Here is a 144179-nt window from a genome sequence, read left to right on the forward strand (position 1 = left end):
CTAGAATTTTCTATCCTTGGCTTTTCTCATTTGGAAGAGAAGATTGAAACTGGCTCTCAGATCTGAGCTTATTTTGTAATCACAGGCAGACTCAGCTTTCAAGTGGAAGCTATTTCAGTTCTCTTGCTGGGCAGTGGTTCTCAAATACTAGTGCACACAAGAATAAGAAGCAGCTTAAGATGCAGATTCCTGAGCTCCACCAAGATAGATTCTGATTTAACAGGTCACAAGTAGTTCTGCGAAATCTACATTTTTAATAAATTTAGATTTAACAATTTGAATCAACGTGAATCAGATTCAAGTTATCTAGGAGCCACTTTATGAAAAGCTAATTCTCGGTATTGCACGATGTACACAGGAGTAATCCACATTATGGGCCTGCCTCCTTCTTAGTCCCACCTTTAACACAGTCTATCGTGATGGAAATTCTTCCTTTACTACAGCAGAACAGACTAATTCAAACTGAATCCCCCATTGTGCCAATAACTCAGCAGAACAAAGCCTGGGTAATCTCGCCACTCCCTCTCCAAACCAATAGTTGTTAGCTCAGGGCCGATCTTCCTCACACACAAAAAAATTAAAAAATAAAATTAATATATAAATTTAGCATGGAGCAAGCAACAAACAATTAGGACATTTTAAAAAATATCATTTAAAACAGCATCAAAAAAACCACTAGGTATCTAGTAATAAATCTAATAAAAAGTTTATTAGATTTATGAAGACATGTATACTGAAAACTACAAATTTTCCAATAAACTTCCTAAATTTCTGAGAGAAATTGAAAAAGTTCTAAGTAATTGGAAGCACATACCATGCTTATTCATTGAAAGACTCAATATTTTTATAGCAAAGTAAAAGAGAGAACAGCACACATCTATATACAACATGGATAGATCTCACAGATATAATGTTTGTCAAAAGAGGAGAGACAAAAGAGTACATACTGAATTATATGAAGCTCAAGAGCAATTGAAACTAATTTGTGGTGATAGAGGTGAGAACAAGCACTTTTGGGAAGTATTGACCAGGAGTCAGCATAAAGGAGACCTCTGGAGTGTCAATAATGTTGTGTATCCTGATCTGGGTGGTGGTTTCATGAGTGTATACATATGTAAAATTTCATAGAGGCATATATGCGTTTTATGCACTTTACTATAGTTTGTTATATCTCAATTTTTAAAAACTTTTAAAGAGAAATAAAAAAGCAATGGGAAACCATTAGAAGTGTTAAAGGAGGTGAATGACTTGATCCAATTTATGTTTTAAAAATAGGGTTTGTGTGACAACAGACTAGAAGCGGGTAGGAGCAGAAGCTAGAAGACCAGTTAAGAGGCTATTGCATGGGCCCAGGCAAGGAGTTGTTAACCTTAAAAATAAAAGTCATTTTACCAGCAAAAAATGAGTTTATTAAGGACATGCAATCTATGGTGAACCACAGGCACGTCTGGAGAACACAGCAGAGGAACGTTCTTTTACAGAGGAGAAGGGCGAGCTGGGAGGGGCTGTTCTAAACAGAGTCCCTTGGAGGATGGCTGGGAGTTCTAAGGGTGATGGCTTTTCCCGGGCTGAGTGCTGAGAGCCTCTCATTGGCTGGGCTGTTGCCAGGCCCGGAGAAAATCTTCTTTCCTTCTGCGGGGGTGGCGGAGCCAGCGTCTCCCTGCTGTGTCTGCAATTGACCCGAGTGGGAGGGCTTGAGAGCTCTCCTGCTGGGCCCCCGACTCCATTTTAAATGAGGTGTCTGTTGATTAATTTTCACAGAGTGACGGTTGCTGAGACTGGAACCGCGACGGTGCAGATGAGAGAAGAGGCCCTGGAGAGAGGTGTGAGAGCAGGATCTGCAGGACATACAGAGCCAGAGGAAATGTCATGAACATCTTCTTGGGGTTCCACCACAGGAAGCGAAAGACGAACAGCAGAGGAATGCCAGGAAAGAAAACGAGGACTAACACTTGGGGTGGGGGTGGAGACTTGGAAAAAGAGCAGCTGGGAGAGGGCTAAGGATTTGCTTAAGTGGGGGGCGCGGTCTGGCGGGAACAGGTGAGGCAGGGCCTGAGAAAGGGGCCTGGCGAGTGCAAGCTTGGGGGTAGGGGTATTTGGGATTAAGGCGCGCAGAGGGAAGGCGGGAGCTTGGCCTCTGGAGCGGTGAGGTGATTCTGGGGACGCGAGAGGTCGCCACGGGATGCCCTGGGTGATGGGGGCAGACCCGTAGCAGCAGCGGCACCCGGGACGAGACTGGAAGGACTGGGCGGCTAGTTAGGCCCCGCCCAGGAGGCTTGGAAATACTGGACAGGGAATGCGGGGATTGGGGGTCCGCACTGCGTTAGCCCTGGCGCGGAACCAATTGTGACGGCGGCGAGGGTTCTGGCCGGCGCTGCAAAGGTGACACACGGGAGAGGCGGCGTGCGTCGGCGTGACGCGGCCGCGCGGGAGCGGCAGGGCACAGGCGGCGGCGGCGAGAGCGAGAGGCGGCGTTGGGACCACGGCCCTGCAGCCTGACCATCATGAGCACGAAGCAGATCACCTGCAGGTCAGTGCGCGGCGCCGCGGGGCCGCGAGCCCCTGTCCTGCCGCCCAGGAAGGCGAGGCCGGGGCATTGCGGCCGGCGCGCGGCCGTGTCTCGGAGCCGGGCCGGGCCGGGCCGGGCCGCGCCGCGGGGGCCGTGCCGCGAGCGTGAAGCGTGTGGCCGCCCGGCTGGAAGGACGTGCAGTCCGGGGCCGTGCGGGGGGCTCGGGCCCTGCGGGCAGGGCTCGTGGGGCTCGCAGTGTCGCGGGAAGAGGAGGCTTGCGGTTGAGTACAGGGACGCCGAGGGCGTTTCCAGACGGGATGCTGCCTGCGCAGGAGCAGGTCGTGGGCCGATGATAAGGGCCTCGGAGAAGCTGGGGCCCCGCAGGCCGCCTTCGTCTCCTACGAGTTTGAAGAAGCGCGTTGCAACCTAAGCTTGCAGGGAGTTAGCAAGTGAGAATTGTGCGGAAGAGAAGAACGGCAGGTAGCAGTCGCTGCAAGTTTGTTAAGTGCCTCACATATTTCCAAGGCTCTGATAGTCGTTGTCACTAGATTTCACAGTAACGCTGCTAGGCAGATATTATTTCCATTTTACAGTGCAGGAAACTCAGCCTGAAAGAGGTTTAAGTGATGCTCTTAATCTGAATGAGAGACCCATTTATTTGAAGAAATCCAACGGTAATGGATGCTTGTAGAAAATTCAAAACCGGATGGCTACACTGTGACTGCTCGGGTTGAATAGAAATAGCTTGGTCGTATAACACCCTCATTGCTTGGTAAGCTCGTGGCTGGGATCCTGGTCTTGTTGAACTGATACTTGGAAAGCACAAATTTTATTTTAGTAATTGGTTTCTATTGAACTTGTGTGGGAAACATTGCTAAAAAAGATAAACTGTGTGGTTTGATTATGTAATAGTTTATTTAAGTATCATCTATGTTGTTACTTCTTTTCATTAGTATGAATAACTGAGAAGTGACTGTGTAAAAAGTTTTCTGTTGGTATTAGCCTGTATTACCTGTTCAACCAGTTTATCCAAGGCCCAGGTGGCTTATATTAAGCAGTTGTCAGAAAGGTGCACTTATGTCTATAGAAAAGAATTTTACTACGTTATTTGTACTAGAAGATCTTTTGTGAAGACCTGGTGTGTGTGTGTTTATTTGTATAAAGTTTCCCCTCTTGGAGCGATATTCTTAGTCATTGTGGACTGTATAGCAAATTCTGGCTATTGCTCCTAAGATGTGTCCACAAGATAGTGCACATTTATATAATGCTTTATAATTGGATGTCAGCTGTGTGTAGTATCTATTTTTACCGATAAAGAAACCTTATGCTCAGAAAGACTTGAGACTTGCCCCTAACTTCACATCTAACTGCAGAAACAGAAACTTAAATCAGGATCATCTTGCTTTTTCCTTCTGCATCGGGAGATGGTCTGACCTGAAAGCTGTACTTCTATTTCCCAAACAGGCGCGTCCTACAGGATGTTGTTGCATATGAACTCTGAGTGGGTTGGAATTTGGGAAGGGATAAGTTCTGTTTAAGTACTAACCGATGTTTCTTGGGAGGCTTACAATGTGCTAGGTGCTCTACAGGCCGTATCAGCCATATCGCGTGTAATCCAGAAACTGGAGTCCACAGATCATGAAACTAAGCCTCAGTTTAGTCACTCAGAGGTGACTTGCCCAAGGTTATTCAACTTTCAAGTGGCAGAGGTGTGGCGTCAAAATCCATGCTCTTGTAGACGGTATAGCCCCCAAATAAGTTTGGGAAATGCTAAAGTTTCTTTACTGCAGGAATTTCAGTGCTTTTCATATGCTCATATGAAAGGAAAATTCATCCAAAAACATACAGAAAATAACAGAGATTTACTTGCAAAGGGATGTGAAGGAGTCAGACCTCACAAGGACTGCGTCGCCAAATGAAAAACAACATATTTATTTAAATGGAAAAACTTGCAATATTACTGAGAGTACCAAGTGTGTTCGTGGTGGAAACGCTTTTTTCGCTTTATCTTATTCACTACAGTCTTATCTCCAGACATTGGTAACTTAGACAGGAAATGTTCAAGGTATGATTTATTTTGGGGACCAAACCTAAACAAGGTGCTCAACTGTTTTTGGTTTATCTCTGGGTGCAAAGTGTTTTTTGGTTTGTTTTCCTGTCTGTGGAATGTGATGTACATGCTTATTCTGAATGGCAGCAGTACAAAGTGTTCATTTTGCTACCATTTTAATCCTTGTTATTTCTCTCCAAGAGATGAATGTGAAATGCTAGGATTCCCAAACTTAATGACAAAAACACTCGATATGTTTATTGCCTGGAATGGCAAGAATGGCTGCTCACAGCGTTGTGCTGTCAGTCTTCTCTCCTGATTCCGTGACATGCTGCTCTATCCACATTCTCAATCTGGGCATCATTTTTTGCTGATTCTTTTTCCAAACCATCTCCCTATGTCTTCCAATCTGTTTTCATAGCCCTGGTGCAGGCCTTGATTATAGCTTGGTAACCAGTTTCTTTGTCCTCCTCCTCATGTGATAGAGGTCCATTCGTTTTATAATCACTGGTAGAAAACCCAGAATTTTGGTTTTCTGAAGGTCAAGCCTAGAGCCTTTGATTCTTTGAAAGTCACAAAACATGGGGGATCTTGTCAGCCAGTAAGTGGTAAGAAGAGCTTGAGCTCCGGAGTTGGGCAGTTTGGATTCTGACCCTGGTACCACCTGTGCTACCATTTCCTCATCTGTAAAATGGGGATAGTATGCCTAACACAGCAGGCCTGGTTGAGAGATTAGGTAATAACAGCAAACCCTCTTAGAGCATTTACGATGTGTTAGGCTAAGCACTTACATGTATTGTCTCCGTTAAACCTCACAGGACTCTATCACAGCAGTCTATGAAGTACAGTTTTATTATAATCATATTACAGATGGGGAAACAGGCTTAGAGTTTAAATAATTTGCCCAAGGTCACATAGCAAGCTGCCTGACTTCAGGTTCTTTGTTTAACCACTACACTATACTTTATTTCATCTCCACCTCTAATAAGTTTATTTCAAGCCTACCACCATGCCCAGCATTAGCTCCCTTCCCCCTTGATGGATCTGTTATCACAAGCAGTACAGCCATAAAATTTAAGCCTGTTTAAATATGCAGGAAAATGTAAAGGAAGGTGACACTGAGAATGCAGATTACCCATATACTGGGAAATGATTTGCAGAAGCATTTTCCTAGAAGCAGGAACCGTTGAAAGGCCTGCAGCAAAGCAGATTGATTCCCTTCGGCTCACCCCCGACCTCTCGGCTAGAGCTGCTGGCAGTTCTGTGCTGGTAGTGAACCTGATACCCCTGGCAGCAGACAATAGCCATACTGTGGGAAACAGTCTTTTGGGGTCACGCAGGATAACAGGCCCCTTTGGAGTGTCCTCCAGAAAGAAGCTCCCTAGTCCGAGTCTCCAGCTATGCACATGTCCCATCATACTACCCACCCCTCACTCCCCACCCCAGTTCACATCTCAGTCTGCTCTCTAGGAAGATGTAAGGGGTGGTTTGGCCATCAGGAAGGGTGAGCAGTTGGAAATTCATTATAAGGTACAACATGCAAGAGGCCTGGATTAAGTTTAGTATAACATAGGTGGGGAGGGATAGCTATAAGCGGATGACAAAGATGCCCCAAAGGACGGGTTGGATGTGCTCAAGGTAGTTTTGTGTTTGTCACGGGAGAGTGGAAAGGGTGACATATGCTACAAAAATAGGACTGGGCTAGCTTCACCTCTTTTTTTTTTTTTTTTTAATTTTCTGTTTATTGCAGTAACATTGGTTTATAACATTGTATAAATTTCAGGTGTACATCATTATACTTCTATTTCTGCATAGATTACATCACGTTTACCACCCAAATACTAATTACAACCCATCACCACATACATGTGCCGAATTATCCCTTTCACCCTCCTCCCTCCCCCCTTCCCCTCTGGTAACCACCAATCCAATCTCTGTCTCTATGTGTTTGTTTATTGTTGTTGTTATCTACTACTTAATGAAGGAAATCATACGGTATTTGACCTTCTCCCTCTGACTTATTTCACTTTGCGTAATACCCTCAATGTCCGTCCATGTTGTCACAAATAGCTGGATTTCATCGTTTCTTATGGCTGAGGAGTGTTCCACTGTGTATATATACCACATCTTCTTTATCCATTCGTCCCTTGATGGGCACTTAGGTTGCTTCCAAGTCTTGGCTATTGTGAATAACGCTGCAATGAACACAGGGGTGCATGTATCTTTACGCATTGGTGTTTTCAAGTTCTTTGGATAAATACCCAGCAGTGGAATAGCTGGATCATATGGTAGTTCTATCCTTGATTTTTTGAGGAATCTCCATACTGTTTTCCATAGTGGCTGCACCAGTTTGCACTCCCACCAGCAGTGTATGAGAGTTCCCTTCTCTCCACATCCTCTCCAACACATGCTGTTTCCTGTCTTGTTAATTATAGCCATTCTGACGGGCGTGAGGTGATATCTCATTGTAGTTTTGATTTGCATTTCCCTGATAGTTAATGATGTTGAACATCTTTTCATGTGTCTGTTGGCCATCTGTATATCTTCTTTGGAGAAATGTCTGTTCAGGTCTTTTGCCCATTTTTAAATTGGGTTGTTAGTTTTTTTGTTGTTGAGATGCATCAGTTCTTTGTATATTTTGGAAATTAAGCCCTTATCAGATGTATGGTTTGCAAATATCTTCTCCCAATTGTTAGATTGTGTTTTCGTTTTGTTGATGGTTTCCTTTGCTGTGCAGAAGCTTTTTAGTTTGATGTAGTCCCATTTGTTTATTTTTTCTATTGTTTCTCTTGCCGGGTCAGACATGGTGCTTGAAAATATGTTGCTAAGACCGATGTCGAAGAGCTACTGCCTATGTTTTCTTCTAGAAGTTTCATAGTTTCAGGTCTTACATTCAAGTCTTTAATCCATTTGGAGTTAATTTTTGTGTATGGTGTAAGGTAAGGGTCTACTTTCATTTTTTTGCATGTGGCTATCCAGTTTTCCCAACACCATTTGTTGAAGAGACTTTCTTTTCCCCATTGTATGTTCTTGGCTCCTTTGTCAAAGATTAGCTGTCCATAGATGTGTGGGTTTATTTCTGGGCTTTCGATTCTGTTCCATTGATCTGTGTGTCTGTTTTTGTGCCAGTACCATGCTGTTTTGGTTACTATAGCTTTGTAGTATATTTTGAAATCAGGGAGTGTGATACCTCCAGCTTTGTTCTTTTTTCTCAGGATTCCTTTACTTATTCGGGGTCTTTTGTTGTTCCAAATAAATTTTAGGATTCTTTGTTCTATTTCTGTGAAAAATGTTGTTGGAACTTTGATAGGGATTGCATTGACTCTATAGATGGCTTTAGGAAGTATGGACATCTTAACTATGTTAATTCTTCCAATCCAAGAGCACGGAATATCTTTCCATTTCTTTGTGTCTTCTTCAATTTCTTTCAGCAATGTTTTATAGTTTTCCGTGTACAGCTCTTTCACCTCTTTGGTTAAGTTTATTCCTAGGTATTTTATTCTTTTTGTTGCAATTGTAAGTGGGATGGTATTCTTAATTTCTCTTTCTGCTACTTCGTTGTTAGTGTGTAGAAATGCAACTGATTTTTGTATGTTGATTTTGTATCCTGCAACTTTACCATATTCATTTATTACTTCTAAAAGTTTTCTGGTGGATTCTTTAGGGTTTTCTATATATAAAATCATGTCATCTGCAAATAGTGACAGTTTCACTGCTTCCTTTCCAGTTTGGATCCCTTTTATTTCTTTCTCTTGCCTGATTGCTCTGGCTAGGACTTCCAGTACTATGTTAAATAGGAGTGGTGAGAGTGGGCATCCTTGTCTGGTTCCTGTTCTTAGAGGGATAGCTTTCAGTTTTTCACCATTGAGGATGATATTAGCTGTGGGTTTTTCATATATGGTCTTTATTATGTTGAGGTACTTTCCTTCTATACCCATTTTATTCAGAGTTTTTATCATAAATGGACGCTGTATCTTGTCAAATGCTTTCTCTGCATCTATTGAGATGATCATGTGATTTTTATTCTTCATTTTATTAATGTGTATCACGTTGATTGATTTGTGAATGTTAAGCCATCCCTGCATACCTGGAATAAATCCCACTTGATCATGGTGTATAATCTTTTTAACGTATTGTTGTATGCGATTTGCTAGTATTTTGTTGAGGATTTTTGCATCGATGTTCATCAGTGATATTGGCCTGTAGTTTTCTTTTTTTGTGTTGTCCTTGTCTGGTTTTGGTGTCAGGGTAATGTCGGCTTCATAGAATGAGTTAGGGAGCTTCCCCCTCTCCTCAATTTTTTGGAAGAGTTTGAGAAGGATAGGTATTAAGTCTTCTTTGAATGTTTGGTAGAATTCACCAGGGAAGCCGTCTGGTCCTGGACTTTTATTTTTGGGGAGGTTTTTGATTACTGTTTCAGTCTCCTTACTGGTGATTTGGTCTATTCAAATTCTCTACTTCTTCTTGATCCAGTTTTGGAAGGTTGTATGATTCTAAGAATTTATCCATTTCTTCCAGATTGTCGAATTGGTTGGCATATAGCTTTTCATAGTATTCTCTTATAATCTTTTGTATTTCTGTATCTATACCATGTCCATTGTAATTTCTCCTCTTTCATTTCTGATTTTACTTATTTGTGCCCTCTCCCTTTTTTTTGGTGAGTCTAGCTAAAGGTTTGTCAATTTTGTTTATCTTTTCAAAGAACCAGCTCTTGGTTTTATTAATTTTTTCTTTTTTTTTTTTTTGGTCTCTTTCATTTATTTCTGCTCTGATTTTTATTATTTCCCTTCTTCTACTGATTTTGGGCTTGGTTTGTTCTTCTTTTTCCAGTTCCTTTAGGTGCATTGTTAGATTGTTTATTTGAGATTTTTCTTGTTTGTTGAGATAGGCCTGTATTGCTATAAACTTCCCTCTTAGAACCGCTTTTGCTGTATCCCATAAATTCTGGCATGTTGTATTTTCATTTTCATTTGTCTCCAGGTATTTTTGATTTCTTCTTTGATTTCTTCGTTGACCCAGTCGTTGTTCAGTAGCATTTTGTTTAATCTCCACGTATTTGTGGCTTTTCTGATTTTCTTCCTATAGTTGATTTCTAGTTTCGTACCATTGTGGTCAGAAAAGATGCTTGGTATTATTTCAGTCTTCTTAAATTTATGGAGACTTGTTTTGTGGCCTAATATGTGATCAGTCCTGGAGAGTGTTCCATGTGCGTTTGAAAAGAACGTGTATTCTTCAGTTTTTGGATGGAATGCTCTGTATATATCTACTAGGTCCATCTGTTCTAGTGTATCGTTTAAGGCCAATGTTTCCTTATTGATCTTCTGTTTGGATGATCTATCCATTGGTGTAAGTGGAGTGTTAAAGTCCCCTACTATTATTGTGTTACTGTCTATTTCTGTTTTTATGTCTGTTAATAACTGCTTTATATATTTAGGTGCACCTACATTGGGTGCGTAGATATTTACAAGTGTTATATCCTCTTGTTGGATTGTTCTCTTGATCGTTATGTAATGCCCTTCTTTGTCTCTTTACAGTTTTTGTTTTAAAGTCTATTTTGTCTGATATGAGCACTGCTACCCCAGCTTTCTTTTCATTGCCATTTGCATGGAGTATCTTTTTCCATCCCTTCACTTTCAGTTTGTGAGTGTCTTTAGGTCTGAAGTGTGTCTCTTGTAGGCAGCATATAAATGGGTCTTGTTTTTTTATCCAATCAGCCATTCTATGCCTTTTAATTGGAGCCTTTAGTCCATTGACGTTTAAAGTAGCTGTTGATAAGTATGTACTTACTGCCATTTTTTAACTTTTTTCTCAGTGTTTTAATAGTCCTCATACCTAACCTCTTTTTTGTGCATTTGTATCCATTTCCCTCTTATCATGGAAATAGATAATTTTTCCTATTTGTGGTCTTCTCTTTTCCCCTTAAATCAGTCCCTTTAACATTTCTTGTAGCACTGGTTTCTTGGTGTCAAACTCCTTTAATTTTTGCTTGTCTGGGAAATTTTTGATCTCTCCTTCCATTTTGAATGATAACCTTGCTGGGTAGAGTATTCTTGGCTGTAAGTTTTTTCCTTTTAGCACTTTAAATATATCATGCCATTCTCTTCTAGCCTGTAAGGTTTCTGCTGAGAAGTCAGCTGATAGCCTTATGGGGTTTCCTTTGTATGTAACTTGACTTTCTCTTGTGGCTTTTAGGATTCTCTCTTTATCTTTAATTCTGGACATTTTGATTATGATGTGTCTTGGTGTGGGCCTCTTTGGTTTTATCTTGTTTGGGGCTCTCTGTGCTTCCTGTACCTGGATGTCTGTTTCCTTCCTTAGGTTAGGGAAGTTTTCATCTATTATTTCTTGAAATAGATTCTCTGCCCCTTTGTCTCACTCTTCTCCTTCTGGGACACCTATAATACGGATGTTAGTGTGCTTGATGTTGTCCCAGAGGTCCCTTAGACTGTCCTCACTCTTTTTAATTCTTTTCTCTTTTATCTGTTCAGCTTGGGTAATTTCTTCTAGTCTTTCGTCCAGCTCACAGATCTGTTCTTCTGTATCCTCTCCTCTGCTTTTGAGTCCCTCTAGTGAATTTTTCATTTCCAGTATTGTATTCTTCATTTCTGATTGGTTCTTTTTTATATCTTCCATTTCTTTGTTGACATTCTCACTGAGTTCATCTACTCCCCACATCAGTGAGCATCCTTAACACTCCTTGTTTGAACTCTCTGTCGGGTAGGTTGCTCATTTCTGTTTCACTTAGTTCCTTTTCTGGGGTTTTGTCCTGTTCCCTTACTTGGAATGTATTCCTTTGCCGTCTCATTTTGCCTCTTTCCCTGTGCTTGTGACTACATATTAGGTAGGTCAGCTACGTCTCCTGCTCTTGGATAGGTGACCTTATGTAAGTGATGGCTTAGGAGGCCTGCCGTGTGCTTCCCTCAGTTCTCAGTGTTCCAGGGGTGACCCCTATGTGGGCTACGTGTGTCCTTCTGTTGTGGCCTGTTTGCTCTCCCTGTAGGCGCCCAGGGAGGCCGAGTTATGCTCCTGGCCACCTGTTGTAATGCTTAGCTGCTTGTAGTTGTTGTGAGCCCTTCAGTCTCTTTATCAGGTGTGGGGAGCCCCAGCCCAGTTGGCTGCAAGTTCTAATACCACATTTGTGTTGCAGTATTTCTTTTAAGTGAGTAGGTCCCCAGCGTGGCAGGTTGTTAGGCTCAGGGCCTTACAATTGCTATAAGCCTCCAGCCTTTAGGTCTCTTGTCAGTTCTCTGAGGATTGCAGCTGGGTGGGGCTGGCCTCAGGCACGGGAGCACCCAATTGTTTCAGGCTTTGGAATGTGGGGCAAACCCCCTATGTGTGTCTTTGAGAAGCACAAGTCTTCTGCAGCTGACAAGCCCTGCCGCCCACAGGTCCACACACACAGTCAACACAGTCCTGCCCCGTGTGTGCGCCCCAACCTCCCAAAGTGGACCCAGTCTCTCCACGGCGGGAGCCCCACACACTCCACCACTGCCCCACACTCTCCACCTGCTCCTTGTGCACGCCCTGCCCCACTGAAGTCGGCTCAGTTGCCAGGCTGCAGAGAATCCAGTCACCAATCTATGCAGGCCCACAAGTTGCCTGAGGGCTTGTTGTTGGGTGGGGCCAGTCTCTAGGGTGGGCTGCTCGCCCTGGCTGAGCTGGATTAAATCAGTGCTCTAGCGGGTGGGACAGACCCTTGGCTAGCAGGCCTCAGGGAGAACTCCAATGACGTCTGTGTCAGCATGCCCACACCAGGCCACAACAATGGCCACCGCCAATGTCCCAGTCCCTGGAGAGGTCTCACCTCTCACCGACATGCACTCAGGGCCTATTAGGTGAGTCTCTTTTCACCAAAGCACTGTGCACCTTTCTTTCTGGTGATTTTAGGTTGCTTTCTGAAACGGGTGAGTTTGCGTGCGGGCCCTTTAAGAGCTGGTTTTAGTTTCTTTGTGAACCAGCTTTTCTGGGGGTGCTCCCCAATGTTTTAGTAGCAGGCACAGTCAGATATTATGCCACTCGTCTCGATTGTGCTGGGTCCACAAAATGCCCACAGCGGGGGTGCTCCCAGCTCAGGGCCCCGCTCCTCCAGGGAGGCTGTGGACCTGTGAGCTGCTCCCGGACGGCTGTGAGGCACTGCGACTTGTCAAGGTGGCATTTTTCCTCTCCAGAAGGGAGTCTCTGCCTCTTCCACCTCAGTTAGGATTGTCCGTTGTTGCAGGAGTTCCTCTTATCCAGTTTTCAGTTCTGTCTCAGGGGTAATTTTTCCACGAGTAGTTGTAAATTGGCTGTGTCCGCGGGAGGAGGTGAGTTCAGAGTCTGCCTACGCCGCCATCTTGACTTCTCTCTGGCTTCACCTCTTATATAACGTTTGTTTCACCGCCTTTCTTAAAGGCAGTGATGGTGGTCTAGAAGTTATTTTTGAACCTGTTTGAATCTCAGCTCAGTCACTTACAGAAGTGAAATGGCTTGCATGAAGTCACCAGCTTATAAGTGGCAAAACTAACTAGAAGCTCTGGTTGATGGTTAAATATTTGTTTTTTTTAATGGGAGAGATAATTACTGAGTGCAGTTTAGAAGGCAAGCTTTCTGGATAGGACTTAATGGGAATTGTGGTAGAATTATAAAAAGCATCATTGTGGGATCACTACTAAAAATCTCTCCTCTTGCGTGCCTCGTTAACAAATTAATATCTGGTAGAGGACCTCTGGGGGTCTCCTATTCTGATTTTTCAGGAAATCTTCTTGTCTAGTTTCTCCAAAAGCAACTGTTAATGAGGTATTTGTTGGATCTCGTTTTTGTGGAACTGTTGATATAGCCGCTTTGAACCTATTCTCTTCCAGAATTTATGAGTTTACTAATCCTGATGCCTCTTTGTCATTTAGACTTGGGTCTTGGCACTGATTTTTTTTTTTTTTTTTTTTTTTACTTTTATACCTTCAAAGATCAAAGATTACCATATTTGAGGATGATTGAAATAATGTTGCGGTCTTGAGTAGCTTTTCTCAAAAAGAATTATCAAACTACAGTCATGCATCACTTAACTACAGGGACACGTTCTGAGAAATGCGTCGTTAGGCGATTTCCTCGTTGTGTGAACATCAGAAGGTACTTACACAAACCTAGATGGTATAGCCTACTACACACCTATGGTAGTAATCTTATGGGACCACCCTCGTATATGCGGTCCATTGTTGATCAAAATGTCATTATGTGGCGCATGGCTATATTTAGAAGTATAATATGCTTTTGTGTCTGAGATCCCCAAGACCACCCCTATAATTCAGAAATTGGCTAGAAGGACCCCCAGGACTCAGCATATACTTGTATTCAGGATTTTTTACAATGATGTAGTAAGGAGTCACAGCTGGATTATAAGGGAAAAAGACACAGGTGGCATCTGGAGGAACCCATGTGTAGGCTTCCCGCCTTCACTCCCTCCCGTAAAGGGTCACACAGCACACTCTTTCCTCAGCAACAAAAATGCAGCAACGTGTGCCCAGGGAAGCCCATTAGAGATTAAGTGCCCAGGCTGGTCACCCTTTGCCTAGCATGTGCCAAAATTCCAGACTCACAGAAGGAAAGCAGATGGTCAGCATAAACCACACTGTTTGTACAGACAAGTTAGGCACAATGAGCCACTCCTATCATTTAGGGAAAATTTTCATCAGTGTAGAGAACTGTTGACCAGCGGAGTCCCAGTTGCTAGCAGGGGCCAGCCTTGTAAGCAGGCCTTTCAAAGGAGAGCAGCTCAAACCTGCTATATTAATTCTTTTCTGTGCACTTTTAAAATCAGTATTATGAATAACTAGGTCCCTTTGGTATAGGCCTTTTTTTTTTGTTTCTAAGAATACCCTTAGTTTGTCAGATTCTGTGCCTTTTTTCTTTCTTTCTTTTTAAGTAAACCTACAACAGTCTTATAGCAAGTTACAGTACAGTCTCTGATTTAATGGAAGATCCCTAGGGGGTGTTGCCTGGGAAAAGCCTAGCTGACCACCTAGAAAAGACCTGATAGGACAGCACCTCAGTATAGTCACTTAAGTCACAGGGTCCAGTTCTCATGTTTGTAGGCTCAGAAATTTGATTCTGTTGGTGTACTCAGAGGTGGCTCATGCTAGCCAAACTCAGGAGATGCTGACATATAAACTAGAATACAGTCATGCACTGCATAATGACGTTTCAGTCAGCGACAGACCACGTCTACGACGGTGGTCCCGTAAGATTAGCACCACGTAGCCTAGGTGTGTAGTAGGCTGTACCATCTAGGTTTGTGTAAGTACACGCTATGATGTTCTCACAACGATGAAATCGCCTAATGATGCTTTTCTCAGAACATATCCTCATCGTTAAACAATGCATGACTGTACTCTTTTATCATCTTCCTGAGAGAAAAGAAACTGTCAGGTGGGCCTGGTTTCCTCTGCTTTGGGGACGATGAACAGGTGAAGAAAGTTAGGATTATGCTTGGTGAGCAGGGAGGGATGGAAGGTCTTCAAATCTTGTGGCCTCCAGCTGAGGCAGCTTCCCAGGCCCATCATAGGGGCAGATGTGCAGCATGAATGTCACTTGTGTTCTCTGGTACTCTTTCTCTGAGGACAGTCTGGGCCTCTTGACCTTCCTAGAGACCATTCCCTTCCTTCTGTTGTCAAACCTTTTTCCAGTTCCAGGCAGAGCCACTGGTTAGGTTTAGGTTTTCTACGTTTAGTCACATTTAGTGATGTTCCAACTGTGCCTTCCTGAAGTTATTCCTAGGCATTCTTGATTAGAGGCCAGACGTTCCCAACTACTTGTTCAAGAGCACTAGCTCTCTTGGGTTAGGGGCCCCAGATTGGGAAGTACCATACAGTGTGGCTGCCACGAGTAGGTCTGTGGGATTGGAGGAAGAGCCCACTGTGGGCTAGAGGGGTGAGACGGGTTCTTGGGCCAGCCAGGACTCATGTGGTCCGTGAAGGAAGGCAGGTTATAACAATTCAGTCAGTGACAGATGGGGTACAGTGTTTTAGACAGGAGCCACAGTATGGACAAAGGCAGAGTGACAGGGAGAGTCAATTTCGGTGGGAAAAGGTCAGGGCTGTCTGGGAAGACCAGAGTTGGGGTCCCGTACCTAGCAATTAGATCTTCTGTAACTTTCTCTATATGATCTATTAGATCTGCCACCTCTCTCAGCCTCGGCTTTCCTATTTGCATCATGGATGTAGTAATGATACTCCTCATGGTATTGTTAGGATTAAATGAGATAAAATGAAAGTCCTAGAGTATTGACAGTACTGTTCATCAGATCTTTTGTATTTTTTCTCATTTCATATATTTCTCCTAATATACTTGTTCAGATGGAGGGCCCTCCGTGTCCAAAAGTGTTCGTTCAGGAGGTATGTGAGTTATCCCTCTTTAAAAAGGATAAATTGTCAAAACTATACAGGAGAGGGCAGAAATGGGTAAAACCAGATTGGTCGTGAGTTGATAATATGAAAGCTGGTGCTGGGTACATCTTGAGAGTTCCTTCTGCCATTCTGTCTACTTTTGTATATGTTTGAAATTTTCTATAATATGTTTTTTAAATAAGTTAAAACATGAGTTCACAGATAAAGCTCCTTTAAAAATCAACCTCCTAAAGGCTCCTCACCTACACTTTCAGCCCTCTCCAAGCTGTCTTCCACCCTGGAGCTCAAGTGCCCTTTCTAAAAAAAGGGGTGTGTTTTTTCTGGGAAGGGGTGTGTCTAATAAGAGGAAACAGTTTTCTTTACGACCAACCGGACACTCAGAACCTTTCCTCTGCTATGGTCTGTTATAAATCTCTGAGAAAGACCAGACTATGCGGTTTCCTAAGCTGACTTGACTGTGGGCCCTTTATCCCTTGTTTTGAGGTGCACTCATCATTATTTCAGCTGACACCGCGGTATCTTGGAGCACAGTCAGGGTAATGATACTCTAGTCTCCTCTCTCAGCAGGCCTGCCTGCACCCCTCATACCCCTGCCTTCTCTACTGGTTTTCTTGCTGTCCTCCTTTTCTGGCACATACTCCTCCCTCCTGCTGGCACCCCTCCACTTCACAGACTGCTGGGGCATAACCTCCTCTGGGACGTTGCCCCCTGCTGCCCTCCCTCAGTCCATGTATGTGTCTCCTCAGCACTCTGCGTACGTTGTGATAAGGCACAGGTCACTTGTAACTAACTGTCTGTGTCCTTTACTAGACCTTAATAAGAGCTTAACTTTTGGGGGGACTCCTGTGAGATAGGTATTATACTGAGCATTTTATGTATTTTTTTTAACCATACCCTCACCAGTATTCAACAGTCTATAATTTTTCAAAAGTAAAACAACCATTATTATTACAGAAGCAGTATATGTTTATGGGAGAAATGTTAAAAAGTAAGATCAGCAAAAATAAGACAATAAAAATACCATATATCTTACCCTCAAGGATTGCCACTTGCTATTATATATATCTTTCCAGATTTTTAAAATGCATGTATGTGTGTGTATATATATATATTTTTTAAATTAATTTTTACCCAAATGAGAGCACACTGTGTATGCTATTTTTTTAAATTTTTAATTGTGGTAAAATACGCATAACATAAATTTACTGTCTTAACCATTTTTAAGTGCACAGTTCAGTGGAATTCAGTACATTCACACTGTTGTGCAGCCATCATCACCATCCATCTCCAGAACTCTTTTCATCTTCCCCAACTGAAACTGTAGCCATTAAACAATTCCTCATTCTTGCCTTCCCCCAGCCCCTGGGGATTCTGTTTCCTCTCTCTATAAATTTGACTGTTCTAAGAACCTCATATAAGTGGAATCATACAGTATTTGTCTTTTTGTGACTGGCTTATTTCACTTAGCATAATGACCTCAAAGCTCATCCATGTTGTCCATGTGTCAGAATTTTTCTTCCTTTTTAAGGCTGAATGATATTCCATTGTATGTATAGACCACATTTTGTGTATCCATTCCTCCTTTGTTGGACACTTGGGTTGTTTCCACCTTTTGACTATTGTGAATAATGCTGCTATGAACACGGGTGTAAAATACTTGAGTCCTTGCTTTCAGTTTTTTTGTATATATACTCAAAAGTGGAATTGCTGGATCATATGGTAATTCCATTTTTAATTTTTTGAGGAACTGCCATACTATTTTATGTACTGGCTGCACCATCTTACTGTGTATGCTGTTTTATAATCTGCTTTTTTCAGTTAATTGTCAAAAAATTTTTTCATTTATCTAATACCTAGTCCATACTCAGATTTCCTCATCTTTCCCCAAAATGTCTTTTACATCTGGTTTGTCCAAACCAGATTATAATCCAGGACTAAATATTGCATTTGGTTATCATGTACCTTATGTTCTACTAACTTAGTTCAGTGTCCTCCTCCTCTTATTCTTTTTTTGACAGCTTTATTGAAGTATAATTTACATATCATGAAATTCACCTATTTCAAGTGTACAAAGATTTTTAGTAAATTTACAGAGTTGTACAGCCATCACCACAATTAAATTTTAGAACATGTTCATCACCCCAGAAAGACCCATTGTGCCCATGTATAGTCACTCCCTGGTACTGCCTCTCCCATCCTTAGGCAACCACTTATCTACTTTCTGTCCCTATAGATTTCCCTTTTTGTTGACATTACGTATAAATGGATTCATGCAACTTGTGGTCTTTGTGTCTGGCTTATTTCACTTACCATAGTGTGTTTGAAGTTCAGCCATGTTGTAGCATGTATCATTACTTTATTCCTTTTTATTGCCAAATAATATCCCATTTTATAGATGTATTACATTTTGTTTATCCATTCATCAGTTGATGGAATTGTAAAAGTTCCCACTTTTTGGCTGTTGTGAATAATGCTGCTATGAGCATTCATGTACAAGTATTTGTATGAACATATGTTTTTGTTTCTCTTGGGTAAACACCTAGGAGTGGACTTGTTGAGTCAGGTAAATTTATGTTTAAATTTTTAAGAAACCACCAAACTGTTTTCCAAACTCAGCACCACCCCCCTTCTTTTCCATGACACTTCCTTGTTAAAAAGACCTGGCCAACATACTGCTTCCTCTTTTGTGTTTCTCTGATTGCTTCCTCATGATGCCCTTAGCTTGTACTCAGTCCCCTGTATTTCCTGTAAACTGGGAGTTAGATCTAGAGTTTTATTGGATTCAAGTTAAATGTTTTTGGGGCCGGCCCCGTGGCTTAGCGGTTAAGTGCATGCGCTCCACTGCCGGCGGCCTGGGTTCAGATCCCGGGTGGGCGCTGACGCACCGCTTCTCCGGCCACGATGAGGCCGCATCCCACATAGAGCAACTGGAAGGCTGTGCAACTATGACATACAACTATCTACTGGGGCTTTGGGGGAAAAAAATAAAATAAATAAAAAAATTAAAAAAAAAAAAGTTAAATGTTTTTGGCTAAAATACATCACAGGTTGTTTGTATACTTTGTTGATATTGGATCACATCAGCAGACACATAATGTTTGAGTTTCATTTTTTTCCATATGGATACTGGGTCCAGCATCATTTGTTGAAAAGACTATTCTTTCCCCCATTGAATTACCTGATATCTTTATCAAAAGTCAGTTGGTCATGTATGTGTGATCCTATTTACAGGCTCTTTGAAGAGCCTCCCTCAGCCTCCTTGAATTCCAATCTCTGTCTCTTCAACTCAGCAGGACTGCTGTGCTCTGCTTTGGGTTCCCCTCCCTGCACTAAGGTCTAGAATATGCCTCCAGGAAGAAGGCCAGGCTGAACATGGGGCTCACCTCCCTTATTTCCCTTCTCTCAAGGACCACTCTTGTGTTGCCTTTTGTCCACGTCTGAAAGCAGTTGTTTTACATTTTTTGTTCTGTTTTCTAGTTTTTTACAGTGGGAAGGCAAGTTCCATACTCCTTCATATGGAAGAATCAAAAATGTATTCTCGGGGCCGGCCCGGTGGCTTAGCGGTTAAGTGCGCGCGCTCTGCTGCTGGCAGCCCGGGTTCGGATTCTGGGCGTGCACCGGACGCACCGCTTCTCCAGCCTTATGGCTGCGTCCCACATACAGCAACTAGAAGGATGTGCAGCTATGACATACAACCATCTACTGGGGCTTTGGGGGAAAAAAAATAAATAAAATTAAAAAAAAAATTAAAAAAAAATCTATTCTCTTTCTTCTTTGTGCTTCAGTTTGGATAGTTTCTGTTGCTATGTCTTCAAGTTGTCTGAGATTTTCTGTTGTAGTGTCTAATCTGCTGTTAAGCTTGTTCAGTGTAATTTTCATTTCACATGTTATAGTTTTCATTTCTAGAAGTTCCATTTGGTTCTTTTTTATATCTTCCATTTTTCTCTATCTTGTATTCATGCTTTCCTTTGATTTCTTCAGCATATCAAGCATATTTATAATAGCTGTTTTTAAAGTCCTTGTCTGCTGAGTCCATCATCTGTCATTCCTGTTATTGACTAATTTTTCTCCTAGTTATGGGTCACATTTTTTGGTTTTTGGTATATCTAGGAATTTTTGATTGGATGCCAAACATTGAGTGTTTTTGAGCATTTCGATTTTATTGTCTTCCTTCAAAGAGGGTTAAATTTTGTTTTGGCTGACATTATTTGCTATCAGCTTGATCCTTTTGAAGCTTGTTTTTATTTTTATTTATTTATTTTTTTTAATTTTTATTTATTTATTTTTCCCTCAAAGCCCCAGGAGATAGTTGTATGTCATAGTTGCACATTCTTCTAGTTGCTGTATGTGGGACACGGCCTCAGCATGGCCGGAGAAGTGGTGCGTCGGTGTGCGCCTGGGATCCGAACCCGGGCCGCCTGCATCGGAGCCCACGCACTTAACCGCTAAGCCACGAGGCTGGCCCATGAAGCTTGTTTTTAAAAAGGCTTTATTAGGATGAGTCTAAAATACTCTTCACTTTAGGATTCATTTACCCTTAATACAAGGTATGTCCTTCTGTGATCTCTCTATGACTTTCTCTGAGTATTCAACCAGGTCTCTCTGCTCTGGCTGGACAGAATTAGAATGCCTCCGAGTTATTCCTTCAGGGCCAGAATTGGACCTCTCAGTGGAACATTCTTATATATATCTTTTGGTGCTACACTATGTTATTTAATACTCACCACAGCTCAGTAAAGTAGGTAGTGTAATTTTCATTTTATAGATAAAGGTAGTGAGGCCCGGGGAAGTTGGTTTTGTAGTTATACCTGCTTGTAAGTGGCAGAGCTGGATCTTGAGCCCAGGTCTCTCCTACTCCATTAAAACCATATCCTTTAAGCACTATGAGAGCAGAGAGAGCAGTTTTTCAGAGAGCATGTTCTCAGTTATAAGGCTCACATTTTACATGTGTAACATACCTCAAAGTAGAAGGATGTATCTTAAAATAGAAATGTATAGGATCAGTTTTCTTCTGGAAAACCTGTCATTCAATTAGTTGTAGTGCATCTAAAATCACTGTGTTGGGGGTGGCCTGGTGGCGCAAGCTGTTAAGTGCACACGCTCTGCTGCAACGGCCTGGGGTTCGCTGGTTCGGATCCCAGGCGCGCATCGACGCACTGCTTGGCAAGCCATGCTGTGGCGCCATCCCATATAAAATGGAAGAAGATGGGCATGGATGTTAGCCCAGGGCCAGTCTTCCTCAGCAAAAAAAAAAAAAAAAAAAAGAAAAGAGGAGGATTGACAGATGTTAGCACAGGACTGATCTCCTCACAAAAAAATAAAATAAAATCACTGTTAAAATTAAAGAAATATCTATATCTCCAGTGCCTAATAGAGCCTTGATATATAATATATGCATAATAAGTATTTATACGCGAAGTTCAAGAATACGGTGATTTTATAAAGAAAAAGGTGTTTCTAAAAGTTTTATACCTCTGCTTGTCTCTTCAGGTATTTTATGCATGGTGTGTGTCGGGAAGGAAACCAATGCCTGTTCTCACATGACTTGGCCAACAGCAAGCCGTCCACCATCTGCAAATACTATCAGAAGGGCTGTTGCGCCTATGGAAGCCGATGCAGGCAAGACCCTGCACTGTCCCCACTGCTACACTGAGCTGAACACTAGCAGGAATCCACATCCTTTTGTAGCGTGCGTCTTGATGAGGGGAGAATGTTAATTTAACAGTACTATGACAGCATTACAAAGTACAGCAGATAATTCTGAAACCTTAATTGCAGTACCCTAAAAATAATTTTAATTTTTCAAAACCACTTTTCAGGCCTATTCTTATGAGTTTACAGTTATAAAATTGCACTCAAAGTATATATGAGATTTTATATCTTGCTTTTTTCCCCACTTAACATGTCATAAGCTTTTCCCTATGCTGCTGCTTTATCTACTAACTGTAATTTTACCATGTTTCGTAATGGTAATATACCATCATTTTATTAACTATTCTTCTGTTAGATATTTAAGTGGCTTCCAGTTTTTTGCTATGAGTACCCCTGTAGTGAACATTTATATAGAGTCTTCCTTTGTTCCACTGACAGCTGTAGGCAAGTTTCGTAACTTCTAATGGGGAAACATTCCAAAAACCTATTCCTGTGCTTTTGTAGTGAAGAGCTAATCTGTTCTTTTCTGGACTGCAAATCTCAGTCCTTCCTCTCTGCTTTCTGGTGGATGATGAAGTTGGCCCACCCTGCCCTCCTCCTGCCATTGGGTGTCCCAGAAAGACAGTCCAGGAGAGGCCAGTCTCCAGCTGTTACATTGGCCGTCATTAACATTTTGGGAACTCCTGCCCAAAAGAACACTGGATTGATATCAGGAGATTTCAGTTCAACATCTGTCTGGAACTTTCAGGCTGTCTTTGTGTGGTCTAGGGCAGTATGTCTGTCTCACTCAAGTCCCACAAGGACACTTAAGACAGCAATGTACCACTCACTCTGAATTGCCAGGCAGTTCTTACTAATTGATAAGCCTTTTATTAATTAAAATATGGGCAAATATTGTCTCATTCTCCACTTCCACAAATGGAGCAGAAGGAGGCATGTTGCATGTCTGGGGAGTGTGGGAGGCATGTGTGTGGTGTGTCCGTAATGCGTCTGCTGTGTTTTGTTTAGATATGATCACACGAGGCCCTCTGCTGCAGCTGGTGGTGCTGTGGGCACCGTGCCCCACAGTGTGCCATCCCCGGGTTTCCACAGTCCTCACCCTCCTTCCGACCTCACTGCATCTATTGTGAAAACTAACTTACACGAGCCTGGGAAACGTGAAAAGAGAACACTGGTACTTAGAGACCGAAGTGAGTAAGCAGAATCCTTTCTTTGCCTTTTTGAAAAGCAGTCTTACTTTTCTTGATGCTCTCTTCTGGCCTTCTGTTGTTCAGAGGGCTCCTAACCTAATAATACTCTTCCAAGCTGTCCAAATAGAGACACCAGCACCGTCCTGAGAACAGGCTTCATTTGGCTGCAGAGCGTTCAGATGATGCATTCAGCCTCGTGCCCCAGTCAGGGCAGAGCCCCAAGTTTGGCCTGGCAAAACATAAAAAGTGACCTTTTTGTCAACGTGTAACTGTTGTCTGCATAGAGTGGTTGCCCAATTCTGAGAAGCACCAAGCTATTCATTTCAAAGCTACATATTTCGATAAAGAGCATGTTTCTCTGTTTGACTTCTAGGTCAGTTCATAGCCTTAGTTCTTACGCTGAGCCGGTGTTTGGTATTTTAGGTTGCGCCTTTGGAAATAGAATAGTATGTTGGGGTTTGGGGAGTGGTCTGTATCCTGGAACAAGGTTTGGAGAGGAAGAAGGCTATAAATCGTAAGTTGTTTTTATTGGCTAGTCCTTATCAAGTGAAGGGATTTCTAGTTATTGGAATTGTGCAGTGTAAGATAGACAGATTCCATTCTAAGGAAACAAGTAATCAATCCAGTCAAATATCTCCTCCCTAAAAAAGCCCGGAAGAGTGTGTGATGGGAAGGCATCAGCTCCTGGTGGGGGAAGAGGGTGGCCATAGGGCAATTTAGCACTGGCCTCAGGGCCCAAAGACTCGCTTTGGATTTTCATTCTAGTTCACTTAGTGATTGGTAACTTTACTGGTGTAAAGATAACCACTGTATTCTATTGACCTCATTCTAAATTCCTTTTGACTTACATTTTGTTTTCTTTTTAATTTTTAGTTTTTTTAGTGTTAACTGGTCCATGTGTTGACATTTCCATACTTGCTATTTTTAAACAGCAATTTTAGTGTTCTTTTGTATAAATATACCATGGTCTGTTTTGCTATTTCCCTATGTTGCCATTTATGTTTTTTGGGTTTTTATTATGATTATAAGTAATGTCGCTGTGAACATTTTATGCTATTCTTTTTTTTTCCTTCTTGGCCTGTTTTTGTCCCTATGTTGCCAGAGTGAGATTCCAGAGGTCGGCATTGCTTACTTTGTTAGGTTTTGGCTAACTGCTTACGAGAAAGGTTGGGCCAGTTTTCATTTGTGTGTGTGCTGTGTGTTTTGTCTTAAGATCTCTCTGGCATGGCTGAAGAAGAGACTTGCCCAAGTGTGTTGAATAATCCAGGAGGCTGCAGTGACCACCAGAATGGCCCAGAGATGAAGCCACACTCCTACCTAGATGCAATCAGGAGTGGCCTTGATGACTTAGAAGCCAGCAGCTCCTACAGCACTGAGCAGCAGCTGTGCCCCTATGCAGCTGCTGGGGAGTGCCGATTTGGGGATGCTTGTGTCTACCTGCATGGGGAAGTGTGTGAAATCTGTAGGTTACGAGTCCTGCACCCCTTCGACCCAGAGCAGAGGAAGGCTCATGAGAAGGTAAAGTTGCAAGCCTTTATGTGAACTCGTTTTAAGAAATTTGAAATGCTCTAAGTGGCAAAATTGTTGGTATTTCTGCAAGAATCTTTCTGCCAATAATACCTGCCTTATATACCTGGCGTATTTATACCCTATTTTCAAGTCCTTTTTCCTATTGTCATTTTGCTAATTTTTTACTATTTACAATAAAGAAAAAAAAGAGGCATCGGAAACATAAAGCAGTGCAAAGTTCAGAGAACAAATCTAGCTCAGCAGCATGGGGGGGGGGGGTGTGTGTGTGTTTTGTCTGTCTCACTCACACACACACACGTCCTCTCTCCCTAGTTTATGTATCACTGTGGTTGGGATCCAGGCAGCAAGACTGAGTTCTGGAGATTTTGAGGAGCCCAAATCATAGAATCTGAGCAGCAAAATTGGAACGGGCCTTTCAAGTTCTTAGGTCCCAGTGTTTATGGAGGCACTGCCTCACGCTAGGCTCTGTGCTCAGTACCGGGTTATGAAGACGAGCAAGAGAGATGGGGAGGAGCGCATACTACAGTGTTAGAGCCGTGAGGAGGAGGAGGCTGTGGTATGTGGAGGTTGAGTCTGCCACCCTCCATTGTCTTCCCAGGGGGTGTCCAGGGGAGCACAGAATTAGAGCTTTCCTCTTTGCCCCTGTGTGTCGAGGTCTTTGTGCTGTGCGTTTTGGTTTGTCTCATGTCTATGTCCACCGTGGGCAGGGCTGAGGTCTTCATATCCTTTGCACTAACTCTAATGCCTGATATGCAGTGCTGCACATGGGAGGTATTCAGCACCTGCTTACTGGATGAATGAATTCATTACGTAACTTGTTCTCTTGGGGAGAAGTGGTGCTGCTTCCCTCAGACTCAGGACTGCCAGCGTGATGTTTCAAGTTCAGGGTTATTCAGCATTTCTGATACTGGTGTGGTTTAGAGTGGGGAAAGGCGGTGCCCAGAGGAGCCAGGAGACCAGGGTCCCAGTCCTAGTGAACTCTGTGACCCCACAGTGGTCCTCTAACCTTTTTGGACTTCTGTGGTCTTGGCTCTAGATTGGAGGTGACTAGGTCATGCTAGGAAAGCAAGGGGCTGGGCCAGTGACGGTTTGAAGTCCTTTTCGTGGTCGAGGAGAGCTTTGTGTTCTGAGTCCAGGGACTGCTGGGCCTGCCTAAAGCAGCCCTGGTCCGTGTTCCTTCTTGATCTTGGTTGTGGCAGCTGCTCCTGGGCTCTCCCCGCTCCGCAGTGGCCCAGAACCTAAGAAGGTTTCCCTTCTCCCTGTCTGTACTTCAGATCTGCATGTCGACGTTCGAACACGAGATGGAAGAGGCCTTTGCCTTCCAGGCAAGTCAGGACAAAGTGTGCAGTATCTGCATGGAAGTGATCCTCGAGAAGGCGTCTGCTTCTGAGAGGAGATTTGGGATTCTCTCCAACTGCAATCACACGTACTGCTTGTCCTGCATCCGACAGTGGAGGTGTGCCAAGCAGTTTGAGAACCCAATCATTAAGTAAGTACAGCAAGGAGTCTTGGCTATCAGAGCTGGGGAGAAAGTTTGATTTGGGGCCTTCTTCCATCCACTCTTAAGCCTTCCCCTGTCCTCCAGAGGCATTTCAGTGCAGAGATAAGTGGTGAATTCTGGCTCCTGGCTGCAGGAACTTGGGCTCATCACGTACCCTTCCTGGGCTGAAGTGCCTTTTCCTTTAAAATATGGGTAACAATTCTTGCCGAGCTTTCAGGGTGTTGGGGGACACTCAGAAGGGACCATCTGTGTGAGACGGTGTTAATGATACTGACCTATTTGACTCCATCACTAATAGTCACTAGTGGTCTGCCCTTAGGCCGAGTACCTATTGACCTTGTTAAGCTTCATTTTTCTTTTCCATCTGTAAAAAAGGGTTATTTGAGGAAAATGGAATAATGCGTGTAACTCGTTTCACATCATGTCTGATACATGGAATGTGTTCCATGAAGCCAACACAGGATTCTTTTTTTTTTCCAGCTTTATTGAGATATAATTGACATAAAAACACAGGGTTCTGGGGCTTGCCCAGTGGCGGAAGCGGTTAAGTGCGTGCGCTCCGCTCTGGCAGCCCGGGGTTGGCCGGTTCGGATCCCGGGCGCGCACCTACGCACTGCTTGGCAAGCCATGCTGTGGCGGCATCCCATATAAAGTGGAAGATGGGCACGGATGTTAGCCCAGGGCCAGTCTTTCTCGGCAAAAAAGAGGAGAATTGGCAGATGTTAGCACAGGGCTGATCTCCTCACACACACACAAAAAAAAATTATAAAAAAAACCCACAGGGTTTTAAAATTCTACAGTGGGACAGGGGAAGAGCTAACTCAGTTCTCTCAGAGACCCTATGATCATCATCCTCGTTTTAGATAAGGAAACTGAGGTATGGTGAGGTCAAGTAACTTGCCTAAAGTCACCCATTTGTGTGGTAAAATAACAGCTTTATTGAGATAAAAATGTATAATTCCATGGTTTTTAGTATATTCACAGACTTGTGCAACCATTCTACAGTCTAATTTTAGAACATTTTTATTATCCCAAAAAGAAACTTCCATTTTCAATCACTGCCTATTCTTCCCTCCTTCCAGCTCCTAGCAACCACTAGTCTACTCTCTGTCTCTATGGATTTGCCTCTTCTGGACATTTCCTCTAAATAGAATCATACAATATGTGGCCTCTTGTGTCTGGCTTCTTTCACTCAGCATGTTTTCAGAGTTCACGGGTTGTAGCATGTCCCAGTACTTCATTCCCTTTTATGACTGAATAATATTACATTGTGTGGATGGACCACATTTTATTTACCCATTCACCAGTTGATGGACATTTGGGTTGTTTCCACTGTGGGGTTATGAATAATGCTGCTGGGCTGGCGCCATGGTTTAGCGGTTAAGTGCGTGCTACTGGCGGCCCGGGTTCGGATCCCAGGTGCACACCGACGCACCGCTTCTCTGGCCATGCTGAGGCCGTGTCCCACATACAGCAACTAGAAGGATGTGCAACTATGACATACAACTATCTACTGGGGCTTTGGGGAAAAAAAAGGAGGAGGATTGGCAATAGATGTTAGCTCAGAGCCGGTCTTCCTCAGCAAAAAGAAGAGGATTAGCATGGATGTTAGCTCAGGGCTGATCTTCCTCACAAAAAATAAATAATTAATTAAAAAAATAATAATGCTGCTATGAACATTTGTGCACAAGCTTTTATGTGGACATATGTTTTCATTTCTCTTGGGTAGATAACATAGGAGTGGAATTGCTGGGTCATTTGGAAACTCTATGTTTAACATTGTGAGAAATTCCCAGACTGTTTTCTGAAGTGGCTGAACCACTTTACATTGCCACCAACAACATATGAGGATTCCACGTTCTCCACATTCTTGCCAACACTTGTTATTGTCTTTATTTCTTATGTTAGCCATCCTAGTAGTTCTGAAGTGATATCTTATTGTGGTTTTGATTTCCATTTCCCTGATAACTAATGATTTTTTTTTTTTTTTTGCTGAGGAAGCTTGGCCCTGGGCTAACATCTGTGCCCATCTTCCTCTACTTTATATGTGGGACGCCTGCCACAGCATGGCTTGATGAGTGGTGTGTAGGTCCATGCCTGGGATCCAAACCTGTGAACCCTGGGCTGCCAAAGTGGAGCACACGAACTTAACCACTACGCCACCAGGCCAGCGCCATAACTGATGACATTGAGTACTTTTTTCTATGCTTATTGGCAATTTTGGAGAAATGCCTACTCAAATCCTTTGCCCATTTTAAAATTGGGTTGTCTTTTTATTGTTGAGAAGAACATGTTTTTAACAGTAAGTACGGTTCTTAGATGATTGTGATTATACCTTTTGGAATTTTTGGATAGGAAACACTTGGAGTAGTCATACATTTGAGCAAAGGGTTAGTGGTGGAGCGTGTACAGGATTTGTAACTTAATCTCTCCCTTACTAACCTGGTTCTTGTTTCAGGTCTTGTCCAGAATGCCGTGTGATATCAGAGTTTGTAATTCCAAGTGTGTATTGGGTAGAAGATCAGAATAAAAAGAACGAATTGATTGAAGCTTTCAAACAGGGAATGGGGTAAGTGCTTTGAGTTCAGGTGTGATCCTGGTGCCTGTCCGGCTCTCGTTTCAGTCTTTGCCATCGCTACCGCCCCCTTCCCTCTCAAGAATGTGATGTTGGGGTCCTGAGGCCACTCGGATGGCATCACGTGGTCTTTGGGGATGCAGACATGAGCAAGGTCATGGTGGGTGGACTCTTTAGTTTTTAAGCTGAGCAATATCCCCTAGAAATCTTGTTTCAGGTGCTAAGGTCAACTTGTCATCTGGGATTATTCATTCATTCAACAAATATCAATTGAAGATCTATATGATAGGCCTTTTCCAGTTGCTGGGGATACAGCACAAAACAAATCAGACAAAAATCCCAGCCCTCACATAGTTCACATTCTAGTGAAGGAAGATAAATAAGAAACAAACCAGATAAATAGGAAAATATATATTAGATGGTGATCAGGGCTAAGGAGTGAAGTAAGCCTGGGAACGGGGCATAGGAAGTGAGGGGGTTGCAATTTTAGTGTGGGAGACAGAGAATGCCTCAGGAAGGTGACATTTGAGCAAAGACCTAGAGGAGGTGAGGCAGCGAGCCATGTTGATGTGAGAAGAACATTCTAGATGGAAGGAATAGTTGCTGCAGACTCTGAGGCTGGAGCATGTCTGTCTTATTTGAAGAAGAGCAAGGAGTAGCTGGATGAGAGGAGCAAGTCGGGGAGAATAGTGGAGACGAGGGCAGGGAGAGGGCAAATTGGGTAGGGTTTTGCAGGTCATTGGTTGGACTAGGCTTTTTATTCTGGGTGAGATGGGCAGCCATCATAGAGTTTTGATCAGAGGAGTGACATGATCTGATTGATATTCTGAAAGGATCACTGTGGCTGATCCATTGAGAATGTATTGAAAGAAGAGGCGAAGATGGAAATAGGGAGACCAGTTAGGCTATTGCAGTCATCCAGGCATGATGTGACGTGGGCCAGAGGAGTAGGCGTGGAGGTGGTGAGAAGTGGTTGGATTCTGGACCTATTTAGAAGAATTGCTGATGGATTTGCTGATGCATTGAATGTGGTGCCGATGTGCGAGAGGAGGGGTTAAGGATTCACATTTCACTTAGAGTCTTAGCACTTTTGATGTCTTTGCTGCACTTCCATCTTTGGTGGCCAGTTTCCTCTTTCAATTATCCATTTTTATAAAAGGTCTTAAGGGTGTATCACTGGGAAACAAGAAGGCAACGCACGTACACGTTTTGCTCTCTGTCTAAACTGAGTACCAGATGTGCAGTGACCAGTCCCTAACAGACTTGGGAAGAAAGTTACGTGATTGGTCACTCACCATGGTGCATGCTTGTTATGTGGTGATTCGGACTGAACAGCTAATAGCAAAGTTTGTGCTTTATGCAATTACTCACAGTTAATGTACTGTGGTAATTGAACTTTGAACTGTGTTGTTGGAGGACAAGTGTTATTTAACTAAACCAAGGTGGATTAGTTTCCTAAGGCTGCTGTAACAAATTACCACAAACTGGGTGATTTAAAACAGCAGAAATTATTCTCTCACAGTTCTGGAGGCTGGAAATTAAAATCAAGGTGTGGGCAGGGTTGGCTCCTTCTGGAGGCTCTGAGGAAGAATCTGTTCCACACCTCTCTCCTTGCTTCTAGTGGCTGCCAGGAATTCTTGGGATTCCTTGGCTGGTGGCGGCATAATTCCAATTTCTGCCTTTGTCTTCTCCCCTGGGTCTTTCTTCCACTTTTGTATTTTGTAAGGACAGGTGTCATTACTTTTAGGACCCCCCGCCATTAATCCAGGATGATCTCATCTCGAGATCCTTAACTACATCAGCAAAGATCCTTTTTCCAAATAAGGTCACATTCACAGGTACCAGGGCTTAGGATTCGGACATATCTTTTTGAGGGCAACTGTTCAACTCACTATCCATGGTCTCTTAGTCCATTCTGGTTGCTATAACAAAATAGCACAGACTGGGTGGCTTATAAACAACAGAAATTTATTTTTCACAGTTCTGAAGCTTGGGAAGTCCAAGATCAAGGTGCCAGCATGGTCAGGTTCTGGTGAGGGCTCACTTCCTGGTTCCTAACCTGGTTCATAGCCTTCTCACTGCGTCCTCACGTAGTGGAAGGTGCGAGGGAGCTCTCGGGTCTTTTTCATAAGAACACTAATCCCACTCATGAGGGCTCCACTCTAATGACTTAATCACCCCCAAAAGCCCCACCTCCCCCAAAAGCCCCACCTCCTAATTCCATCACATGGGGCATTAGGATTTCAACATATGAATTTTAGGGGGATACAAATATTCAGACCATAGCACATGGTAACTGAAATTTATGGATATCAGAACTGTGCAAAGCAAGGGCTGCCTGTTTACCACAGTTCATCTATTCTGTTTGTTTCTGTGCATCTATTCTGTGCTGTTTCCAACTATTGACTATTTTGAATATTTTTTAGAATTCCATTTTAACTTAAAGCTTTTTAGCTTTCCTGTTTTTTTTAATAGTTTTTCTTGGGATTACAATATACTCTTATTTTTCGCTGTCAGAATTGATATGCCTGCTCCCTTATACAATATGCAGTTACTTCCTCATTACCATCTTTTGCACTACAGATATAATGCATATGCATTATGTTTACATACATTAGAACACCACAAGGTAATAATATAATTTTTTTTAATTTCAGCTTTATTGAGGTATAATTGACAAATTAAATTTTAAGATATTTAAAGTGTACATCGTGGTGATTTGATATACATATACATTGTAAAAGGATTCCTCCCATCTAGTTAATTAACACATCCATCACCTCACATTATTTATCCTCTTTTATGAGAACATTTAAGTTCTACTTTCTTAGCAAATTTCAGTTATACAATACAGTGTTATCAACCACAGTCACCAGGTTTTACATTAGATCCTTATTCATCTTATAGCTGAAAGTTTGGGCCCTTTTACCAACCTCCCTATTTCCCCCACCCCCGCCCCTGGCAACCACCTTTCTGCTCTCTATTTCTATGAGTTTGACTGTTTTTTAGATCCCACATATAAGTGATGCCATACAGTGTTTGTCTTTCTCTGTCTGGCTTATCTCACTTAGCATAATGCCCTCAAGGTTTATCCATATTGTCGAAAATGGCAGGATTTCATTCTTTCTCATGGCTGAATGATAGTCCATTGTATACATATACCACATCTTCTTTATCCATTCATCTGCTGACGGACATTTAGGTTGTTTCCATATCTTGGCTATTGTGAATAATGCTGCAGTGAACATGAGAATATAGATATCTCTTCTGACAGGTGTGAGGTGATATCTCATTGTGGTTTTGATGTGCATTTCCCTGATGATTAGTGATGTTGAGCACCTTTTCATGTACTTATTTGCCATTTATATGTCTTCTTTGGAAAAATATCTATTGAGATGCTCTGCCCATTTTTTAATCAGATTGTTTGTTTTATTGGCTATTGAATTGTATGAGTTCTTTATATATTTTGGATATTAACCTCCCTCATTAGATATATGATTTGCAGATATTTTCTCCCATTCGGTAGGTTGCCTTTTCATTTTATTGATGGTTTCCTTTGCTGTGCAAAAGCTTTTTAGTTTGATATAGTCCCACTTGTTTATTTTTGCTTTTGTTGCCTTTGCTTTTGGTGTCAAATGCAAAAAAATCATTGCCAAGACCAATGTCAGGGAGTTTATTGCCTGTGTTTTCTTCTAGGAGTTTTATCGTTTTAGGTCATACATTCAAGTCTTCAATCCATTTTGAGTTGATTTTTGTGTATGGCTATAAGATAGGGGTCCAGTTTTCCCAACACCATTTATTGAAGAGATTGTCCTTTCCCCAGAATTGTATATTCTTGGCTCCTGTGTCATAAATTAGTTGACTGTATATGCATGGGTTTATTTCTGGGCTCTCGGTTCTGTTCCATTGATCTGTGTTTGTTTTTATGTCAGTTCCATGCCGTTTTGATTACTGTAGCTTTGTGATGTAGTTTGAAATCAAAGAGTGTGATGCCTTGAGCTTTGTTCTTCTTTTTCAAGATTGCTTTGGCTATTCTGGGTCTTTTGTGGTTTCATACAAATTTTAGGATTGTTTTTTCTATTTCTGTGAAAAATGCTGTTGGAATGTTGATAGAGATTGTATTGAATCTGTAGATTGCTGTGGGTAGTATGGACCTTTTAACAATATTAATTCTTCCAATCATGAGCATAAGAATATCTTTTCATTTATTTGTGTCTTCTGCAATTTCTTTCAACAGTGTCTTATAGTTTTCAGTGTATAGGTCTTTCATCTCTTTGGTTAAATTTATTCCTAGGTATTTTATTCTTTTCCATGCATTTGTAAATGAGATTATTTTCTTAATTTCTCTTTCTGACAGTTTGTTGTTAGCATAGAAAGGCAACTGATTTTTGTATATTGATTTTGTATTCTGCAACTTTTCTCGTGTAATGTTATGGATGTGATATTTACACACATTGGAACCCCACAGGTGATAATATAATTTTTGCCTTAAAAAACTTGTTTTTTTTTTTTAAGAGGAAAAAGTTGTTTATGGTTACTCAGGTATTATTTCCAGGGCTCTTCCAATTGGTATAATTACCCTTCGGCCTTAAGAACTGCCTTGAACATTTTGTTGATCTGCTGGTAAGGAATTCTTAGTTTTCTTTTTATCAGAAATAGCTTTTTTTCATTCTTGAGGGATATTTTTATTGAATATATTGGTCTGATCAGTCCTCTTTCCATCTTTGCCTTCTCTTTCAGAGAATAGAATTCTGGGTTAATGGTTTGTTTTTTTTTTTTCTTTTTTTTCATCATTTTGAAAATGTTATTTCACTATATTTTGGCCTCTGTTTCTAATAAGTCAGTAGTAATTTAAATTGTAATACATCATTTTTCTGGTGTTGCTTTCAAGATCTTCTCTTTATCTTGGTTTTCAGCAGTTTGGTATTTTGCCTACGAGTGGTTTTCTTCATATTTTACTGCTTGGTTTTCTCTGAATCTATAAGTTTATGTCATTCACCAAATTTAGTGAAATTTTGGCCATTGTTTCATCAAATATTTTTTCTACCTGGTTTTTTCTTCTCCTGGGACTCTAATTACAGGGGATATATTTTTTTTTTTTGGGTGAGGAAGATTAGCCCTGAGCTAACATCCATATTGCCAATCCTCTTTTTCCTGAGGAAGATTGGCCCTGAGCTAATTGCTCATCTCCCTTATTTTCTGTGTGGGATGCCTGCCACAGCATGGCTTGATAAGTGGCGCGTAGGTCCACACCCAGGAATCTGAACCTGCGAACCCCGGGCCGCCGAAGCAGAGCACACGAACTTAACCACTATGCTACTAGGCCAGCCCCTGATAGATTTTTTCATATTGTCCCACAGGTCGTGGGCTATTCATTTTTTTTCAGTCTTTTTTCCTCTCTGTTCATCTTCTTGAACACATTTTATAGTAGCTGCTTTGAAATCTTTGTCCTCTTGAAGTTAGTCTCTATTGATTGTCTTTTCTCTTAAAAATGGTCACATTTTCCTGATTCTTCAGGTGTTGAGTCATTTTGGATTGTAGCCTAGACATTGTAAGTGTTACCTGATAGAGACTCTGGATTCTGTTAGGTTCATCTGTAAAGCACTGATGTTTTTGTTTTAATAGGCAGGTAAATTGTTTAGACTCAAACTCTTTGGGCAGCAGTTCAAATCTTAATTCAATTCTCTTATCCTTAGCTGAGTTGCCATGAGCCTGCCACGGTGATGTGCAGTTCAGGGGTTCTTCAGAGGTTTGGGTGGGGTTGATACCCAGTATTTAGAGCTCTCCCCTCTCAGGCCCTTTGTGGGATTGCTTCCTCACTTTCCAATGGCTGATTTCCTCAATCTGTCTTTTCATTCTTCAGGCCAGAAAAACTGGATTTTCCACTGGAGTTTTAGCCACCCTGCATAGACACCTGACTTGGTCCTGCTCTAGGCTAAAAGCTACTTTTTCTAAAAAAGATAACTCACCTTTTGCCATCCCCTTCTTCCAGGTGTCTAATCTCTTGAAGAATCCTGCTTTTGTTCGTTCTCCAGGGCCTTCAAGTCTTTTAGAAATAGTTATGTTTCTAGGTATCTGCAGGGAGGTCAAGTCCAGTAGAAGTTTACTTGGCCATACTAAAAGCAGAACTGTATGTTACTTTTTTAAATGGTTCCTTTAAGTTGCGTATCAATTACTGAAGGCTTGTTATTTTCCTGTTTTACCCTTTTTTTATGTGGTGTCATTGTGTGTCCACCAGAGGGCAGAAGTGGCAAGGTAGATGGGAGCTCTGCTGGAGTTGTCTGCAAATTCTCATGTTATTGCTGTTTGGGTCTTTGCTGGCCTTGGTTTCCACTGATGGTGGTGTTTTTATGCATTCCACAAACATTTACTGAGCACCCACTACGGGCCACGCACCTTCAAGCTAAGTACCAATAGGGGATATAGAGATTAGTAAGATAATTTCATGGGAAACTGCAAAAAGACAATTATGATACAGGTTTTTTGGTGACAAATTCTTCATGAGAGGCCTAAGCTAGATGTCACAACAAAGAAAGCACTCAGATCCACCTGGAAGTGTCAGGGAAAGCAGTATGGGAACCCTGAATCATGAAGCATGAATAGCCTATGGTATGACATGGGTACAGAATGGTGCAAATTCTGTGTTTGGGGAGCAGTGGGAGTGGTCCCTGGGGTTGAAAGAGGTATGAAGGATATGGTGGGACCTTCAGAGACAAAGACAGACTGGAGTCAAGTCTAAGGGGGTCCTGAGTCCCAGCTTGACCATGGTCTTTAAGAACAGGGTGACAAGTGACACAGTTTAAGGAATCTCCTCTGTGGTAGTGTGAAGAGGTTAGAACCTGGTGGAAGGGAGGCCAATTAAGAAGTGACTGTGGCAGGCAGGCAGCAGAGGATGGCGCCCCTCCTGGTCAACAGTGTGGGAACTGTGGGTCAATTTGGGAGGTGCTCTATAAGCAGGTAACAGTTGGATGTGAGAGCTGAGAACAAAGAGGGAGTGGCTGGGGGAAGAAAAAGAACAATTATTTTGGGAGTGGGGACTAGAGAATAAGTTTTTGAACCTGATGAGTTTATTAAAGCCAGTGTCCAACAGACTCTGGTAAGAACTCACTGCTTGAGTGATCCTTTGAAAATCTGTTCACAGCCGCAGGGGCACAGGGGCCTTGGAAGGTATCTGGTCCACACACCTCTGCTCAGACAACTCCTCAGTCACCTGGGCTTGAGTCAGACCTGGTGAGAGTAGGCGCCCAGGCAGGCAAGGAGGCTCCTTCCCTCTGTGGACAGCTGGTAGGGAGCGTTTCTTCGTGCTGCTCGAGGTCTGTCTCAGCCAGCCCTGGTGGTCTAGTGGTTAAGACTTGGCACTCTCACCTCTGTGGCCCTGGTTCGTTTCCTGGTCAGGGAACCACACCACCCATCTGTTGGTTGTCATACTGTGGCGGCTGCATGTTGCTGTGATCTGAAAGCTATGCCACCGGTATTTCAAATACCAGCGGGGTCACCCATGGTGGACAGGTTTCAGCAGAGCTTCCAGACTAAGGCAGACTAGGAAGAAGGACCTGGCCACCCACTTCCAAAAAAACTGGCCATGAATACCCTATAAATGGCAGCAGAGCGTTGTCTGATATGGCGCCGGAAGGTGAGGGGATGGTGCAAAAAAGACCGGGCAGGGTTCTGCTCTGCCATACACAGGGTCACTAGGAGTCAGAATCGACTAGATGGCACTAACAATGAGCTCTTTCTCAGAGATCTTCACCACAGGGTCTCTGCCGTCTCCTTGTCTGAGAAGACAGTAAAATACTGGAGTCAAGGAGTCCCGCATGGCATCTGCCACCGTCACCTCAGCTGCCCCTGGTAGCAGCCTGCCCTTTCTGCTGTGCTTTAGCTTCATTTCTGCAACTGCCGCTTCCTCATTCTCCCAGATGGCCCTCTGGATTCTTGGGCATCTCTTCCTCTTCAACTTGGGATCATTTATGAATATATAAGCCAAATTCTATGTGAGCAAGAAGGAATGGGAATTCTTTTTGGTTATGTTTCCTCAGGAGCAAGGGTTCTTAACATAAGGGTCTGTGGGTAGAATTCGAAGATAGGGGAAAAAATTTTTAACTTTTTGACAACTATTTTGTAGACCTATGTGTTTTATTTTTTGCATTTGAAAATACTGTTCTGAGAAGGAGTCCATAGCACATGGAGTTAAGAAGCTCTGCTCTAGAGGGTGGGACCAAGGAAAATTGGAATGAGACCTGTAACTTGAGGCAGCTGCTAAAATTCATTGCTTTCCCTGTGACTCCTAAGTCATGGCTTCCTGTGGTCACCTTGACATCATTGCTGGCCTGGAGGAAGGGAAACTTTTCTGGGTGGAGCTCCTACTGGGACTTTGAGCTGAGGCAAGGAACCCAGACAGCTGGCCCAGAGGGGCAGTCAGGCCCACATTCCCTTGAAGGCCTTTGGAGCACCGCAGGCTCAAAACACAGCAGAATCCCCACACACGTAAAATTCTGCATGAGGCCGTATGTCAGAGTGGGAATATTATCCAGCTTAGAAATCGGCATCTTAACCTCTCTGAGCCTCAGTTCCCACCTGTAACGTGAGGCTGACCTAGCTCTGGCAGGGATGGAGGAAAGCAGTGGTTCATCTGGACTCCAGATTCTCCCACCATCCTCGACTTTTTCTTTCTGCTTTTCAGAAAAAAAGCTTGTAAATACTTTGAGCAAGGCAAGGGGACCTGCCCATTTGGAAGCAAATGCCTTTACCGCCATGCTTACCCTGATGGGCGGCTAGCAGAGCCGGAGAAACCTCGGAAACAGCTGAGTTCTGAAGGCACTGTGAGGGTAAGGACTTGGCCATCTCTAATCAGACACTTACCTATGGGCATTGCTGATAGCTGTGGCAGCAGAGATGGGTAAGCAAAAAAAAAAAAAAAAGCTCCCCAGCCTTCATGTTGCCTTTAGCAATAACCAGGCATGTTTGCTGGCTGTTTTTGCAGTTCTTTAATTCAGTGCGGCTCTGGGATTTCATTGAGAACCGAGAAAGCCAGCATGTCCCCAACACTGAAGGTGTCGACGTGACAGAGCTTGGGGACCTCTTCATGCACCTGTCCGGAGTGGAGTCGTCAGAACCCTGAAGAGTAGATGGTCGCCCCTGCATCTTAGGCTCCGCCGGCCAAGCCTTCCCCAAGTTTATGGTGTGCAGAGCTTCCTTTAATACAGCCCAAGGTGGCGTGATTTGAGTGGGGTTGTACTTTTAACCTTGGTGTCATCCACTCTCCATTATTACAGCCGTGGGAAGAGTGAAGGATATAAAATAACCTAACGAGCATATGGAATCACTACTTTTATAGTTGATAGCTTAGTTGAACGTCAAGCTCTTTGGGGGGACCAGCTAACCAGCCAGCCTGAGTTTTGACTGACTGCTTTTAAAACACCCCTGGCTCCTGTCTTTCTTGAGCTTTGACTCCCTAGAAACAGTCAACCTGCAGCTGCACTTAAAGCAGCAGATGCATTTTTCTTACCAAAGGATTCTTCAGCTGTATAAAGGATTCCTGTATCATACATTTCCCTAGTGTACTTAGTGGGTGGTCAAAAACTTGATTTATACAGAACTTTTCAAGAAGCAGTCACCTTAGCATAAAACTTTATTTAGGGCTCTTCAGTGTCCCAAATCAGAGCAGGAGTCTTGCTACCATGTGTTCAAGAAACAAAGTTAAAGTATCAACTTTTTTCCCCATAAGGGGGCCTTGTTGAAGTAGCAGGAAGTATGGGGTGGTAAAATAGAGGCATGGCCGCACATTTCTGATTTGTTGGGGCCACAACTGGAGGAAGCCTTGCACACATGCCTCGAGGGAAACACGTCCCGTCTCTCACTTGTGGGCTCGTGCCCCCAGGGTAATCGTGCTGGTGCTCAGGGCACACGTGCTGTTGTGTGCCCTCCTACCCAGGCCATCTAGTGAGCTTTGATTGGAAATTTTGGAAAAATTTTAATGGCACCCAAGAAAGTTTCTGGTTCTGACCCAGCAGAGGTCCTGAAGAGATCTGAGCACAAGTCTTCTGTCACCAGTTGTGATTTTTAAGTGAAGGAGCATAACTCTGAATCAGAACAAACTCACTCCAAGCCTGAATTACCTATTTTTATAAACAGGTGTAGATACCAAATATTTTATAAACTGCATTAAAGTGTGGGTAGAAAAAGGTCTATCTACTTTTACATGGGTTTAGAGTGCTTTTTGGGTAATTTTTATAGTTAACTGTTTGTTTGGTGAGGGTGATGAAGAGCACAGAGAAAGGCTGAATTAAATTCATTCCCAGGGGAGGCTCTGGACCTGTTTCCTGCTTCTTGAGTTCTGCTCCAGAAGGGATGAACGCATGGAGAGTTCAAGCTGTGAGCTCAGTATTACTTTAAAAGGAGGGAACGGCCATTAAACCTACATTTAATTTATTTTATTAAAATAACATAATTGAGGAACAATTGGATAACTGTGGTGTTGTCAGGCGCAATAAAAACAAAATTAAATCCCAAATCATCAAGAAAACCTGTATTCCTGGCTTCCTTGTATACATGATGTGACTGACTGTAGAGAGACAAGGCTAGCCTGGTGGCCCCGCCCCATAGGGGCAGCTCCTGGAAGACTAAATTCAGCATGATGGAAGACTGCTCCCTGAGAGGGCGGAGACTGGGAGGGGCAGGCCAAGCGCCTCTTCGGGAAAACCATCCCAATGCACTAGAGACCTCCAAGAAAAGAAAGTGTCCCCAAAGTCAAGTTCCATAGTACCAAAGCAGGCTTCTTCAGGCGGCCATGGTCTTGACAGTCCTCGGCTGTTTAGTGCATTATGTGCAAAACTACCTGTTTGTTTGGTGCTACACCACTCGCTGAAGAAAAGTCCTTCCTGTGATAAGCGTTCCTCATAGGAGCTGATTTCCAAAATCCATGTGTCCCCACATCAGGGCTGGTTTGCCTGCCCTGCTACCTTCATTTCCCCTCCGAGTGCTTTTTCCTGCCCTAAAAATACTCATTTAGCCAATAGCTGGGGCCCCAGATCATGTATTGCCATCAGCAGCCATTGGTGCATCTGGAGAAGGCTTGGCTCATGAGTGTGGGGATGCAGGGAGGGAGCAGGAGAAACCAGCATTGCGAATGGCTTCCTTCTCCCAGGGCCAGAAAGGATAGAAAAGAAGGCAACATGAAGTTAAGGCCCTGTGAGTAGTCTAGAAGGTCCTTAGCAGCAGCTTCTCTGAAGATGAGCTCTGTCCCCATAGATAGGGAGCAGAAAGGTGGTGCCTGCTGACTTCCCTTCCTCCCCTGGTGGCCTGAGTGCAGGTGTGAAGTCAGCTAGAAGACAGGCAGTCTAGGGGACGTGGTCAACGTGCAGGCATTAATATCCTCGGTGTGCGCCGCCCGATGCAGGGATGGCTCAGAAGCGCTCCGGTTGATTTTCGGTAGAGAGTGTTGGAGCAGCTCGATGGAAGATAAGATCTGAAACACGGCCAGAAAATGGTCTCATTAGCTGGGGCTTGGTGTTTCCACAGCAGCAGCTTTCAATCAGGGGCCTAAAGACACAGGCTGTTCTCCCCATCCCACCCGCAACATCTTAGGGAGAACACGAGTCCCTCCCTATTAAGAGAGGAAAAAAAAAAAAACACTTCCCTCCTTATTTCTATCATTAATTAAGAACTCCTGCTTTACTCAGTTCCAGCACCTTGAGCTAAGCCTTACCTGGGGAAAAAGAGGCCTCTCTTCCTTAACTTTCTTCACGCAGTCAGCTACAAGCCTCTTCATTGCTTTGGGGCAGTTCTTGTATAGCTTACTAAGGTCTGGGGAGGCATACCCTCGGCCCACCATGAAGATGATCTAAGGCAAAGAAAACAGTTGAGGGAATGGGTGGATGAACAACAGTGAAAGTAGCAACTTCTAACTCTCCTGCTGCTCAGACTGGCAGGAGGCCCAGGGGCTTCCACAGTGAGTTAGGTCCTTAAGCACCAGTGCACATACCTGATCTCGGTTGTTGATGTGGGAGTAAGGCAGTTCCCCTGTCATGAGCTCATAGAGTACAATGCCATAGGAATAGACATCAGACTGGAAGCTGAACGGGTTATTATCCTGCATTCGGATCACCTCTGGGGCCTAGAGGGACAAAGTGCATTTGTCACAAGCTGGGCCTCACAGACATCCAGCAGCCAGGCTGTCCCTTCCATTGGGTATGAAAGAGTCCTTTCCTCAGGCCTTTATAGCTCTTCCCCAAAGGGCTCTGACTCTTAGGTCAGGCTAAAACGAGCTCAGGAATCCTAGTCTCTGGGATCCAGCACTTCCTATCACCTAACTCCTCCAAGCTATGCTTCAGCATAGTTCTCATCACCAGCTTCTCCCAGGAAACCCAAATTTGCCCAGGTGGTCTGATGTCACTAAAGGCACCACTGAGGCGGTCTGGACTTTGGGGAAGTGGAAATGCTGTTAAGTTTGCACATAGACCTCCAGGGCACCCCTTCTGCCCTGTACCCTGCTAGTGGGAGCCACGCCTCCTCACCATCCACAGGACAGAGCCAGTGGGTTGTTCAACCTGCTGAGAACCACTCCAGCGTGACTTGACTGTTGCCAAACCAAAATCGCCAATTTTCACCGTCAGGCCTTCATGGAGGAATATATCTCAATGCTTGTTAAGGACTCTGGTTTCAAAAGAATGGTCAAGTGAATTTTGAAAAACTTCCCAAAGTTCTTATTAGCACAGCATTTCTCTGCCTCCCATCTGCCCCAGCCCTCCCCACACTGGATTCCCTAGTATTTCTGAAGTTTTACTAAGTGCTTTTGAAATGCCCCTTCTTCCAGGAGGCACGCAGGGATTGCTCAGGTTGCCAGATTATTTGGCTCGAACCAAAAACAAGCCAGTTTTCCTCCTGCTTCTCCCCATTTACACATCTAGGTACCAGGTCCCTGGCCTTGTGATCTTCCTTCCCACATAATGTAGGTGCCTTAAACCCCAAGACTCTAAGAGCACAGTCTGCCTTCTGGTGCTCCTCAGAGCTGAGCGTGGCCTGCTGATTGCTTATATTCATTCCCGCCTGCATTCGACCCTCACGTGACTAACTGAAACACACGTGAATAACAAAATGGCAAATCCCTCACTGAGCGCTGAATGCTGTCCTAAGATATTTTTCACTAGAATAGGTACCACTTGGTGACTTGAAAATCAGAACCAAACTCGCCTCATTTCTGGGTAAAGAAGTCAGGCAGTTTAAGGCCAACCTGTGATCTGCTGATGCCTACTAATTCATAGCTCCTTAAAATCTGTGGTGTCTGCTTTCAGGGCATAATGTGTTGGTCCCAAAAAACCCATCACTAAAAGGTATTCCATGCCTCAGGCATGTGCCCCAAATAGGCCATGTCCCATAATCCAACTCAACACAACTGTCGTGCCTCTCACTGGCCAAGAAGCAGAGTTCAGCTGTAATGCCACGCTCTTCACAGAGAATGACTGGGGGAGGGAGGCAGATGTAAAATTGTTACATTTTATGCCCTATAGCATGCAAAATACCTTTATTCATTCCCCTTCTATAAAAACATGTTCAGTCTTAGAAAGGGAAAGGGTTGATTCCAACAGTGACCTCTAAGGAAACCACTTCTGTACATTTAAGAAAGACAATGTTATGTAGTTAATTTTGAAAATCTTGCAACATCTGGCTTTCAGTTACTTTCTGACCAGATACACACACTGTCCACAAACTAGAAATAAACATAAATTACAAAAGCCCCATCCCCCTAAGTTAAATTGAGCAATAAATAGCATAATAAAACCAGACCTGTTTCAAGCATAACCCAAACACATATCTCAACTCTTACGGAACTCTCCAAAGTCACTTTTGCTGAGATAAAAAGTCTCTCTTCTGTTTTCCTAAATTTAGAACTGAGCAAAGAAAACCATCACCAAAGGATACTGTTGGATTTCATGTCTCTGTGGATGATGTTCTTTGCATGTAAATAGCTGTGAAAGGAAAATAAATTTATTAAAAACAGTTTGAGGGACATGGGTAGAAAGCAGCTTCAAACCACAGCTAAAAAGTAAAGCATGTGGAGGCCTGGCTCCCAGTGAGGAGTTACATTTGGGGATTGGCCCTGTGCTGGTTCAGCCTGGTCCACATCACACCTTACCTGAAGGTGAGGTCACAGCACAAATGGGGCGACACGTCTTTAAGCAATTGTATTTAAAAAGTAATTCTGACAACCCAATGTCCATCAACTGGTGAACAAATAAATAAAACGTGGCATATCCATACAATGGAATATTATTCAGCCACAGAAAGGAATGAAGTACTGAAACATGCTACCACATCGATGAACCTCTCAAAAACATTAAGTGAAAGAAGCCAGACACAAAAGACCTCATCTTATATTTTGAAAATGTTCTAACATTAGATAGTGGTAATGGTTGTACAACTCTGTGAATATACTAAAAACCCCCCAGGAATTGTACACTTTTAAGGGGTGAATTTCATATGTGAATTATATCTCAAATTTTAAAAAGTTAAGTCTGACTAGTTATTTCTTAAAATGTACAGAATGCACTAGTAATTTCTTAAAATGTACTTATGAATTTTAAAGGTAGAACATGACATTTCATATAGCACTTAGAAGCACAGCTGTAGCTTAAGCCTCTCAGACATCTGGGGGTATGAGGAATTCCTACTCCTCCACATAAGGGGTATTTCAGAGGAAAAGTTTGTAGTACTGCCCTGGGCTAGCCAAGGATGGAACATGTGCACACACATGCACACACAGACATACCTCTTTCATAGAGAAATATGTCAAGCACAGAGACCCAAAAGGGTAGCATTTAATGGAGGTGCTAAAGATGACCCTTTAAGTGTTCTCAAAAAGGAAAATAAATTATGCAAAAAGGTGACATCTGATCGAACCCTCATGTGGAAGCAGCACACTTGTCGATGGGCCACGCCTAGATATCCAATGCCTCCAGAAAGCACTGCCATGACTGTCCAAGCAGAAGGTACCAACCTGCACTATGCTGTTCTTAGGTGTCTGGCTGAATTCTGAGGGCAGTGGCTGGAACCTGAATCTGAGCCCCAAGGCGGCAGCCTCAGCTTGAGCGAGGAACCTAAATTTCTCATTCCTTCAGCCCACCCCAGAGGCTCATTTTCAACTGTGCAAAAATATCACAAAAATTAACAGACTTGACTTTTCCTAATCTTGGTTCCGATTTAGGGACAAGTTGATGCTTGGACCCCAGACCTAGTCGTCAGGTCATCTACTCACTCCATTCCCTGAGCAGTCTGCCGGGCGATGTCAATCAACTGGAACATCTGGAACTTGGTCTCCTGGACGTGCAGGTGTTTGTAGAGGCTGCTGCCCTCGCACCACTGGGTCACAATTGCCAGGTTGTCCTTTGTCATGTACCCCATGAAGAGCAGGATGTTCACGTGCCGTGTTTTGCTGAGGGGGGAGGAGAGAAAAGTCTCTGAACGAACTTTCCATTGCTGCAAAATAGGGAGATCTACTCTTCTTTCCCATTGACACTGATCCTGTGTGTTCCTGATGCCACCAGTGCTTACAATCTGGGTAGCTGGCAAAGCAAACATGCAACTGCTGATAATCCAGTTGCTGTTGTGAGCTGACGAAGGAGCCCACCTGTCGTTCACCTCAGTACTGGCCTTGTTTATAGAGAGGACATTCTCTAATCCGTGTACACACAACTCTCCCCACAGGGGTCACAAGGACCCCTCATGTGGGGAATCCATCATTATTCAACTTATTCCTACAAGTCTAAATAGTGACTCAAAGATTTGAAAGCTGAAGGTTTTGAAGTCTAGAATAAGGCAACTTGGCTATAAAAAGAGTTCTTGGAAATAAATGTGAAAATAGACCCTATTTCTCCCTACCTCAAACCAGAACCTAGAGACAGAACCTGGGCTACTGAGTGTAGTGTACCCAGAGACCTAAAGCAGTGGAAGGGGGTATGCTCATCACAGGGCCTTTGAGAAGGGCCCTTCTACCACATAAGCTGGAAGGAAACCTTCCACTCCCTTTCATTAGTAAGGGAGGATTTTCAACCACAGGACTCCACAGTTAACACTCACTAAGCACCCGTCCCAGCCACAGGCCCTCAGAGAAAGCTCTGTGCCGTGTAGCCCGCTTACTCTCTAGTTCCTGTACCACCACCCACACCCTGCCCCTACCACTCAAGGTCAGCTTTCTACTTACCGTAGGACAGCCACCTCATTCCTGAAGGCCTGGAACTGCTCTGGTGTGGGGTCGACAACCTTTAGGATCTTTACCGCAACATCTCCTGCAAATTAGTTTGCAGTCAGTGCATCAGTTGAATGATCTTACTTTGTTATTTTTCACATACCCTAGTGCTGAGGAAGGTATAGTGAATCACTTATTCAAAAATCATATCCCTACACAAATGGAATATGCAAATTTCTAAATTATTCAAGTGGTTGAAAAAATTTAAACAGTACTAAATTTAAATTTATACTACTATCCTTAAAATATCGCCCCACAGGCCTTCAACAGGCTTGGTTTAAACTATTCCTATGAAGCCTGGCATCCCCAGCAGTGAGGTCGTATGTGACAGGTCACAACCTGGGCCTGTGAAGATGACGCTGTGGTGGATATGAATGGCCCAAAAGATACTGAATACTGGGAGCCAGAAGGTTGGTGCCAGGAAGCAGGCCATTTAGCAAGCAGTTGACGTTAAACTCAGCAGCCACATTTCAAGAGACCTGAGATGGTCCTTTGTACAGAGTCACAGATGTATTGAAATTAAGCTTCTTTGCCTTCAATAGCATTCAAAAGTAATCCTAATGATTAATACTAATTGCTTACTATACCCTGGCACTGTGCGTGCTTTCATAGGCATTCTCTCCTTTAATCCTCATAGTTGCCCTATGATGTAAGTTACTGCTATCCTCACTTTACAGGCAGCAAACAGAGAAGTTCAGTCACTTGCCCAAGGTCATAGAGCCAAAAAACACAAGTGCTGGAGCCAGGATTAGAACCCCAGTCTGACTGCAATGGCTGCACTTCTAACTACAGTACTGACAACTGACTGTCAATCACTCTGAGTAAAACCAGCCTCTTGATATAATTTTAGAAACATCCAGGGATATTCTACTTTATACACGCTACCAATTGAGAAGCCACTTTCAGAAGTGATTTTATGTCATATTTATAACAGTAATTATAATCAATTACTTGAAGCCCTATTAGGACCTCAGGTTTCCATGGCAAATGAATTTACTAAAACACGGCCTTCTGAGGATCAAACAAAGTAGAGTTAGTTGAATTAGTTCAACTTGGAAGCAAATTAGTTCCTCCATCTATCGACCATGTCCCCCTGGCAGCTTCTGTTGGAGCACTCCTCATTTCATTTTAGGGGAGCACCAACTGGTAGAGAGATGGTTCTTATATTAGGTCCCAAACTGTTGCCCTGTGATCTCTGGTTTTATCATCTAAAGCTGAAGTCCCGGGCCGGCCCCGTGGCTTAGCGGTTAAGTGCGCGCGCTCCGCTGCTGGCGGTCCGGGTTCGGATCCCGGGCGCGCACCAACGCACCGCTTCTCCGGCCATGCTGAGGCCGCATCCCACATACAGCAACTAGAAGGATGTGCAACTATGACATACAACTATCTACTGGGGCTTTGGGGGAAAAAATAAATAAATAAAAAAAAAAAAAAAAAAAAAAAAAGCTGAAGTCCCCACTTAACAGCAGCCTCCAAATTAGTTCTCATCCAATTCCCTGGCACAGGTGTTTACCCAAGTCCCAGGGTTGCCTGTGAAGGTGCTGCTGACTTTGGATGAGAGAAATGCACGCTATATTCAGAGCTTCCTTCTATCTAAGAAGATGGAGCTGGTAAACCATGGAGTCCCAACCTCAAGTTCCTTATAAATGAGTAGGAAGACAAGAGTCTTTTGCATAATTGCTCATTCTGGAGCAGTTTGAGCCAAGAAAGGAGTCTGGGGGGAGAGGGTGGTATGTGCAGAGTGGGGAATAAATCTCTTTGCAGAGAGGATGTAGAAAGATTTTCTGAAGGAAATAGGATATAAGCCAAGGGAAGGATTTTACTCAACAGGAGAAGAGGCTCTTCCAGACTAGGTACACAAGGAACAAAGGTGAGGTAAGGGGGATGAGAGAAACACGAGTTGTGTTTGGGAAACTCGAGCATGCGATTTGGGCACCTACAGGATAAGAGGGAGGCCAGGGAAGAGTCTGCTGCAAGAGCCCAGGCAAGATGCAGGCATAGTGGTGACAATGGGAATAAAAGGAGGGGATGGAGGCAAGAAATCCTATGAAGGTGAACTGACCCAACATGACAGTCAACTGAGTGGCGGGGCCAGAGGACGGCAGTGCTGGTGGCACTGGGCAGGGCTTTAAAGGGACAGACTGAAGGTAGGGGTGCAGGAGGAAGGCTTGGGGAGATGTTGGATGGTCCCTCAGGAGGGGTTGCCTCTCAAGACCTTCCTAGTTCACGAGCCTAGTTTTGCAATCCCTTCTCTTTCTCATAGCTCTCCTCTGGGCATGCTCTAGTTGTCAGTGAACTCACCGTCAGTGTCACTCATCTAGGACCTGATGAGTAATGCAACCTCAAAGCTCAAAGGATTCACGGGCAGCCAAAGCCTGCTCACGTGACTCACTCTGACCCTGCAGTCAGCTGAATATCCTCCACCTCTAGCCTCTACTTTTGGGAACAGTGCACAGGCCTCATCCCTGTTAAAAGGTCATCTTTTCTTTGTCCCATCATCACAGTCTGTTCAAATCCTCTCATCTTTCTAAATCCTATTATCCAAATCTGCATACACCTCCGTTTAAGTCATCCACAATACCTGAATCTTCATGCAAGTCACTGATGGGAAGACTGAACAGGGTCAAACCAAAGGCAGAGCCCTCCGGCACCTGCAAGGACCACCTGCCAGCCAGCTCATGGTTAACGGTTACAATAACAGATAACGTGCAATTTCTTAGTGAAACCCAGGGACTATACTCTATACTACAGCACTCCTCACATTTTATGTATATATACTCTGAGGATTGCCATGATAGGGATTCAATCTGCTAGGAACAATGGGCAAACGTTACAGGAAAACAAATTTTATTTAACTCATATTAAGAAATGGTTTTCTACTGGTAGGAACTGCCCAGAGCTAGAATGAGTTCTCAGACAAGTAACGAGTGCCCATCACTCTGGTTTTCAGGCCAAGGCTGGCCAAACCTCCTGAGGGTCTTGCAGTGAGACCCCATTTCACCCAAAAGATAGCCAAAGTCTTTATGGGACCCTGGAACCCCCCACCCCCGGACCTCACTCCTATTACCCTCTCCCCTCACTCACTCTACTGAAGCCAGTCAGACCTCCCTGAGCTCCTAGAACAGGCCAGGTGAGTGGCCCACTTTGCATCTGCTGTTGCTGCTTCCCCAGGTATCCGTACCGCCTTCAGGCCTCATGCAAATGCCACTTCCTCAGAAGACAACTCCTCTACCAATCTGAAAACTGTGAGCCCGGACTGCCACTCCATACCTGCTTTCCTCCATTTTTCTCCTCAGCACTTAAAACACACTATAATACTTGACTTTTCTTGGTTATTGTCTCCACCAGAATATAAACTCCATAAGAGAAAGAATTTTTATCTGTTTTGTTCACTGCTTCATTCCTAGCCCCTAACAGAATGCTCGGTATTAGAGAATGCTCAAGAAATGAAGAAATGAATGAATTCTAAGATGTGACTGTCAGCAAGGCAAGTTATAAATTGACAAGCCATCTGTCTGAGGCTCTGGAGTGGGAAGTGGGCACAGCCTCTGGCGGGGAATACTGGCTACTTAGTTGCTTGCGGCACAGGTCAAGAATTAGTTTCTGGCAGGGAATGTCAGGACTCAGTGCCCAGCCTGCGGCCCCCAGGCCTTGCCTGGCCACAAGTCTGCAGAATTAGGTCTGGGCCCCAAACAAAGGCTGCTCTCCAACCTGCCCCCAGTAGTCCTGGGGGCCAAGTGCATCACCCCAAGTCCACCTCTCTAGCACTCTGTGCAACTTGTGTTCAGTAACACTGCTTATTGCTAATCTCTCCTTTCAAACCTGTTTCTCAGATGAGTATAAAATTGTATAGTAATATTTTTTCTTTTCCTTCTGGAATTATCCAAATACCCTTATAGCTGGCAATCTTACAACATGTAAAGATGGTACATGAAGTAATTATTTATCAAACCAGAACTTCTTACTTTCCCTTAATAGTAAAGTCAGAGGCAAATGTAATACAAACAAGTTAAGACACGTTCCTATTGGTTATCATTTTTTTAATAAGATATTGAGTTGGTATCATCTTCATCCACCACTGAAGAAGGAAGAGCTATTATCACTTGGTGAATTTGGAATGTTTTTACCTTTTTAAACACCAATTCATTTCCTTGTTTTAACCATCTGGGATTGTCTAAAACTTAGTATACACACCCCTGCTTTCCAGAACAGAACAGGATGAACACCATTCCTGCTCCTCTTATTGAGTTAGTCAAACTTACAAACCTCAGCCTTAGGTTTATGTGATGGGGCTCCCAGGACATGGGTTATACCAGGCTGTTGGCCTCTCGGGACCTCAGTTTTCTTGCATGCAAAATCTCTAAGGTGCTTTCCAGCTTTAAGTTTCTAGAATCCATGCTCCCCTCATAGCAGTAGACTGTTACTCACTTAAGGGGCTTACAGCATGTCCCAGGGGCACATTGTATTTAATCAATTTATAAGAGACCCTGACATTTGACTATAGGGCTCAACTTTTGTTCACCAATTCCTAATTATTCTGGAACTTTAATCATTACCAATTACAGCATCATTGAGTCTAAAAAGAATGCTATGAAACTTCACTGAGATATTATTAAGTTCAATCTTCAGATGTAATCAGGTATCCCTGGAGAGTGCTGCTGTGAGCCGTGGAGCATAATGAATCTTATCCCTCTCTGGACTGAAACTCCACCTCATCCCAAGCCTCACAATAAAGGGAGGGCCCAGAACTTACCATGCCATTTGCCCTTATAAACAGTTCCAAAGGAGCCTGACCCAATCCGAGTGGAGAGCATCACTTCACTGGCTTCTATTTCCCAGTAATAGCTTGAATCTCTCTGTCCACGAGGCCTCTGAAACAAGCAGAGATCATTAATATCCTCCATGGAACGGTAAAGGTCTGTTTAGCGAGGGTGTCAAGGAAAAGATCAACTCCATCCATTCCCATATCTTTCAAAGACAGAGATATTAACTGTAATTCCAATTTTTGTCTTTTGATAAAACACCATTTTAATTGTACTCTGCCTTACAACTAACAGGTTTTCCAATGTAAGCATGCCAAAAATGGCAATGACATTTATAACATATTCATTAACTATTTTTTATTAGAAACCCTCCCCACCAAATTAAAAATATTCTCATTTATGACTAGGTTTTTCTTACTGAACCCTAATCTGCAGAAAGTACTGTTAGCCCTACTCACAATTTTGTTTTTCTCCTGGGTTCCGGATCCTGGTGCCCGCTCTCTCTGTGCCGGCACAGGGGTTTTAGGCTGTGACCAGCCCGTTGGGCTCAGATTGTTGGGGCTGCTGGACAAGGCTGAAGGTGAGGCTTAACAGACAAGACAAACAGAATCCACACATGGATAAGCCAACAGAAGATACATAGCATAAAGAGAAAAGCCTATCACTATGTGCTAAATGGCTCTGGACAAGTACCTGATTCACTGTGACTTCGAATTGCATCCTGCAACAGAAAAGGAAAGCTGGTCAGTTTACACACTAGAAAAGATCTTCTCTTGGGGAGGGAAAGGGGAGGAGGAAGATTTGCAGGAACAAAGTAGATTATAAAACCTCTAAAATACAAAAAGTCTAATTACATACTCTAACTTTCCTTTGATTAAATTTGCCAAATGTCAGCAGTCAATATCTCCAAGACTGTTATCATCAAATATTAGGAGCACTGATGTTAACTCTTTATATACAATGGAAACCACATTCTTTTTCTCAGAAGAAAGCAATGCACACAGCAAACTCATACTCTTTAAGGAAGGCTAGCAAAGTTACTATCAGCTGAGATCTTTCCAATGACTGGGGATCTTGCTCCATTGAGGCTCAAAAAAAATTGGAGATTCTGTGGCAAGCTCACTCATACTCCTCTAGGAGTTTAGGGCACACTAACCAGAAGGTGAATTTGATAAGGGTAAGTACCATGACTCCACACTTTATCCGAGCCTAAAATCATGGAAAGCTGGAAGGACCATAAATCTCCTAGTCCAAAACCTCCATTTTACATATAAGAAAACACATTTGAACAAGTGACGAGACTTGGCCAAGGTCACACAGCCAGTAGGTGGCAGAAATAGAACCAGAAACCACCACCCATGGATCTCAGCCCTGAGCTCATTCACCACAAAATGTTCCTCAGACCTTATGGGTAAGCTCTGATATTAGTTACATTCTACTTAGGTGAGAAGTCAAAGGCTACCTTTAGCATTTATTAGAAACTGTTTGGGTGGAATAGTTTAAATCACAGGGCCCTGCATGAGACCTACATCCTCTTTTTACAAATCCTCACTGGAGTATGTAAAATAATAATATAAAACCACTTGGCCCCTATAACTTCAAAAAGGATATTTTTCTGGGAAGGTCTACTTTCTTTATGCAACCATAGTAAAAACAAAATGCTTTTTTCACAGAACTATTATTGGATGCTCCCACTCCATGACATCTTCACAAGATAAAAAGAATCATAAACCAAGCTGCCCCTTGCCCTCCTTTGGCAACCTCACCCAAGCATCTTCAGAGTTTACCAATAAAGCCTGGTTCTAGGGTTCCCAAACCTGGCCAGTCTTCAGAATCACCAGGAGAGGTGTTTAAGAATACAGATTCTCCACCCTTCTGCCCCCCACTAGTATTAAGCATGCCTGGGAGGGAAGGTGGGAAGCCCAGGAATCTGTATGTTTTTAAGTACGTCAGGATGACTGCCAGGTGGGCAAAACTTTGGCCAAAAATAATCTGAATTTCAACAGAATATTCAGTAGCTGTAGCTTTATTATCCAACTAATCCATTCTTTGTTTTTAGGCAAAGCACGGCACAATGTATTTTTATTGACCAGAATTACATTCCCAGGCACTAGGATTTTTTTCTTAATGTCACAGTAATTTTCTTCCCTGTATCCATTATATATCTCATATTTGCTGTGCTAATTTCTACAGTTGGATTGAGTTATTCTTAAAAGGAACTTTTTAATCATCTTGGAATCTAAATATTATTTAAAGAAAATTACAAATGGTTTAAACAAAGCAAGAACGTGTACTTTAAAAATGCTGAATCATATGTGATAAAAAAAAAAACAGGAATCAAAATTTGCTCTGCCTCTAAAGTACAGAGAGGATTAAGCACAACAGTAGTGCTAGTTATTATATAATAAAAATTAAAGAATTTTCATTTTTAATGTTCCCTCTAAGTACTGGAGTGTTTACACAGGAACTAATCACATAATAGAAGAAAAGTAACTGGTATGTTATTGTATTATTATCAGGGCTAACCATAAAACAGAAATACAATTCATAGCTTGCATACACATGACCTCCTCACAATAATCTTGTGATATTCAACGTGCCCCCCAAGTGACTAGTTTAGGCCCCACATTCAGAAGCCAACTTTTTGTTGAGTTTCTGCCGCCTCTGATTGGTAGGACAAGTATGTCGAAAGTGATCTGAGGTTTGAGTGAGGTAAACTGTGCCTGAGGTGGCAGGGTCCATGAGGTTTTTCAAAGAACAATTCATGATGTAGAGAGAGCACAGCTACCTCGGATAAGATTTTAACAAAGGATTTTCAGGGCATATCAACCAAACTGACACATTTGGTTTCTAAATGGGGTATAAAGAGAATAGTGATGCTGTGAGCACCAACTAAATAAATCTAGCATTAGTCTTTGGCTGGAATTGATTTTTAAAAATTTTAGTGCCCGTGGCCTTAAAATCTCACTTGAGAAACTTATTTCACCTATCAGCAATACCACATACCAGTAATTTTTTTACTCCTATATACTCTATTGCCAAAAATGAAAACAAGTCTGACAAGAAATATTAAATTTAATTTAGTGATTGTTTCATTTTTGATAGTCTACGGTCTGACAGTCTTAGCAATCCTGTTAATTTACAAGAAAGCAAAGGCACGAAGAAGAATACCTACTCTTTCCCTCAAACAAAATCGTCTGGACCACGCCCTGGGAGAAGCATTCAGGCTGTTACTCTAGTCCAAAGCAATGAGAAATAAAGAAGAATAAAGAACAAAGGAAGTATTTTAACTGTATTCAGTTGTTATTAAAGATGAACTAGAAAAGCAAACCAAACAAATAGAACATACCAAAAAGCCAAGAAAAGAAAAAGCAGTTTGAAAACACTAGCTTTGGGCACTTTTACATCTCCCTAAATATCTGCTTATTAAAATCCTATGACTCTACCCTTTTATTTCTAAATAAAATCATTTAAAGTCTTTCAGAGAGTTTGTAGTTCTCCATCACTATTATTTTCTTTCCCACACCAAAATAAAACTACTCTTTATGTATGTTATTCACTAGCTCACTAAAATCCTATTCAAATCTGACATTGAAAGAATGAGTTCAAACGTTAACATTTCTTCAGGAAACGTTAGTTCTTCACTAGAATGATATACCAACCAACCAGATTATTCAACCAGTCTAAAGATGCAGTGAATAAAAAAGAAACTCAAAAAGTACAGGCACCCGAGAAAGTGCTGCAACATTCCTTATCAGGTTTGAAACCCAAAACTCTCTGACACAACAGTCAATCCCACCTGAATAACGGAGTAATACTCATCACCACCCCCGAGGGGCCCTATTACCTCAATCATCCTGCTGTCCACAGGCAGCGTGGTGCTGACCATGTGGACATTAGGTGTGGATGTCGACCTCTGCCTCTGGGAGAGGGAACCTTCAGAGGAGGGGCTGGAGGTGTTGAATGTGAAGGCATGGGGTGTGGAGTATCTGTGCTGGGAACTAGGCAAGGAAGAGAAAGAAAATTCCATGACTGACACTCAGGCCTCCCCATGATAAAGTCTTTCAACCAACTACTGCATTAAGATACTCAGGGGCAAACTCTACTTGTACTACAATCTTTGACAAAATGTTCCTTTCTTTCAATAGGCACCATTTAAAAATTTTCTTCTAGGCCAGCCCCAGTGGCCTAGTGGTTAAGTTTGGCAGGCTCCACTTCGGCGGCCTGGGTTCAGTTCCTGGGCACGGACCTACATTACTCGTCTATCAGTGGCCATGCTGTGATGGCAGCTCACATACAAAACAGAAGCAGACTGGCAACAGACGTTAACTCAGGGAGAATCTTCCTCAGCAAAAATAGGAAGATTGGCAACAGATGTTAGCTCAGGGGCGACTCTTCCTCAGCTAAAAAAAAAAAAAAAAAAAAAAAAAATCTTCTGTCTAGGTGCTTTTGCATGCAAATTTTTGAAAAGGAAATAATATATGTGCTTAGAATTCAAATGAAATGAACAATACATAAGTTTTCTTTTTAATAAATCATCTTTACAGAACACTCCGAATTCTTAGACTATCTTTGGCAAAGAACAGATTAGCATTTACTAACCACACTACCACCCAGTAAACTAGTTGGAACCTGCCCAGTTTAAAATTTAGAGGGGGCTGGCCTGCTGGTGCAAGCGGTTAAGTGTGCACGCTCCGCTGCGGTGGCCCGGATTCACCGGTTCGGATCACAGGCGCGCACCGACGCACAGCTTGTCAGGCCATGCTGTGGCGGCGTCCCATATAAAGTAGAGGAAGATGGGCACGAATGTTAGCCCAGGGCCAATCTTCCTCAACAAAAAGAGGAAGATTGGCATCGGATGTTAGCTCAAGGCTGCGGATGTTAGCTCAAGGCTGATCTTCCTCACAATAAATAAATAAATAAATAAATAAATAAAAATTTAGAGACTAAATAGAGAACTCTAAGCAAGATATTTTAACAGATGGTTGGACCTGCTGAGCATGTCTGCAAAACGGCCAGCATTTATCCCCTGTGCATCCTCTCCCCCCATAACCCACTCACGAAGTCAATTAATGTGAACTCAGTTTTTAGGTTGCAATACCAACTGAAATTAACCACTGGCCTCTCTCAGCCAACCCCACTCCACCACCAAGCAAACTGGGAACAGGCATTAAGTATAACATTTTCATTATAAGCTCTAAAGATTACTTTGAGTTTTGTTCAGATTCAACTAACACCATGCATGAATTCAAGGGGTAGAGGCGAGTCGTTCTAAGACAAATTGCTCTACTGCCTTGAAAAATTGCCTTCTCAGGTAATTCAATGTTTATGCCTTCAGAGGCCTAGTTTCTTCTATGAAACCTTCAGAAGCAAGTACAGTTTTTTGGTCAGACTTGCTTTTCAAATCATCAAGGAAATAAAATCATACACAAATATATATCCAGATATCATTTCAATACAAATTCCCTGTTCTGAGATATGCTGCTTTCCATGCTAGTTTTACAAAGGCCATTAGATATTATACAATTACATATACATTAAAGTCAGATATTTTGGACAAAGATGTAGATTTTATTTTAGGTTCCAAATTCATGTGTAACACTGAGCAAGACGTGAGCGAGACATGTGAACTCAACAAAACTCATTTTAAATCTGAAAAACAGAGTAAAGACAAGTTATGTGTAAATTCACAGGCACACTAGAAAGGATATTTATACTAAAAATCTAATTAGATTCTTTTTTTTAAGATAGCAGTCTATTAAATACCATGGTTTTAGCAATGCAAGACCATAATAAGCATTTCAAAGTTGAGGATTTTATTTTTATTGAATCACTGTATACAGTTTTGGGACCCTTTCCCTGAGGCTCAACTCACTACATACTGAGGAAGGCAAATCCTCAAGATCTTTAAAATGTGAGGAGATACTAAGGGGCATGCTATGATAATAGAAGAAATTGTAGTCAGAGTCACTTTCCAGAATGTAAGAACTACAGGACCACAAAGAGAAAGTTCTACATTTTACTCTAACACCAACATTAAGTTCCACAGAAGTAGCAAGGGGTTTATACAGAGAGAGGAGGAAATGCAAAGGAACTCATGTCTTTTGTATTCAAGCTTTCAATCCCCCTTCCAATATAACTTTCCAAAAGAAAAGCTGTAAATAAAAAAATTACCTAACAGGCATCCGGGAAACAGACTCTCGCATCCGACGCATTGTCAAAGAAGGCAGTGCTGGGACTCCACTATCACCAATAGTGGAATTTGGAAACAATCTAAATGAAATCAGAGAAAAGACTGGTTTACAGACTTGCAGTAATTTCACAGAGACAGCCTGTCTTGCCTTGCAAACTTACTGCTACTCAAACTGAACTTTTCCTAGTCACATTTTCCCCAACCATTTCAGGCTACCCAGAGTAAAGGGACCACCAACCCAAATGGCTAGGTTGAATGACTACAGAATGTGAACAATATTGACCTGCCAATAAACATACAGACTCTAGTGTGCATTTCTAAGAAATACTGGTCCAAAGTCCAGTTATATCAAAATGTTTTTTAAAACCACAGTAGCGTATTTTATAACCTAAACCACATACAGCTTTCCTGGAAACATTCTGCCTAGGAAATGCATAGATGAAAAGACTGAAATATGAAGAATAAGTCACATTCAGCACCAGAAGGCATAAATAAGAGGAAAAGAGATATTAACATTAATTGGGGGTCTTCTTTCCACAAGATGAGCACTTGCACTGAGCAATTTCACGTGTTATTTCAGTTAATCCTCATAAGAACAACGCAAAGAAGATAATATACCTTTTCTCAGATGAGTGAACTGAGGCTCAGAGGTGGTACAGTTAATTAATGACAACACTGAGATTCTGACCTATGTCTGCTGGACTCCAAAGCCAGCCACTTATGCCACACACACTCTCTGCAAAAGCAACGTGTGACTACCAGGAAAGAAAAAGATGTTCCATTGTGGTTTCATGATTACACTCCCTTAGTTTTTCTAGTGCCTTCAAAAAAAGATAAAACTTCAAGTTTGACTTTTCATATCCCTGTTAACAATTTTTTAAAGGCACTTTGGAATATGTACTTTCTATTTAAACCTTACTAAAAAATATTTTGTCTATATGAAATATATTTTAGTAACTGGTTTGTCTCCTGAGGGATACAAGTGTCTTTTAAGGTTTTAAATTCAAATCGTTTCAAGACTAACGTTTTCTCCAGTTTGAGGTGAAGAAAATAGCACCAACTATGTATGCTTTCTGCTCCTTCTCAATGTCAAAGGTCTATTCAGCATATTTAACAAAATACAGAGTAGTGTCTACTAGCAACCTAGTAGACAACACTGTTAAAGAGAGAAAAGCCAAAAAGTCTTCCTGGTTTTCACATCACTTTGTTTTTTGTGTTACTGAATCAGTGAAAATCAATCCATGTTTGACAGATAATAGTCCTGCCTGCTCATTTTAGAGAGTTATGCCACACTAAAACTCACTAGTCTCAGAAATGTCATGTTTCTAAAGTCGATGGTTTCCAGATCACAACAATTCATTTAACAAGTCTAAAACCCAGACTTGTCAGTCAAATATACAAGTACCCTCAAAGAGTTTATACTTCCCCGCCCCCTTATATTCTTTGAAGAAACAATGATGCCTTACAAGAGTTGTCTGATATTACTCCAGTCCACACACATAGTAGGTACTTTGGTGCTACAGTGCTCGTGAAATTTGTAGCCACAAGTCTGACATCGAAATCCATTTAGCAGGAACTTCTGACAGATGTCACAGAAGGCAAGCTTCAGGAAGGTCTTCCGAGCCTGGAACAACAAGAACACAGGTATAAATTACGCTGAATAAAGGAAAAATAACAAAGGACAAAATAATTTCCTTCTTAGCCCCCACAGGTTTTATAGAATGAAGAATCATACTTCTAACATCTGTAAAATTCATACCTAGAAATTAAAGTACATCTGTGACTAATGAAACCTAAATTGCCTTATTGTAAACAACAGCATAATTAGAGCTTTAAACAATCCAACAATATATATGCTTATTAGCTCTGAGAAATTCCTATTATGCTAGCCAAAGCACCCAACGTGCCATAAAGAGAGAGGAGACCTGTAACTTACAAAGTTGTGTGTTGTGAGGGGAACATGATCCAGGAAATCTACTTGAAGTTCTTCTCCAATCAATGAGGCAGCATCAGTATTCCAATCTAAGCGTGCTTTTTTACTAAAGGGGATTTTTAAAAACATAATATGAAAGAGAAATGTTTAAACAAAGTAAGAGTTTAATACCAATAATAACAGCTACCATTTATCTCATGCTATATAAACATAAAATTAATCCCATACAACACTAACTTATTTAATTTATACAACAAACCTATGAAGTAGGCATTATTATCCTCATCTTAAAAATGAGAAAACTGGGGCCCTAAGAAGGTAACTTGTTCAAGGCTATACAGTGAGTCTAATGGCCTATGTTGGAATCTAGGTCAGTTGGATGCCAAAGCTTATGCTCTTAGAATAAAGTGAAATATAACAATCTCACGATAGAGTAAATATGCAATAAAGTGGACTTTGTGACATTAAAATCTTATAAAAATCCTAAAATACTATAAAATGGGTTATAAATATTGCTACAGAAGCAAAATTTAATCTTTACTAGCTTACTTCAATCTAGAAAATACATAAATACAAAGGAAATCACAAATGAAATGCACTTTTCTATTAATAATAGGCTCAAATCTGTAGAGTTGTTTGCAGGGGCTATAAATATAAGTTGATGGGAGACTTAACTGTCTTAAAATTTACTCTGAGACCACTCTTTCTAAGCCTAGAGTAAACGACAGAAAAAGATACATTTAAGTAAAAATTAATGCCCAGCTCCTTTCTCAGGTCTTGTCTAGTTAATCCAGCCCATCTCTTGAAGGAGGAGTATTCTCAGGTAGGGAGAGAACACAGATACAGCACCATTCAAACCTCTCCCTTCACCAGAAGCCGATTACAGCCATTTTTCTGGTGACCCAATGGTAAAAAATCCATCCCTTAATATAATTCCCTATACAAGGTCTGGGACACTCCATGTCACTACAAAGTTCTGTTTTGCCTTCTAATGAAGAGAGAGGGGGGCGGCCCTATTTTCTGATCAGTCTTCAGGTGCTGTCTAAGAGAGAATCTGGGGTAGCTCCAAACCAATGCAGCCTTGGATGAGAGTGGACCAAGCCTCTCACTGTCTCAGAATCTTTCTAGTCATTAAGGAGCACTATAGATTGGCTTGGGGACCAACCTGCGGCTATACCCAGATATAGCTGACATCTGCTTCAAAGATTTGCACTTCAACAAACTGCCGCCTAAGCTGAGAGGAATAACATTAGTAGAGGAATTTATTCTCACCCTTTTGAGTAGACTCATTCTCTAGGCTATCCTCTCAAACTGGGGAACTCCTTGAAACATAAAAAATGTAAGCTGAAGATCAATAACAGAACTAGCACTTTCCAAGAAGAAGGTAAAGTTAAGGTTATTTCCCCAGATTTGGGGGGGATAAAAGATAATGGATAATTATGACAGCTCTGATGCTATGGGGTAATATTCCTAACCTTTGAGGGAATGCCTCTATTTTGCCACCATCAGAAATAGGACAAACTATGGATTTTCCTTGAAGCAGAAATTCTCCTGCATCTTTTAGCCCTGTGTCTATCAAACTGCAGGGATTCAGTAAACACGAACTAAATAAAAATGAATGAGTAAATTACAAGAAAGTCAATCTCTAGAGATAACATTCTTTAACTATAAACAATAATGCAAACACTTTCTAGGTACCCACTCTGCACTCTAGTATAGCAAACACAAAAATCTTTGCTCTCAAGAAACATAGCATCTGACATTACTGTTTCCATCTATGGAAACCCTATCAACATCTAACATTTATTTTATTTTTCAACGTTATGTTCAAGCAATAATTTCAAGTTCTTAGTATTTTATTTTTCTGAATTGTCTCTTTATAAACAAGGGTACACAAATACACAATATTCTATAGGAAACTAGCAGACTTTTTTTAAATGGAAAGTTACTATTTGAAGTTAGGAGATCCTTACTGGTATGAAGGAAGAGCTGATTGACTTTTGAGTTCTTACCCTTTGTGTTCCTGGAGAAGTCTGAACACCGCACAGCACTCCGGCTGCAGGCCCCTCACCTTGAGTGCTTTCATAAGGCAGTCATGCAAGCTCATTCCATTTCGCACATTGACCTACAAACAAAGGACCACCTTTAGGAACAACACAGGCTGCAAACACTTTGGAAAGATGAGCACAGAAATAAATGCACCAGTCTGTAAGGGTGTATGCAGAAGAAGGTTTATGACAGCACTGCTTGTAAGGGTAAACACACACACAGGAAGCAACCAGAATGTCCAGCAATAGGTGAGTGCTTAAATAAAATATGGAACATCCATATATATCACATTATGCCATTACTATATTACTTATTATGACCTGGAGGGAGGGGTGTCCATGATATGTTAATTGGGGGAAAATATTTTTCAGAATAATACAAAGAGCAAGATTATTTAAAGGGTGAGAAACCTGTATATGTTTTTATATGTTATGTGAGTGTGAAAAGATATACAGCTATCTGTGAACATCAGGAGAGACTGGTTGAGACAGATAAAAGGATCAACTTTTCCTTTATACATCTTTAATTTGCTTGACTCACCGAAATGTGCATGTGAGCATGAACATCCACCAGGAAGGAAAATAAGCCAATCTAATCTACAAACATTAGTTTTTCTGATCAAAAATCTGCATTTCAACCTACTTTCAACAAAATGGTTGATCTTCCTAACAAAAATTCCAACTCACATGCACTTCACACTAGTGAGGGCAAGCAGGAAGTGGAGGAAATAGAGCTTCTGTCCTACTGTAATGACAAACACCACTGCTAGTTTAAATAAATACACACCATTCTAGGTAGCCTTAGCAGTAAACGCCCCTCCACATTCCCCTGTACCTAATCCTCAAAAGCTGGGCAGGCACTCAGAGGCCTAGTAGGAAGTATGAGTGCCAAGAGTGCTAATTATAGCAGCTATATAAAAATGTCAACTGAGATCCTAAGGGTTTTGATAAAAGCCCTATACATTTTGCTTTTACAGCCAAAAAGTTAATCAAAAGTAAAGCAACTAGAGTCAGTATGGTCAGTAAGGAGAGAGGAATGTAGATCTGCGGGGCTTGGGAACTGCCTACAGTCGAGTTCCTCCACTGCGTGAAAGCGTGATAGCTGACAGTAGCCAACCCAGCCCCTTCCCAGAGGGAGGTGAGTGTATGTTTGTATCTATTTTAAAGGTTTAAAATATTCTTAAATATTCATTTACAATGTTCCATAACTAGTTTATTTTAAAGGTTTCTTGAAGCAGTAATACCCTTAGCAAGATCACACTAACTTCCAGCTTTTCAAAAACAAAGCAACTAAGTCAAGTGAGATATACTGATCAGAACTATGAAGATAGGATACCAGAATGAGGACAATGAAGAGTAATAAACACACCCTAACAGAATCATGACCTGCATCAAATGCTGTGCAGTAAGTAGTGCTTTGAAAACTGTAAAGTGATAGCTGTGTTATATCATTAATCTTCATTAAAAGTCACAGACTCTGAGAACTAGACAGCTCTTTAAATATCCTCTGATCCAGTGGGGCTTCCAAATGTGGCTGGCATTAGAATCCTCTGAGGAGCTTGTGAAAATACACATCTCCAGCTTCCAATAAATCTAAGGATTCTGATTCAGTTCATCGTGAATGAAGCCCAGGAATCTGTATTTTAACTTGTCAGGTGATTCTAATGGTAATTAATGGTCCTCAGCTACGGTCCAATCACTCATCCAATAAAAACAAAATGAAGCAGCAACAGTTAGTCAGAGACACATGTTAACAAAACAAATGACAATAAAAATTTAAAAAACAACCAACTACTAATTATTACTTCTAAAATTATTTAGATCAGATATACATCCTCTCTGTCACTCTCCTCTCTATAACTCCCACGGATACATGCTGAAATCAGTTATATCTAATTTCTGGAGCCCATTAAGTGATTATGCAAATCATTCTGGATTCCAAAAGTGAAACAACCTGAGAATAATTAGAAACAGCTGAGGGGTCGGCCTCGTGGCTTAGCGGTTAAGTGTGCGCGCTGCGCTACTGGCAGCCCGGGTTCAGATCCCAGGTGCGCACTGACTCACTGCTTGTCCGGCCATGCTGAGGCGGCGTCCCACATACAGCAACTAGAAGGTTGTGCAACTATGACGTACAACTATCTACTGGGGCTTTGGGGAAAAAAAGGAGGAGGACTGGCAATAGATGTTAGCTCAGGGCTGATCTTCCTCACAAAAAAAAAAAAAAACCAACAACAACAACAAAAAGAAACAGCTGATTGATGGTGCTGGCTAGCAAGTGACTCCTTCCTCCTTCAGTGCTCCCCCGAAGCTGGGTGCCTGGTGAAAGAAGCTGGTTCTTCCAGGGCTAGATGGTCCATCTCTGGTCAAATAAATAGGAGAAATGAACTTTCTCTGCTAGAACCTTCTCATAAGCTGTAGAAGTCAAGCTTCCGAATCACTAGTTCCCAAGCACCAGCTGTCCAGCTGTGCTCAAATGAAGGCTGTCAAAGACTACACAGATGTAGACAAACTCGGAAATAATCATAGCTACCTTTTTACTTATGAATTAGCCACTGTATTCAGCATGAGCCTCATTTCATAAAGGTCAAGAAACAGGGGTTCAAAATATTACGTGACTTGTCTAGATGATACAGCTAATAAAAGGCAATACAGGGGCCGAACCGGTGGCACAAGCGGTTAAGTGCGCGCGCTCCACTGTGGCGGCCCGGGGTTCGCAGGTTCAGATCCTGGGTGTGCACCAACGCACCACTTGTCAAGCCATGCTGTGGTGGCGTTCTATATAAAGTGGAGGAAGATGGGCATGGATGTTAGCCCAGGGCCAGTCCTCCTCACCAATAAATAAATAAATAAATAATAAAAAGGCAATACACAAAGCAACAAAAGCAAAAATAAACAAGTGGGACTAAATCACACTAAAAAGCTTCTGCACAGAAAAGGAAAACACCAAAAAAATGAAAAGGCAACCTATAGAATGGGAGAAAATATAAGTCACATATGTGATAAGGGGCTAATAACCAAAATATATAAAGAACTCATACAACTCAAATAGCAAAAAGAAAATCTGATTAAAAAATGGGCAGTGGTGGCAGAGCGGTTAAGTGTGCACGCTCTGCTTCAGCGGCCTGAGGGTTCGCAGGTTCGGATCCCTAGCACACACTGACACACTGCTCTTCAGGCCATCCTGTGGCGGCATCCCATATAAAGCAGAGAAAGATGGACACGGATGTTAGCCCAGGGCCAATCTTTCTCAGCAAAAAAGAGGAGGATTGGCATCGGATGCTAGCTCAGGGCTGATCTTCCTCAGACACACACAAAAATGGGCAGAAGATCTATTCAGACATTTTTCCAAAGAAGACATACAGATGGCTAACAGGTACATGAAAAGATACTGAACATTATTAACCATCAGGAAATGCAAATCAAAACACAAGGGGCCAGCCCAGTGGCATAGCAGTTCATACTGCTTTGGCGGCCCGGGGTTCGCAGGTTTGGATCCCAGGTGCTGACCTATGCAGTGCTTATCGAGCCATGCTGTGGCAGATGTCCCACATAAAATAGAGAAAGATGGGCACAGATGTTAGCTCAGGGCCAATCTTCCTCAGCAAAAAGAGGAGGATTGGCAACAGATGTTAGCTCAGGGCTAATCTTCCTCACACACACAAAAAAACCACAATGAGATACCACCTCACACCTGTGAGAATGGCTATTATCAAAATGACAAGAAGTAACAAGTGTTGGTGAGGATGTGGAGAAACGGAAACCCTTGTGCACTGCTGGTGGGAATGTAAACTGGTGCAGCCACTATGGAAAGCAGTATGGAGGTTCCCCAAAAAACTAAAAATAGAACTACTATATGATCCAGCTATTTCACTTCTGGGCATTTATCCAAAGAAAATGAAAACACCAACTCAAAAAGATTTATGCACCCCTATGTTCACTGCAGCATTATTTACAACAGCCAAGATACGGAAACAACCTAAGTGTCCATCGATGTATGAGTGGATAAAGAAATTGTGGTGTATATACATAATGGAACATTAGCCATAAAAGGGACTGAAATCTTTTCACTGGCGATAACATAGATGGACCTCGAGGACATTATGCTAAGTGAAATAAGTCAGACAGAGAAAGACAAATATCATATGATCTCTCGTATATGTGCAATCTTAAAAAAAAAAACCCACAACCAAGCTCATAGATACAGAAAACAGACTGGTGGCTGCCAGGGCAGCGGGGTGATGAGATGGGAGAAATGAGTAGACTGTTTTTGTTTTTGTTTAGTTTAAATAAATTGAGAAAAAAAAAAAAGACAATCCAACATGAACTCTCAGGATGACACTGTGAGAGCTCTAACATGAATAATAAATCCTCCCTCAAGAGCCTTTTAGGAAATGGGGAAGTAAGATATATTCACAACTACCAGAATATAAGTGGAAATGATAAGTGCTGTAAGAAAGATAGATGTAAAGGGTTATGGGCATTCAAAAGAGAGATTACTGCCAGCTGTGGGAACTAGGGCCACGTAATATGGAGGCAGGGGAAGAGGTAAAATGATCATCAGTAGCTGTACATGAACAATTTCTTCAACAAGGAAAAAATGAGGAAATCAGTTTGGCTGAAGTGGACCATGAATAAAGTGGAAGAATATGAAATAAGGCTGGAAAGATAAATGGGTGCTGGATTTTGAACTTTTTAACATAAAGTTAATTGGGGAACCACTTTTCTATACAGGGAAGTAACATGCTCAGAGCTGTTTTTCAGGAAAAGTGATGTGGCAGCTGCTGGAAAAAGGAAGAGAGATTAGTTAGGAGACTTTCTAGTTCAAGTGGGACAGAACTCCACTGAGTCTCTTTTCTGGAAGACAGGGAGCCCACCAGCACCACAAACACAACCACAAAAGGTCCACACGTTGACTGCCAAAGCCTCAATTCAATTTGGAATTATCCTTCCATAAATATGTCAGTCAATGTTGGTCAAGTAAACAGTACTGTGAACAAAAATAAAAATAGGGTATATGTTAGTGGACAAAATTTTAGCCACCCAATCCTGAAAAACAACAACAAAAAAGGGCAATACAGGAATTTAAATTGGGGCTTGATTGTCTTAAAGGTCCATACACTTAATCATTATGCCAAACTAAGTCTCCCAGTCTTCCAGGCAAACTGGTAGTAGATGGGGATGGAGAATATATCTCCAGTAACACCCAGAGGCAGCACCAGATGGTCTTGAGCTTCCCGTCACATTCACACTTCCCACCTGGGCTCTCCATTTAAGGTTAGAAAGAAAATTAACGAGAAAAAGTAGGAAAAAAATCCCTTTACAAATGAAAGACCACTGTTGAAATATAAGGGGATTATTACTATTTATTTTGCCAGCCATTAAACTTTCATTTTTAGAAAGGGGAAGAAAAATAAATTCACTCAAACTTTACGCAAGCCTTTTGAGTTTTGCCTTCAGTTCAAAATCTACCTAAATGTACGACACTATAACTGGGAGGCTCTTTAGGTTCACAAAACAAGTACAAAGGAATTTGTTAGTAAACTAGGGAGAGTGGAACTGTTAGAAACAAATAAGAAAATTCTGGCCTGGACTTGCCTCAGAACCTTGCCTCATCTAGATACACAGACTAAACACAACCCACTATTTTACACAAAGAATGGAGGGTGGGAAAGGAGGACACACAGAAGTTTTGAACTAAAGTTTTCTCAAATGTCCCACCAAGCAAAATCAGTACAACTTCACTTCTCTGTTTCAACCAGGTAGGTTTTTTTCTAGGATAGTAGGAAACTTTTTTGAGCAGTAATTTCTTAGAAAAGTTAGGGTTCTGTGTCAGAAAACCGAGTGGCAGTGTCCTGCCATGAAGCCACTATGAAGCTGTTGCTGGTACTAGAAAAATAAACTACGCAGAAATAGTGCCAGTGCCCTGGAAAAGAGGAAGATGCTATGATTTCTAAGCTATTTCCAGCTTTGCCTGGGGCCTATGAAATTTATCAAAATAATTTTTTCTAGTAAATTTTATTTTCTTCCTTATACTTAATTATATCCAAAAACACCTTAAGTGAACATTTTGCTTTAATACTCAGAAGAAAACAATAAAAAATATGTTTTTAATTAGCTGTAAAGGTCTAAGGGAGCTTTTCAAAGAAAAGTTTTTGAAATATATCCCCATAAGAATGTACTATTTGTTTGAATGAAGCGGCAGAAAGGAAGACATTCCAGGCAAGACTAATAACAGAAGGAAGGCCAAGGGGTGGGAAAAGTAGGGGTTGTGGAAGGAACACAGCAATATAAAGCAACAAAATCTGCAACTGAAAAGCCAATTAATAAAGACTCTAAGTGAGAGTGAAGATTTTGCCTGTCTATAAGGTGGGCAACAGGATCTATAATGTTTTCTGTAGGCAGATGGACAGCTTAATTTTCGGAAAGGAAAGTTCACGTACCACTGTTCTTTGCTTATTTGGCAAGAAAACACGGATAGTGCTGTTTGTCTTAGAAGAGTCCGTAAGTTTGCCATCATCTGACGCCCGACGCTGATAGCCAAACTGCTGAACTATTGTAGGGGAGATGCAGCTGGGGCCATCAAACACTGCATCTTTGAATCCAAAACCATTGCTGATCGTCTTCCAGGCCCCCTGTATGTGCTCCATTGATGCAGCTTACACAATACTTAAACCTGGTAAAACAGACAAATAATTGTAATTCTAGAACAAAAGCAATTAACTAACTCAACAACACAATATACAGAATAATAATGAAAATGGTACTTTCTTATAAGTGATGCCTTCTGCTTACATAAATTAATCAGAAACCTTCTATATTAGTATATTTCCACGAAATATTTTATAGACAACTCAAGAATGAGCAAAATGGGGACTAGAGATCAAAAGACTCATTAAGGGTTATACCAACAGTTAAAAGCCAACCTGGAACATGAGCCCAGGTCTCCTGACTTCTAGTCTAATACGTTTTCAATTATATTTCTCTTCTTCTTTGGTTATTGTATATTAAGTATGAGTGACTATTATTGAGAATGAGTAACATGTTAGTACTATGAGAAATTTTTTTAAAGTGTAAGCCATAATTTTCTGCCTTCAAGGAAGGAAAAGTAGTATTTCTAGGATGCGTATGAGACATTTTATATATAAATTATCTCATTTAATTTGTAATAAGGACTCCAAAGATTTTAAATCCCTTCCTCCATCCACCTTTTATTTTTTAAACAAATAAGGTATAGAAAAATCATGCTACTTGTCCAAGAACATCCAGGTTATAGGTAACATAACTAGATTCTATATTTGTTTAAAGTCCATGAACTTTCCCATAACATTCAACATTCAGTTTTGGTGAAGAAACAAAGCGTATAAACAGAAGCAAGCAGAGACAGTCACCTAACCAAAAATAACCAAATGTTTTAATCAGGCAACAAAAAACCTGCAATAGAAGTCCACAGATAGTCCCACAATGACAGTCAGTCAGATACTCTGCAGTGAGGACATGCAATGCTCTGGCACTGACCAGGAGTCAGCAACCAAGCAGAAGTGAGAGGTTGGTTTCCTCCTTTATAAAACAGCGAGGGTGACAGAGAATCCCATCCTCCTCAAGCCTTCCTGCTTCAGAAACTTGTTTTGTCTTATTATTAATAATAGCTACCATTTACTAGGTGCCTACTATTAAGAGGCAGTATATACTGCATACATCCCACTCATATAATCCAACCTAACCCTTAGAGTGATTTTCTAGGTAGAAATTACACCCCCTTTTTACAGTTGAGAAAATTCTCGCACAGCTTTAGGTGGCAGAGCTGGGATTCAGAACTGGGCAGCTTTGACTCCAGAGCCCTTACCTTCTCATGCATAACACTGACACTTGAAATCATTTAGTCAGTACTGAAATGGCCTAGAATTAAAGACCATTTAATCCAAACCTCTTGTTTTCAACCAGAAGTTTCTGTCTGAATATCCACTATGTGCAAAGCCCTTTCTCATATCACATGCCTGAATCAAGAGAGGATGATACATATTAACTATTCTTAGTTGACAACTGAGGAAACCAGAGAGGTTTGGAGAATTTCTCAAGATCACAGCATGGTGCTACTCTCACACAGTCTTGGCACGACCTTTTTGGAGGAGAATGTGGTAACAATTATTAAAATTTTGAAATGTTCCTTAAGATCGATTTAGTCATTCAATTCCACTCTAGGACTTTATCCTTCAGAAATATAAGGCAAGTATATAAAGAGATAAGTACAAGCATCATCACAGCATTGTTCACATCCTTGAAAAATTAGGAAAAAGACCAAATACCTAACAATAGAGAATTAAACAAATCATGTTAATATCTGTGTGATAAATGAAGTAGATCTTTATGTGCAGAGATGTAAAAAGCTATCCACGACAAAGCAAAAAATGAAAAATATAGTTTGACCCTCTTTTATATTAATCTAGAAAGAAGGAAGAAAATCTAGAATCATAAAGAAGTGAGAAAATCTAGAATAATAAAGTATTAACTATTTCAGCAGGATTGTGAGGAATTTTTACTTTTTATATATTATCTATTTACTTTTTGCTTTTTATATTTTACTGTTATACTCTAAACTCCTATAAGCCTATTTTATTTCTGTGAGAACGAAGGGTGGGACAAGATCCCACAGCCTTCAAGTGGCAGAGCCATGACACACTGCCTCCCCGCCTCTGGCAACTAAAGCTGAGCCCTGACACACTCCTAACACTATCCCTTGGTGACCACGAGGTCACTTTTTAGGGGCACCTACAGCTCCTCTTTTCCCTAGATCCCTTTTCCCAACTAAAGAGGAAGAGATGAAGGAGTTTAGGACCAGATGAGAGAGGAAAAGATGAAAAGAGAGAGAGAAGACTCATCTGCGTATCTCACTAGCCTGAAATGATGTGGCTCCTATGATCTATAGATAGAGCATAGCCAAAATGCAACTCATTGTGTTCCTCCCGTTTAAGACTCAGAATAAAAGCTAAACTCCTTTCTGAACATGCCAAGCTTCATGCCTCAGGACTTGCAACTTCCTGTTCCCTTCACCCAGAAGACTGAAACCTCTAGAAACAAGCAAGTTGGCCTCTTCACATCATTAAGGTCTCACCTAAAAGATCTCTTTAGAGACACTTTCCCTAGCCAGCCTAACCACAAGACTCCATATTCCCCCTACCACCGTGAAATAACTCCATCTTATTTTCGTCATGGCATTTACTACTATGTTAGACTGTTTACAGATTTTGGTCAGTACCCCTCCACCCTCCTTCTGCTCTATGAGGGCAGGACTCTGTCAATCTTGTTCACTGCTGTATTCTTAGTCCTTAATATAGTACCTAGAACATGAAGGCACTCAGATATTTATTAAATGAAGTTAGGAACCAGAATAATGCTGCAAAAAATATAATTTTTTAATAGAAAAGACCTGTCAAGAACTAGTAAATGTGAATTAAGTCTCCATTTGGTAGTACGCTTTTAAAAAATATCTACCATTCAGCAAAAGACAAACTGCAGTAAATTGCATTCTGTATTTAATTGTGGGGGAAGACTGTATTCTAATCTATTGGTTAAAGAACCCACTTACAAGACTTAAATGTAGCCTGAGTCCAAGAACACAGTTGTTTTATAATGAATTCTAAGTCTTGTAGGCACTTAGACAGTGCTGGTGCTTAGTAGAGAACATACTACAATAACCGTTAATAAAAAAGTGACAAGCGGGGCCAGCCCCATGGCTTAGCGGTTAAGTGTGTGCGCTCCGCTGCTGGCGGCCTGGGTTCGGATCCCGGGCGTGCACCGACGCACTGCTTCTCCGGCCATGCTGAGGCCGCGTCCCACATACAGCAACTAGGAGGATGTGCAGCTATGACATACAACTATCTACTGGGGCTTTGGGGGGGGCGAAATAAATAAATAAATAAAATTAAAATTAAAAAAAAAAAAAAAAGTGACAAGGGGCCGACCCAGTGGTGTAGCAGTTAAGTTCACGTGCTCTGCTTCGGCAGCCTGGGGTTTGCAGGTTCGGATCCCGGGCGCGGACATAGGCACCGCTTATCAAGCCATGCTGTGGCGGTGTCCCATATAAAGTAGAGAAAGATGGGTACGAATGTTAGCCCAGGGCCAATCTTCCTTGGCAAAAAAGAGCAGGATTGGCAACAGATGTTAGCTCAGGGCTGATCTTTCACAAAAAAACAAAAATTTTAAATTAAAAAAAAAAAATAAAATAAACAAGTGACAAAATAAAAGCAAATCCATTTTCTCAATTTTAGATTATCATTCATAATTTTTATTTTTCCATGTCTATATCAAGATCACTTAGAGGTTAAGAAGTATACTAAGTCAGCGCTTGCCAACCTTTTTCACGTCACTCATACAAAAGGATGGATCATAGCCGTAAGGCATACTAAGGTAACCAGACAAGCCCAGGAAGGCCAAGGGCCTTACCAGTTGCCCCAGGGCTGATGGGTACACTTCTAACTTGTTCATCACAGGAGGCTCTATGCTAAGCCATTCCTTAATCAATTTACTAAAGGGTACACATCCAAAACAAGAAAGAAGCATCTTCTAAAAACCATACAGCAGAAATGTACTTCAACCTTAAATGGAGACATTCAGAAATCCCCTTAATCCTACTCTCAAATGTAAATGGAGATGTAACATAAATGTAAATCTAGCTTCTAACGTTGTGATCTCTCCCTCTGATCTGCTGACCAAATGCTCCAAGTTAAAAAATATATATATACACCCACACATACACATCTAGAGACATACTAAAACTAGATAGTCCAAAGTAGAAATCAACTTCTGAATGTGAAAGGTCTTTCACAGTTCCAAAGAAAAGTTTCAAAACAAATGCATTCTCTCATGAATGCAGAAATTCACTATGTTGGAAGAAATCACTCATCTAAAAAAAGACATATATATCTCCCTATAAAAGATTACTATTCCTGGGGCCGGCCCAGTGGCATAGTGGTTAAGTGCCTGCGCTCCGCTTCAGCGGCTTGGGGTTCAAAGGTTCCAATCCTGGGTGCGGACCTAGGCACTGCTAATCAGGCCATGCTGTGGCAGGCATCCCACATATAAAGTAGAGGAAGATGGGCACGGATGTTAGCCCAGGGCCAATCTTCCTCAGCAAAGAAAGGAGGACTGGCAACAGATGTTAGCTCAGGGCTAATCTTCCTCATCAAAAAAAAAAAAAACAAGATTACTATTTGTAATATACAAAGAACTTCTGAGAATTAATAAGAAAAAGATGAAAAATGCCACAGAAAAACCAGGGCATTTATGTTTATCTATACAAATAGAGAAATGCAATTTTAAAAATAAAATACTATTTTTAATATCAGATTTATAAAATTTAAAAGACTGAAAACATCCATCACAAGCATTTGAGGAAATCTACCTCTCTTTATACTTGCTGAAAAGAGTGTAAACTGCAACAGTCTAACAATGTAATAATGTCTATTTAAAGACTTAAATTCACATACCATTCGACCATCTATCCTACAGGCAGAAAAAAACACCGAGCACTACAAAAACACACAGGAATATTTACTGCAGTGTTGTTTGTAACATCCATAAACTGTAAACTACTTCAGAGTCAAAGCCATGGAACTAAACCAGGAACAATTTAAAGCAAGACTGGTTTACAAAAACAAGACCTCCCAGGAAAGGATGCTGCCCCAACACACTGGCTAAAGGTCTAATTTAAAATATTTATCCAGACATTTTTGTCTAGAAAAAATACTATCTAAAGTTATGAAAAGCCCTACTTTGTTTTGCCTGAGCAAACTTTTTAAAAAGAAAACTTTTAAGCTTTAACTAGGGAGTATTTTATACTTTTATCCAACTGTTTCAATCCTTATATAAAAGTTCTTTAAGAGAGAATTGTTATATATGCCATTTGAAGATAACTTTTGTAGCAAAAAGTTTATATGAAATCTAATTTTAAAAGCTCATTTCTGTCCAATGATAAAAAAATAATCTTTTTCTGATAACTCTCTTCACATATACAAAATAGTAGCTTTATTATCACAAAAGTTCTCTGACCTTAAACACTTACTTAGTGAGAGAGCCTGAGAATTTGTCTTCTACAGACTAAACATTTACCTTTTATAAGACAGCATGTTCATAATTTCATTTATTATGATAGCTAAATTCTATAAATTATTTAGGAAGCCTACAATTTGCTTAATAAGAATTCTTCTAGCCTATTCTAGAATTCAGATTCAACCTCTGCTTCCTTCTGCATTCCAGACTCCCTTAACCCTCCACCCCTGCCCCCAGCATCACAGAAAACCTCAGAAATAAAAAAAGCCTACTAGATCCTACCCTACTCTGCTTCCTCCACTTTGGCTACCATTCCATTAAAGAATTGCCACAATGCGCTTAATCGCAAAGTCAGTCTCTGAAAGACACCAAGGGATGAATATTTTATGATAGAAAAAGGGGACAATTCATTAATTGCTAGATATCTTAGCTTTCTGTAGTCACCCACTCTATATTTGTCAATCATGAGTTTATCTAAATTTCTCCAAATTTATTATTTCTAGTCTACATTATTTCTGAGGGTGCTATGTTTCATAAGTTCACCAAAAAGTTTGCCTTTTATTGGCTTCATGCTTCATTTTGCCATACTGGAGTTTAAAGATATGTTTGCTTTAGTCATTAATTCATGTCTAAACTGTTTTCAAAGCTGTATCTTTCTATACCAAATTGTCCACTTTTATCATAGTTCACTTGTCACAATCGCTCAACTTCATTTATTCTTTATATGAATATTCCTTTTTAGAAAGTCAGAGAATGATACCTTTTCTATATCCAAGATAAAAGATGGTTTATAAATTCTAAATAGTACCGAGTTTAGGAGCAAACAAAATAACTATAGTAGAAAGACACATGGCCCTAAACTCCACAGCAAGAGGACTCAAGGAAGAGTCAAAGGCCAAGCCCCTGAACAATCTGACAGGAGTCTCTACCTTGAGATCCATTTCTGCTGCCTTCTTTGGGCCCTTTTTGTGGTATACCTAAAATAGCACCCAATATGGTTTCAAACAAGGACAGAATAGGTACCTTTTTTTTTTTTTTTTTTGGTGAGGAAGATCAGCCCTGAGCTAACATCTGCCAATCCTCCTCTTTTTGCTGAGGAAGACTGGCCCTGGGCTAACATCTGTGCCCATCTTCTTCCACTTTATGTGGGACGCCGCCACAGCATGGCCTGACAAGCGGTGCAGTGGTGCATGCCCAGGATCCGAACCTGTGAACCCCGGGCCACCAGCGGCAGAACGTGCGCACTTAACCACTACGCCACAGGGCCGGACCCCAATAGGTAGTTTCTTAACAGCCAGCTTCTTTAGGGGAGAGATTTAAAAAAACTCACGTCTCCTTCTTTCCTAGATTATTACTCAGAACTTTTTCAAACTGTAGAGTATGACCCATTAGTGGTCAGGAAATCATTTTGGTGAGTCATGACCAGCTTCTCAAAAAATAAGATAGAGCAGAACGTATCACACATTGTACAGAGAAGTACTATTTTGAGAAATCTTTGAGAAATCAGGTATACACACATTATAAAATGTATTTCTTACTGTGGATCACTACTAAGTTTGAAAGCTACTGGTGTAATTCTAAAGCCCAGAATCCCTAGGAGAGCTTGCATCGATTTCTCCAAATGCATTTATTCACACAAAATACATTTTCCTGCACTTGATCACTTTTTTTAAGGATCCATCTAGTCTTAAAGTATCTTTCTTAGTCCTACTGACGAACTCTCTCCATGTGTGTGCTAATTCCACCTTGTGTTACATTTAAAAATAGTCATTTCTCTTACTGCATGTAATTCTTCTAGTTTTCATGTATTTCATTGCTATGCAGACTCAAAAAAACTCAGTATATTAAGTTTTCACTCTTTTTTCAGGTACCATAAGTTATTTGTGACCTTATTTATCATCCTCATTCAAATTCACCGTGAAGATATCTACTTCAATGGATACACTGACAGTAACCTGAGACCATTCTCCAGGGCTGATTAGGTTACATGGTAACTTTTAAATAACACGACATTTTAAAGGCACAGAACTTATATACCCATGGTTCTTATACTATATTGTCTCATTTACTAAATTATTTTGCCCTATGCTGAAGTTCTAATATTTGTCTCTCTCTCAAAATAGCCCCTCCTCATTTATCACTTCTTATAACGATCTTTGTTGCTGTGAGGCCTTCTGTTTCCTGCCTGTTGAGATGATGTTTTTCCGCTTTCAAAGAAAATACCAAATGAGAGTGTGATCTCAACTCCATTTCACAGAACTTAATATAGATTCCCTCCCCAATTTAAATCCTTCTCTAAAGCACACAAAACAAAGATTGTACTCATTTACAATCTTGTAACTTTTTTTTTTAACTCTCTCTTCTGGATGGTTTGAGAGATCCAGTCTCTGTGCAGTATTAAAACCTTAAAATGTAAAAAGCAGGTTTCTGAAAGTCTTTCTTTGAGGGCAGCCCCTCAGTAGAATTCTATATGCCTCTACTGAGGCTTTAGGTACTCTGTGACATTCTTCAGGTAAAGCACCTGAAATTCTCTCTCATAAAACCTCCCTTCTTTGTGCCCTATTCAAAAAGAATTTACTACTCCCTCCTCTTTTTCATATTTATATTATTCACGTATATATTATTAACAGCACTTCCCACCGTGTACTGTAATTATTTATTTACATGTCTGTCTCCCTACCTGACTGTAAGCTCCTTGAGGATAGAGTACATGACTTCTTTGTTCTCCTAGAACTTAGCGTGACACCTGACCCATAGGCGTTACTCAACCAAGACTTCAAAACCAACGGGATGGTGGGCTGGCCTGGTGGCTTAGCAGTTAGGTTTGCGTGCTCCACTTTGGCAGCCCGGGGTTCGCTGGTTCAGATCTTGGGCCCGGACCTACTCACCACTCATCAAGCCATGCTGAGGCAGTGTCTCACACAGAAGAGTGACAACTCTACAACTATGATACACAACTATGTACTGGGGGCTTTGGGGAGAAAAAAGAAAAAGAGGAAGATTGGCAACAGATGTTAGCACAGGGCCAATTTTCCTCAAAAAAAAAAGAGAAAAAAAAACCAATGGGATGGTAATTACAGAATCCAAAATATAGTAAATATTTTAATCATATTAAAATTTATGTAAATTATTAAGGAAAAAATGGCTATTTTTAAGATGTAATATAAAATTATAACCACAAGCAAGCGTCCATTAAAAACAGAAATTTTAACAAAGACTGTTTGGCTATCTGAACAATAACAATATTGGTTTGCTCTCTATTTTGACACCTGCCAAATCTCACTAGGCAACAAGATATATCCACCAAAAAAGAAATTTCTTAAAATTCTGTACCAACTAAGCAGCAACAATAATAATAATGATATTAGCTAATAGCTATTGAGTTCTTTACATTTCAGTATGTACATATTAACTATCAGTCCTTTACATACCACATCTCATTTAATCTTCCTAACAACCCTATGAGAGAGACTATTATCCTGATTTTGTAGATGAGAAAACTGAGGACAAAAAGGTTAAATAAAATTGTCCAAGATTTCACAGTAAGATAGAGAGCCAAGATTACTGACAGAATATCTAAGGTCAAAAGCACTCACAAGTTTTACCAGAGTTTTATCACATCATGGTTCTTTATTCTTAAGGCAGATAAGATCAGTGCATTTGTGGGACAAGCTATTGCTCAGATGAAGTGCCAGATTTCAGGCTTGCGGCTGCCTGCTCTAGCTTCCTCATAGCTGGCTCTTTCCTTCCACACTGGTAACTTGTTTTTAATCATACTTTTATGTAAAATATTTATGTAAAAGAATTAAATTTGGGGAAGGGGATAAAGAAAAAAAGTTACCCATAATCTTATCCTAACACAACATTTTTTGGATATCATCTTCTAATATTAGAAGCACAATACATGGATATCAGTTCAAAAGCTACCTCCACCTTTTATTAGCTGTATGGCCTTTTGCCAAATTGCTTAACTTCCCCCACACCAATTTTCTCACTCAATCATTCATGCAATAAACATTATTGAGTACCTACTATGTACAAGGCATTGTTCTAGATGCTTGGATTACCTCAGTGAACTAGAGACAAAGATCTCTGATCTCAGGAGAAGCATATCTTCTAGCAGTGGGACACACAACAAAGTAAATTATATAATATGATAGTGGGTGATAAGTGCTGGGGGAAGGGAAGCAGGTTGCAATTTATATAGTGAGGTCAGAGTAGGCCTCAATGAGGAGCTATTAGCTGAGGCAAAATTTGGAAGTGAGGGAGTTTGACCTGCAGAGAGCTGAGAGAACATTCAAGGTAGCAGAACAGCCAGTGAAAACTCTAAAGCAGCAGTGTTTTGTGTACAAGAATAGCAAAGAGATTATAGAGTTCAATGAAGTGAGAGTACAGTTGGGGGAAGAGGGAACAATGCAGATAACATACTGCCCTGTAGGTCACTTGGGAGGACTCTGCCTTTTACTGAGTGAAATGGGAAGCCACTGAAAGATTTTGAGCAGAGGAGACACACAATCTGCCTTAGGTCCTAAAAGGATTGCTCCAGATGCTATATTGCAAATAAACTACATAGGCAGTAGATGTACAATTACGGAGTTCAGAAGATGTCTGGGCTGAAGAATTAACTGTGAAAGGGGATAATAATACTCACCTCAGTGAGTTGTAATGAAAATTGTTCAATAGTGTCTGTAAGGCACCTAGTACTGTGCCTGATAGTAAATGATATTGCTATAGCTTCTGCCTTACACAAGGAGACCAAGCATAGTGTGAAATGAGAGAGGGTAGAAATTCAGCCCATGCTTCACTTGCTAAGCCATGTGCCTGGTACATAGACAGCATCAGCCTGGAAGAAGGGGATTCTCCTAATTCACATGAAAGGCACAGTCCTGCTGGCTGAGCTACAGACCTTTTGCTGTTTAGCAATGGCGCCTTTGGGGCTAGTTGTGGCCTTAATCCTTGTCCATATGTAGGCAGATCTGCACTCTCATTCCAAATCCTATGCTACCTTATTCTCCTCCAATTTAATTTTAAGTATTTGATAATTATTTGTCTAATCATACTCTATTGTGTTGAATGGAATTTATTCTTACCTATTTTTTTTTTGCAGGGAAAGATTTGCCCTGAGCTAACATCTGTTGCCCATCTTCCTCTTTTTTTTCCCCTCCCTAAAGCCCCAGTACATGGTTGTATATCCTAATTGTAAGTAGTTCTAGTTCTATGTGAGCTGCCGCCACAGCGTGGCTACTGACAGAAGGGTGGTGTCGTTCTGCGACCAGGAAGCAAACTGGTGCCACCAAAGCAGTGAGCGCTGAACTTTGGTAACCACTAGGCCATCAGGGCTCGCTCCATTCTTACTTATTTTTAAGCCACGCATTTTTAAAATTTTTTAAATCTTTGAAATCAGAACACATCTTACAAACGATGGTGTGCCTTATCTGTCCTAACAAAGAACCTGAAATAAACACCTTCAGATATATAGGTATTTTGATTAACACCCTAAGTGTGGGATTACTGGGTCAAACGTAAGAATTATGTGTGAGTGCTGCTACTGTAAAGTTTTTAATATTTTAAAACTGGACTTGGTGAATTTTTGTTTTTAAGATAAGCTTATTTTCTGAAGCAATTGGTTGCTATTTTTTTCTGATTTTTTTGGGGGGGGAAGGGGGTAGGTTTAAGCCGGAAAAGGAGGGTTGTGCTGCTACTTCATCTTCTTAGAAGTGACAAAGGCTTCTAAAAGTTTAGAGAGGGTAAAGATACAGATTGATAAAGGCAACACTAGTGGGTAGTGTAACTTTTATAACAATTTCACATTAGGTCAGCTTTCCATCAGCACAGTAAGTGTTGAGTGAGATTGCTCTGTGTTTTTTATACTCCTTCAAAGAAAAGTAAAATTAACAGCCTACTTCCCAAAGAGCTTTCTGAAACCATTCTAATAAGGCACAGCTCTTTATTCCTGCAAAAGGTAAAATAGAGGGTCTGTAGACTGGACGATTCCAGGTACAGTTGAGAGCCTGGATACCATTCTGAAAACTATGCTAATTGAATGCTTGAATGCAAAGACCAACAGCCTCTTTCATAGCTGGGCAATCAGGCTCAAAGAAACTGACATGAGTTCCCCTGCCTTACAAAGCAGCTCAAAGACAACAAGCCTAACCTACACACTCAAAGATTTCAATCAGCTGTTTAATCCTATTCTTTTAAAAATAAACAGACTGCCAAAGATTACCAGACATTTTAGGAAAGCCTTTAACATGGATGATAAAGACCAAAGCACACAGGAAAAAAAAACACAACTGGATGACTTGAGCTATCAGATTAACTGGAGTTATCAGAACAGAGCCCACTGAATGCCTAGCACATTAAATTTTACAGTAATGGGGGACGAGAAGATTCTATAAACTTCTAGAGAAAAAAATACAAAGGACCAGGAATAAGAATGGCTTCAGATTTCTCAACACTGCAAGCTAGAAGACATAATAGAGCAAAAACTTCTGAATTCTGAACGGAAATTATCTCCAACTTAGAATAATCAGCAAAACCGATTTTCTTGAACTGATCAAGAAAAAAGATATTTTCTGACATTCATAATTTAAAAATTTACCCTTCATGATCCCTTTCTCAAGAGATTTGTTACAAGAATAAGAGTAAATCAAGAAAGAGAAAGACTTGGGATATAGGAAACAGGGCATCCAACACAGGAAAGAAGCAAACGAAATCTGCAGGAGGCCAGTGGAGGGAAATCCCTGGATGACAAGTGTGCATTGGGAACAAGAATCCCTAATTATGTGACCCTTTCTAGCAACCTCAAACTGCCAGCACCAACACTCACCTATACGATGGCTTTTTCTTTTCTTCAGAGAGAGAGAGAGAGAGAAGGGAGAGAAGGAAACAGCTCACATTTTAAAAGTTTTACTTGATCCTATACTCCTTTAAGTACACTCTTCCTTATAGAGGGGGTAGTGAGACCTGTGCTGGGTCTTGAGATATTCTAGGTAACTGAAAAACATGAATAAAATAGTCTAGCAGCATAGGGTTTCCCAAAGCATGGGCCATATATTATTTATGGTTTACAAAATGATTTTAAGGGATTTGTAGACATGACAAAATAACATTGAATCAATTCAGATAAAGATTATGAGAAGGAAAAAGTCTCAGTTTGGTATCTTTAATACCTCTTGAACACTTCCTAATCTCCCTTTTTAATAAAAAAAAGAACAGATTTCAAACTCAAAGCCACTGGCAGACCATAATATCTAACTAAAACTGTTGTTTGTGTTTTAGGAATCTAGTACTATACGTGATTTCTATTCTCCTGGCAGCTTCTTCTAGATTTGCTTTGACTATGTATTTTGGAAGTGCTTATAACATAGTTACCTCCAATGATGTGCAAAAGAAATCAATACAAGATAATGAGTCACAGCCATCCACTCTCAATACATCACATTTCCAGCAAAGAAGCTTGCACCTGCTTTGCCCCTGCAATTTAGGATGATGCTATCACTCAGCCCTTATCTCTATAACTCAACATTTCAAACTACTTTCACCTTTTTTTTAAGTTCAAGTTCTATATTTACTACAGTATATATTTATTAAGAATATACGGTGTAGGGCCGGCCCCGTGGCTTAGCGGTTAAGTGCGTGCGCTCCGCTACCGGCGGCCCGGGGTTCAGATCCCGGGCGCACACCAACGCACTGCTTCTCCAGCCATGCTGAGGCCGCGTCCCACATACAGCAACTAGAAGGATGTGCAGCTATGACATACGACTATCTACTGGGGCTTTGGGGAAAAAATAAATAAACAAATTAAAAAAAAAATTAAAAAAAAAAAAAAGAATATAAGGTGTCTTGTTACTGGTTAACCGCCTGTGCCAAGGCCTGGCTGGGCCTGTTCTCCTGGCCCCAGCCCACTCTGCAGCGGCCTGTCCTAGGAGCAGCCTTCCTCTCCTGGGTGGGTCATGTAGCTGGGGACGGGAGGAATGCTGGTCACACCCCCGTGTCTGTGATGCCCATGGCAAAGAGAACATTTGCTGGAACAGATTTCTGAGGTGTGAGGAGAGCTCAATAAAATGTTGGATTCCAAAAAACAAACAAACAAAAAAAGAATTTAAGGTGTCTTTTAAACTATGCTAATATTTATATTAGAATTTATATTATATTTATATTAGGAGTCTTAAGTTGCATAGATATTAAGTGGTCTGTCCTCATTTTTCCCATGACCCTGTTATTTTTTGGTGTATGATTTGGCAAAATGTATGGATTTTCAGGAACATTTATCACATTATGGCAGAAATGCCCATATTGGTTTTCCATATATATGGTAGTGTTTTAAAGCTTCCTTTTAAAAATAAATGTATTTAATTTTTAAAAGTGAGCTTTTTAAAAGAAAATGTTAAGTAAGCAGCACTGCAGGTGGTTCTCTGTTCTAGTAAAAGTCAGGAAGGCAGTACCTGAGTGACTGAAGTTGGTGAACCACTAGTCTAGCAAAGACATTCTTTACATAAATGACCTTGCACTTTGCCGTTACTTATCTGTCAGGCTTTTAGGCAAGTGTGATCACCAACAAAATCTTAGCAATCAAATCTAGAGTTTGTCTCAGCCTAACGCTCCTTCTCTCTTCCTCCTAAAGAGACCTTCATTATACTGCACTTCCAGGGGTTTCTTCTGTCTTCAACTGTATCTCCTCTATCTGCTTTGCTGGCTTCTATTCTTTCTCCTGCCCCAACCATGGATGTACCTCAAGGCTCTGTTTCACTGTATTTTCCAAGTGTTCCACAGCCTTTCTACTCTGAACTACTGCCTCCATCAGTGAAAAGTGTGGTGGACAACTCTATGTTGTCTCTCAAACCCACACTCCTCTTTTGAGAACTTCTCTCCTTCATCCATAGGAGTAAGCCCCAAGCAGCGATGTTTATATGTTTATATTCATGATCCTGCCTCTCTAGGCCTCACTACAACTGAATGGAGCAAGAATCCAAACCGGGAACTTGATTTGAAATTGAGACTAGAGGGCCGGCCCCATGGTGTAGCGGTTAAGTGTGCGCGCTCCGCTGCTGGCGGCACGGGTTCGGATCCCGGGTGCACACCGAGGCATCACGTGTCAGGCCATGCTGAGGCAGCGTCCCATACAAAGTGGAGCAAGATAGGCACAGATGTTAGCCCAGGGCCAGTCTTCCTCAGCAAAAAGAGGAGGACTGGCATGAATGTTAGCTCAGGGCTGATCTTCCCCACAAAAAAAAAAAAAAAATTGAGACTAGCCAGAACGGTTCTCTGAACTGAGACTATGTAAACTCAGGAGCTATAAGAGGAGAATATTGGTCCACTTTGTCCAAAGCAGTAAAAGCATGTTTGCTATTAAAATGGCAATATTCTCCAAACTGATTAGTAGATTCAACACAATCCCTACCAGAACAGCTTCTTCGCTCGCCTCTTTGTAGAAACTGACAAGCTGACCCTAAACTCAAGGGACTCAGAATAGCCAAAATAATCTTGAAAAAGAAGAACAAAGTTGGAGGACTCACACTTTCCAATTTCAAAACTTATTACAAAGCTACAGTAATCAAGGCAGCGTGGTACTGGCATGAGGATAGGCATATAGATCAACGGAAAAGAATTGAGAAGGGTGCCAAACAATTCAACAGTCCCAACACAAATGGTGCTGGGCCAATTGGATATCCACATGCAGAAGGATCAAGTTTGACCCCTACTTCATAGCATATACAAAAATTAACCCAGTGGATCAAGAACTAAATCCAAGAGCTAAAACTATAAAACACTTAAAACACAGGAGTAAATCTTCATGATCTTGAATTTGGCAGTGGCTTCTTAAGATATAATAGCAAAAGCAAAAGCCCAGGCGACAAAAGAAAAAACAGATAAACTGGACTTCATCAAAATTAAAAACTTTTGTGCTTCAAAGGACACCATCAAGAAAGTAAAAAGACAATCCAAAGAATGGGAGAAAATATTTGCAACTCATATATCTGAGAAGGGACTTGCATCTAGAATATAAATATTCTATAGAATATAGAATAAAGAACTCTTACAACTCAAAAATAAAAAAGACAACCCAATTTAAAAACAGGCAAAGGATTTGAACAGAAATTTTTCCAAAGCAGATACAGAAGCAGCCAATAAAAACATGAAAAGGTGCTCAACATCACTAATCTTTAGGGAAATGAAAATCAAAATCACAATGAGATACCACTTTACACCCATTTAGGATGGCTATTATCAAAAAAAGAAAAGAAAAGGAAGAAAAGAAGTGTTGGCAAGGATGTGGAGAAATGGAGACTCTTTGTGCATTGCTCCTGGGAATGTAAAATGGTGTAGCCACTACAGAAAACAGTATGGCAGTTCCTCAAAAAATTAAAAATAGTTATTATATGATCCAGCAAGTCCACTTCTGGATATAGACCCCAAAGAACTCAAAGTAGTTACTCAAAGAAATACTTGCACACCCATGTTCATAACAGCATTATTCACAATAGCCAAAAGGTGGAAACAACCCAAGTGCTCATAGACCAATGAACTGATAACAAAATATGCTCTATACAGACAAAGAAATATTATTCAGTCTTAAAAAGCAAGGATATTATGATACATGCTACGACATGGATGAACCTTGAGGACATTATGCTAAGTGAAATACACCAGTCATAAAAGGGCAAATATTGTATGATTGCACTTATATGATGTTCCTAGAGTAGTTAAATTCATAGAGAAAAAAAGTAGAATGGTAGATGCCAGGGGCAGGAGAGGGTGGGGAGTTTAATGGGTACAGATGAAAAAGTTCTGGAGACGGATGGCAGTGATGGTTGCAACTGTGTGAATGTTCAACAGTGTCAACCACTAAAAATGATTAAGATGGTAAATTTATGTTATGTACACTCACATGTTGCCTAACAATGGGGATACATTCTGCGAAATACGTCAGGCGATTGTGTCGTTGTGTGAACATCAGAGAGTGTACTTACACAAATCTAGATCTATAGCCTATTACACACCTAGGCTATATTGTACTAATCTTACAGGACCACCGTCATATATGCAGTCTGTCATTGACCAAAACATCAATATTTGCTGCATGACTGTATATTTTACTACAATAAATTTTAAAAAAGATTATAGTTGCCTAAGCCTACCATGTCATTGAAAAATAAGACAGATAGCATGTTGATCATTACAGGTCAAAACACTATTCAAGTCACTGATACTAAATTTGGAGGCACTGAGGAGGCCCATGTACCTCCCTGGACCTTGTGTCTTCACCTTAAAAACGAGGTGGGTAGGACTAGATCAATCCTACTCCAGCTTGGAGTCTCAGGATCCCTGTGGACTCCAAATGTAATTAAAAAAAAAAAAAGATTCTCTGGTTACTTTCAATATTTCCAAGTAAAACCTACTAAAATTATTCTTTTACTTTCCAAAAGCCTGGCCAGAGCAATAAGAACATCAAGCGTCTCTCTTTCCTACAGACTGGAATTACAGGACTTCAGGGTGGACCTGTAGGTTATTAGAACTTTAGAATATTAGAATGTTCACAGCAGCATTATTCCTAATAGTCAAAAGGTGGAAACAGCCCAAATGCCATATTCATCAACTGATGAATGAATGGATAAATAAAATGTGGTCTAGCCAAACAATGGAATATTAGTCATGAAAAGGAATCAAGTACTAATACATGTTACAACATAGATGAACCTTGAAAACATCACACTAAGTGAAAGAAGCCAGTCACTAAAGTCCACAAATTACATGATTCCATTCATATAAGTCCAGAATAGGCAAGTCCATAGACATAGAAAGCAGATTAGTGGGTTTGGAGGGTTATAGCTAAGGGATTTCTTTTTGGGGGTGATGAAAATGTTCTAAAATTGATTGTGGTGATGGTTGCACAATTCTGTCAATATACCAAAAAAACACTGAATGGATGAATTGCATGGTTATGTGAATTATATCTCAATAAAGCTGTTACAAAAAAAAAAAAAAACAGGTCTGCAGTAATTTGGTAGGGGCTATCTGGTTTTCTGAACTTTCTAATTCCTGGTTCCACTCCCTCATCAATCCTGGAACTTTTCCTGCCCCATTTCCAGCCACGAGATTCACTATTATATTTAATCTAACTTGAAATGGATTCTGTTCCTTGCATCTAAGAGTACTAAGAAAGAACATTTCTATCCTTAAGAACTAAAGATACAAAGAGCAGTTGGTCAAAAAATATTTGCTAAATAAATGAAGAGCAGCAGCATCACGAGTTTGATTCCTTATTACATCCTGGGGACTATACTGAGCACTTGCTATCAATTACAGTACTTAAGAAGCAGAACAGGGGCTGGCCTGGTGGCGCAGTGGTTAAGTTCGTGCACTCAGCTTTGGAGGCCTGGGATTCGCTGGTTCAGATCCTGGGTGCGGACCTACACACCTCTCATCAAGCCATGCTGTGGCAGTGTCCCACACACAAAATAGAGGAAGTGGGGCAAAGATGTTAGCTCAGGGCCAATCTTCCTCAACAAAAAAAGAAGCAGAATAGTTTAGTGGGTAAGATGACAGGTAATGGGTTTGAAATCCAATTTCACTACTTACAGGCTGTCTAAACTTGGGCAACTGACTTTTAAACTCCCTTTGGTCTCAAGTTCCTCAGCTGTAAAATTAAGATATAATAGTACAAACGTTACCAAATTGCAGGGAAGAATGAATAAGTTAATCTACGTCAAGTACCTAGCTTAGAGTCTAGCACACAAAAAGCATTCTGAGGGGCCTGCCCGGTAGCGTAGTGGTTAAGTTCGCATGCTCCACTTTGGTGGCCTGGGGTTCACAGGTTTGGATCCCAGGCACGGACCTACACACTGCTTATCAAGCCATGCTGTGACAGGCGTCCCACATATAAAATAGAGGAAGATTGGCATGGATGTTAGCCCAGGGCCAATCTTCCTCAGCAAAAAAGAGGAGGATTGGCAACAGAGTAGCTCAGGGCTAATCTTCCTCACCAAAAAAAAAAAAAAAAAAAAGCATTCTGAAAGCTAGAAAAATTATGTACCTCTCCTATTATAAATTCTTCAGGAAGGAAGCTGAACTTATCCAGTTTTTTTTTAAGTGTATCATACTCATCAGTAAGCTTAAGAACTAGAGTATCATTTAGTGGCAGGCATCAGGATTAACTTGAGACCTTCAACTTCTGAGAGCTCCAGTGAATTCAAGAACTCCCAGAAACTGAATACAGAATCTTAGGTATGCGTATATTTACATCTTTCTGGGGAGAGACCTTAGCTTCTATCAACATTTGAAAGCAATGCATGATCCAAAAAGAATCAAGTATCACCAGGATAAGGGTCAGCAGCAACTGGAAACCCTCTGATCAGCTCTTCCTTTGCTCACTTCTGATTTGCTGTTTTATATGCCAGTAACATATTTTAACACTTAAAAAGTCCAAGTAGGGCCGGCCCTGTGGCTTAGCAGTTAAGTGCACATGCTCCGCTACTGGCGGCCCGGGTTCCGATCCCGGGCACACACCGACGCACCGCTTTTCTGGCCATGCTGAGGCCACGTCCCACATACAGCAACTAGAAGGATGTGCAACTATGACATACAACTACCTACTGGGGCTTTGGGGAAAAAAAGAAGAGGAGGATTAGCAGTGGATGTTAGTTCAGAGCTGGTCTTCCTCAGCAAAAAGAGGAGGATTAGCATGGATGTTAGCTCAGGGCTGATCTTCCTCACAAAAAAAAAAAAAAAAAAAAGTCCAAGTATATTTACCCATTATACCAATAAGGACACTGTAACAAATGAGGTAGGGAATATATACATATGTATTACACAACTCTAGTAAAACTATATACTACACTGTAAGGTAGAAATATTACAATAAAGAAACACAAATGAGATACAGTAGCACATTCTAAAACAAAGAAAATTAAAGCAATTGCGGGGGGGGGGGGCTTATTTTAAGAAAAAGACATTTAACTTTAATTTGAATGTACCTATATGACTTGCCTCCTCTATAAACTGTTAAGTTCCCTGAGGACAGGAACCAATCTTCAGCTCCCTCACCTTGCATGGAGTCTGGCTCAGCACAGATGCCCAAAATATACTTAATAAATGAACGGATAAGCAGCTCAACCAATGCTTGCTGACAAATTTACTTCACCAGGCAGCATGCTCCTTGAACTAATTTTCCTAGGTACAGGCTCCTGAATATTTGAAGTGAAGTACAGGTGGTTTAGGGGTAAGCTGGGTACTATTATTTAAAAGTCTTGAGGTTGTAAGTAACAGAAAACCCAACTCAAACTACATAAATAAAAATAATTTACTAGTTCATTTAACTGACAAGACCAAAAGTAGAATGGCTTCAGGAAGGCTTGGTCCAATGGCTCAATGTCACTAAAGATCTGGTTTCTTTTGTTTTCTGCTGTCTTCCTTGGTGTTTGCTTCATTCTAAGGCTGGCAAGCCCCCACCCCAAGTCACAATGTGGGTGACCACAAGCAGATTCCGACAGTTACATGTGTCCTCATTTAAGTCTAGAAGGTAAACAGCATTTCTTAGAGAAGCTCTTTGGAGTAAGGAAGCCCCAAACATGACTTCATATCTCACTGGCCTTCAGTGAGTTACTGTGAACGAATCATTATGTCCAAATGGCTGGGCTTTATTGACTGGTTTAAGCTAATCAGGCTCTCGCCTAGAGCTAAGGAAGGGGTCAATCTCATTAAAATCGAATGGCAATGTAATAGAGAATAAGGGTTGACACTTCCCCAGAGAAAAATATGGGATACAGTTACCACGAAATAGAGGGAACAGAAACAAATAAGGGGTGTCCACTTCACTGGTTTACAGATGACAATCACCAAGATCAAAAGACTGAAGGAGGAAGCTTAGACAGATATCCTTAAATTTGGCCTACTGTGTATACTCTTAAATGATACAATCAAAATTCAGGTGATACACTTAACTTCCAGCTTCTCACACATTGCCACTGTTCATACAACACCCACCCATGACAAACCAAGCAAGCTGTTCTTTGCTAAAGAACAGCAAATCTCAGGAGAAGAACCCTAGAAGACTGTAGCCCCCATGAGCAGGCAGGGGACATGATACCCGAAGTTTTCTTGTTCAGTTGCTTCTCTGGAACACGTCTGTCACTAGGACTAGGGAAATAAAACTTCCACAAAGTGAAATATGACACATACTAGAAAAGGGACAGACTTGACAGATAAAGAAAAACAAAAAAACTACACTTTTTTTTTTTTTTAGGCATCTACCATGAGGTAGGCAGAGTATATAGGTGTTTCTATGCTATTTCATTTAATCTACATAACTGAGGTAAGATGTTCTTAATCCCAATTAAGGATAAGACTCAAAAAAGTTACATAATTCGCCTTACCTGAGTTTAAATCCAGGCTCTGCAACCAACTACAAATGTAACCATAAGTAACTCACTACTTTTTTGGACCTCGAGTTACCTCCTCTGCAAAATATGAAATTGGATGAGATGACCTATAATGATCCTTCTAGCTCTAACATCATATGATGATTCTAGTGCCATGAAAATCTAACATATATCATAATTTTCTAATATAGACCATGCTTCCCTGGCTTCCCAAATAGACTACACCAAGCAACCTTTTCTTAATGATTTATAAATCACTATAACGAGTAACCTCTTGTTACTGACAGAACATAAATATAACAGATTTTCCTAAAACAACAGTTTTACTCGGACTTGAGTGAGGAAAGTTAAGAAGGTAACTAATATTTTAAAATACTTTTATAATACACCTATTATGACGTAAAATTCAAAAACCAAAGATTTAAGATAAAACATGACTTCAAAGAACTTTCAGACTTAAAGAGTAGGCATTTAATCTTCTCTAATATTGGTGGTGGTTTGGTGGAAAAGTTTCAGAAACAACGATAATGAATGTGACAACTGAGTTCTGTGTCTCCTTTGTAATCTTCAGACACTTCTTGCACTCTGGTGGCCAGCGCCACTTCTATCACTGTATTTACCTCTATTAACTCCCCTACTCCTCAGCATTTGCTGTTGACAACCTGATTTGACAAAAAGAGATCACCAAGCTTGTATATTAAGGAGCACAACAGGAAGATAAAGAGCCTAGGGACTTAGCCTTACTGAGTAATGAAAAGGCTTTAGTACAGGCTTACTTGCAAGGTCAAAGCTGTATTCCAGAAGATTAAGGCTACCAAAAATCCAACATTCCAGTAAGCAAGGTCCTCCTACACACTTGGACCACAAAACTGCATAAACTGTTATGGTAAGACTTTTTTTAACACACAAATTATAAATTTTCTAAACTCCATGAGAGCAGTGACTCAGCTTTGTTAACCTCTGTACACTTAACTCCTACAAGAGTTCTTGGCAAGTAGTTGTTGAATGACTACATAAACTGAGCATGTGCTTTGAAGTCAAAGAGACCTGTAGTTGAAGAACCTTGGCTGTGCGGACCTAGGCAAATCACATCTAAGCCTTAATTTCTTCATATGTAAAATGAGCACTATATTTTAAGAGGTTGTTTTGAGATGTAAATGAAAAACTACAAAGAATGCAAAACTCCATGTCTGGTACATAGTGGGTGCTTAATCCATGATAGCTATTACTACATGATAGCTATATTACTATTATTAATAATATAAGTGCTTATCAGCACAACAAAGTAACTAGATATTATCCTTGATTCCTTTATTTTCTTCACCCACCACATTTATTCATCCATCATGCCCTGTCAGTTCTTCCTTCAAAATTCAACAACTTTAACGTAACCCCAACCAATCTAACCTAAGCTACCATCATCTCTTGCCTAGATTACTCAAAGTGTCAGTACATCCACTCCCAATCCCTCTAAACCTATTCTCTACAGAGTTATCTTAAAACACAAATCCAGTCACATTATTCCTCTGCTAAAATCCTTCATCAGTTCTTCCACTACACTCAAAACCCAAATTCTTTAACTATGACCTACAGGGCCTACATGATGACCCGGCCCCTATCTCCCTTCTCTACCTTATCTTCTCTCTCTCTCACTTTATTTCTGTCATACTGACCTTCTTGCTGCTAGCTCACTTCTTGTCAATCACGTTTCCAATCAAACGTCACTCCTCAAAGCAGACCTCCTTGACCATCCTGTTCAAGTGTATCCTGCCCCTCCCCATCATGCTTCTCTCTTTGCTCAGCTTTATGGTTTTCATAACACTTTACACCATCTTATATAATACTTTGAAATCATATTAGTATCTGCCCACCCAGTGATTATCGTCTGCCTACCTCGCTAGACAGTATGCTCCAAGAAACTAAGTTCATTTCACCCTAATAACCCTATCACCTTTAACAGTGTCTAGCATATAGTAAGTCCTTAAGACATTTCCTGAATGAATAACAAATGCTGGCATCTGGGTCCAATGAGTGTTGAGCTCTAACAGAAATTATCAGTGCAGTCATTTATGAACCACACTATGCAGTGGGGCTACCCTCCAGAACTAGAACATCGACAACTGTGAAATTCTACAACTGTAGAATCAGCACAATAGAGTTGTTGACTGGCAGTCAGCTATATGCCATATAACAGATCATCAGATAAACCTCAAACAGACAAAAACCAGCTGATGATACCCAACTGAAGCCATTATGGAATTCTATTACGCTGGAGTTATTTCCAAAGTTTGATTTACTAGTATTGTTTGGCATTTCCCTTCATAGTTGTTCTATTTTAAAAATAAAACCAAGCATCATTCTTGTTCACCTGCTCAGTCACACTAAACCGTAACATTTTCCACCTACACACATATCGAATTTGTCCTAAATATACACTGCTGAAAATAAAAAGTGGTTTTAAACCACAGTGCCCCTACTAAAGAAATGTAGAAATGCATTTTTAAACATGCATAAGATCATGCAGAATGCAAAAAGAATGTGCAGAAAGAGAAGGATTTAAGATTGAGGGGAGAAATAGTTCAGGTTAAAGGAAATACAGTGATTCCCAAATATTTTGGGTACATGTCCCAAAACGAGAATGCTTTCCTAAGCATAACCAAATAATGCTAGTTATAGTTTAGATTCTTGGATGTTAGTTTAAAATACTGTTCATTACATAAGTTGTCAAACATGAAACCAATCAGACATTCAGCAACATTAAGGAAAAAAACAAACTTAAAATTTTGTTACTCTTCCCAGCAATTTCCACAACATGCAAAAGCTAAAATGTGGGAAAACTGCTAAGATTTTCACATCATGTTTGTAAATGATTCTTTATTGCAAATAAAGATTCATTATTGCAAATAATCAGATAGCAGTCACTACTTTCTCTGTATTTGCTATGGGCCAAATACCATAGGCCACAATGTTGTAGCCCTAAGAATAATTCTTCATTTTAATAAAAGGATGAAGCCAATTTCTCAATGAATTAAAACAAGGGCCTGTTGAATGTTAACAAGTTTTACAGGCTACAGCTAATTAGCTGATTTCTATGGTTCAACATAACTTTGTCAAACTCCTTGAATAGTTCAAAAATATCGGAATGTTAAGAAAAACTCAACTTTCACTGTAAATTCCTATTTTTAAAATCAGGAATACATTCCTGAGGGTTTCCATGAACAACATGCACCAGTACAGCCAATGAGTTTTCTGCTATACACCAAGGGGAAAGCTCTGAAAAAAAAGATGAATAGAAGCAGGAGGTTAAATATATTTTTAAATCTAAACATTGGTAAGGCAAGGTACAAGTCCTCCCCATAATATTGCACTTCTGTCCTCAGGCAACAAATCAAACGGCCCATAAGGGCACAGTACCTACCACTCAGCCCCCAGGCATCAGCAAAGTCACAAACATTCTGTTGGCTAAGGCAAAAAGCTGTATTGTACTTCCGGAGAGTCTGCAGAGTTCTGAGAACTGTTCTCACAATCCTCATGCCCCAATCCACACAAAGCAGCATGTGGCTGAGAAACCGGTTATAGCAGGTAGGAACACTCTTGGGCATGCAAACATGTTAAGGATCGAACAAAGTTTAAGAGTAAAGTAAATATAGGGGCCACACTATGTGAAAACTGACTTGTTTAAAATTTTAAAAGAAATCAAGTTATTTCCTAGCACAATTCCTAATAAGCTGTTGAGAAGTGATCTTACAAAGGACACTTGTATAATTTATTCTGACACTCATAATCCACGAGAATATTGGGTTGTGATACAGGCATTCTAAACTCAACACATTCATTTCAGCCTTCTCACCCTGTGGCCTAGCTCTAGCAATAATTTCAGTGAATTGTTGCATTTGGAGACATTTCTAAAAATAAAGAAATAGTGCCAGATTAATAAAATATAAGTTAGAAAACAAAATAAACTTTCCAAATACCCTGGGAGGGTCTTGTTGTTGTTTCTGCTTTTTGAGTTTACCAGAAGCTATAAAAAATGTTTTGAAAGCACGACTATGTTTAAGGTGCAAGATTATTAGGGAGCAGCAAACACACAGTACTATTAAGTAGCCTGAGGACAAGTCAAATCTGATAAGACTACAATTACGAAAATGTAACTACCAGTACTTAGGGCATAATTTTAAGTGGTCTGAGTCCTACGCTTTATGGTCCATATGCCACTTTAAAGCCTAATCCCAGGCATAAATGTTTGACTGGAAATGCTACTCTACCAACTTCTGGAAATAAAGACCACACTGAAGCACTCACTCAACATTTCTCATTGCTTCTCTTGTCATAGCTCCTCTCCTGAAAGATGGGGTTAGATTCCTTTGGATCATGGTTAGAAAAACCAATTATAGCAATCCTGATCAAACCAGGAAGGTTTTCAGGAGCTCAGTGTGCAAGAACCAAAAAGTCCTAAAACTTCCGCCTAAAAAAGTCAAGAAAGAGTTGGCAAACTACGGGTTAAGGTTGACTTCATTTCACCCTCTTCCTACCTCAGACCAGCCAAGCAGCCAAATCTTACTATCGTCCTAAGTAGGGAAACATGCACAAACACCAAACAATGTAAATATTTCACACAGACTTTTTAAATCTTCCTCAAAAATGCCTCGGCAAATCACTATTTATCATCACTCTGAAAAATTCATTTTTGAGTTTTTCTTCAAATACTATCTTGTATTTCACTTAAAAATATTTAAGTGGCAAGCAAAAATATCTAAGGTAGCCAGCACTCTGGTGTTAAATGAGGTTTTAGGAGATTCTTCAACAATCTACCTAAACCCTAGTTTCTGAGAATGCAGCAATGCATTCTGTACGGTTGATATTGATTCCAGAAAGTTTAGTTCAGGCAAGAGAACTTAAAATTTTATAGAACTTTACAGTTTATTCAGCTCTCCTCTCCATTATCTCAAAGGACTGTTAGAATTGAACAGGCTAAAGTAGGGTATTATTCCTATCTCTTTTTTAGATGAAGAAAATGTGAAGTTCAAAAGGTTTAGTGACAATTTAAGAGAAGCAAAAAAAAATTTCAGATCCTCAGACTCTAAATTACAGGTCCATTATAACACACTGATTTAAAAAACAAATATAGGGCCCACCTGGTGGCGTAGTAGTTAAGTTGGTGCTCTCCACTTCGGCAGCCCAGGGTTTGCAGGTTCAGATCCTGGGTGCAGACCTACACGCTGCTCATCAAGCCATGCTGCAGCAGGCCCCCCACGTATAAAATAGAGGAAGATGGGCATGGATGTTAGTCCAGGGCCAATATTCCTCAGCAAAAAGAGGAGGATTGGCAATAGATGTTAGCTCAGGGCCAATCTTCCTCACTCAAAAAAAAAAATATATATATATATCTTTTATTCAGAAAGCTAACGCATAATCTGCAGCAGAATAAGGATTTAAGACAAATACAATGAAGATTCTATAAATTTAAGTCATTCTTTTTTACCTTCATTCTTAAAATTTTCTCCTCAGAGTTGGTAATACAGGTTAGATAAAATAAAATCTCCATGTAATTAGAAGACTGCTGAACTACAAACCATGACTTACTAATTCTGATTATTAGTCAATACAAAAGAACTCCTATACATTAAGATACTCTCAGCACTGCCCTTCAGTTAAAATTCTGTTGTAATATTATCTAGCTGCTCTAGCTACCCCGGGTTTCTCTTTGGTTTAAAAGCAGAGGACGAGGAACTGGCAGCAACAGCTTTAAACGTCTACACCTGGCATAAATGACCTGCGTACACTACGGTGCCTGTATTTTTAAATAGCCTTTCACTTATTGACATCTAAATTTAAGATTTACTTGTATTTCTTTCTCCGCTACTTGGCATGTTTTATAACATGAGGATTAAATAATATATGGGAAGCCCATAGTGTTAGCCTGCGATAGTAAATGTTATCTATTATCATCTCTTATACAAGCAATGATGCTTCTATTGATTACGATAATCAGGAATTCTTCTAGATAGCCCTTAAACCTCCAGCCTGGGTTTTTCTGAGTTCAAAGCCCAAATAAAGCTCTTAACCACTATGTTACTGTGCTCCAAAAGGTTCCAAAGTACAGATCAACTGTGGAAGACCTTGTTTAGCTCTCACATTACTTGGAGGAATAACACTGGCTATATACTATCTTACTCATTTGCTCTTTATAAATTGTCTCCAGATTCCTAGAGATCCTCTGCGGAGCCTGCATGGGGCAATTCTAGATGCTCTACCCATTAGTCTATAACTTGGAACCTGTGAATGACATCAACACACTCCTAAATCACCTAAAATTAACCAATGCCACTTTTTGGAAAACACCTCTCTCTCTGCCTGGATTAATCATTTCCTCAAAAAGCTTCTTATTTTTATTTCTCCAGGATAGGAGAAATAAAACAAGACTTAACATCAAAGATAAGAGAAAATAAACTAAATGCCATATACAACTTATAGCTACTTAATGCTTAAGAGAAATGTAAAATATCCTATTTCACTGTTCTTTAAGTAAAATACAGGTAAAAGTAGCTCTATTAACACATTGTATATAACTTTATTTGAAGTATATGTCAGTTTATATTTTAATCAGTTAACTATTTAAAATACTCTAACACTATCTTTCTGATAAACCAGAAAATTAGAAAATAGATTGGGCATATAGAAGAGGTAGCAATGAAATAAACCAAGTACATAATTTTTAATGACTCCAATGGCTATTCTGATCAGAACACTATTCCAAAGACTTGTGTCTACTCAGTTTTGATTACTTAATTGTATAATGAACCTTTAAAATTACAAAAGCCAATATAACCATTTTAGAAATCCTTCCACCAAGCTCACTTTTCAGAGTATTACGTATCATACAAAATTCCAAGCATCTTAAACACTCTCATAAGAATTGGCAAAATTAGCACAGAAAACTTTCCAAGGAGGGAAAGCCCCCAATCTCACCCAAAGTGCCAGCATAAACTGGGTACGTTTTATACATACATAAGTGATAGGAAGTTTCCTAGAAGTTTATGAAATATTGATTAGTGGTGAAAAGAAACCTATTTTGGAAAGAAGAATATTGCTAAAAGCATTTTTTTAAACTAAATCCCTAAATTATTATTATTATTTTTTTGTGTGTGTGTGAGGAAGATCAGCCCTGAGCTAACATCCGTGCTAATCCTCCTCTTTTTGCTGAGGAAGACCGGCTCTGAGCTAACATCTACTGCCAATCCTCCTCCTTTTTCTCCCCAAAGCCCCAGTAGATGGTTGTATGTCATAGCTGCACATCCTTCTAGCTGCTTTATGTGGGTCGCAGCCTCAGCATGGCCGGAGAATCGGTACATCGGTGCGTGCCCGGGATCCGAACCCAGGCCGCCAGTAGCGGAGTGCACGCACTTAACCGCTAAGCCATGGGGCCGGTCCCCTAAATCCCTAAATTAAATATTTAAGATTTGAAGAAAAGATTTCACATATAAAGTAATAGCAAAATGATTCATTATCATCTTGCAGAAGAAAAGAGTAATAGGAATAAGTATTTCTACTCAGGTCAACAAAAGTTTAGGAAAGACAACTCTTCAAAGAGGATATACCTGAGGGCTCTATGAAAAATGAGTATTTGGAGAGGCAAATTAGTTTAAGACTTGACCCCCTGCCGTCAAATAATTTTATAATTTAGTTGAAGAAGTAATGCAGGGATTAGGTGGGGTTAATCACATAAGGTGTATAAGAAGAAAATGGAACTATTATACGTCATAAAGAAAATTATGAAGCAGAGGGCATTCCCAGAAACCTAACAAAAACACTAAGTCTGTATCACACCTAGGAGTTAAATTCTAAGGTGAAGATAGCATAGAGTAAATATTACTTTAGAAAATCCCTTTAATCTCTCAGTAAGTAGATGGCCTGTTATTTAGGGTATTTACTCCATCTCTCTTCTCTCTCTTTAAAATAAGGATCATAATCTACTTATATATCACCAGGTTGTTGGGAAGATTAAATGAATTAAATCAACTCTTAAAAGAACTTGGCAGGTAAGTAGTCAGTCAATAAAGGTAAGCTATTATCTTTAGGGACCACCTTTTTAAAAAAATGTTTCTTTAGACCAAAGAATCACACTCAATTGTGAGATGGCCGAACCATAAGGCTTGTGAGAATTGAGAATGACGAAAGAATAGATTCACTTTCTTCAACTGCAATTAAAATCTTACAAGAACATATACTCAGTATAAGGAATGGTGGCTAAAATTGCCTGCACTACTAAAAAATACATTCTTTTGGCAGGGCAAAAACATAGTTGAATGCCCCTATTTTAATAGGCTTATCATGTGACTTCACTATTCATTTCTCCTTTAAGCTAGCTCATTCCTTTCTTCAGTCCAGCCTTGGTCCATCTGAGAGACTGGGTGCTCAATTTTTCAAGATTACCCCAAGCTTCCTTTAGGGAATATGTGTTTTGTTCATTTTTCAATTCTATTGGTTACACAATACTGGAAAAAATCACCCTCACATGAAAAGTTTCTGCTGAACAGACATGCTCAAACACTTAAAAGTCAAATGTCATCTCACCCAACCTAGGAAACAATACTATACCTAGTTTGGAAAAGGCTTAGGCTACAGTTTCCCAACCAGTTCAAAAGGGCACCCTGATGCACTGCAAGGTGATGTGTGTGTCAACTTTTTTTGAGTTTCATCACTCCTCTTTCTCAATTTCTGACCACAAACTGGTAACTTCATCAGATGACTGGCCAGCATAAAAGCACATGAAGAAATGTGACAATCTAACCTTCTCAAAGTTAGCAAGCTGGGGCTGCCCAAGTAGAAAAGATTCTAACTTTTTAAAAGGATAATTAATTTAAAAATAAAGTTAAAAATCAGCTAGCTCAAAATAATTATGTTAAAGCAACCAGTTCCACAGTGAAAGACGTCTGGAGCCAATTTCATGTTTAACTCTTGCCACAAATTAGTTTTTCATTATTTTCATTTTGTCACTTTGTCTGAACTCTTTTTTAACCCATTTCACTTTTCATCTCTAAATCAGTCACTGTCTCTTCATTTAGGCAGCAACTGCTAATTTTAAAATGAACAACCCATTTACAAAGTATACCATTAACACAAGTACCAAAATATACAATGCACAAATAAAATATGGTTTAGGGATGATCATTCTGATGGCCAGGTAATAACGAGGTAAAAAATGGCTACATAGTGAAAGGGAAAGGAGGGGAAACAAAAATCACCCAGATATCTCAAACCTGCTAAGTTAATACCTGGAAACACTGACTTAACCTTGTACCACTAACTTCTGTTTCACACAAAAGGCATGAATTTTAGTGGCAAATCTTGTATAGGCAACAGGTGATTTAAAAAATAGCATTAGCTTTCCTCAAAAATAAAGACATGAAATATAAAACAAGTGAATCCACAAGTGAATCCACTATTCTGCACAGTGGCATCTCCCATTTGGGCAGACACTGGGAAGCATCCTTAAGATAGCAGGTATTCCTCCATGTTTACAATTTGCCAAAGCAATTTCAAGAAGTAACCATCTGATTCAGCCATCTCTCCTATAATTCCTTCTGGAGTCAATGGCTTTCATATAGAAAGACTCCCCAGTCTTTAGTGTTGCCCCCAAAGGTAAGCACCTTTCGTGCTTTAAGACCTTATAAGAGGGCCGGCCCGGTGGCTTAGTGGTTAAGTGCGCGTGCTCCGCTGCTGGCGGCCTGGGTTCGTATCCAGGGCGTGCACCGACGCACCGCTTCTCCGGCCCTGCTGAGGCCACGTCCCACATACAGCAACTAGAAGGATGTGCAACTATGACATACAACTATCTACTGGGGCTTTGGGGGAAAAAATAAATAAATAAATAAAATTATTTAAAAAAAAAAAAGAGTTTAAAAAAAAAAAGACCTTATAAGAATTACAATAAGGCACCTGTAAAATTCACAGTATCATTTGTTTTTCAGAAAATATTTTAAATCAACTTTTCAAGAATCATTTTCTTAAAAAAAAGACATGTGCAGAAGTATTCTCTGTAAATTAGATCATTAATTCATTAAAGCTCTAAATTATACCCAGCTACTTTGCAATGGGATTAAAAAAACAAAACATGCAAGTGTAACCTATGTAATTATACAACAAAGTATGAATGCCTTAAAGAAAAGAGCTAGGGGCCGGCCCCATAGCTTAGCAGTTAAGTGCCCGCACTCCACTACTGGCGGCCCGGGTTCGGATTCCGGGCCTGCACCGACGCACCGCTTCTCCAGCCATGCTGAGGCCGCATCCCACATACAGCAACTAGAAGGATGTGCAACTACGACATACAACTATCTACTGGGGCTTTGGGGGGAAAAAAAAAAAAAGGAGGAGGATTGGCAATAGATGTTAGCTCAGAGCCGGTCTTCCTCAGCAAAAAGAGGAGGATTAGCATGGATGTTAGCTCAGGGCTGATCTTCCTCACAAAAACAAAATAAATAAATAAAAGAAAAGAACTATATGTATTTCCTACATCTTGTTATATTACATCATCCAGTACAGTACCTTGCACAAAATTAAGTGCTCAAACATCTGCTGAGTAAAATAGTAATGGAGAAAAGATATAATTACAATATTTATCCTAACCTTTTTTCATGGATATTGAATCACTATCTACCACATAAAAATACTGACATATAATCTAAAGAACCAGAATGCTCCTCTATATACTGCAACCTGGCATAGAACTGAGAGGAAAAGAAGAATAAGGAGCACTATTCATTGGACAATTCCTAAGAATCTACTTTCAACTGTTAGCTGCTTTGAAGAATATAAAGTTCAGAACAACATAGATGGCCCTTGCCTTCTAGGAGCTTTTAAAGTAGAAGGAAAAAAACAACATCATTTACCAAAGACTGACTACATGCTAGCCATTATTCTAAGAGCTTTCAGGATGACAGGCAGGCCTACAACAAAATGTGGCAGCCCTTTTCTGGGGGGCCAGGGGGTGACTTAAGAAAATTACTATAGGGGCTGGCCTGGTGGCGCAGTGGTTAAGTATGTACACTCTGCTGCAGCAGCCTGGGGTTTGCAGATCCGGATCCCAGGCGCACACTGACACACCGCTTGTCAAGCCATGCTGTGGCGGCATCCCATATAAAGTAGAGGAAGATGGGCACAGATGTTAGCCCAGGGCCGATCTTCCTCATCAAAAAGGAGGAGGGGGGCCAGCCCAGTGGCGCAGGCGGTTAAGTGCGCGCGCTCCGCTGGGGCGGCTCAGGGCTCACCAGTTCACATCCTGGGGCCGCACCCATGCACCACTTGTCAAGCCATGCTGTGGCGGCATCCCATATAAAGTGGAGGAAGATGGGCATGGATGTTAGCCCAGGGCCAGTCTTCCTCAGTAAAAAGAGGAGGATTGGCAGATGTTAGCTCAGGGCCAATCTTCCTCACAAAAAAAAAAAAAAAGAGGAGGATTGGCATTGGATGTTAGCTCATGGCTGATCTTCCTCACCAAAAAAAAAAAAAGAAAAAAGAAAATTACTATAAAAATTCAGAGTGTGGAAAGGTCACTTCGAACTTGAGTGGAGGAAGAGGTGGACAATAAAGGATGATTTCACTGTAGTATTTGAACTTGAAGGGGTAGCATTTCAATAGACAGATGCAGAGGTAAAACAAAAGCCAAAGTGTATCCAGGGAATGACAGTAGAGGAAAGGTCTGGAAAGAAATGAAACGAGCCTGATGATGAAGAATACAGCCTTTTTCACATAACTTCGCTTTCCTTTTATTTTGAATCTTCATATTTAGTGACTTTACAAACACAAACATTATAAATAGCAACCCCTCCCCATCCTCACTAGCCTCTAAAATTTTTACCATTATATATTGTTTTAAAGCACGTAGGGGCCGGCCCCGTGGCTTAGCGGTTAAGTGCGTGCGCTCCGCTGCTGGCAGCCCGGGTTCGGATCCCGGGAGCGCACCAACGCACAGCTTCTCTGGCCATGCTGAGGCCGCGTCCAGCAACTAGAAGGATGTGCAGCTATGACATACAACTATCTACTGGGGCTTTGGGGGAAAAAATAAATGAATAAATAAAATTATAAAAAAATAAATAAAACACCTAAATGATACATAAATTAGTGGTCTTTTTTCCCACCCCTTCTTTGCTTTACCCTTCCCTTTCTTCCCCTGTCTAACCCCACCAACTAAGTTATGTTAACAACCTAACATTATTCTTTGATGTTTTTCCTCCATGCTTATAATCCCATAAAGATGTCATATACACATACATATAGAGGGTTTTTGCACTAATGTCTATTTCCCAATCTACTAATTTTTAAAAAGACAGACTAATTACAGAATACATGTTCACAGGAGGGGCATTGAAAAATATGGAAAAATATAAAAAATAAAAACCTATAGATGGTCCTTGCCAACATTTGTGGACATATGTATGTATCCACTCTTTTCCATGCATAAATACATACTTGTAAATATTTTTCTTCATAAACATGGGATCTTCTTGTACATATTTTAGTACCTCACTTTTTTCCCTTAATATATCTTATCACTTAGGATTACCTGAAATCATCTTTCACTGTTGACTGAATATATTTCAAATTAAAAGGGTATGAGGGGGCGAGCCTGGTGGCATAGTGGTTGAGTTCGCGCATCCGCTTCGGCGGCCTGGGGTTCGCAGGGTTGGATCCCGGTCGTGGACATACACGCTGCTTATCAAGCCATGCTATGGCAGGCATCCACATATAAAGTAGAGGAAGATGGGCACAGATGCTAGCTCAGGGCCAATCTTCCTCAGCAAAAAGAGGAGGATAGGCAACTGATGTTAGCTCAGGGCTAATCTTCCTCACCAAAAAAAAAAGGGTACGAGTACAAAGTATAAAGAAGGTAACTACAACAACTACATGTACCAGCTTATCAAAAAACTTTACTCTTTTCAAAAAAGATGAGTCACTAATTGTGTAATTAATTTATCTCTTTGAAGAACATTATACACAAACACATTTATAAGGAAGAAAAAAGTCCATCAGATGCAAATATAGTCAACTTCTAAGCTTCTGGTTTGCCCTTTGTATCTAATTAGCAGTAAGAAAAAAGCCTAGGGAAATTTCACATCCATTAGAACAGTTATTATCAAAAAACAGAAAATAACAAGTGTTGACAAGGATGCAGAAAAACTGGAACCCTCATGCATTGCTGGTGGGAATGTAAAATGGTGCAGTTGCTTTGGAAATTCTTGTAAACCAATGTTCACAGCAGCATTATTCACAACAGCCAAAAGGTAGAAACAATCCAAGAGTCTATCAATAGAAGAACAGATAAACAAAATATTATATATATACACACACACACATATACAATGAAACATTATTCAGCCATAAAAAAAGAATGAAATTCTGATACATGGTACAATATGGATGAACCATGAAAACACACTAAGTAAAATAAGCCAGACACAAAATTACAAATATTATATGATTCCCCTTATATGAGATACGTGGATTAGGCAAATTCACAGAAAGAGAGTAGAATAGAGTTCACCAGAGGCTAGGGGTAGGAAGGAATGGGGAGTTATTGTTTAATGGGTACAGGGTTTTGTTTGAGATGATGAAAAAGTTATGGAAACAGACTAGTGGTGATGTTGCACAACGTCGTGAATGTACTTAATGCCACTGCATAGTATACTTACATATGGTTAAAATGGTCAATTTTATGTTATATTTACTTTACCCTCCCCTCAAAAAAAGCCTAGGGGCCCATGTTGCATTGTTACACAGCTAGATAAATTCTAGTCATGAAGGTCACGAACTCTACTCTCACAATTCACAATTCTCTAATTCCAGTCCAGACTAAGGTCAAGGAAGGTAGAAGAGCATCATTTATCCCCTCATGCTCTCTGGTTAAAACTTTCTTCCATGTATATAAAGCCTATGACTGCAGAAGGAAATAGCCAGCATGGCAAGAGCAGCTTGAGCCAACGAGTCAGTGAGCTGCAAAAGCAGGCAAATATCCTCAAGGAGCTGGCAGTGAGAACCCAGAGCACTCTCCAGATAATGCCCAACAGAGAGGGAAGCTAAGCAAGGCAACTCCTTCAACAGATGTCCTAAGTTACAAAGTTCTGAGTATGAGTTTAGTAAGTATATCCTCTTAATTGTGAGCATTTGTGTGTGTGTGATGGGCAGTAGGAACTAAATCCACAGGTGATTAATTTCTGAATCTCCACTCATTCAACTAATGTTTGTTATTTAATGTAGACAAAGTTTTAAGAACTGGAGATTTATAAACAAGAGTAAAACATGCCCCACCTTCAAGGAGTTTAAGTCTATCGAGAGATGTAAGACGTAAGAAAAATAAATGCAAAGGGTTTTAAGGCGGGGCTCAAGGCAGAAAACATAATAATGAGAAGACAAAAAAATCAGAAAATGATATTTAGAAGATGGTGTTCAAAATGGCTCTTAAAAGAGGAACAGAGCAAAGTGAGGAAATCATGTCAACATCTCCTCATTAGGTAAGGTCATTAAAGGCAGGAACTGGGGCCAGCCCCGTGGTATAGCGGTTAAGTGCACGCGCTCTGCTGCTGGCGGCCCAGGGTTCAGATCCCGGGCTCACCCCGATGCACCGCCTGTCAGGCCATGCTGTGGCGGTATCCCATATAAAGTGGAGGAAGACAGGTACAGATGTTAGCCCAGGACCAGTCTTTCTCAGCAAAAAGAGGAGGATTGGCATGGATGTTAGCTTAGGGCTGATCTTCCTTACAAAAAAAAAAAAAAAAAAAGGCAGGAACTTGCCTTATTCACCCTGAGGTAGCCTGCACCTATTTAAGTGCTAAAAAAAAAAATGGCTTTTGAACTCCACAACAGATAGTATGAGGAATCCATGTTAGCAAGACATAGAAGGCAGAACTGCATGCTTAGTGTGGACAGGCAATGGAGATTCTTGGAAGATTTGTGCAAGGAAGTAAGGCCAGCACAATACACTTGAATATTCTTGTATCATCACAAAATAGGATACATAAAACCCCATAAAATATTTCCGTCCATGAAAGCTGGGTAGCTACGGTACAAAGGCGAAGATAGAATTACTCTGCACAGCATACTTTTCTGTATCCTTTGAATTTTGTGGCATGTGACTGTATTGTCTATTCAAAAAATTAATGAAATTTAATTTTTAAGAATCTACACATTAAAGTGAATCTGGGGGCCGGCCCGGTGGCGCAAGCGGTTAAGTGCGCGCGCTCTGCTGCGGCAGCCCGGGGTTCGCTGGTTCGGATCCCGGGCGCGCACCGACGCACTGCTTGGCAAGCCATGCTGTGGCGGCGTCCCATATAAAGTGGAGGAAGATGGGCACAGATGTTAGCCCAGGGCCGTCTTCCTCAGCCAAAAAAAAAAAAAAAAGAGGAGGACTGGCGGATGTTAGCGCAGGGCTGATCTCCTCACAAAAAAAAAAAAAAAAAAAGAAAGTGAATCTGGCAGTAATGTGAAGAATGCACTGACATAAGAAGAAATTTAAAAAGGAATTCAATTCAGAGGTTCTAACAACAGTCAAGGCAAAAATAATAAAAGCCTGCACCAATCTGGAGGAAGTAGAAAATAGCTGAAAGAAGCTCAAAAATATAGTTGTCAATGTAATCTGAGGGGCCGGCCCGGTGGCGCAAGCGGTTAAGTGCGCGCGCTCTGCTGCAGCAGCCGGGGGTTTGCCAGTTCAGATCCCCGGCGGGCACCGACGCACCGCTTGGCAAGCCATGCTGTGGCAGCGTCCCATATAAAGTAGAGGAAGATGGACATGGATGTTAGCCCAGGGCCAGTCTTCCTCAGCAAAAAAAGAGGAGGATTGGCAGATGTTAGCACAGGGTTGATCTCACAAAAAAAAAAAAAGTAATCTGACAGTGGCTGAACGTTTGCAGTAATGTAAGGGTGTTACATTACATACCATGAATAGAATTAATCTAACCTTATTAAACATTTTTCTATTACAAAAGCAACATATTCAGAGAATATGGAAAGTATAAAAAGGAATATTATCCTAATTTCTACTGTTTAACAACCACTGTTAAGAAAAAAAAAAATAACCTGAACAACAAAAAAACAAACAACCCGATCAAAAAATGGGCAGAGGAAATGAACAGACACTTCTCCAAAGAAGATCTACAGATGGCCAATAGGCACATGAAAAGACATTCAACATCACTAATCATCAGGGAAAGGCAAATCAAAACCACATTAAGATATCACCTCACGCCCGTCAGAATGGCTATAATCACCAAGACAAAAAACAACAGATGTTGGAGAGGCTGTGGAGAAACAGGAACCCTCATACACAGCTGGTGGGAATGCAAACTGGTGCAGCCTCTATGGAAAACGGTATGGAGAGTCCTCAAAGAATTAAAAATAGAGATGCCCTATGATCCAGCCATCCCACTACTGGGAATCTATCCAAGGAACCTGAAATCAACAATCCAAAGAGGCTTATGCACCCCTATGTTCATTGCAGCATTATTCACTATAACCAAGAAGTGGAAGCAACCCAAGTGTCCCTCGACTGATGACTGGATCAAGAAGATGTGGTATATATATACAATGGAATACTACTCAACCACAAAAAAGACAAAATTGTCCTATTTGCAACAAGATGGATGGACTTGGAGGGTATTACGTTAAGTGAAATAAGCCAGAAAGAAAAAGACAAACACCGTATGATCTCACTCATATGTGCAATATCAACCAACACATGGACAGAGAAAACTGTATTGTGGTTACCAGGGGCAAGGGGGTTGGGGGTTGGGGGTTGAGGGGTGGGGGGTGGGCACAAGGGGTGATGGGAGACATGTATATAGTGACTGACAAACAAAAATGTACAATCAAAGTTTCACGTTATAAACTATTAAGACATCAATAAAAAAAAATAACCACTGTTAACATCTACATGTGTTTTCCTACGTGTAGGTTTTGAGAGTTTTTTTTTTTTTTTTAGCAGCTTGCAATATAATTCACATACCACACAACTCACTCATTTAAAGTATACAATTCAAGGCCGGCCCTGTGGCTTAGCGGTTAAGTGCGCGTGCTCCGCTGCTGGCGGCCCGGGGTTCCGATCCCTGGCGTGCACTGACGCACCGCTTCTCCGGCCATGCTGAGGCCGCGTCCCACATACAGCAACTAGAAGGATGTGCAGCTATGACATACAACTATCTACTGGGGCTTTGGGGGGAAAAAATAAATACATAAAATCTTTAAAAAAAAAATAAAATAAAATAAAGTATACAATTCAATGGCTTTTATCATATTCACAGAGTTGTGCATCCATCTCCACAATCAATTTCAGATCATTTTCATCACCCCAAAAAGAAACCCCTATCACAGCCACTGCCCGTTCCCTACTCCCTCCAGCTCCTGGCAACCACTAATCTACTTTCTGTCTCTGTCTTGGTGGATCTGCCTATTCTGGACATTTCATATAAATGGAACCACACAGTAAAAAAGTGGTCTTTCCTGACAGGCTTCTTTCATTTAACAATGTTTGCAAGGTTTATACATGTTGGAGAATGTATCAGTAACAATTTCTTTTTATTATGGAATAATATTCCACTGTATTAAGTATTTTTTAATACAACTGTAATCATTCCAGATACATAATTTTGTGTTCAGCATTTTCCATGTCATAAAAGGTTTCATATATGCCATATTTAATGAAAAGCATAGTGCCTCATCAAGTGGCTGTACCACAGTTTACTTAATCATTTTATTATTGTTGGACATTTGAATTCTTTCCAGTTTTTTCTATTGTAAACAAACTTTCTTAAATGCAAATGGGAGATCCTTTCTGAATGATCTATCTGGATCCAGGGAAATGCCTCTCCCAGAAACTCTGAGCTTCCTAATAAGATTTGCCACAGAGAACAAGAGTCATGTTCTTCCAGGTAAAACTCAGAATTTCATCTATCCCAAATTTAGGTAAAGGACAGATGCTAAAAGCTATCTGAGATTGAAAACGATGCCTCCAAAATACCCAGATTAAGAATGAAAACTCATGATTTTAAAGATATATTAATATAGTTAAACATTAACTAGCCTGACTCTTCCATCAGAAATATACATGGATGGAGAAAGCTGAATACTTTGTCCAAACGTGATGCCTAGTATTAAGTGGCTTCAAAGAAATCAGACCACTTTTGCTTTCCATAGCAGGTTGGAAGAAAATAAATAGAACATCTTGACTGAAACAGTAAAGATATATTTACTCTTGCTACTGGATGACAGTAAATGAAATCCAACAGGTAGAAAGAGGAGGAAAATGACACCAGTATAGTCCACAAGGATTCTCAGATGCAATTAGACATTCTGGGTTCCCCTAAAACATTGACTGTCATTGCCTGCTGCCCATTCATTAACCAAAAATGTAAACAATCTCTAAATCACAAAGGTTTTAAAATTCTAAACTAGTTTTAGGATTGTTAATCCCCACCCAGTAAATTCCCTTAGAATCTGATCTAAAAATAAAACTACGTGTCAAGTGTTCCTCAAGAAAAACTATGTACACTGACTGGAATGTGAAGCAATTAACACACCTTGTGAGTGATTTGCCAAAGAGACTTGGCCACCCTGGGCCAAAACCAATAACAAAGAAACAACACCAACTTGACATTTTCCTTGGTTAAACCGAGATTTAGGAGTAATTTTAGAATAAAGGCTAACAGATCTGAAGTTAACTACTAAAATCATTGAGAGCTACACAAGTATTCTGGGAGAAATGGAGGAACAGAATGACTAAACCACTATAAAATTAAATAAGAAAACTTTAATATGGAATAAGGAATTTTTACTCACAATCTTAAAGGCAAGAATAAAATATCCAGCCATTACTATCATAAGGATTACAGGCAAAGTAGTTTAGCCCTATACCAGAAATACTAACTGAATTGTAACACAAATATCTAGCATTACATTTTGAACCTAGTCAGTTTAGCAAATAGTAATTCTTTTTTTTTTTTAAGTTTATTTTATTTATTTATTTTTTTGTGTGTGAGGAAGATCAGCCCTGAGCTAATATCCATTGCCAATCCTCCTCTTTTTGCTGAGGAAGATCAGCCCTGAGCTAACATCCAACCCCGTCTTCCTCTACTTTATATGGAATGCCGCCACAGCATGGCTCGACAAGCCGTGCGTCGGTGCGCACCCAGGATCCGAACCTGCGAACCCCGGGCTGCCGAAACAGAGTTTGCGCACTTAACCGCTTGCGCCACCGGGCCAGCCCATATATATTTATATTTATAATGTTTTGTGTGTGTGTGTGTGTTTGTGTGTGTGCGTGAGGACGATCAGCCCTGAGCTAACATCCAATGCCAATGCTCCTCTTTTTTTGCTGAGGAAGCTTGGCCCTGAGCTAACATCCATGCCCATCTTCCTCTACTTTATATGGGACACCGCCACAGCATGGCTTGACAAGCGGTGCGTCGATGCGTGCCCGGGATCCCAACCCTCGAACCCTGGGCCACCAAAGCCGAGTGTGTGCACTTAACCGCTTGCGCCACCAGGCCGGCCCCACAAACGGGAATTCTTATCTATCCACACACAAACATAAACACACACACACACTAAGATAACCTAAATCCTAAACAAACCTCATCCTAGTGTTCCTGGATTTTCCAATTAATTTAGTCAAGGCGAGCAATTTTCCAACTACAGTCACTTGTTTGGAAGAAATGACTTCCACAATCTGCACAATTTAAAAAACAACAAATTTTTTCAAATCAAAGCTCGATTTTCTCGTTTCATAAAGCCCCATTGCCACATTAGTCTACTGCCTTTCAAAGGCAATATTTAAAATTCTCTTGTATAAGTCAACACTAAGGCATGCTGTTGGACTAACAAGCTCCTCCCAAGACTAGGAGTATTATGTATGGTCTATTATGTTCCTAAAATGCAAAAAAGCACTCCCTCATGTAACATTTTTCTATTTTTAGGAAGTAGGTTACTAACAAAGTTTTATCTGAAACTACAATGTAATAGAATCATATATCTACTAGTAACAGACTACTTGATATAGTAATTCAAAGTTATTAATTATATTTTCCATTTAGTAAGTAATCTAGCGCTTCTGGAAAAGTCAAATTTAACTTCCAAGAAGCTGTTTAATCTTCAGAGCAAACCCCTTACTTTGAATTTCACAAATGGCATATTTTAAACTAAAAGCAACTAGTTTCAGAGTAGTTGTGATACAATACTTAATGTTTAACCATTCTCCATTTCATCTTTTAGATACTTTTCATTATGAATAACCAGCTTAATCTGCTTCTCACTGTTTTCTTCTGCTAAACCAAAACCCATAAAATATGTTCTAATATATTTCACTCAAGTCTTCTACTTTGAAGGCATACATGTTTTTTCAACTATTGACACGAGTTTCACAAGACTAAGCAATTCCACTTCAACTTATAATCACAAGCACCACATACCTAAAAAATAAGTTTTTACAACAGAAACAGTAACAGGTTTATTTTCCCAGGTTATCTAGTGTTCAATTGGGTCAAATGTTTCTGTTGCATTTTAAACAGCTTAGCCCTTGAAGTGATAAGGTGAAAACAAGCCAGAAGAACCTTAAGGTTCTTCAGTAGTATCTAATCACCACAACCCAAGAAAGATTTAGGAACTGCTAGTTGAAGTCTGTTAATATCATAATAATCACTTTAGCATAAGGATTAATCACAATACAGCTATTTTGGGAAAATTATGTTCACAGAGTTAAAAGACTTCATGACAGAATTGGAATCCATGAAACCAATCCAAACAAACAGTTTACTACATAAAATACATTTACTTAACTAAAAATATCTACTTGCATTCTACACTTTTTCAGATGTTTTAGATAATCTGCCAATTTCTATATGAATGAAGAGCATAGTCTCATTGTCAACAGCCATTTAAAACGTAGTATTAGTAGAATGTACTACATTTATAAAGTCAACATTTTGTGAGCAACTTTAGAAGAATTTTTTTGCAAGAATCCCTAGGAATATGAGTTCAGTTCATTCACCACTGTGTAAGCACAAAACATTTGACATAAAACACTTATCAAAAATGTTCTTAACTGAAAAAATAAGCAAGTGGGACTTTATCAGATTAAAGAGCTTCTACAAGACAAATAAAACCAGAATCAAGATGAATAGACAACCCACCAGCTGGGAGAAAATATTTGCAAAACATATATCTGACAAGGGGTTAATCTCCATAATAGATAAAGAACTCACACAACTGAACAACAAAAAAACAAACAATCCAATCAAAAAATGGGCAGAGGGGGCCGGCCCCATGGCTTAGCGGTTAAGTGCTCACGCTCCGCTACTGGCGGCCAGGGTTCGCATCCCAGGCGCGCACCGACGCATCGCTTGTCCGGCCATGCTGAGGCCGTGTCCCACATACAGCAACTAAAAGGATGTGCTACTATGACATACAACTGTCTACTGGGGCTTTGGGGAGAAAAATGGAAAAAAAAAAAAAAGGGAGGAGGATTGGCAATAGATGTTAGCTCAGGGCTGGTCTTCCTCAGCAAAAAGAGGAGGATTAGCATGGATGTTAGCTCAGGGCTGATCTTCCTCACAAAAATAAATAAATAAATGGGCAGAGGAAATGAACAGACACTTCTCCAAAGAAGATATACAGATGGCCAATAGGCACATGAAAAGATGGTCAACATCACTAATCATCAGGGAAATGCAAATCAAAACCACACTAAGATATCACCTCACGCCCGTCAGAATGGCTATAATCACCAAGACAAAAAACAACAGATGTTGGAGAGGCTGTGGAGAAACAGGAACCCTCATACACAGCTGGTGGGAATGCAAACTGGTGCAGCCTCTATGGAAAACGGTATGGAGATTTCTCAAAAAATTAAAAATAGAAATACCCTATGATCCAGCTATCCCACTACTGGGAATCTATCCAACGAACCCGAAATCAACAATCCAAAGAGGCTTATGCACCCCTATGTTCCTTGCAGCATTATTCACTATAGCCAAGAAGTGGAAGCAACCCAAGTGTCCCTCAACTGATGAATGGATAAAGAAGATGTGGTATATATATACAATGGAATACTACTCAGCCATAAAAAAAGACAAAATCGTCCCATTTGCAACAACATGGATGGACCTGGAGGGTATTACATTAAGTGAAAAAGGCCAGAAAGAGAAAGACAAACACTGTATGATCTCACTCATATGTGGAATTTAAACCAACACACGGACAGAAAAACTGTATTGTGGTTACCAGGGGCAATGGGGGTAGGAGGTGGGCACAAGGGGTGAAGGGCGACATATATACGGTGATGGACAAACAAAAATGTACAGCCCAAAATTTCACAATGTTAAAAACTATTAAAACATCAATAAAAAAAATGTTCTTAACTGGGTTTAACAAAGTAAATCTTTTCAATTACTATCAGCTTCAACATCATCAAGAGAAGGGGGAAATTAATTATCAGCATGAAAAAAGAATTAGCAACATTCATTTAAAATAATCCAAATTAAATCAACTAGTTCACTATCGTCGACAAAGATTCTTCACGATCTAGTCAACTTTTCCTTTAGACCCTCATCTCTCACCACTTCCTCCCTGCACCCCGGATTATTTGCTGCTCCTCAAACTCATCCCAACTCCTGCACATCTCTATGCCTTTGTACCAGCTGTTCCCTCAGCTTAGAATGCTCTCCCCTCCTCCTCACCTGGAGAGTAATTACTCATCACTCCAAAACTCAGCACAAAAGTCCCCTCCAGTGGACAAGCTTCCTCAACTCCCCCAGGCAAAGCCAGTTCCAAGTTCCCACAACCTTATCCTTATCACAGAGCATTGTTTTCACGCCTCGGAAGAGAATGGAGAGCAGACTCCCTCCACTCAGCCCACAGAGGACAAGGCAGGCAGAAATACTCAATGAACGTGCGCTGAATTCATTCCCTACCTAGATTAAGTAATCCTCGAGAACCCAGTCACATCCCAAGGAAACACGGGAGATCCTATCATTCTTCCCACCAAAGAATGAATACCAGAGGGCACACGCAGAGCCCTGGAAAGAGAACAATGAATGAACACAACAGCTTCGCCTCTCACGATGTCCAAACTCTTCTCGGGGCATCGACCGGCTCTGCAGAGCGTCTGCAGCTGCAGAACTGAAGCGTCCTGGTGGCTCTCACTTCACACAAAAGACAGCCCTGGATCGTCATTCCAAAGCATCCCGGGGCCACTCGTCAGTAAAAGCATCCCAAACCTTTCATTAGTAACCCACAGAGGCCTGAAACCCCAGGCGAGGCCCCTATGCCTTTGTGGTGGGGCACTGTACCCATTTCCTCTTCTCGTGCCCGACTCCTCTCGTCTTTCCTAAAAGGGTGTCACTTGAGTGACGGACACCGAGAGAAGATGCAAGCCCGGGTTCCCCACTCCGCGGCCAGAAAGAAAAGGAATTAGCCCATCTGAGTGACAACACAGAAACGGGGCAGCTCCAGGGGGATTTTCGCATTGTCAAATATGAGGAACGTGCACCGGGTACAGGGGTGGCGCTGGCACGTTTCCCCGAAGCACAAGGAAATCTGAGTGGGGATGTGGGAACTCCGCTCGCCGGCCATGACACCGGGCCCCGAGCCCCCGTCCGCCCAGCGCCACCTGGGGTGACAGCGGCCTGGCCCGGGCCCGGCGCCCGGCAGCCGCGGGGCTGCTCCGTCAGCGCCGCCCGGGAACCAACCCCTCAGCCCCGCCGCCCGGCTCCCCCGGCATCCAGAGCCCGGCCCTGGCGCCTACCTGAGGGAGCCGGGCCGCCTCCGTGTCCCGTCGTCCGGCTGCGGCGTCTGGTCCGCTCCTCCTCCCCGCGGCGGGTGAGGGAGCGGGAGGCGGTCACATTCGGCGCGTCCCCAGCCCAGGGGACGGGGCCCCAGGCAGCCCTCGCATCGTTGCACTCGGGCTCCGCACCTCAGGGCACACGCCCCAAGCCCAGCCAGCTGGCCCTCTTCGGGGCCCAAGAAGAGCGGCAGGGGAGCCTCCCCGTCTCACTCTCGCTCTCCTCTTACTCCCGCCATCTAAGATGGCGGCCCAGCGCCCGCGAAGAAGAGACTCTCCAGCGGCCCAGGCAAACGAGCCCTCCACTCGGTGCTCCTCCTCCCGACCTGCGGCGCCACTGGCTCTTTGCTTCTGCGCGAGCCCGCCTGGCAACCGACTTCAAACTTGGCTCGGGCATCCATCGCTCTGGCCTGAACTCAAGCCCCGCCTCGCGTGGAAAGGCGTGGCCTCGCGAGGTTGCCGGCCGCCATTTTGGAGTTGTGGAGGCTGCAGGGCGGGTGCTGACTGGCTCCCGGACAGGCGGTGGGGAATCGAGAGAAGGTTGGCTTTTAGCCACCCGGAAGGGGCTTGAGGCCTCAAGGGGGAACGAAGGCCAGCCTGCCCGCATCAAGGCCTAGGGATAACCAGACATACGCGAGGAGGCACAGCATAGAGAACAGTGTCCAGCTTTGGCGCGTCCTCTCCGGAGTCGGACACGCTCCGCTACTTACCGGTTATGTAGGAAAGTGTCTAAACTTTACTGAGCCTCAGTTTCCTCATCTGTAAATTGGGGGTTCCTTTTCCCCCATCAGATTGGCAAAAAGTTAAAAAGACTGGTAATATCAAGTCTGGTGCTAGGTATATGAAAACCTGTTGTGTACGGTCATTCAGCGCTGGCAGGAATGGATATCGGGAGGGCAATTTGGCGTTATCTGTTGACATTTTTAATGTATATACCCTTCCGTCCAGCAATTCCACTTGTAGGCACTAATTCTAGGTAAATGTGTACACATACCCACAATAAGACGTGCTGAGGTGTTTATTGCCATATTATTTGCATTAGAGATACACTGCGAAAAATGCGGATTAAGTAGGAAACTGGGTAAATAAACGGTGCTACCTCCACAATAGAGGATATCATCTGTTAAAAAGAATGAGCTAGATCTTTGTACTGATGTTTAAACATCCAAGACATTAAATTTTTTTAAAAAGTAGAACATGTTGGGGCCGGCCCGGTGGCGCAAGCGGTTAAGTGTACGGGCTCTGCTGCGACGGCCCGGGGTTCGCCGGTTCGGATCCCGGGCGCACACTGACGTACCGCTTGTCAGGCCATGCTGTGGCGGCGTCCCATATAAAGTGGAGGAAGATGGGCACGGATGTTAGCCCAGGGCCAGTCTTCCTCAGCAAAAAAAGAGGAGGATTGGCAGATGTTAGCACAGGGCTGATCTCCTCACAAAAAAAAACAAAAAACAAAAAAGTAGAACATGTACAGTATGATTTTATTTACTTGAACACAGGCATGCAAGATTACCCAATACCGTGGGCACCATTCTTTCGTTTAAATTTTCGAGAGCCTATTATGTACCACACATTGTTCTGTGTATTGGGAAATCAATAATCATCAAAAGCCCTGCCTTCTAGTGATGAGAGACCGAAAGACAGCATAAATAATAAATTCAGGTAGTAATATGAGCAGTATAAAGAAAAATGAAGATGAAGCAAGATAAGATGACAGGGGCATGTAGACCAACATGAAGATAAATTCAGGGGAAAGACTGGAAGACATTGAATATGGAGGGACCATGAGGGGATTTTCTTTTTAATAGGAATAATAACAATAACACCTACCTCACAGGATTAAATGAGAGAAAACATGGAAAGCACTTAGCACAGAGCCTGGGAATTGAGACTTGAGTACCTGGAGCCTGACTGCGTAGGTTCAAATTCGGACTCGGTCACTTCCTCCTCTGCCACTTAGACAAGTCATTTAACACTCAGTTCCTCATCTGTAATGAAAACCGGATAGTTACCCACCTCTTAGAGTTGTAAGGATTTGGTGAGTTTAAGATGTAAAGCACTTGGAACAGTGCCTCTCATATTAAACATTATAGAAGTGTTAGCTGTAATTATTATAGCTGTCTCTTATCATATCATTACTACTTAGGGCAGAGCAGCAAAGCCACACTTGCTGACCCCCAGGCCACTCCTTCCTTCAGTCGCCCCCAGCTGGTATTTGCCCAGCACTTCACAGCTTAGAAAGCTTAAGGAGGGGCTGCCCTGTGGCTTAGCGGTTAAGTGCATGCGCTCTGCTACTGGCGGCCCGGGTTCAGATCCCGGGTGCGCACCGACGCACTGCTTGTCCCGCTGAGGCGGAGTCCCCCATACAGCAACTAGAAGGATGTGCAACTATGACATACAACTATCTACTGGGGCTTTGGGGAGAAAAAGGGAAAAAAGAAGGAGGATTGGCAGTGGATGTTAGCTCAGGCTGATCTTCCTCAGCAAAAAAAGAGGAAGATTGGCATAGATGTTAGCTCAGGGCTGATCTTCCTCACAAAAAAAAAAAAATGTTGCATAAAAAAAAAGAAAGCTTAAGGAGTCTGTGCCTTATTCAAACCTCAGCTCACCAGTACGAGTGACTAATTCATTTTTTCAAAATAATTTATTGAGGCAAAATTCACATAACATGAAATTGAGGCAAAATTCACATAACATGAAATTAACCATTTTAAAGTGATCAATTCAGTAGCATTTAGCATGTTCACAATGTTGTGGAACCACCACCTCTGGTTCCAAAACATTTCCATCACTCCAAAGTAAAATCCGTTACCCATTAAGCAGTTTCTCTGCATCCAATCCCCACCCAGCCCCTGGCAACCACCAATATGTGTTCTATCACTATGGATTTATCTCTTCTGGATATTTCGTATAAATGGAATCACGCGATATGTGACCTTTTGTGTCTGGCTTCTTTCACTTAACAAATGTTTTCAAGGTTCATCCATGTGATTGCATGTATTAGTACTTCATTCCTTGTTATGGCTGAATATATAAGTATATACCACAATTTGTTTATTCACTTGTGGATGGACATTTGGGCTGCTTCCATCTTTTGGCTATTATCCGTAGTGCTGCTATGAGCATGCAGGTACATGTACTAGTTTGAGTACCTATTTTCAGTTATTTCAGGCATATACCCAGGAGTGGAATTGCAGGAATCATCTTGTACTCCACTGGGTTGCATGTCCTGTACTTTGGAGACCTCTGGTTTGGTGGTAGGCTCTCCTACTCGTAAGAGCTAGAGTTATTAGGGAAGGTCTCAGAAGAGGAACAGGGAAAAGAAATGATCAGAAATGGCTTGAAGGGACAATGGACATGCCATGATCTCAGATCAAACAGAGGAGGGGAAGAATGGGAGGTGTCATTGGTAGAGGGAGGGGATGGGGGAGGCTAACGTGGAAACTTTCCTGGGTGTTAGAATGTGCTACTTCTTAATTTGGGAAGTGGTTACATGGGTATGTGTATGGCTATATATATACGCACACACATATATATGTAAAAATTGGTGTGTGTACTTTTCTGCACATTTGTTATATCTCAAAAAATTATTTTGAAACATGGACCATAGGTCTTTAAGCCAGGCCAAAAAAGGTACGTGTTTCAGATGAAGGAAAGAAGAACTGCACAAAAAATACCTGTCATTTATGAAGGCTCTTCATGTAATCAGGCATTTTACACAATCTCCAATACACAATCATCACGACTTGAAAGTCCTGATCTTCAAATGGGGAACCTTTAAGAGAGGGTAATTAATCTAAGGACAAAGCTGGGAAGTGGTGGAGCAGGGATCTGGACCTGTTTGTTTGTTCATTCCTTATTCAGTTGATGAAGATTTCTGTTGTGCTGAATATGTGCCAGGCCCTGTGTTAGCCCTGGGCCCGTAGCCGTGACCAAGCCCAAGTGTCTGCCCTCAAGGACTTTAAGGTCTAGCAGGGGAGACAAACAGCAAACAAGTAAACCAATACATCAACATGAAAATTAGGATTGTGGTAAATCAGTGCAGAAAAGGACTAGAGAATGATAGACTGGGAAGGGAAGGGGTGCGCCTTTAGACTCAGTAGCCAAGGCCTCTCTGAGGAGGTGATAGTTAAGCTGGGCACTGAAGGATGAGAAAGAGCCAGGAGAAGAGCATTCTAGGCAGTTGGAACAGACATTTTCTCCTTGATAGACCCAACCCCTCCTCTCTCTGCACAGAGGAGTAGGCATGGGCTCTGAAGTCAGACAAATAGGAGATCAAACCCCCGCCCTGCCCTCACCGCTGTGATTCTTGGCCTCTCCCTCAGGTGATGTAGGAGCAGGAATATTTGCCTTCAGGGGTTGTTGGGAGGAAATGAAACGGGAAAGTACAGGCCCTGGCATGCAATAGGTGCTCAGGGAGCTGCTCCTCACCCTCTCCCTCTCCAGCACCTCTCCCAGACTTACTGCTTTCTGCCCTAAAAGGGCAAGTCAGCCAGGTCTTGAAGAAGAAAATCACCAGCACATTCAAATGTCCCTTTCCCTCTTCCAGTTACCCCCCTAATTTTTTGTTCTCTTTTGGGGCCAAATTTATCCCAAAATGGTCTAGACCCAGGCTCGATTTTCTCACCCATCCCTCCACTAAGCCCCAGCAGTCTGCCTTCTGCAGCCACCGCCAGAATGCTTCTCCTTCTCACCAAAACGTCCCTCCAGGAGGGCTTCCCAAGCTTGGCCTCAGTGTCCTTTATGACATTTGGTCAAGGGCATCCCCGTCCAGTGGAAGTCCTGCCTCTGCGGTTCTCTCCTGTTTCACTGGCCTGACTCCTCCTGTCCCAGGAACCACGCCTGTTCTCCTCTCAGGCCTACCTGGCAAAGCAGCTCATGCTATTCTCTCTGCTGGAAATGCTCTTCCCTACTTTCAGTCCCAGCTCAAGGGCCACACCTGCATGGAGCCTCCTCTGGCAGCTGCGACCTGCAGTGTTCTGCCCTTTCTCTGAATTTTCGTGCATCCCCCGCTTCGGCACACACCTCATTGCGCTGCCTTTTATCGGCCTCATTGCTTCAACTGGCAGAAAAGTTACGAGGTTTGGAATCAGACATTGAATTTCCATCTCCTTATCCTATTAGCTGTGTGACTCTGGGCCAGGCAAACAAGCTAATCCACCTGTCTGAGAGGTTTTCTTATCTGTGCAATGGGGATAATAACGCCCACCTCACAGGGCTTCGGTGAGGCTGAGATCCTTATTAAAGCCTCTCATCTTGTGTTGGTGAGAGGCAGGGTGGGCTTCATGGCTGTGAGATCAGGGCAGTCACACAAGACCCCTGCACTCAGAAGGCCCAGCACTTGGAGTTTAATCCTCTGTGGTTTCTGTCTTGAAATTCTTGATAATTTTATCTTTGAATTTGTGTTTTGGAAAGTGAAGTCTAAGGGGACAATGGAGCGTGCACCCAGCGGCTTGGAACCTCTGCTTGCGTGGTCCTGCCTCCGGGAGTTCTTGGCTGCCTGCTCCCCTTCCTTTCTGGGACTTCCCTCCACCCCAACCTGCACCAGGTCCTGCCCAGCCTCCCCGCTCCAGGCCCAGCCAGCAACCTTCGCTGTCCTTGGCCCTGGGAGGGACCCCAGCAGCTGGCAGGCACACAGGCATCCTTACTGGGGTCTGCGCTTGCCTCATGGGTATCCCTGCGCCTTAGGGAGCCCAATGTTAAACAGCAAGTACAAAACACCATGACAGGTCGAAGAGAAAGGAAAAGTTCTACATTTTAGTACCTTTAATGGCACTTTTTCCTGCTTTATGAACAAGGGGCTCCACATTTTCACTTTGCACTGAGCCCTAGAAATTACGTAGATGACCCTGGAGAGAGGCCAGAAGGGTTATATGGCCCAGGAAGGATCTTAAAATTTGCCAGTTCTTCCCAAACAAGGTTATAGAGGTACATTGATTAGAATAAAAAATTAGAATATAATTTTAACCTGGAGCCTTGTCACCAGAACCCACTGTCTGTGGTAGGCTAGTCTTCCAGCTGCCCATTGTTGCAGAACAAGCCGCCACAAACTTAGGGGTGTAAAACATCAACTATTTGATTATGCTCACAGATTGTATGGGTTAGGAATGCAGACCAGGCCTGGCAGGGATGGCTTGTCCCACAGTGTTTGAGGCCTCAGGAGGAAGGACTCCAATGGCTGGAGGTGACCTGAATGGGTACGGCTGGACCAGCAGAGGCTGGAGAATCCACCTCCAAGATGGTTACTTCACTCCTTTGTCTGGTACCTCCATGGGGATGGCTGGAAGGGGTGTGTGTGTGGTGGTAGGGGGTGGGTAGCTGGCACTGGCTGCCAGAGCACGTCCACCTGGTCTTTCCAGTAACAAGAGATTCCCACATATTGAGGTATATGGGGTAACTATTCAGGTTCAAAACTGACTCGACTTGAACTAGAAAGCCTGACTTATGGCCTATCGAACATACATTGTACATCTGCTTAGCCATTAAAGAATGCACTCTTTTAAGATAAGAATACATACTTTCCCTCTTACGCCCTATTGGTAATGCCCTATTGGTAACGCCCAGATGAGTCCCTCTCCTGATATCACGGTCATGTTGACCCGCTAATTTGCAACTAGATACCTCATTGGAATTTTGACGAAAATGTATCCTGGGTGTGTTTAATGTATGTTCTTTGTTCGAAAAAGATATAAAGCTGTACTGAAAACCATGCTTCTCTGGAATGCTTTCTAAGGCCTTCCTGGGTTGTAATCCTCACTCTGGCTCATGCAAACTCACCTTATTCCTCTTATCTGTAGAATGGTTATTGGTTATTTTGCATCAACACCAGCATGGCGGCCTCAGGGTAGTCAGAATTCCTACCTGGTGGCTCAGAGCACCAGCAAACAATGCAGAAGCTGCACAATCTTTTATGACCTAGTCACCCAGCATCACGTACAGTGTACTCTACTGTTTGAAGCAGTCACAAGCTTGCCCGGCTTCAAGGGCAGGGAACACAGACTCCATCTCTTGAAGAGGGACTGGCAAGTCCCTTATTATTTACTCCAATCCCCAGCATATAGTTGGTGCTTAATATACACTTATTTCACTACTAGCTAAGACAGAAGAGAAACTGTGGCTCCAACTTGGAGGCAAATTCTAAAGAAACAAGACTTGTCGGATGACTAAAACTTGAACGTCAGGTTATTTCATTGTTGCTGCTATCCAGACTCTAAAATGGGTACAGTTTCCTTCATGGGCTTGGGCTGGCTGATTCCAAAGAGAGAATGAAAGCCAGATAATCAAGGCCAAAGGTGTGCTTGTGTTCTTTGTTTTGCGTAAGTCATATGGACAATCATTTCACTTCTTCAGGTCACTCTCCATTATCTTCAATTCAGTTTATTTCAATGAACATTTGCTGAGCATGGACTGCATGCTGGGAGCCATGCACTGAGCTAGCCACTGGTGGGGGCTCCTAGAACATGGAAATCCCTGGGGGGCTAAGCACACTTCCAGAGGGAGAGGACCACCAAGGGAAAAGGCTACCCAGTGCCTTTCAGCCTGCCCTCTGCAGCTCTGTGCCCTCAGACAGCCTGCTTCACCCACCAGCCTCTAAGGCTCTTGTGGATTCAGAGTTTGGTGCTGGAAAGGCCAACTGGCCACCTTCACCAGGCTAAGTTCAGTGTGGTGTGAGAACTGGGGTATTGTTATTAGCAATATTCGCATTCTTTACAAGTAGACACTGGCCTGTAAGTGTGAGGAGGTGAGAACTGGGAAGCTGTTTGTTTGGTAGTGGGGATGACATCTTCCGGCATTCAGCTTACATTGTACTCCCTCACCTACCTTTCTAGAAGGGAAGGACTTAGACGTGATACAAGAGGTCAAACTTAGCTAGATGCTTCTGACACCAGATTAATTGAAAGCAGGGCTGTGTGTGCAGCCATTTTCTCAGCCTCAGACATCATTTGCACATTTAAAATTCTAGAGATTGTTTTCTCTTAGTTCATTTTCTCATTATGGTTCTGGACAACTGTGGTTTTATCTTCCTCATCAGATTCCTTCTAGTAATGTTGGTGTCCTGTCCACATTTGCTCTCTCAGGAAAGTCAATGTTTTCTTTTAGAAACAATTTCAGAAGCCAAACCACTCCAAAGCAAGTTGGTTAACATAGAAAGGAAATTAATATTAACAACAATAGCTAACAGTGATTGAGAGCTAACTATTTATCAGACATAATGCCATAAGGCATATGGTAGTAAATCATATGATTGAGTTTCATAACAACTGTCTGAGATAGGTCCCATTATCATTCCATTTTACAGATGAGGGACTGAGGCAAAGGCACACAGCTAAGAGCAGGTAAGCTCTGGAGCAAATTCAAGCAGTCCAACTCCATCCCCCTCTATTTAGAAAAACTAACTATTGGGGCCGGCCCCATGGCCTAGTGGTTAAGTTCGGATGTTAACTCAGGGCAAATCTTCCTCAGCAAAAAAACAAAAGAAAAACCTATTTATTTTGATATAATTTCAAATGAAGAGAAAATTTGCAATAATACTATAAGGAACTCCCGTATATAGAACCTGCACTTTTAATCATTACTGGGTATTTGTTCAATGAATAAATTGGTACTCAAACATAGACAGTAGCTAATCTTGATTAAGAAAACACCAATATACCCAAAATGAAAATCCAAAACAAAGATTAATCTTGGCTGAAAGTCCCAAAGCTGAAGGAGGAAATGAAGTGTGTCTAGTATTTTATGCACAGTTCTTACTTGTTTCTGTATTTATTCTTCCTGAGGTTTGCTTGCTGTAATAGACTCACAAAAGCTCTGAGCTTAGAGAAATCTTAGAGATCCTTCAGTGCAACCCCGCCACCTCCCGCATTTGGCAGATGGGTGAGCTGGCCTGAAGGAGGTGACGGGGTGCTCTGCTTCCCCAGCAGCCATGGGGAGCCGAGTGGCCCTAGAACTGGGTCACCTCAGATGGAAGCCCAGCTCTGCCACTTACACGCTGTGTGACCTTGGACAGGGGTCTAACCTCACAGAGCCTTGGTTTCCTTATCTGTAAATGGAGCAAAGAATACAACCTTGTAAGGTTATTGAGAGAACTAAATGAGATAAGATATGTAAAGAGCTTGGCATCTAGTAGGGCTCCAATAAATGTCCCTTTTCTCTGCCTTTTCAAATAAATGGTTTTTTCCATACTTCACATTATTTCTCTAGACTAGAGTCTCAGAAGTAGAATTCCTAGATCAACTGGAATAAACATTTTTATGGCCCTTGATCTATATTGCCAACTCGTTTTCCAAAATGGTGCTGCCACCGGTGGCATGCGAGATTGTCAGCTTCACACATCCCTTTGCCAGCACAAAATATTATAATTTTTTTCTGTTGGTTATTAGAAAAATAAAAGTACTTTACCGCTGTTTTAAGTTGTATCTCTGATTAATCGTGCAGGTGACTATTTCCCCATATATATGTTCCATGTTTTCTGATTTATCTGCTCATGCCCTTTGACTAGTGATGTATTGGTGTTTTTTCTTTTCTTTCTTTTTTTTTTTGTGAGGAAGATCGGCCCTGAGCTAACATCTGCCAATCCTCCTCTTTTTGCTGAGGAAGACTGGCCCTGGGCTAACATCTGTGCCCATCTTCCTCCACTTTATATGGGACGCCGCCACAGCATGGCCTGACAAGCAGTGTGTCGGTGCGCGCCAGGGATCCGAACCGGCGAACCCCGGGCCGCCGCAGCGGAGCACGCACACTTAACCGCTTGCGCCACCGGGCCGGCCCCTCGTGTTTTTTCTTATCAAATATGTGTGAATTACATTTTTATGACCAAGAAATTAACTCCTTATATATTGACTGCAAATGTTTGTTCCTAGTCTTTGTTTGCCTTTTTATTTTGAAGCTGTTTCGTTTATTTTTAGTGATTTTGTTTTTATGATTGTTATTATTGTTGTAGTAGTTTTGGAAGTTTTTAAGCCACAGAAATCGTTCATCTACCTTTTAATGTTTTTCTTTATGATTTATTCAATGACTTTTAAGCTGTCCCCTCTGGAGGTTAGATAATTTTGAGGAACCAAATGTTATGGGTTGAATTACGTCCCCCTCAAAAGATATGTTAAACTCCTAACCCCCAGGACCTGCTAATGCACCCTTATTTGGAAATAGAGTCTTTGCAGATGTCATCAAGCTGAGATGAGGTTATACGGGAGTAATGCTGGCACTAGCCCAATATGACTGGTGTCCTTATAAGAAGAGAAGACAGAGACACACAGGGAGAAGGCCATGTGATGACAGAAGCAGAGACTGCAGTGATGCAGCTGCCAACCAGGGAACACCAAGGATTGCCGGCCACCACCAGAAGCTAAGAGAAAGGCAAGGAAGGATTCTACCCAGAGTCTCAGAGGGAACATGGCCCTGCTGACACCTTGATTTCACACTTTTGGCCTCCAGAACTGTGAGAGAATAAATTTCTGTTGTTTTAAGCCACCTAGTTTGTAGTACTTTGTTATGGCAGCCTTGGAAAACTAATACACCAAATTAAGGCCAAATTTTCCTATTAAAATTGGAATCAAGGAGAGCTGGACAAAAATTATCCCATGACAAATGTGGAAGTGCCAGGCATGTAGAAGAATGGGACCCAAAATGCTGTTTTCTTTTGAAAAAGGATAAAGAAAAGAAAGGGGGGAGGGGAAATGAGGGGAAAGTTTGATCTCTACCTGGCAAATTACACCAAAGTAAAACCCAAATGACTGAAAGATTTAAATGTAAAAAATCAAACTACAGCCGGACTAAAGGAAAACATGTGCAAGTTAAAAAAAAGGTTTTTTTCAGTGCAGGGGAGGAATTTCCAAGCATGATACAAATGCCAGAAGCTGTCAAAGCAAAGGTTGATAAATTCAACCACATAAAAGTCAACTTTCTGCATGGCAATAAATACCCTAAGCAAAATCAAAGGTCAAATGGCACACTGGGAAACAATATTCACAATTCAGTTCACAGACAGAGGATTGGTTTCTCTAATATAAAAAGAGCTCCAAAAATTAATAAGAAAAGACCAAGTACCCAAGAGAACAATAGTCAAAGAATATGAACAGACGATTCGCAGAAAGGAACAAGCAAATGAATCAAACATATCAAAAGACAGGCACCTTCCTAATAAGGGAAGCTACACTGAGAGACCACTTCACTTCTCACCTATCAGAGAGGGCAAAGTCAAAAAACGTTTGCTAACTAGCTGCCAAGGCAGTTTTTGGTGTATCCTTGACTGAGAAAGGCAGAAGATTAAGACCACGGTCACTGGGTGACCTCTTAAGATTCTTTGCAGCAGGACTCGGACTCTGACCATCATAATTGTCCTTGTTATTACTTTCACCTATTAGCATTACCCAAGTGTCAAGACATGAGTTGGATTAGAAAAAGCAACTACAGCACAATGGCTAACTACAGTGTAATGATTAACTGTCTGGGTTTGATTCTTGGTTCTGCCATTTGCTAGCTGTGTGACCTTAGGTAATTGTTTAACTTTGAGCCTCAGTTTCCTCATCTGTAAAATGGGGGATGACATAGTGCCTACTTCATAGGGTTGTTATAAAGAATTAAGGGTTGGTTTTTTTCTTACTTTTTTTGTGTGTGTGTGAGGAAGATCAGCCCTGAACTAACATCCATGCCAATCCTCCTCTTTTTGCTGAGGAAGGCTGGCCCTGAGCTGACATCTGTGCCCATCTTCCTCCACTTTATGTGGGACACTGCCACAGCATGGCCGGACCAGCGGTGCCTTGGTGCGCCCCAGGGATCCCAACCCAGCAGAGCGCAGGCACTTAACCACTACGCCACGGGCGGCCCTTAATGTGTTGATATATGTAAAGGATTTAGAACAGCGCCTGGCACATGGTAAGTACCATATAAGTGCTAGCAATTATTATTACCACAGGGTGGCCCTAAGGTCTGGAAATACAAAGAATTTTATTGTATATTATCAATAAATCACTTATTCTGAAAATTCCTCTGTGTTTCCAGATTTCGTGGCCGCTCTATATGTGCTAAATGCTTTTAAGTACATTGTCTTCTTTAATCCTCCCCATAGCCCTGTAAGGTTGCTTTATTATCTCCATTTCACTAATAAGAAAACAAGGGATCAGAGAGGTGACGTTACCTGCCCAAGGTCACACAGCTCATGGGGACCAGGGCCAAGATTCAAATTTAAGTCGGCTCAGGTTTTTTCCACTCCGTCTCAGGCCATCCCCTCTCTTTCTCAGTCCCCAGAGGCAACTTTGGTCCACTGAGGATGGGAAAATTCGCCCCAGTTCCAGATGGCAGGCCCCAACCGGAGCTCCTGAGGGCTCCGACACTTTCCCGCTGATTTATAGAGAAGGTGGGGAGCATTCCTCGTATTCCAGTCCCACCCTGACCCAGGACTCCTGAAGCGGAGAGAGAGGCGGCCTGGCGGCTCCGCCTCCCGAGGGCTCAGGCAGGTGGAAGGGCTCTGAGGCAGGCCCGGGGAGAGACGCCAGGGCTCACGTTTACATTCTGCCAAAAACAATGGCCCGCAATTCCGTCCCTCGGGTACAGGCCTCCGAGGCCCTTAGAGGCCTCCATGCAGGCTTGTTCTACCGGCCGAGCGACGCGCGCAAAGTGTGCAGTGACCTGTTTCTAAGTAGATCTCATTTGGGCCGTGACTTTGAAAGCGAGCCAAAGGCCCCAACCTAAAATAGACAGCCTACTGCCCTGTTATTTTCACGGCTTAAAAAAAAATCCTTCCAAAGCAAAGCAAGTATTTTTATCACAGGCCTTGCTTAGAATAGCAACACCTATTTACTCGGAGGGAGGAGACTCCAGGGCGAGTTTCAGCCCCAGCTTATTCCGGCGCCGGGGGGAGGCGCGCACTCCGCAGAGGAGAGCAAGCTCCCAATCAGAGGGCCGCTTCTGTTTGGTCTTTCCTCCTGCAGCATCTCCGGCCTTCACCCCACCCCCACGCAGTACAGCATCCGTGTCCCGGCCCTCCGTGCGCCTCACTTTCTCAACTGCTCCTGGACCTCCAGTTCTTGACCACAGGCCGTGCTTTCACGCGGGGGCCTCACCTCAGCCCTCTGCCGTCTGCGCCTTCCCCCTTCGCTTCTCTCCATAGCCAGAATTCGGATCTTCCTTGGGCCAGCGGCTCACCAACCTCAGAAGCATACATCAGCCCTGAATAATCAAGCGAGGCTAACTTTTTATTGAGTGCTCACCGGATGCCAGGAACCATGCTGAGCACTCCTTGTGTATGTATCATCTCACTGAATTTTTAGGCCTATTCTATGAGGTTGGACTATCATCAGTCGCATTTTCCTGAAGGGAAAACGGAAACGGGTGAATTGCTGGGGATCACACAGGCAGAGGATGAGCTGGGAGATCTGAACCCAGGCTGAATGGCTCCCAAGTGTGAGCTCTAGATCATTCTCTCATTGTAGTTTTTTACTATGGACAAATATTATCCCATTTTGTATAACATGTTTGTGTAAATCTGCAGTCATGACCCCAAAATGCTACTTCTAGAGAGGGATGGGGAGTGAAAGTTGAGACATTTTCTACTTGCGTCTTTAAACTTTCCTGTATTTTTTTATGTGCGTGTATCCTTTTTTAAAAATTATTTTATTGAGGCCATATTGGCCTATAACATTGTGTAAATTACATGTATCTGTTTTATTTTCAGGAAAAAAAGATAGTTTGAGAAAAATAAATAGGAGCAAGCCCTCAGAGTCTCTGGCAGGGTCAGTGTTTTGTAGTGGTTAATGCCACACACACTCGGGAGTCAGGCCGCCTGAGTTCAAGTCCTAGCGTTGCCACTTCCTAGCTGGGTGACCTTGGGTAATTCGTTTAGTGTCTCTGTGCCTGGAATGGAGGCTAATAATAGCATCTACCTCATAGGGTGGGCATGAGGATTAACACATAAAAAGTGCTTGAGGCAGTGCCTGGCACCCAGGAGGGACTACAGAAGAGCCTGCCATCATCCCACACCTCAGACTGCAGAGCGGAGGAGATGCCAAGGCAAAGGCCCCCAGGGGCCCAGCAGGCGTGGGGAGTCGGCAGAGCAGCCGCAGCTGTCGGTCCTCGAGGAGTAAGGCCTGTGGCGAACTGGAGAGTGCAAAATTGTGGCTGGAGGGGGTGGCTGGAGGGGGTGCCGGGGGTTTTAGATCCAATACTTCTTCCGAAGGAGCCGTAACTCCAGGATCTTATTAGAAGCCTCTTAAAGTTTAATGTTGGCTCAAACTGAACAACAAGGCTGGGAGGGGTCTCCAGAGCCCTTTGGACCCAGGCTGCCAGGCTGCAGCCTCTGTCTCCCCAGAGGAACCCAGACACCCAGCAGCCGACAGGTGAGAGGCGGGCATGAGTCGTGGATGCCCATGTTTGAAGGGAGGTGGAACTAGCTAACCAGGTAGGGATCATCTCCATTTTACAGATGAGGTAACTGGGGCTCAGAGAGGGGTAGTGATCTGCCCAAGGTCATACAGCGTAGTGACTGATGGAGCCAGGATTCAAACCCAGGAAATTCTGATTCCAAGGCCTGTGCTTCTCATAGGCCTATTTATGAGTCTAGTACTTTCCCTAACAGTTCCTCCAACCTCAGCATTCTGAGACCAGTAATTAAGAAAAAAATTTCTCCTCATGGTGTTTCTTTCTCTTATTACTATTATTATTATTTTTTGCCTTGAAATAAAAACTGTTGACTACCAACATCATCTCTAAATGAAGTGAGGTTTTTCTCCGCAGGGCGCACAAATGGTTGAATTACAGGCGCAGCTGGCCCCACGCCCTGGCGCTGGCTTGCAGTCATCTGTCTCCACTCAGCATCTCTCTGAACAACTCAGCAACTTCTACAGGTGCCCACTCTGCATGAGGGACTGTGCTAACTGTTCAGAAACCGACCAGAGCCGGGCAAGCAGGAGAGGCTAAAGCTGAGTGGAGACAGGGATGGAAAGAGAACTAACATTCAGTCAGTCCCTGCTACATGCCAGGCACATGGAAACTTCACAACAACCTGCCTTCTAAACTATTGTGAAGCTTCCTGGGTATTACTTGTGATGTTGTTGTTATCCCTATTTTATAGCTGATAAATCAGAAAGAAGAAGGAATTTCCCCCAAGGTCATGTGGATTGTAAGAGAGAAATCACATCTCACACCCAAAGCTTGAACTCGAAGAATTGTCCCTGGACCCTAGCTACTCAAAGCACGGTCCCTGGACCAGCAGCAATGGAGTCACCTGGTAGCCTGTTAGAAATGCACAATCTCAGGCGCCCCCCAGACCTGCTGGATCAGAAGCTGCATCTTCCAGGACCCCTCAGTGATTCTCATGCACACTAAAGTCTGAGAAGTACTGCACTGACTCACTGCTTCCCTCCTGACCTCTCTATTCCTTGTGGTGGGGCTGCAGAGCTGGCAGCTTCCCTGTGCATTTTAAACTTGATGCTGAGATGCCCCAAATGAGCTGAGGTGGAGGAGCAGCCTTCTGGTCTTATTCCCTAGGTTCAAAAGTACTTTGGCTTCACACCTGAAACTTGAAAGGAAAGGAAATCCTCAAGATAAGTACCACGTATCAACATTTGCATATATCTCCCTGACAGGTGGCCAGCCATCCCAGTTTGGCCAGGACTCAGGGGTTTCTTGGGATGCAGGATTTCATTGCTAAAACTGGAGCAGTTCTGGGCAAACTGGGATGGTTGGTCGCCATATCCCTCTATCATCCTCTCAAACACAGGTAATTTCTTTAGCAGAGTAGTTCTTAGCCGTGGCTGCACCATAGCATCACCTGGGGAGCTCTGACGAAAAACGGATGCCTGCTCACTAACCCAGATGAATTAAATCAGAACCTCTGGGGGTAGGGCCTGGCCACTACTTTGTTAAAAAAAAAAAAAAAAAAATTCTCCCGTGTCATTTTAATGCACAGCCAGGGTTGAGAGCCAATGTTCCTGCCTAAAGTTATTTTTCGCTCTGAGTAGCACATTTTTCAGGAACATGAAGAATTGGCTGAAAGAAGGAAAAAGGGGAAGGGACTAGCCCTCACAGGGTCCATGCCTCTCATGCTGGTCAGCACACAAGTGCCAGAAGCTACGCTACCTGTGAAGTCAGTTATTTGTGCCTGTTATGCAGATAAGAACACTGAGGCTCAGAGAAGTTAAATAACTTGACCACACAACTAGGAAATGGCAAACTGATTTCAGGTCTGTCTTCCTTTATAACCCCAGGAGGATGCTCTACACACTACCTCCAAGACAGCTAGATTTTAACTTTGCCACTGATCGTGATGAGATTCTAGATGCCTCCCGGCTATGAACGGTCTTCTGCAGAGTAGAAGATGAGGCCCAGGTGTACAGGTGGACTGTCTTCATGCTGCAAATTCCTCTACCAGAGATTCTTTCCCCTGGATCTATAAGACTCCGGTAACACCAGCAATTCCACTCTTAGGTGCCTACCCAGGAGAATTGGAAATGTACGTCCACATAGAAACTTGCACACGAATGTTCATAGCAGCGTTATCCATAATAACCAAAAGGTGGAAACAACTCAGATGGCCATCAACTGATGAATGGGTAAACCAAATGTGGCATCTACGTGTAATAGAATATTATTTGGCAATAAAAAGGAATGAAGTACTGATATATACCACAACGTGGATGAACCTTGAAAACATTATGCTCAGTGAGAGAAGCCAGACACAAAAGGCCACATATTGTATGGTTCCATTTACATGAAATGTCCAGAATAGGCATATAGAGACAGAAAGTGGAGGAGTGGTTGCCAGGGACTGGGGTGGGGAGGGGAGAAGAGAGGAATGGAGAGTGATTGCCAATGAATTTCTGGCTTCTTTTTGGGGTGATGAAATGTTCTGGAATTGGTGGTGATGGTTGCACAACTCTCTGAGTACACTAAAACTGCTGAACTATACACTTTAAAGGAGTGCATTTTAGGGTATATGAATTATATCTCAATCTGCTAACTGGAGCTCTCATACACGGCTAGTAGGACTGTAAAATGGAGCAACCACTTTAGAAAACTGGTGGTTTCTAGGAAGGTTGAACTTATACCTACCCTGTGATAATGCGTTCTACTCCTGCATTTGTCCCGAGACAAACAGGTGCTTAAGTCCATCCAAAAACATGTGCAAGAATGTTCATAGCAGCTTTATTCATAATAGCCCCAAACTGGAGACAACCCAACTATCCATCCACAGGAGAACAGATAAATAAATTGTGGTGTGTTCATACAATGGAATACCACACAGCAATACAAAGGAGCTGCTGCTACCTGCCTAACAAGAATGTATCTCGCTGATAGACAAAAGAGCCCATACTCTATTATTCCATTTCTATGAAGTTCAAGAAAATGCAAAACTAAGTGATGACGATAGAAGTCAGAGGAGTATAGACCGGGGAGAGGCATGAGGGAGCTTGTTAGGGTGCTGGAGGTGTTGTGTATCTTGATCTGGGTAGTTGTTGCATGGGTGTGTACATATGTAAAGATCACTGAGCTGTACATGGAAGATTAGTGCACTTTATGCCCTTCAGCATGGGTACCTTACACCTAAAAAATCCAGAAACTCCTCAGCCAACAGTGACCTTGCCCTGGGGTTCACTGACTGACCCCGGATGTTGGGCAGTGGACTGAAGCAGGCAAAGACTATGGAGTCAGATGGACCTGGATTCCAGTCCCGTATCTAGTCCCATGACCTTGGGCAAGTCACTTAACATTTCTCAGTTTTATAAAATAAGGAAGCAATGCCCACCTAACAGGAATCGTCTTGAGGATTAAGAGGGAAAATACATGTCTAGTTCCTCACACGGGGCTCAGCACAGGACAGAACGGACAAATCCCACGTGGTCAGTATATGGTGGCTCGAAAAAGACCTCTGCTCTGTCAGAAGGATACAGAGTTGGAGGCTTCATCGGGGAAGAGGGGCAGCTGAGGAATGGGCACAGCCAGGGACAGCATTTATGAAACTTGTCTTTCTGTCCTGTTGCAGAGTCCACCAGGAGACATCACACGAAGAAGCCAAGTAGAGAGAATGAGAGAGGCCCGGAGATGGCATGAAAAGAGAGAGGCCCCATGTCCCAGTGCCCCAGCTGGGCCCAGCCTTCGAGCTGCCCCCACTAAGGTGCAGTTGTGTGGGTGAGCCATCTTGCACATTCCAGCACAGCTGAGGCCCCCGTACGGCTGCTGCCCCAGCCAACATCATGTGGGGCTAAGCCCAGTCAGCCCACAGAATTGTGAGAGATCATAAATTGCTGCTGTTTTACACTTTGGGATGATTACTATTCAGCAATAGATAACCAATACAGGAACTGCTATCTAAAAGTGGGGGGCTCCAATAAACGACGCTGGAAACGTAGGACACTGGCTTAGGAATACAGCAGTGGGCAGAGGCTAGGAGGGCCTTGAAGAGACTGTTATTGAAACCTGGAAGGAGTGTGAGGAAATTGTTACGGGACGCTGAGTAAATGGGACCCAACTTAGGTATTGACAGAACAATTTAGTAAAACTGTTCCCTGTAATAGGCGGAAAATAGAAAATTTAGTTCATGAACTTGTTGCTCGGGCTATGGAGATTTCAAGGCAGAATGTTGAAAGAGCCAACTGGTTCATTTGAGCTGAGGTGTGGATGGAGAGAGATGAACTGAGGAGAGAACTGTTCACTGTTCAAGTGGAATCTAAAGGAAAAGCTTCTAACCTCAAGCTTGCTGGGTTGCAAAGTAGAACTGTTTCTGATCCCCAATCTCTACAGCCCAATAAAGATTCTCAAAGAAAATAAAAACCTGAGGGGAGGCAAGAAACCTGGTGGCAAAGATCAAATCCAGGGGGCTGCCAGTAAAATGTGGCCCCGGGGTCCAGCTCAGATCAAAGCTGCAGCCATAAGCCCCTTTATTGAGACTCAGATGGATTTAAGGGTATGTCAGGTAGATCCTCTCAGCTAGACAAGAGGCTTCTAAGAATTTCTCTCTCTCTTTTTTTTTTTTGTGAGGAAGATCAGCCCTGAGCTAACATCCGTGCTAATCCTCCTCTTTTTGCTGAGGAAGACCGGCTCTGAGCTAACATCTATTGTCAATCCTCCTCCTTCCCACCCCCGCCAAAGCCCCAGTAGATAGTTGTATGTCATAGTTGCACATTCTAGTTGCTGTATGTGGGATGCGGCCTCAGCATGGCTGGAGAAGCGGTGCGTCGGTGCGGGCCCGGGATCCGAACCCAGGCCACCAGTAGCGGAGTGCACGCACTTCTAACTGCTAAGCCACGGGGCCGGCCCTAAGAATCTCTTGAGGCATTGTCCCTTATCAGCCTGCACATGACCCAAAGTAGAAAAGGGCATGTTTTGGGAAGAAATGTAAGTGTGGCTTTTGTCTAATGGAGTAGAAAATTTGATACATAGGAAACTCACAAAAGTTTTCGTTTTACTAACTTGGACTGAAAGGAATAGAGATATTATGTGTGTTTGTGTGTGTGTGTGTGTGTGTGTGTGTATAAATGAAGGGGGTCAAAAGGTAAAAAAAATTCAAAAATTAAAAAAAAAGAGAAAGGAACAGAGACATTATAAAACAAAAAGCAGCCTTTGTGCCCCCCAGCTGCCCAAGGGCAGGAAGCAGGCAAACATGGGCCATTTCTTAAGGAAAAGGAACACTTAGAGGGTAGAATAGAGCCAAGAGGCAAATAGAACCATTCCCAGGGAGCAGACTTGCATCTTACTCGGCATAAATTCCCTACCCCTGGAGCAGGGAGACTCATACCCAGTGGAATTTCAGACTCGTGATGGACCTGTGACTACTCTGCGTCACCTCTTTTTTTTTTTTGATGAGGAAGATCAGCCCTGAGCTAACATCTGTTGCCAATCCTCCTCTCTTTTGCTGAGGAAGATTGGCCCTGGGCTAACATCCCTGCCCATCTTCCGCTACTTTATACGTGGGACGCCTGCCACAGCATGGCTTGATAAGCGGTGTGTAAGTCCGCGCCCAGGATCCAAACCTGCAAACCCCGGGACACTGAAGCAGAGTACGTGAACTTAAACACTATGCCACTGGGCCAGCCCCTGTGTCACTTCTTTTTGAATGGGGGTGTATACTGTGGTGCTGCAGTTGCTGTCTCATCGCTATATGTTGGGTGTGTGGGGGCAGATAACTTCTCTCTTTAGTCCACAGGTCTTCGCATCAAGAGGAGCCATGCCCAAGTGCCTCATCAATAACTGGGTGAGATTTAGTTGATGAGAAACTGAACTAAGGCTGCAATTGGATGAGAGTTTGAGGGTTATGGGAACCGGGGGGGGGGGCGGAGTTAATTTGGCATGTGAGAGGAGACTTGGGGACCAGATAGCAGACTATGGTGGATAGTCTCCAAAGATGGACCCCAATGAATCGTGCCTCCCAGTGTTCAGGCCTTTGTGTAGTCCCCTCCCACACTGTATCCGGGCTGGTCCTGTGACCTACTTTAACCAACAGAAGGCAGCAGAAGTGATGCCACGCCAGGTCTACGAATTAAGAGGGCCTGGAAGTTTCAGCTTTTGCAGTTTGGGGAGCCCTGAGCTGCCATATAAGAAGTCTGGCTACCTTGTGCTCGAAAGACCACAGGGAACGGCCCTAGGGAGAGGGAGAGGCCCTGAAAGGACTGGGAAAGAGAGAGTTTCAGCCTTCCCAGTCCTGCTGAGGCCAGACTTCTAGCCATCCCCACCAAGCTGCCAGACATCAGAGAACCATCTTGGATGTTCCAGTTGAGTCCCCAGAGGACTACCACCCCAGCTGACATCAGGTGGAGCAGAACTGACCCCAGATGACCCAACCAACCCACGGAATCGTGAGAGATAATAAAATGATGGTGTTTTTAAGCCACTAAGTTGCGGGATAGCTTCTTATGCAGCAATAACTAAAACATTGGTCCAACCCAACTAAAAACTAAAGAACAAGGAAGCCCACTCAAGGTGTCCAAATAATCAGCTTCCTGAGGCAGAGAGTAGAATGGAGAAGAGTGGAGAGTGGATCTGGAGGGGCAAACTGAAGGTAACCGACATTGAACGTGATAGCTTGAATAGGGTCTAAGAGAGGGGTTCCTGGGTGTTTGATGTTTAGAATTGGAAGGATTGTGAGTCCTTTACTGAAGCAGGAAATGCTGGACAACAATCAGGTTTGGGAGGGAAAATCATGATTTCCATTTTGGATAGATTGAGATGGGGAGGCCCTGAGACATTCGTGTGGAAGTGTCAAAGGAGAGGAATGTGGGAATCCTCAGTGTATAATGACAGTAACTGCTGAGTTTGCCCAGAGAGTAAGATGAGAAGGTGGCCAAAGACTATGCCCTAAGGAACCCCAACATTTAATGGTTAAGCCTCTGCAGGAGGTCAAGCCTGCAAAGGAGACAGAGAAGGGGCAGCCGGGGAGGTAGGGGAAAACTAGGATTGTGCAGTGTCAAAGCAGCCAAGGAAAGAAGGTGACAGGAGGAGGGAGTGGTCCACCAAATCCCACAGTGCTCAGATGTCAATTCAGAAGAGGACTGAAAGATTCATTGAGATTGATGGCCTTCAGGAAGGCCATTTAAATTCTACTTGGGCTCACTCTTGCACTCACTCCCTTAGTAGACAGCATTAAATGAGCGGGTCTGTGAAACCAGAACTGGCAAGGAGCTGGGGCAAGAGTGAATCCAAACAGCCAGTAAACCCATGAAAAGGCGCTCAGCCTTATTAGTCATCGGGGAAATGTAAATTCAAACCACAATGAGATTCCATTTCACACCCACCAGATTGGCTAAAAATAAAAAGCTTAACAATACCAGGATTTGGCAAGGATGTTGAGTAAATGGAACTCCCGTGCATTGTTGGTAGGAATGTAAGTTGGTACAGCTGTCTTGGGAATGGTTTGACATTAACTAGTGTGGTTGAAGATGTGCACAGTGTGCTGGGCCAGGTGCCCTGGGAAACAACTCTGAGGAGGAGGTTTGCATGCAGGAGATTTACTGGGGAGTGCTCTCAGGAACAACACCTGCGAGGGAGCGAGGACAGCAGATTTCACATAGGGAAAAGATCAACTGCAATGGAGTTGTGACACAGAGCTCAGTCACCCGGAGTTCTGAAAATGGGATGGCCCTTCAGAGTTGTCCTGAATTGATGACAGGGGGGCCGGATCTTGGTACCCCTGCATTGGCCAGTCATTGGCTGGGGCTGCCCCCAAGGAGGGGTTGTGACCTTGCGCAAGGCAGCCCGCTCCATTAGAGGGCAAAGCTCCTGGAGCTGGGGATTGTGTGCTTTGGTCCTGAAGAAGGAGATCTGGGCACACACCGCAGCATCCACTACAGTCCTGTGCTATGTGGATCCTCTGCTTCATAAAATAAGTTAACCCCATCTGAGAACAGCTCCTCTAGGATTCTGATTCATCTCTTTGTTGGGGGAAATTTAAGAGGGTTAGTAGAATGAGCTACCACTTTCATGCTACAGCTAGTCTACTTGTTATCTTCCTCCTCTACTACCCATTCTAGAGCCCCTCACCCTCAACTAGCACCTCTGCTGGTCTAGGTGGCTTACCTAGTGAGATGACCCAGACCTCCATCCCTGAGAGGTCTGAGACCCTGGTCACCATGCTCGTCTTAGTCGTGGTTGCTGCATCTATCTATTTACCATCAAAATTGGTCAGAGAAGAACCAAGAAACACTCAGGTGGGTCACCTGGAGTGTCAAATGTATTCTTCCCTGTCCTGTCGTGTAACAGGAGCCCTGTCTCCTCCTGATGTCATGGTAAATTCACCTTCCAGGAGGTGACTCCTCTTCTTGCCTGTTGGTCTCTTGGCACAAGGAGCTTGAAGCAATCAGGCAGCAGCTATAGCTTAAAGTTTAATAGGACTCTCATGTCTCCTGGTGGCAGCATCCCCACTCTGAGAACCAGGACCTACAGACCTACAGAGCCTAGAGTTATGGGGATGGGAAGCCTAAATTCTCCCAGTGGCTCACTGGGAGTAGAGGAGTCACTCTTACTTCCATCCCCTCATTCCCAGATCTGTTTATTCCACTTATTGTAGACAGCACCCATTCACAGTTGTTGGTTTAGAGTGAATACTGCATCCTGGAAGATGATGCTCCATCCACGCAGAGAATCATTTCCAAGTTGGTGCCTCAGTTGCCTCTCTTTTTTCTAGCTAAAGTGCTTTTTAGTTTTAGACCTAACAAACATTTTTAATACAAAAATTCTTTAATATACAAAATTCAATCACAATAGCATCCACAGAACAGTGGAGAGTGGGGTGGGGGGGAGGCTGTTATTAGGGGGAAGGGCAGGTTTTCAGATCCCTGATTGCTTCCCTCACTCACAATCACTGTTGTTGCCCGTGAGAACATGGTCTTAGCAGAGGAAAGTCAGGGCAGCCAGAGACGTAAGTGGTCTTACAACCTGCTCTAAGGTGGCCTGAGTGTGGTAGGCCCCTCCAATATGACATCATCGCCACCTCTGGGGAAAGCCAGATCCAGTTAGGAGACAATAGGAAAGTGGTTGTTACTGAGAGAAACCTTATCATTCCTCGGTATTCTGCTGATCACAACTTTGGGGCATAGAATAGAGTTTTCTGAACTATGTCTTACCAGGATTCCTTGCCTAGAGTCTTGGATCTGCTTAAATGTTTGGGAAGGGGAAGGAATGCCAGAGCCTTTGACCCAACAGGGCTGGACCCTTGCCAGGTTTTGACCAAGAAAGCCTCCCGGCCAGCCAGGGAAGTCTGTGGGAAGCAGCTTTTGGCCAGTGGTACTCAAGGGAGCATGGCGGGACAATAGCTTTCAGGCAGAATTTATTGCATGTGTGGAAGAGAGAAAGGACACAAGTCAAAGAGAATTGAGAACTAAGGAAAATGCTTTCTTTAGTTTTAGCCTTTCTTTAGTCTAGCCTCTTCTTTAGCCTAGAATTTAGGCTTCTTACAGGTCTGTGGGGTAGAAATGAAATGCTCCTTCTGGGCTGTAGCTGGGAGAGACTCAAAACCTGTTCTCTCTTTGGGACCCAGTTAGGCTGGCTTGAGTGTAGAATACCACCCCAAAGCCCTCCAAAGTCCAAAGCCCTCCAAAGGCAGCAGCTTCTGGGCAATGCAGTGTGTCATAAGTTCAGTGGCTCTCACAGTCATTGTGCCCACTGCTGCACCTCGTTTGCTGTCAAGTGAGTCCCTTGGTTTAACGTGATGTTATCTGAGACCAAATGTTGGTGGATCAAACACTCTGCAAGTCTTTAGATTGGCTGAGACCTGTAGACGGGAAAGGTAAACCCACACCCGAAATATGTGTCAGTCTCAGTCAAGATGAATTGCTTCCTCTTCCAGGTAGAAGAGGTCCGATGTCATTAACATGCCATCCAGTGGCTGATGGGGCTCCTTGAAGGATAGCGCCACATTGATGGCTCCATGTTGGTCTTTGTGGCTGGAAAATTGGATCTTTCAGCAGTGGCCGTAGCTAGATCATTTTTAGTGAATGCAGAACCTCTATCCCTGCCACATAGCTTCTCCATTCACGAGCCGATTGTGCCAAAACTGGGGTGGCCAATGACAGAGGCTGGCTGCTGACCTGGCTGAGTCACTCTGTCTGCTTGGTTGGTTGGTGCCTCTTCCACGACAAATGCTCTCTGGTGGACACCAACATGTGGTGCAAAGATCTGTACCCTTTCCCATCCCCGTGGGTCCACATACCTCTCTCTTTCCCAGACTTCCTTGTTCCCAATCTCGCAACATTTATCCTTCCTGTTTTTGCCATTACCCATAAGTCTGTATTTATTTTTACCTCAGGTCACTTCTCTGGTCCAGAAAGTTGATGCCCAGGTGCACTGCCCACAGCCCTGACGATTGGGAAGATTCTGCCTCTTATTATCTTAAGGGTCACTTTGGAGTGAGGCTGTAGTGTGGTTGTCCTCCATTTTCAGCTTATAGTCGCATACCAAACAGACCCGTCTGTGAATCAAGCTTGGCCTTTGCCCTCCCTGTCAGCTGACCATAAGGGAGCCCCAGTCAGCCATAGACGGAGATGAAGGAGAGGTGCTGGTGCAAAGTGGTGGGTGACATGAAGGTCTGGGCCACCTGCTTGTGCAGCTTACTTGTGACCTCTGCCCTACTTGTGCCTGATCCCGGATGTACGATCTTACTGTAGATTGCTGTGGAGCCCACCTGACCTTATGACTTGGTAGGTCTGGCAGGTGCCAGCTTGTGATGGGCTTTTCGGGCTGCAGGGTCACTTAATGTTCCATGGTTGGGGGTTCCATCTCTACCAGGGCCCAACCTAGGAGGAGTTTCTCAAATGGCGATGATTCTCAATGGCCTTGCTCCAGACTTCTAGGTGTCTAGATTGTGATTATCTTTGGGGCTTGCTGTAAAAACGTGGCATCTTTTCCCACCACAGGTACCTCTAATACCATAGGGTCTTCCAGGTCAAATGGCCCAAATAATACAGCCTGGATCTACACCAGAGCTCTTTTCTGCCCAGGACCTGCTCAAAGGTGGCAGCCTTCCACGTCAGTAAGAAAACAGGTTGGATCAGTATTTCCAAGTATAAAATCTGCTGACTCCAGCATGCAGAGGTCTACCAGGTGTTGTGCTTCCTTCCGAACAGGGGGAAGTAAAAGATGCAGTCATGTGTCTGGGACAACAGGGGTTGTCCCAGCATGCCTCAGACCACTGAATCCCACCAAACTACACTGATGTGGTCAGTCTCTGAAAGTTAATAGGGTTAATCAACTATCCTCTGGAATCCTTGAATTCTTGTAGGGTGTATCTCCTACTCTTCGGAATGATGTCTTGTTCATCCAGTCCTACTAACACTATTTCACTAATAGAGTGGACCAATGTGATGTTTTGCAGAATGTTCGGATGGTCCAGTCCCTTCAGACTATATTATGACAGAGGACAGGAGAGTTAACATAGCCTTGAGATGGATCATAAATGTGAATAGTTGTCTGCCCCTCATAAAACTGAGCTGTTTCTGGTCCTTTTTCCTGTTATAGGTGGAAAAGAATGTCTAAGCCAGATCAATGGTTGGATACCATGAACTTGGAGCTATGTTAATCTGTCTAGCAAAGCTACCACATCCATTGCAGCAACTGCAACTGGGGCTACTACTGGGTTGAGTTTGCAGCAATCCACTGTCAGCCTCCAGGATCCATCTGGTTTTTGCATGGGTCAGACTAGTGAATTCAAAAGGGGATCGATGGTTAAGACTACCCACTATCACATAGAGATCTCTGAAGAAAGTATTCTTATACCCATTTTGCTGATGAGGAAACTGAAACTTAGAGGGTTATAAAAATAGTTTATTTATTATAAAACTTTCTGCTTTCTCAAATCTGATTCACAAGCTTTTGCCCCTAACCACTAGACTACCCAGCCAACAGTTGTATTTAGAGCTAATTTAGGAAAGTGAAAAACAAGATCTGACTGAATTGCTACATGTCCACACACAGCTATCATGCTTTTTGTTAGAAGTTTTCCTAACAGGTCTAACTTTGGGATCAAAGAGGGTGACTTCTGCCTAATTTCTTAAGAGTAGGAAATCAAACTCACTTGAGAAAGTTTGGTTAGCTTTTATTCCTGGCAGCTTTTGCATGAGCTTTATTTCCTAAGCTATATGCCAGGATGTTTCCTCATTTGATTTTTCCAGGATCGTGATGGGAAAAAAAAAAAAGAGGAAAAAGGGTTGCCACCCAAAATGAAAATATTTCCTTCCACATGGAACAATGCAGCATAAAGCTGCCTAGAGCTGGCAGTGACTTTCTTGTGCCAGTCATGAAGCAGCCCCAAGGTACAGCTACTCTCTGAGTCTTCACAAGAGAGTCAGCTCATGGGTCTCAGGTTCCTCATCTATACAATGGGAATAATAATAGCACCTACCTCATAGGATTGCTGTGATTTGTTCATCTCTGAGTCCCTAAAAATACCTGGCACAAAGTAGCGTTCAGTGAACATATACTGAATGAATGAAAGAATTTTGAAGATTAAATGAGATGACACATTTGCATAGCACATGGCAAACATTAGATTCTATGGTGGCAGTTTGACAATACATATTAAAAGCTTGAAAAACACACAGGTCTTTTGACCCAACAGTTCCATTTCTGGAATTGGAAACTTTATCCTAATAATTTTAATAATTAGGATAATGAGTTAATAATTATGACAATCTTAATTATTCAGATAATTAATAATTAAGGATGCACCAAAGATTTAGGTACAAGAATGCTCCTGGAAAAACAACCTAAATGTCCACCGTTTTTTGGGAGGAATCTCTAGGTGTGACCCATAGAAAGACTTGATAAATGTATACACTAAGTCAGTGGTCCTCAAGTGTGGTCTGGGGACCAGCAGCATCTGTGTTACCTGGGAACTTGCTAAAAACGTAAACTCTTGAGCCCCACCCCACAACTGAATCAGAAATTCTGGGGTGGAGCCCAGGCAACCAGGTTTTAATAAGCCCTCCAGGTGATGAAGATGCATGTTCAAGTTCAAGAACCACTGCTCCGAGGTGTTCCGAGGGATTGTTTCTTTGTGAGTGGGAGTGTTTTAATGATCTTATATTTTCTGACTTTCCTGGAGTGAGTAAGCACTACATTGCCAACTGATGTGAGAAAAATACCTAATAAAAGAAAAGAAATGGAAAAGAAGAAAAAGTAAACTGAGTGGAGTGAAACGGGAGAAAAAAGATGAAAAAAAACAACAGAAAAAAGCATTCTCACCTTCCTAATGTTTTTTTTCCCTTCTCCCACTTTACTTCGACCCCCCCCCCCGAGATGTTATATATTTACAAGCTTGATTAGTGTCTAGGCCATTTTGTAGCTGCTTTTTTTCTTTCATTTAATATTAGACAGCAGCATTTCCCATGATGCCACAGGCTTCAGGATCAACATTTTTTAGAGGCATTAATGTTACTTAATATGGCTGTTCCCTTGCTCACCTAACTGTTCCTCTGTGTTTTCAGTTTTTTGCCATCATAAATAGTGCTGCCACCAATATTTGCATACACACCTTTTCTCAAATTTCAAATGATGTCCTTCAGATAGGTTCTCAGAAGTGGGGTTGCTGGATAAAAGGGTAGAAACATTTTTATGGCTCCTTCTAGGTGTTGCCAGACTGCTCTCCCAAATAGCCACTAGCCGTTTCCGCTGTCAATAGCAGTATACAAGACCAACAGTTCCCAAGCAGCCTCCCTAGTATGAGGTGCTATGATTTAAAATGGTTTTGCTAATTTATCTCCCTGTTGTTTTAATTTTCATTTCTTTATTAGAGACAATTAACAGTTTCTCTCCCTTTAAAAATAAACTAGTTGACAGTTATTCTTCTTAAATTGGGTTGGGAGGAAAGCTCTGGACTTCTCACCATTTAACGTCTCTGAGCTTCAGTTTCTTCATCTACAAAATGGAGTGATACCAGAGTGTGAAATCACGTGAGAGAAAGTATGGGAAAGCTCTTTTTAACAGTGTATTTTGCAGGTATTAGTTACTGCTACCCCCCCCACCGCTTAGCCTCAAATCTACATAGTTATCTGTTTATTACAAAACGCTCTGTTTTGTCAACAATCCAGAAAACTTGCACCACATCCCAAATCTTAAAAGCCTTTTTTTTTTTTTTTTTTTTTGTGTGTGACCTGGTGCCTTAGAAGGCTGTGGGCAAAGTCCCTTCTTAATTTCCTCCGTTTTTTGAGGAAAACCCTACCATGAGTTTGGAGTTTTACGGAGAAGCGCCCTCCATCAAGGCCTGAGGGTGTCATTATCTGACCCTAGCAGGAAAAGAAAGTTCAGCGATGCGAGGGCGCAGCTCCCCGGCTCCGCAAACGCGACCTTGCATTTGGAAGAAGAGCCCCTCTCATCAGGAAAGGTCAAGGACGCTCTTAGACCCAACAGAGACGCTCCAGGTGCCAGAAGCGGACCTTGGGCGGACCTGGCAGGTGCGGGAGCCAGAATGCATCAGTTAACCGCTCAGGAAGTTTCCTCCTCAATATTTTTCTCCGTTGCTAGGAAACCTCGCTTCGCCGAGGCTCACTGGTTAGAGCCCCCTCTTGTGTCCATGCCCTGTAAAAGCACCTTCAGTTGAGCAAAGAGCGAAGATTACCCTTTGTTTTTAATACAGTACGTGATTTCAATCATTTTTATTGTGGAATATAATATACAGAAAAGTATCCAAGATATACACACAGCTTCAAAAATAGTTATAAAGTAAATCCCCATGGAACCACCACCCAGGTAAAGAAATAGAGCCCTGCCAGAACCTCAGATCCCCCACCCCCATCACACTCCTCCCTCTGTTCTGCAGATAAACATTCTCCCAATGCTTAGGGTATCCCTTTATCGCTTTCCTCCGTGGTTTTATTACCTGTAGGTATCTGTATCCTTAAACAATATAGTTTTGGTTTTTGTCTGGGAATTTTATATAAATAAAACCCTATGGTTTTACTCAGTATTATGTTCGTAAGGTCCATCTGGGTTGTTGCATACAGATGTAGTGTATTCCTTTTCACTGATGTACGACATTCCACTACAATCACGCACCACGTGATGACGTTTCATCAATGATGAATGGCATATACGACGGTGGTCCCATAAGATTAGTACCATACAGCCTAGGTGTGTAATAGGCTATACCATCTAGGTTTGTGTAAGTACACTCTATGATGTTTGCACAAGGACGAAATCGCCTAATGCAGTATTTCTCAGAATCTACTCCCCTCCTTTTTTTTTTTTAATTTTATTTATTTATTTTTCCCCCCAAAGCCCCAGTAGATAGTTGTATGTCATAGCTGCACATCCTTCTAGTTGCTGCATGTGGGACGAGGCCTCAGCATGGCCGGAGAAGCGGTGCGTCAGTGAGTACCTGGGATCCGAACCCCGGCCGCCAGCAGCGGAGCGTGCACACTTAACGGCTAAGCCACGGGCCGGCCCCCTACTCCCCTCCTTAAGTGAGGCGTGACTGTATAAGTCTGTACACAGTTTATCCATTCTCCTGTTGATGGATATTTGGGCTGTCTCTAGCTTGGGACTCTTTTGAACAGTGCTGCTATGAACATTCTTGCACCTGTGTTTTGCTGCGTATATGCATGCATTTCTCCAGGTTATGTATCTAAGAATGAAATTGCTGGGCCACAGAATGTGTATCTCTGACCTTACTAGATAATGCCAAACAATATTCCGAAGTGGTTGAACAAATAAGTATACCGTCCCACACAGCATCGGATGTTCATTCTTACTGCTCCATGGGGCTACAGTTGCTATTGTCAGACACTAATTTTTGCCAATCTAGTGGGTGTGTAGTGGTATCTCGTTGTCATTTTAATTTGTATTTCCTAATAATTAATGAGATCAAGAACATTTTCATATGTTTATTGGCCAGTTGGATTTCCTCTTACTCAGAGTGTCTATTGAAATTTTTTGTCCATTTTCTTTTGGGTTGTTTGTGTTTCTAGCAGAAACCTCTAGTTCCTGCTCTTGGCTAATCTCTAATTTCAGCAGTCCAGATTTTTTTTTTTTTTTACTTTTTATTTTGGCATAATTTCAGACTTATAGAAAAGTTGTAAGAATATAACAAAAAAAAATCCTGTATCTCTTTCACCAGATTCCCAGATGTTAACATATTACCACATTTATGTTATCCTTCTCTCTGTAAGTAACTTTTTTCTTCTGAATTTGAAAGCAAGTTGCAGACATGATGCCTTTTTACCCTAAATCCTTCAGTGTGTTTATTAAAAACGTGGACATTCTCTTACATAACCACAGGACAATTGTCAAAACCAGGAAACTAACACTGATACATTAATAGTGTCTTAATAGCGACACATTTAATGTTTTATCCGCAGACCTTATTCAGATTTTGCCAATTGTTCCAATCATGTCCTCTGAAACTGAAGAAAATTCAAGATCATGTTTACATTCATTTACATCTCTTTAGCTTCCGTTAGTCTGTAACAACTCCTCTGTCTTTTTTTTTTGGTATGACATTGACACTTTTGAAGAGTATGGGTCAGTTATTTATTTTTTTTTAATTTTTATTTATTTATTTTTTCCCCCAAAGCCCCAGTAGATAGTTGTATGTCATAGCTGCACATCCTTCTAGTTGCTGTATGTGGGACGCGGCCTCAGCATGGCCGGAGAAGCGGTGTGTCGATGCGCGCCCGGGATCCGAACCCAGGCCGCAAGCAGTGGAGCGTGCGCACTTAACCGCTAAGCCAAGGGGCCGGGCCCTGGGTCCGTTATTTTATAAAATGTCGCTCCATCTGGGTTTGTCGGATATTTCTTCACAATCAGATTCAGTTTATACACTGAGGCAGGAATATCATAGAAGTGATGCTGTGCTCCAAAGCATCATTTTCAATCCCAAGATCAATCTAATACAGTGTTCATTTATTCCTTCAGAGGAAAGAGATTGTAGAGTGTAAGATTAGGGATTTTAACATCATAAAAAGTGAAAACATGAGCGACGGAGTAAGAGAAGATCACTGAAACACAGATATTAGATATCAAATATTAAACAAAGGATAGTATCAAAAATACATCAGGAATTCTTACAAATCAATAGAAAAGAGGCAGACAACCCAATAGGGAAAAAAATGGGCTAAACACTTGATCCAGCTCTTCCCAAAAGAGGAATCCAAATGGATACTAAATATGTAAAAAAGTGCTCTACCTCATTAACAAACAAGAAAATGCAGATTAAAACACAACAAGATAACTATATGCCTCACATAATGGCCCAAACTAAAAGGCCTTTCCTACCACGTGTTAGTGAGGTGATGGTGCTACCGGATGTGCCAGAGTATAGTTAGTCAGCCACTCTGGAAAAGCATGTGGCTTTAAACCAGGAAAGCTCAAGAGAAGCTCACTCTCTGATCCAGCAATTCCTCAACCACAGAGAAACTCCTGCCCCGGGAAGGCCGTACACAATGTTCACAACATCATTGTCATAATAGCCAACACCGGAAACAACGAAAGTGGTTAATCAGTGAGAGAAGGGATAACTAAATTGTGCTATATTCACCCAGTAGACTATACAGCAGTGGTTCTCAAATCTGAGCATGTTTCAGAATCACCTTGGGGGCTTTGTGTCCACACAAAAATGTGTACATGACCATTCACGGCAGCATTATCCACTATAGCCAAAAAAATGGAAACAACCCAAGTGTCCATCAACAGACAAATGGATAAACAAAATGTGGTCAGGGCCAGCCTGGTGGCACAAGTGGTTAAGTGCGCGTGCTCTGCTGCGGCGGCCCGGGGTTCGCTGGTTCGGATCCTGGGCGCGCACCGACTCACTGCTTGGCAAGCCATGCTGTGGAGGCGTCCCATATAAAGTGGAGAAAGATGGGCATGGATGTTAGCCCAGGGCCAGTCTTCCTCAGCAAAAAGAGGAGGATTGGCAGATGTTAGCTCAGGGCCGATCTTCCTCACAAAAGAAAAAAACAAAATAAACCAAAATGTGGTCTATCCATATAATGGAGTATTATTCAGCCATAAAAAGGAACGAAGTACTGACATGTGCTACAACATGGATGAACCTTGAAAACATGATGCTAAGTGAAAGAAGCCAGACACAAAAGGCCACTTATTGTGAGATTCCACTTATATGAGATGTCCAGAATAGGTAAATTCATAAAGACAGAAAGTAGATGAGTGGTTGTCAGGGGCTAAGAGAAAGGGAAATGGGGACTGACTGCTAATGGGGGTTTCTTTTGGGGGTGAGGAAAATGTTCTACATTGGATTGTGATAATAGTTGCACAACTCTGTGAATATACTAAAAACCATTGAATTGTACACTTCAAATGGATGAATTGTATGACATGTGAATTCTATCTCAGCAAAGCTGTTTAAAACTCACAAAGGCAGATTTTGGGCTTCACCCTGCAGACTTTCTGATTTAGCAGGTCTGGGGTAGGGCCCAAGACTTTTCCTTTCCAACAGGTTCCAAAAGGAAGATGATGATGATGATGGTTCCAGGACCATGCTTGGAGAACCACTGCTCTGCAGCAATAAAAACGAGCAATTTACAACTAGGCACAAGTATTCCAAACCAGCATTTACTTCGCTAACATCTGTGCCAGTCTCCTTCTATTTTGTATACGGGATGCTGCCACAGCATGGCTTGACTAACGGTGTGCATGTCTGCTACCCGGATCTGACCCCGCGGACCCCAGGCCGTGGAAGTGGAGCACACGAACCCAACCACTACGTCACCAGGCCAGCCCTACTTTGCTGTTTGAAACCTTAAAATCTCTTAAATGCGCCTCCTGGGACCCAGGCGTCCCAGCTTTACTCCCGTCTGACTTACCAATGTCGCGAATGGCCTACCGCCAGGTTGCTGGGACAGGGCAGGGTCCCTCTCCTCCTCCCCCAACCCCTCCGACGCTGGAGTTGGCTTCTGCCCTGTACGGAAGAGGGTGCATGGGGCAGGTGAGACTGCTGCCTGCCC

At 42.0% G+C, this 144179-nt stretch overlaps 2 protein-coding genes across 9 annotated transcripts; one reads left to right on the forward strand and one right to left on the reverse strand.

The window, feature by feature from the left end:
- The first annotated feature begins 2424 nt into the window (after positions 1-2424).
- Positions 2425-37603, forward strand: MKRN2 (makorin ring finger protein 2). 2 transcript variants are annotated; one of them, XM_058565374.1, is made up of 8 exons: positions 2425-2530; positions 21428-21556; positions 22598-22779; positions 23993-24297; positions 25584-25798; positions 28269-28379; positions 37066-37210; positions 37366-37603. In XM_058565374.1, the coding sequence occupies exons 1-8, from the start codon at positions 2505-2507 to the stop codon at positions 37501-37503; spliced, it is 1251 nt and encodes a 416-aa protein (XP_058421357.1). In that variant the 5' UTR covers positions 2425-2504; the 3' UTR covers positions 37504-37603. The 2 variants fall into 2 exon arrangements, with proteins under 2 accessions (XP_058421357.1, XP_058421351.1); XM_058565368.1 differs by lacking the exon at positions 2425-2530 and adding an exon at positions 12318-12394.
- A 1197-nt stretch (positions 37604-38800) lies between these two features.
- Positions 38801-111099, reverse strand: RAF1 (Raf-1 proto-oncogene, serine/threonine kinase). Of its 7 annotated transcripts, XM_058565398.1 has the most exons (19): positions 110767-111099; positions 109934-110038; positions 66000-66232; positions 59524-59636; positions 57515-57617; positions 57045-57202; positions 55560-55658; positions 53233-53386; positions 52561-52620; positions 50079-50106; positions 49844-49971; positions 49376-49493; positions 44581-44665; positions 43636-43812; positions 42303-42349; positions 40898-41016; positions 40366-40497; positions 40090-40224; positions 38801-39849 (listed from the first exon to the last, which is right to left on the reverse strand). In XM_058565398.1, exons 3-19 carry the CDS (start codon positions 66204-66206, stop codon positions 39706-39708), a joined length of 2007 nt encoding a protein of 668 aa, XP_058421381.1. In that variant the 5' UTR covers positions 66207-66232; positions 109934-110038; positions 110767-111099; the 3' UTR covers positions 38801-39705. The 7 variants fall into 7 exon arrangements, with proteins under 7 accessions (XP_058421381.1, XP_058421379.1, XP_058421382.1 ...); XM_058565396.1 differs by lacking the exon at positions 109934-110038; XM_058565399.1 differs by lacking the exons at positions 109934-110038; positions 110767-111099 and adding an exon at positions 67807-67855.
- Between the last annotated feature and the right edge of the window lie 33080 nt (positions 111100-144179).

The sequence above is a fragment of the Diceros bicornis genome, chromosome 2, assembly GCF_020826845.1.
Source record: "Diceros bicornis minor isolate mBicDic1 chromosome 2, mDicBic1.mat.cur, whole genome shotgun sequence".
NCBI classification, from domain to species: Eukaryota; Metazoa; Chordata; class Mammalia; order Perissodactyla; family Rhinocerotidae; genus Diceros; species Diceros bicornis.

Coding starts and splice junctions, on each gene's coding strand:
- MKRN2 (XM_058565368.1), top strand. CDS start 12,324: ATGGCCACCGCCAATGTCCCAGTCCCTGGAGAGGTCTCACCTCTCACC. Junction 24,298..25,583: donor AGAGGAAGGCTCATGAGAAG/GTAAAGTTGCAA, acceptor TCTGTACTTCAG/ATCTGCATGTCGACGTTCGA. Junction 28,380..37,065: donor GCTTTCAAACAGGGAATGGG/GTAAGTGCTTTG, acceptor TCTGCTTTTCAG/AAAAAAAGCTTGTAAATACT.
- RAF1 (XM_058565396.1), bottom strand. CDS start 66,206: ATGGAGCACATACAGGGGGCCTGGAAGACGATCAGCAATGGTTTTGGA. Junction 53,387..55,559: donor GTTTCCCGGATGCCTGTTAG/GTAATTTTTTTA, acceptor TTCCTTGCCTAG/TTCCCAGCACAGATACTCCA. Junction 52,621..53,232: donor TGGACAGCAGGATGATTGAG/GTAATAGGGCCC, acceptor GCTTTGGACTAG/AGTAACAGCCTGAATGCTTC.